Source organism: Corvus hawaiiensis, chromosome 4 (assembly GCF_020740725.1).
Source record: "Corvus hawaiiensis isolate bCorHaw1 chromosome 4, bCorHaw1.pri.cur, whole genome shotgun sequence".
NCBI classification, from domain to species: Eukaryota; Metazoa; Chordata; class Aves; order Passeriformes; family Corvidae; genus Corvus; species Corvus hawaiiensis.
In genome coordinates this window covers 50,432,066-50,553,961 of record NC_063216.1, presented here as the reverse complement: position 1 = coordinate 50,553,961, position 121,896 = coordinate 50,432,066, and the positions used below count along the sequence as shown (strand labels likewise).

Below are 121,896 nucleotides of genomic sequence, written 5' to 3'. Positions count from 1 at the left end.
GAGCCCCGCAGCAGCCAGCTGGAAGCACCCCCTGAGGCACCCATGGGGCACCTGAGGGACTGGGCATAGCTTTGGTCAGCTTTCACCTCCACGAGAGCTGTTAGTACTAGGAACGTGACTTACATAGTGAGAACCACCTCTGGGAGGAAAGGATTTGCTGTTCATTTTACCCTGAAAAATACAAGCAAGTAACTGCTAGTCTGATTACCCTTAGCAATACCTTCATTTTGTTTGATGCAAAGCAGTGCTGGTGTTCATTCCCTCCCTTACTCCTACACTGCTTTTGTTTCCGTACTTCTCTATCCTCAAGAAGGGCAAGCTTAGTTCCATTTGACAGCTGTTTTTGGTAAGAAGCATCTATTATTTCATTAGTTTCCTTTCTTCAGGTCGTCAGAAAGCCAATGGCTTTAGCATTTACTATCTTCATTAGTGGATGTCACTGTTAACAAATTTCTGCCCTTTATTTAAAGCAGTGGAAGAAGTTTATTATAACTTAAAAGAGCTGCTTCTGCTCCACAGCTGAGTTCAAGTCAACTACTGTGATTACCTGCTGTATAGTTTTTGCCAGCTTGCCTTCTAGAACCACACAGTATCTCTCTTCCTTTAGGTAGGCAAACTTTAGAAATTACTTTTGGGGAAGGAGGAGGAACAATAATAAAAAAATCCACATCCACAGGAGTTGCATACTGGTTGTAATGATATATTCCAAGCTTGTGTGGTTTTTACATTTATATAGTTTACATTTTGCTTGATCCATAAATAATACTTGCAAGATTAAGAGGGCCATACAGAGTATTTACATAGCCCCACCATGCATACAGAGCTTTTAATACCTAGTAGACAAAATTAAGCTGTTTTGCACTGAACATTTTTCAACTTAAACCCCCTGACTAAAATACAAGCAATATTTCATCCATAACACTGCTGTTAAACCCCTAACAAATCTAGTTTGATATTGTAACAAACTTCTTCAAATTCAGGGATATAAAAATATTCAGATTTTAAAACTTTTAACTGTACAGTATGTACATTTATATTTGCACTGTTAAATTATGAATACATTTAAGCCTATGAAATACTACATTATAAATATCAATGTTTTTTGACTTAGAATTGCAGCTAATACATTTTAAAACCTGGATAATGCATGTGAAAAGACACAATTCTGGAGCCTAATCCTTTAAGCCCATATGAAAATATTTGTTACATAAGTAGATCCATTGACTTAAATGGGGTTACATGCCTGAGCAAAGGACTCCAGCAGCTGTACCTCTCTCATTGCTGAGGGGGTAGGGGGCATGACAGAAAAAACATCACAACTCATTAGCAGCCAAGTCCAATTCCAGCAGCTGAATTAATATCTTCCTTTAAACAGGCATGTGAAAACCCCCAAAACCAAAACCAACCACCTCACACTTTCTCAAAAATTGTAGAGGAAAAACCATGAAAGTTAAATGTACAAAACATTCACTGCTGCTTTAGGATACATCAAGGCTTCAAGCATTTTAGCTCCCACATTACAATTTTTCCTTTTTTAAGGAGCATTTTCCCAAATAAAAAGAATCCAGTTTTTGTATGGAAACTTGAATGAGGAAGAGTGAGCTTTATCAGTGAAGAAAGGGCACAGTATAGAGCCTTCTTTTTCTTGGCAGCAAGAGGAAAAAGTCAAAGATCACTCTGTGTGTATACAGCTACAGCACAGGACTGACATTTTTATTTTTTGATCTTTGTTGAATCCTCTCAGATCATTCAATGTAGGTGAATAGTGAGCATAAAATAAAATGTCTACAAAAAGTCTGTATTAAGAACTGCAGTAACAGTATTTGGACAGCTGAAACACAGTATGTAAACCTAGCAGTATCTGAGCAGATCATTTGGGGTGGTGACATTTCTGAATGTTACTTTTACAATGTAAACTCTGGCACGGTTATCATTTACACTGGCAAAGCATTACGAACTTTAGCAACTTGCCTAAGTACAATTATTAATATAAAAAGATGTGGTTCAAACTGTAGCTACAGAATTGACTGGTCCTCCCAATTAAGAAATATTACTAATTAATTAAGATATAATACAATTTTTTCCTTTGTGTCCCCTCTTCTTCTTTGATTTGGTTGTCCTTTGTCCAAACTGAGAACTAGATAACGCAGTAGTTGGACCAGAGAGATCATCTGTATAGTATGGATATCTCAGTGACCGTGGCTGTGGAATTGGCTGTCCTAGAAAATACCCTTCCTCTTCAGAATCAGATGATGAGGATGAAGTTGAACACCAGGAGTCATCTTCCTCACCATACAATCCAAAAAATTTATCAACCACCTGATTCCGCAGTGCATAGTCAGACCTGGTATGGGCATATGGTCCATACAGCTCTGCATTTTGAATGTAGGCCCGAAGCTCACGTGAGCTTCTATTCTGAAGAAATTTTTCATGATCCTGAGGGGAGTAATAACGAAATCTCTCTCTCGGAGAGCTTCTTCTTTCTGTGGCCAAGTTAAGTGCATTATCTGAACGAGACTTCCTACTTCTTCTACGATGGTGAGAAGGCCGATTTCCACGCTCTTCAAAGTGGTAAACACGCCTACGAGTCCTTTCACTCATTGGAGGCTGACGTATTTCAAGATTCTCATAACTTCCATTATCGATAACATCATCTGAAAACTTCACTTGTTGTGGTCTAGACTGGGATTTAGATCGTCTCAGTACAGGCACATGCACCGGCTTTTCCTCTGGCAAGACTTTTTCCTGGCACAACTCTGAGCTCAGACTCTTCAAGGACTCAGTGCTCCGATGGAGCATTGAAGAATTCAGAGTTCCCATGTTACTCATCTTCTCACAGTCCTCCACCTCCAGTTCTTGGAAAGTTTGCAAAGAGTAGAGAGATGGTCGTGGCTTGCCTTCTCCATCCATTGAAGCCCCTGTGGTGGGAGTGGAGAAAGGAGGAAAAAGAAAATGAGAGGAGTTATCAAAGAGACAAGTATTATAACAAACTATGAAGCATTTCTTGTCAGCCAGTGTTTTTTTAAACTATTACCAAAAAAGACTCCCTTCATAGTAGAATAAGCTTTGTTTTGACTTAAAACATTTAAATATTAGCTCTGATGACCAAAGAATTAGCTGTCATGAGGACATCAAGAGCATAAGTTCAGTGGGTTTAAAATTTTGAAACATACATACAGGTATGCCTTTTAAGAAAAAAGGGTTACTTAAAATTATTCTACAGTCTGTGCTTGCCATTCTTAAGGCTAAAATATTTCACATTTCTGATATTGCCAAATTCATGTTCCAGCTGTTGGAACAGGAAAGCCAAGCTTACTGCCTTGCAAAGAAGGATCATTAGTCTCCAAAAATCATCAAAAGTAAGCTGGTCTGCTGTACTCCACCTTTGTGTCCACTGACCCTTCATTGCCACAACAGCAGCGTCACATGCCCTGTGATGGTCCCAGGTGCAATACCTCCAGTGCCTCCTCCTCCCGTGCCCCCTGAACCAAGCTGCCCTCCTCAGTTCCTCCATTGCTGCTTGGCAAATGCAGCCAGCCTGTGGCTGGGCCTCAGCTAGACAAGTAGCTGCAGTAATTTGGGTTATAGGAGGAAAGGAAAGGAGACAATGATCGAACAACATTTCAAATGGGTCTGTAACTGCCAAGTTTGGGCTTTTTGTACAGAAATAGGAAAGGAAGGTTAATGCACGCTTTATCCCTTTGGGCAACTTCAATCACGTTTGACAAGGAGGTTCATGGAAGTGGATTACCAGTTTCCCTTTAGTCAATGGGGAAAGATAATCTCATAAACCTAATTTTCTACAGCTAAGAAGTTTACCATCCTTTCAGATTTTCTCCATATTTTTAGAAGCAAATTAGGAAATTATCTAAAGTGTTTTGCAGATTATCTTTAATATCGTCCTAATATATAATGCAACTTCTTAATACATAAGGTATTGAAAAATAGTCATTTGCTTAAAGCAGTGGTCTGTATATAACAAATGTGTAGTTTAAGACTGTTCTTATTCTGTTTAACATCAATGATTTTTTTTCTTTAAGCAAATGAACGAGAATTCAAAAGGAAAGGAGAAGAATCCAATAGGATTTAAGTAGCAGAAACATATCCTGTAAAAGATTATGTGCTTGATAAAAGCTACTGCCTACTTTACATGCATCTCTTGATTCTAAAGCTTTTTAGAAATCAGTGAAATGAAAAATCTTCCTTTAAAATACTCCCACAATGCCTGCTTTTGTTGACCTCTCCATCAAAACCATTCATTTATTTCTCCATTACCTGTTATGTTAGACAAAGCCAAGGAATCCATTGAGTCTCGAACACTTTGTTCTTGCTGTTTCAGGTCAGACAAACATTCGAGTGAACCTCCATACCATGGTGTTTGGTCATGTTTGTATCCTGAGGCCCCATGTTCCATCTCTAGCTCCTGGATTTTCCTGCTGCTGGCAGGGCCTGGGTGGCTGCCATATGCAGAGTCTCCCAAACCATCTTGTGACTGGGCCCAGTACATATCTGATTGATACTTCTTACTTGCTAGGCTTGGATTATTTTTTTTCAAGTCCAACTTGCTCTTGACCATGCTATCAGAAATCCAGTGTTCACTTGATCTAATGTCTATTTCAGTGGGCTGCTGGAAGAGGCTTTTATCACCAAACTTCAGAAGAAGTTGAGTCATGTAGTCTTCATGTTCAGCCCATTCTTCAGGGTCTTCAGGCATTTCTTGCTCTACTCTTCCTTTCCAGAAGTCATCATTAACAAAGCCTGCCTCTTCCCTTGAAAGGCTTAAATCATCCAGCTTACGAGAAAGAGTATCATCGGCATTGTCTGAAAGGCCAGGAAATTTGTAATTGAGGGCCGGCGACAGGAGGAGAGACTGGCGGCACTGGTCAGCTGACCGGCTGCTTTTTCCCATGCGGACACTCCTCCTGGAATCTCTGGATCGAGCAGACTGAAACGCAGAATCAGAAGAGTCGGAGGCATGAACATCCTCTCCCAGACTGCACGTTTTTGAACAGTAAATCTGCCCTTGCTTTGGAAGGAAAGGGCAGCCAAGCAAAGAGGTCTTGCACTGAGCACAAGAAAAGCAGGTTTCTGTGGCATGCCAGTGCTGTCCATCATAGGTCATCTGAGCATGGTCAACACCTGGAAAGGGAGAAAAAGCAATGCTCTGGGTCTCTCTAAAAAATGACTTGCAGAATTCATACTTCTGGAATGTGAAGTAATTTCATAAATTGGTTTTCCCTTAATTTGTAAGTTTAATACTTAAAAAGGACACACTTACCAATGTGTTCCCCACAGGTCTCACAGTATTCTGCATAGAGAGATTCAAAACAGTTACAGCAGAACGGCCGCCCATCCTTCATGATGTACCTCTGTCCACCCAGGATCGTTTCACACTCGAGGCAACAGAAGTGCTTCATGTGCCAGTGGCGACCCTCAGCTTCTGTACACTCATCAGCAAAAATTATCTTTCCAGAGATAAAAAGGATGCTTTTAGTTAAGTGGCCAAAACCTCACCTTGGGAGTTAGAGCATATAAAATATCCAAACTCTGCAGTTCACACACTAAATTTATTTTTATTTTGCTCCCTTTTCAATACAAAGATAGAAACAATAATCTCCCACAACAATTGACCTTTTCTATAAGAACAAGAATAAAAAGATAGAAAAACTACATTCTAAAGCAAAAAAAAAAAAAAGGGAACCTAGGAACTCAGCCATTAAAGAAGCTTCTATAGGGATAGTATTTTGGAATATTTGAGAATGTTCAATTCTAAACACAAACAGGTGTTTGCTTTCTAAATATCATCTTACTGCTTGTAATATTTCCAGTTTGACAAGAAATGAAATACTCCTCAGCCTTCAAACTCGGCTATGCAACAGTGTCCTGACTTCTTAAGTGACTGCATCTGGAGTTAGGAATTTCTCAAGTGATGCAGTTTGTCAGCTGAACAACAGGAGTGTAGCTTGGCTGTAAAATGTGGATTATTTACCTCATCGCAGGCTGAACATCGAGGTTTGAGAAGTTCAGCATGGTGTCTGCCACAGTGAATTTTTCCATCTTGGTAGAAGTAGATAAGGTCAACGAGCAGCTCGTTGCATGTGAAGCACACAAAACACGAGGGATGCCAGCACACACCAGGCCCAGCTCTTGAGGCAAAAACTGCAACTTCACCACCGTTTACTTTTGTACCACACTAGGAACAAACCCAGAAAGTGAGCACAGTTCCCATTCAACGCTCTACTAGCTTCTTACATTTAAACTAAGTTAAACCACCAAACCCAATATGAAATTTTATTCCAAAGTTCTGACAAGAGGAAAAAATGTTATCGGTTTTAGTCTAGATGAACTGCATCTCAATGAACCTTTTGTGAATATAAGTTTATTTTATACAAAATAACATTTTAAAGCATATGTCTGCTTTTTATTTGTCATTACTTTAGTATGAGCAGCATTAGGTTGGTTTTTTTTTTGAGTAAGAAATACATCAAAGACTCGGTTCATTCCCAGTATCAAAGGTACATTTTGCTTAAGCAAGCACTACCTTCTTTCTTCTTCCATGCAGTTTCAAAAATAATCTGTTATTGTTGTTGTTGTTTTCAGACAGACAGAGATAAGTTTAAATTTTGATATTGAGCTACTGTAGTTTTACATTATTCAGCCCTGTAGCTGGCTTGTGGCACCAGTGTGTTACCTGCTCACAAATGGCGTGCATCACTGCTCGGGAGAGTAGTTTAATAGTGCCTCGTCCCAGTGCCTCCTTTTTGCGCTGAGAACTGAACATCTGCAGCTCCTTCTTTTCCTCTTCACTCAACGACTGGCAGTATCTCACCTTCCAGTGAAAACACGGGACAACTTTTTGTCTGAGACTGAGCTTTTAATGTAGCAGATGAGTAAGTAAGTGCATATATGCAAGGAATTCATCAGGCATGCTGCCAATCATCATGAAACTTTTCCCACTTTAATATTTAGGTAATATGGCATAACACAAAAATAGTGTGGAAAATTTTTTTTTCCCCATTACAGGAAAAAACCCTCCATGCTAAACTGAGGAGTTGTTTAGGCAAGAAAGAGACTTTTAAAAGCTAATCCAAAATCTGCTGCTAATAATGGAATGAACCTAAATCAGCCATAATATTGTCCTTTAGAATTATGGTTAAGTGCCCACGACTAAGTGTTGCGGTATACACAAGATCTTAAGTAGTGACACCCCCGCCCCTTTCCTTACAAAGAGCTTGTTTGTTATTTCCACTTCTACTCCAAATTACACTGCATAACTGAGATGCAAACCTTTTACTATCACAAAGCATCCTTTTTGTGCCTACAATGCAATTCCAGGAATTTGTAGGTTCCTGGTAATTGGTGGGTGGCTGCAAACACTATAAAACCAACTTGTGTTAAGTTTATTGCAGTGACACCAGCCTCCCTAACAAGCAAAGGCAGTGTCCTTCCAGACAGCTCTTATCTGCACACAAGCCAAGTGGACAGCTGAACAATGGACTCAGTATACACACCGTGCTGCTTTATAGCTCAGATGCCACTGCAGGCCACGGTTTAGGCTTGTAATAAATACACAGGCAGGTAATTGTCCACGGAAAAGCTGCCAGGGAGACCCAAGCCCCGACAGTTCATCCTCAATTCTGTGTTTACCTCGTTATCGTGGGGTGGCAGCTGATACAGAAGTTGTTTAATCCGGTGTTTCTCTCCAGGGCTGTTAACATAAGGGACCTTCTCCTCTGGCAAGGAGGCAAAATACAGCTGGACCTGACCAGGAGAAACACAGAGTTCAGACCCAGAGACACACATGCCCCAAGCACTGCCAGTGTCCTTTGGCTACTGTTTTATCTCAGGTCTGATTTACGAAGGAAGAAGAGGTCACGCTACATTAGACTGTGAGAGGGTTTGTGCTGAAAATACAAGACCCAGATGAACCAGCTCAGCAAACCTGAATAGTCTCTGATAAAACTAGCACCCAGCTGCTGAATTGCTTTTCTGGAATGCAATTTGCAGTGACAATTAGGGGGGTATCATAAATTATGCACATTTAATGTTCTCATTATTCCCACCCCCTTCAGGACTGGTCAACGACTCCATGGAAATTCTAAGTTTCCCTCTGCAATTTACCACACAAGGCATGAAGCTTTCCAGAAAACAGCCACTATATAAACAAATTTAATTTGCTCTCTGCATTTTACACATTGTTGAGACAAAAGCTGTTTTGTAGTCTCCTACTGATCAGGTTCACCCAAAGCATCAGCTTTCATTGCTTCCATGTGGGCTTTGGTAAGAAGGTGGAAACATCCTTCCCTTGGGAGGAGGCTGGATCCAGCCACATTTCAATCAGATGCAAATTAACCAGGAAATTTTCACAGGATGAATGTTTTTGTATCAGTCTTCACTCTTTTTTTTTTTTTTTTTAGAAGAATATTATGACAGGAAAGCTGTAATGAACACTACGACAAAGCCCAATGGCAAAAAATATTTTTGTGGAACAGCTACAGATTTATTGTTTTTCCTATGCAGTTTCCAGCTTGTCACGAGGCCTGGGGCTGTAAGAGCAGACTATTGGCAAAGATATTACTTGCCATACAGATTTAAATAATGCTCAGGTCAAGAGCTTATTACTGTGAAGGCAGATGAAAAAAAAGCATTAATCAGTCACTTAAGTCAGGAAGCAATCAAAATTATGAGAGACAGGTTGTACAAAACATGACTTGGTCTTCATTTAACCAAAATTTAAACAACCAAAATCTACTGTAAGCCCACTTGCTACTGACCGTATTTCAGGATGCTCCAGAAAAAGATAACATGCAGTAAAAAGTGAAGCTTTAAAAATAGTTTATGCCCTTTTCTCAAGTTTCTTGCACTGTTCTCAAAATAACTAGCTCTTCTGCGGGAAAAACCCTCCCATCTTTAGACAGTTTGGGCTAGCTGGGATTATGAGGATATTTTAGGGCATTTAATTGTTCTTGCAGAATGTTAGCTCACTGTCTGCCTTAAGGTCTGATTCATCAGGATTCTTATAGATACTTAAGTAAGTGATAAAGAGTTGCCCTAAAAATAGCCTGTTATTTGCCATTCCTGCTGACTTGTTACTTTACTCATGATTAAGAAAATCTCTGCATTGCAAAAAAGAGACATCTTCTGCACTTTTTTAAACTATGGACTGTACAAGCTTGCCAGGATTGCTCTGCCTCCTTTAGCAGATGTTGCAAAGCCACCCTGGCCATTTAGCACTGAAGTCTTGAGTTTTGAATATTACTGAGTACACAACTTCAGCACAGTTGCAATATCATCAATACCATGAATGAATACCATAAGCCGTTCATTCTGGTCTCCTATAGCAACTTGGTCATCAATAATCTCACTTTTATTCCCATTGCCATGTGATGTTGCACAAAAAAAGGGGACTAAAGAGGGGAAAGAACAGCCAACCAAACCACAAGTGTCAGCTCCACACATCATGCAAGAGAAATCCTGGCATGAACAAATGGCAGCCATACAACTATTTAAACAGGCGTAAAATACATTATTACCTGTCACAGTGACTGAACGCTTTCATTTATATGCACTGCCATACTATCCATGTTCGAGATGTCAAATGCCTAATTACTTAAAGAGTCATACAAGTGCAGTGAAATACTTGGCCAGGGAGCACAATGTCATGAGGTATGCCATGAGCTTTAATTTAACCTAATAACTTCTTTCAAACAGAAAAAAAACTTCTATGCTGCTTTTAGACTTGGCAATACATACCTCTGCAGCATATACTTTTTGAAAAACCTTGACTGGGGAACTTTTTTGGAACATAAAACTCCTCAGGGTTGAGAACTTTAAGCTCCCTACACATGGCCTCATTGGACAGGAAACAAAAAAGAAATGAAAGGTTGTACATGAATTAAAGTTTTATACATTATAAGAATTTAATTAGACTTATAGAGGCAGCATATCACTCTCTTAGACAGTCCTTACGAGGCTTGTTTTTAAAATGCAGAAACATGGTTGGTACCTGCTCTGGTCTGAGGCCTGGGGGGACCCAGGCATATTCCTCCAAGGCACAGCCAGAGTCATCGTCAGAGGTTGAGCTTCGCTGACACCCAAAAACAAGATTATTGGCTTTGGGCTCCATCTCCAATGGCATAAGTGTAAAGTGTTAAATATTTCAGCTGCAGCTCATCAAGCAATTGATCTGGAGAAAAAGATTAATAGCACTTTACTAGATTTGGACATGAACAACTAATTATCAGTGTAAATGATCTTACAATGGTTTAGTATTCCTTGTGTTGCCCAGAACAATAAATTACTGAAGCTTCATTACAACTTGCATAACAACGAGCAATTCAAAAGTGCTTTAAAAAGTTACAGAAATAAAACTGTTGAAGAAAAAAAAACCTGAGAAACCTAGGCACAAATTAACACTTTTGGCAACCACAATGTATTTCAGTATTAACACTTGTCACCTTTTACAGTTCTGCTTGTTTCACATCACAGGTTATATATATGTAGGTGTATCTAGGAAAGACTCATTGAGCAGATACTAACAACAGGAATGACCCAAGCTCTTCCTGAAGTCATTACCTAGTGAAACAAAAGACATGACAACCACTTGTCAAGAACTGAAGAAATTATTGGGGAAAGACTGTTGTGCAAGTAGCATCCTGTTGTTCACAAGGTAGGCACAGAGCAGCAAGCATCTGCTGGATTCCTCTGAGAACTTTGGTTGAGCTGTATGGGAGCGGAAGGGCGTTGGTCCTGTTAAAGATCTGAAATCCAATTATGCCAGATTAGTCTCTGTAAAGTACATCATGATTGTTCTGTCAATTTAAAACCCTACAGGGAGATGATTTTGTTGATTCATGAAGCCTGCAAAGCTTAGTATCAGTGGGATCATTTTGAGTCACAACTGGCAAAGAAGGCTCTCACCAAGATCCATAGCAGTCTGCAGCAAAAAGCCTAACAAGATCTATATCTTCTATTAATTCTAGCAGAAGTTCTTAGGAAATTCAGATGAGGCATTTCAATGAAATACAGATAACCAAAATCACAGAGGATCTGTCCTAACATGACAGATATCCTGACCACTTGGGGTAGGGACAAGCTTGCTCTTACACTACCATGTTACGCATGAGCTGTGCCTTCCCCATTTTAGGACATTTTTTTACCTATTTATTTAAACACAGATCCAATTTTGTCAGTGCTACATCCGAGTTGTAGAAAATTTTAATCTCCTAGACGTAAACCTTGCTGGTGGGTCTAATGAGAAGCGCAATATAAAAACTTCTGGTGGGTCCCACATTACACTTCCAGTTTCATCACCCCTGTTTTAGAGAAAATAAGTTGCTCCTGGATCACAGGTGGAAGATCTAAGACTGCTTACCCAAATATTCTGCTAGTTACTCAACAGGAGTTTCTCCTTCAAGCGTGAGGCACTGGTTAGTGCCAGGTTCTGATAATTCAGTACATAAACCCAAACCTGCTCCATAAAAAGTGGTCATATGCACCCAAAAGCTACAAACTCAGAGAAATTATACTATCCAGTACATGGTCTTATCTACCCCTATTTTCAATACATCTATATATTCCCACACCCAATAAAAAGAGATGGGATTACTTAACCCTTCCACTGGGCTAGTGCTCCAAAAAATTAATTTTCTAACTTTATTTCAAAAACTTCTGGTTCAAAAACATACACACTATTTTTGGTGCACTGCTAAGATGCCAACACACTTCATAGCTGCACTGTAATAGAAGATTAATTTAATATTTGATGGGGCAAGCAAGCCTGCCAACTTCCCTTCTGAGAACAGGCTATTTCTGGAAAGCTGGTGAGCTGTCAGGCACATGTCTGCAATCTTACTCAAGTTGAACCACTAAAGGTTAGCACAACAGCTTCTGAACTTAACATCGCCATATTACTATCTTTCTCAAGGAAGGCAAATATAACCAAACTCAGTCCTAAAAGCTCAATCCTATATATTTCAAACAGAAAGACAGACTTCCTGGTACATACTTTGTATCCCTTGAATTACTTGCTCTCAGAACCAAATAATAAGACAAGGAATACAGAACTGTTTCCCCTTCCCACTCACTAGTGGAAGTAAAGTCATGCATGAGGTATGTTTCTGTTATTGCTTGCATAAAACTGGGGTGTGAGGAAGAAGGGACAGAGAAATAATGTGATGCAATTAGGAAATCACTCTAGCAAAAAAAGGTAACAGTGTTCACTATTGCTGATGGATAGGGATGCTCAGTTTGGCAGCTTGTGTCACACATCATCTATATCCAAATAATTGTTAAATATAAAGTCACTAGGAATTTCGTTGAGAAGCTGAATTCCTTCCAAGATGACCTTAGCAGCAGATGAACTGTTTTACCATTTCCCTTTAGAAAGGGGCAGATGCCTGCTTTGCAATAATGTGCCACTCACTGACACCTAAGCTGGTATTTCTAATTCTTATGGCATTGCAAGAACTTGTATTGGTCAAATGGTCCCTTTTCAAGAACTGACTGCTGCCCAATAAGCCAGGAATAAAAGGAGTCAGCAGGTGAAACATCTTTGACAATATTTCATTAGGCAGCATGACCTCAACCACATCCCACAGGAAGATTTGAAACACAATTTAGGCAATGAGACAGGTTCAGCTCTGTCAGCGCCTGGTCACTTGAGCAGAGCGTACTCCTGCCTTGTTCACACAATACCCAACACTCACAAGCACTCCAAGTAACTGAGTAATTGCTTCATATTGATTGTTCGAAACCCTCTCTCCACAAGATCAAAAATTAAATTCTCTGACTTCTCTTGAAAGACAAGGAAACAACCCAAAATCTGAATGCATGATGACTTACTAACTTCTCTGAGTATTTTGAACACTAAGGCTACATACTACTTCCTCTGTGAAAAAAGCAGTGCTGGGCAACGTCAGGATCTCCAGCACAGCAAAGGTACATAAATATAGGAATGTTACCTAATTCCTAAGGAAGACAAGGCATTGGTAAGAGAGACAAGGCTGCTTTTCTGCAGAGACTGGTCCTGCCTGGGCCTCCTCTGACACATCCATTTCAGAAAGCACGCACACCAGCTCCAACAGGAGGAAACCACAGACTCACAGGTCCAGTTTCCAGTCATACAGGGCAGTTTGAAAGTGTGGCTGATGGAGAATAAAAGAAGAATGCACCTTACCTCCAAATGTAAAATGCAACTTTATAATCAGGGTTCTTCCCCCCAAGATAAGATGATTAGAAATGTTCAAAGCAAGGTCCACAAACCTCAACGAACTGAGATTAGGACAGCTCAAAGGACATCATTCACTTCAAAAGAAAAATGCTCCCATAGGGCAAACGTGAAGAAGCTGGCTATAAAATGATTGACAGTACACCACATATCAATACAGCCACATCACAAATACTGTGGGGTTGTTGACAACAAGGTTTTTAATCCAGCCTGTCTTAACAGTAGGCTATCTGAAGAACTATTTTAGCAATTGCTTGTTTAGGAGTTCTTCCTCTCCTGTTCAAGTGTAATTTGGTTTGCATTTTAAAACTACAGGGTTCTTCCTCCCTGCCCCCCAGCTGCACTCATCCTTCAAAGTGATCTGTTTAAAATGATTACATCCTAAGGAGGATTCAAATGAATATAAACAACAGCTGAAAAAATAAGTGTTTTCCAAGGGATGACTAGAAAGGTGGTCTTTCTACTCCCGCCATGACACCTACAGAACACAGCAAGGATGTGTTGTTTTGCTTTCTTTTTTTAAAAGCCATGGAACATTTTGAGGTTTCAGCTCTGTTCAAATACTACCTCTCAAAAAAAGCTTTATAGCCTACAAGGAGGTTTTTCACTGGCAGGTTGACAACTATGAATAACATAATTGAGTTACACAGCTAAATTTGATTTGAAAAGAAAAGCAATTACTGTGTTTTTTCCACTGATGAATTAAAACAGTTGTATGACAAATTCCTTAGAGGCAAAGACAAACTATGCTCCTAATTACAAAGCTATGGGCACACAAAATACTGGGATATCAAACTTAGAACAAGGCCATTGCAGAAGCCCATATGAAGGTTTATCCCCATGCTAGGATTTCCAGCTCACTGATTATGTTCCCCCTGACCAGATAGAAGAGGTCATGATTTGCAAGCAAAGTTAGACAAACATCTCCTTGCCCACCCCCTGCTGTTTTACTCTGTCCTGCAGGGCAAATTGTTTTAACAACTTTTTTGTTAGAAGGCTTGTTAACAAGGCTATAGGGGATACAAGATGCATATCACATGCATCCACGCACAATGAACGCTCAACGAGTTAAGATTAGCATGGTCAGCCCATTCACCTGCTTATTTAATCTCTGGTGCAAGATAACTACATTAGAAGAGGAAGGGCACAATATAACAGCAATAAACCACTATAAAGTGACTACTAATAATTCAAAGCCTATTTCCAATATGTATTATGCACGTGATCAGGAAGTTCCATTCCCTAGCTACGGTACAAATAACATATCTACAGGGAGCTCTATAGCTCTCTGTGTGGGAAGTCTGGATCCAGAATTGATAAGTAGAATCTGCATCAGCACACAGCTGTTGGGTCCTTTTGAGTAATGAACTACCCAAAGCAGTGGGGAAGGAATGGAGCCACTCTACTTGTTCATGCAAAAGCCCTTTAGATGGACCCTAGAAGTAACAACTGTTTTCGTTAGCCAGTATACAAGGACCAACAGAAGAGTTAACTGCTTTCCTCCTCTAGCATCCTAGCGCAAAGATCACTTTTCCAACTGGAAGTCAGACGATCCTTTTCAGGGTATTTTCTTTTGACGAGCCATACTGCAAAGACAGGCTACCTGCATTTAACAAAAGGAGGAAGCCCCGTGACAAAGCATCGCCCCACGCCAACACATCTGATTTGGCCGTGTTATCCTTGGCTCTGTACATTGGTGATGGAAACTCAAGTGCACGCTGCAGTGAGGCAAGACCCAAACCTCCAGCCGAGGAGGAGGTATTCTCACGGATGCTCCCCCCCCCCCTCCTTAAGAGGTTGTACAGATTTAGAAAGAAGGAAATCTTGCCTTTTACAGTCTCCCATTGATTTTTTAAATTCTATTTTAAACAGCAGCCAGACTTTACTCCAATGTACACATATACTCAGGTTTCACCCCATCACCTGTTGGCTGTCGAACAACACTCTTCTTTGTTAGGGCTCACAGCCCTCATTTGAGACAAGTTTCCAGAGAAAACACTTGAAGAAAGTGTTCAATAAGTCACAAGACAGGAATTGTAAAAAAATAGAAAAGTAAAAAACATTCCGCGCCCAGCCCCGTGCACCCTGACAGCCCCGCCGAGCTGCGCACCCTCATCTCGGAGGAGCCGGGACGGTGCCTTCCTCAGCAGGCAGAGATCCCGGAAGGACAGGTGGGAGGTTTCCCATCCTGACCAAGTTTCAGAGACGTTCAGGTGGATCAGAGGCACCCCCAGTCCCCCGGGTGCCCACGCTCTGGACCCGGATGCGCAAAGGCACCGGCATCCACCGGCACGCACCCGTTTCCCCTGCCCCTCCGGCGGAGCCGCCGCGAGGGAGAGCGGATACAAGTAACCGCAAATTACCTCTGTGCGGCACCGAGACAGCGGCCGGGCTGCTGGCGGAGCCAGGGAGGCGGCGCAGGAGAGGCGATGCCGGCTGCAGACCCGACCCCGCGCCCCGCCGCGGCAGCTTCACACCGAGCCCCGGGGCTGCACAGACCCGCACACCCGGACCGGCGCCGGCAGCTGCCCGCGGCTCCCTCCTGTCCCCACGGGTCCGGAGGAGCGGCCAGGGCCAGGCACGGCCCCGCCGAGGGAAGGGGCGGCGGGGGCTCCTCCAGCCCCGTCCCTGCCGGGCGGCGCCACCGCTTCCTTTCCCCGTCCCGCCTGCTGGGAGCGCAGCGGGAGCGATCCCTGCGCCGCCCCCCGGCCCCTTCCCGCGGGGCGGCAAGCCGGGGAGGGAGCAGCCTCCCCAGCGCTCCTCCCCAAACTCGCCCCGGACTGGCACCGGCAGCGCTTCCCGCCGACGCCCGGGGGACCCCCGACCCCCGGCGTACCCCAGCGCCCTGCGCCCCTCACCGCTCCTCCGTCAGGCGGCGGGAGGAATCTCTGCCACCAGCGATCTTCGTTCAAAGTGCAGCCCGAGGCGGGGGAGGAACCGTGGGAAGGGAGAGCGTCTCTTGCCACCGGCCCCGAGGCAGTAAGGGTCGCCGTCCCGGCCGCCTGCCCACCCAGGGGACCGAGCGCCTGCAGAAGCAATAAATTCTGTGCTCAGAACACGACGGACATACGGTTTGGTGACAGTGCTTTTGTTCGTGTTGACGCCCGAAATAGATTTCCCACCCCACCCTGGACGCGCTCCGGCCGCCCGGGGCTGACCGTGCCCTGCCCGGCCCGGCCACCGCCGCCCCGCGCACCCGGACGGGAAGGACTGGGTTCAGGACGGGAAAACATTTGTTCTAGGTCGCTGTACATGAATAACAAAACTATAATAAAAATAATAAACCCTATCTGAAGCCGAGGATCACAGAGAGCAGCCGTCCATCACTGCCTCCCTTCTTGGCACATTCCAAGTGGGAAAGAGGCGTCCGAGCCCCAGCTTATGCACAGAGAAGTAGCACCGGGGCATTTTCTAAGAGGCTGCCAGCCCTCGCTTTTACCACTTCCCCCACCCCCGTAGGCACAAAAAGCCCCGAGAGGCGGGTGGTTCGGCTTCAAAGGCAGGCGGACGGCTTCCCCCCGGCACCGCCAATGTAACCGTGAACACCGCGGTCAAATTTCCTCTTCCCTCCCGCTCTTTGTCTCCCTGGGGAAGTCATTATCAAAGGGAATTTATTCGCGCTGCATCTCGGGGTCAGAACGGCAACACACACAGCCCCGACGCGCCCCACCGCTGCGAGGGACAGCGGCGACCCAGCCCCCTCGCATCCCGTCCCTCGCTCCCCGCCGAGGTCCCGCGGCCGGGGGCGGCTTATCTGCCCGGGCCGCCGAGCGGGACAGCGACTGGGCACTTCTCAGACACTTACCGCTTCCCCCAGGAACAGAATTTGCATGGGTTTAAATGCACTTCTGTAAATTTGAATGGCTTTGCCCGCAGGGCACTGAAGGAAGCCGGCCCAGACGGGCACAGGCGCGGGCTGAGGTGCTCAGAGCAGTGTCCCTGTCCCCAGCCCTGTCACCCCGTTCCTGCGGGCTGCCCCTGACCCTCGGCTGGGCACACGCGAGTCTCATGGCGAGCCGCGAGGAGCCTCCACAACTCCTCGCGTGGGCTGATTCCCCGTCGCTGGGAGCAGGCAGCCAGACCGGCCGGCCGAGGGGCCAGGACCAGCGCCGGGCTATCTGACCCCGAGAGGTACAGCCCATCCTGGGCTAATGACGCTACGCGCAGTCGATCCCCACCAGCAGCCGAGGAGATGTGCCCAGAGACACGACCATTACACCTGTAACCGTGGGTAAATGCAGAAGGCCCCGCGCGGCTCCAGCCACAGGGAATCAAAGCCGCAGACTGTGGCTCCTGCGGCAGGAAAAAACCTGCTGAAACTCCAGCAAACTAACCAGCTCCCATCCTTCCACACCCCATTTCACTTCCATAAGCAGTTTCACTGGTTGTACTACCTCCATTCTTAAACAGCTTAGTCGTTTTGAGGTTAAAAAATTGGCGTATCACTTGGATGAACTGCAGATTTTGTCAGAGCTTTTGTCAGTGCTGGCTTTACGAGACCCAGACTGTTCCTATTCTGTTTGTTGGACTGAGCAGATCCCATCTGGCGGCCAGCTGAACATCTGCCAGCTCCATTCATCATTAATCAAAAATGGCAATGTCAGGAATAATGTTTATTCTGCCCCATTACATGACTGAATAAATACCAACAATTTACATATATTGTCTACACCATTTCCAGAAGTGCCTGACATTTTCTCAGCAGCTCCCCACACCGAGGGGTCAACACGTCTGCACAGCACATTGCAAAGATGAGAATGTCCTTTGGGAACTTCTGCAGCACAACCAGCTCAAAGGCTGCAGATAAGCTCGCAAAGTTTTGTGACCAAGAGTCTACCAAAGAAGACATGTTCAATTACTTCCCTGGAAAGTCAAGCTGTCCCCCATTTTGCCAATGCTTGCTTTCACACTGAAGTGTCAGAGGGTGTACAGAGATAGTTTACATGGCCCTTTTTTTTTTTCCTGGACTTTTGTGACTTGAGCACAGAAACTACTATATTGTTCTGGACAATGCATTTACAGATTATCAGGCCAAAACCAACCATTGTGATCCTCTAGTCTGAACTAATGTGGTCATAAGATTTTCCTACATTTCCTGTCTGCATGAACAAACCATTTTATCTTGATTTAAAAGTACCAGCAATGAAAAACCCACTATAACTTCTGTTAAATCCATCTACAGCCCTTGTTAAATTATTTCAAGTAGTCAATTATTTTACACTACATTTTTTTTCCTTTTTTAAATCTCAGATTGCTGTATTTCAGTGCTCAAACACTTGATTCTGTGATACCCTTGAATGTTAGGCTAAGGAACCAGCTATCATAACTCCCCTTAGGCATTTGCAAATTGTGAAAGTCATTCCTGAACTACCTCCTTTGATTTGGGCTGCTTCCACAAGAACAAATGTGTTGCTATGATTTCTTCTTTATTTTCACACAACAAATATGACAGCATACATACTCGTTATGTGAAGCATCAACTATGCCACAGAAGTTGCCTTAAAAAAAAAATTGCTAAAAAGACAGGCACAAACTGACTTGCCCTTTACGGCATGTACCACATTCTTGACTTCGTCTGGGTAGAGCTGATCCTTCAAACAACCAAATGCTTCAAGGGACCTGTAATGGATATGGAACCTTTTGCCCTAAGGCATTAGCACAAATTTAGTCTAGTACAAGAAAGTTGTTACCTATTGACCAGGCCAGGGATAGTCTCTGGCCTCTTAAGAAATTTGCTGAGTAGTCAGTGTGGTTTCCCAGTTCCAAATTATCCAGATCAGGGAACATCCCCTGAGATAACACTGGTTATTGCTACCTTTGTTGGCAGTCACAGAAGAGAGACCGAGCAGCAGAAAACAAATTAACCTCTTGTGCTTCAGAGGCAGCTTCTCCAGGTAGGACAGTGGCACAACACCCACCTCTCAAGCCTTATTAGTTCTGTGGATAAACAGAGGAGTTCACCCTCTACATCATCACCCTTTAATGATCACCACCTCCGTCCCAAGAGTTTTAATTATCATCTCACCTGTTCATTTAAAATAGTAAGTCACAATTCAGCTATGAAAGGTGAAAGCATGCAGAAAGGTGAATGGAAGCTAGAACAAAAACAACAACAAAAAAATCACAGCAATAATTCTTTCAGAGAAATCAATGAGAAAATTCTTCAAAATGAGCCAGGTTTCATATTTTTAAATAAAGCAGGAAATGTTTTCCATATATCTGACAGCACAGGAGGAGTCCATGGAGCAGGAATTACAACTGCTCCCCAAGCAGTGGTTGTGCATAAATCAAAGTGATGTCTGACGCAGGCAGGTATGCCCTTCAGGAATTTTAGGGACGATGACTCGACCATGTATGGTCCTGCCTGAAGGCTACAGCACAGGGAACTCTAGGACACATTTACAGCACCAAGGTCCTTTCTACCCCCAGTGGCTCCAGGTCTGTGCCCCAAGGGAGCAAAGAGATCAGAATAGGGGAAGCAGTTACATCATTATCTGTGGTGATCTACTGGAAAACTCAACTCACTAAAAAATACTGGTCTAATTCCCTAGACCTTCCAGTGGTAGCACAAGGAAAAACCATGACTGATTCCTGTGAGGCTGGACTGCTGTGGAGATGCAATTGCCAGCCTTTTTCCTTCTCTTTTATGGAAAACCTGGCTCTTTACACACGCTTGCTTAGCTGGTGTATAGAAATGGCCTGACCTCCAAGACCACTTTACTTCGAAAGTATGTTTGCCTTGGTGTGTTCAGAGCCCCCATGGACATCCACCTGGACCTCTACACAACCTGAACATCTCGTCAAACCCAGCCCTGGGTTTCCTCTCACACGTTAAGGATATGACGGAACATCTTCATAGATGGAACAGTTTGCACAATTTTATCACTATCCACAATCACTAGGAGACACCTGACACACTGGATGTCCTTGAAGCAAAGCACAAACCTTGAAGGACCCCAATGGGCCACCAGGCAAAGGCCACCCCTCTCTGTGTCACTCCACACCAACAGCCGTAGGTGAAACCTCTTCCTGTTCAACACTGCTTCCTCCTGCCCCGCCAAACTGGGGAGTTTGGCACCAACAGTGGATCATCACGTGCTGCTGGGAGCAGAGGCAAACCAGTGGTGTCACCAACGTATTGGGGCCTCTCAACTGTGCCACTGACTGGTGTCTTCCCTATTTTCTTTTTTGAGGCTGCAGAGAAAGGGCATGGAGGCAGCATCTCATGACTTCTCAAGGCTCCAAAGTCTGAATCTTTGCCAATCTTTAAATCATGTTTAAAAATAACATTTAGATAACATCTAAAATCCAGAGAAAAGCACTTCTGCAGGAGACACACAGGTAAAGCACAAGAGATGATATGCAGTAAAGAGATACAGGGATTAAAAGGAAATGTCCATGTGAAATGCAACAAGTTAAAAATGTAAGAATAAGATGACTTTTGCCTAGCAAGGGTTTGTGATTGCATGAGGGTGCTTGGTTTCCACTCTTCTCTTTGCTGCATTCCCTGTCATACTAATAGCCTGCCTCAGTAAGTCAATACATCTAATGGAAATATTAACATCAGGTAACAGAACAGGAGACAATTAAGTAGCAATAAACAAATAATAATAACAACAACAATAACACTAATAAAACTCATTTTTATTTTCAGCTGCCAATGGCACATAGATGTGCTGAGGCATCAAGCAATAGGGCATCAAGGACGGAAATGGTGCCTACCGCTTGCTTTGGAGAGCTACACCCGCTACAAATGGCCTGAGGACCGGCTGGCATAAGCTGCTGTGTGTTGGGAATACTTGACTAAGAGAGGTTTATTTTATTTCCTTTCCTTAATGCTCTCAGAGCTGAAGACCAACACACCTTCTAAAACCACAACCCTACTCTGCTTCAGCAGCAAAGAACTAAAATTTCATTAAAACGCCCTTCCTTGTCAGATCGGGCTAGGACTTGCTCCTGAACCAACAGGTCTGTTGCTGTATCTGGAAACTCTTAACCCCACAGGCTCCTCTGAAGACAGTAGTCTTGATTTTATCGTAATTGGCTCGGCGCAGCCCACAGTCACACAGGGCACAGGCAAACACCCAGGTGCCCACAACACCGCTGCAACCACTGGCTGTGGGGCGTGAGTGGGGCTCCCCTACCACACCAGCACCCTCAGACAGACAGTGCCCTGTTGCCAGGCTGCACAAGGCACAACAAAGTGCATTGCAGCAACACTTGCCAGTAGCAGAGGCTGACGCAGGGTGGAATCGCTGCCTGGGTTTTTAATAACACCCCAGCACAAACACCATTATGCAATGGGGAAGGTGTTGCAGAGCCCATGCTAATGCACTGTTTGCTTATTGAGGGAATTTCAGTGAAGTATTGTGCCAAAGCCTGTGCAGATGGTGAGTTATGTCATCTTCTGTGTCAAGCTCTGCTCTCAGGCTTTGCCTCCAAAGAACTCCTCAATTTATCTAAATTGGTTTCAAAATTTATTTAGATTAAAAAAGGAAATGGTATGAACTCGGTGGATCCTCTACTGTGGTTAACATTCATACACACAGACAATGGGACATTTAACCCAGGAGCTGGCACCCATGTAAAGAAACTAATAACACAATAATAACAAAATTAATACCGTAGTAATATTATGAACTAATAATTCAAACAAATATTCGAACTAGTATTTGAAAACAAATTAAAAACCCTTTGTGAGTGCAGTTTTGTTGTGTGAGTCATGCTCCATTTACATTCAGTCTTCCCTGTCACTGGCAATGCTTTTCAATAGCCTGAACTTAGGAAAATCACAAGTGATGGACTCTTAAGTGAAGGCAAAGTTTGACAAGGAGGATTACCACTGCTCCTGCAACATTCTATCCAGAGAAACCAAAACTGAGTTTAAAGCCAAAGATGAGATATGCAAAGGTTTGTGTTAACTTTTTCTTGCTTAAAATCTGCAGGAGGGAAATCCAGCAGCCAGTGAAATAGGTACCCTGCACAGTCCTACACTGTCATTTTCCACAAGCCATATGCACAATGCTTAGATTAACTATTAGTTTATTTTACCAAATTAATGTCACAGGTCAACCTCAAGGCAGACAGTGATGCAAGGATGAAAAAATGTCAGGTGGATAAAAAGATGCATTATACCTTTATTAGCTTTCCTTAGTACAGCATCTGGAAGAGACACTATCTGATTGATGAGCTGCCAAAACTGAAGACCATGAAACTCTATCAAAAGGCATCACCAAAACATGATAAGTATTTCAGTGTTTTGCACAGAAAGATCAATGGCTAAATAATTGTCTGAGCCAGGTGAGCTGGAGAACAGTCCTCTCACTTCTTGCGCAACAAACAAAAGAAACCTGTCCCAAAGTTGGGCAGGCTTCTATCTCACCAGAGGTTTGTTGCTCTTCTATCCAGTCAGTTCATGCTCTCTGCCACTACTGTCACTGTAGTTTGATTTGTATAAGGTTTTTTTTCCTCACACTAAAGAAAGCTTGTTTGTGGGCTAGGCAGCATCCAAATGACACCCTGACTCCAGAACTAACACAGTTTTGCAATGCATTCCCATGTTATATTACTGCCTTAAAACAGAAATTATACTCGTCTCTCCCCTTTCCCCTTCTTATTCTCTCCAACCCTGAAATTAAAAAAAAAAAGGAAGAAAAAGAAAGAGGAATAAGAAAAGTTATCCACCTAACTGAAGTTCCTTCAATGAGAGCCACAAAGGTTTCCCCCTCACTCACATGTCTTTCTTAAACATACTGTGAAACTCCATATACTGGCATTTTGGTAAAAAAAATCCTAATCTCTTGTTTTCCAATGGAAGCACTGTAATGTAACCCATTACTTCAAAATGGGCAACAAACCAGCCCCCACTTACATGCCTGGGCAAATAAAGCCCTTAGTACAAACTTCACCTCACTAACATGAATTTAACTTGGCATGACAAAATAAGATGTGGGGTAAACATGCATGGTTGAGGCTTGCTGCTTCTTTTCCTAGGAGGGTGACAATGGGATGACTGAACACATTTTTTGGAAAACCCAAAGAAGCTTTCTGCTTAACAGAGTGAAAAACGCTGATCTGGAGGTTACATACTTCCTTTTTTTTTTTTTTTTTTTTTTCCTTTCTCTCTAAGCGTGATTGGTTTTTCTCTGCTGGTTTAGCTCCCAGAACTGGTTTATTGAAGGATGAGTTGAGCCCATTTGTCAGTAGTAGGAATGGAATGGGAGGAACACCAAGGGGGATGGTCCCAATCCTGGTCAGTAGCTAGCTGTTACAACTACACTGACAGTGCAAACCCCATCAAAAGGCAGTCAGGAAGATGGCTTCAAGAGCACTTCTCCCAGTTGCATGCCCACTACCCTTGTGATTATGGTCACTCAAGTATAAACTGAGGAGAAAGACTAGGCAAGAAGTGCTAGATCAATAAAAACCTCAGACCTAGCAGAGTCACCATCCACAGGCATTTGAAATGGTAAGGAATTGGCTAGACAGTGGCACACAAAGAGCTGCAACAGCTTGATATTCCCCATCCCTGGGAGTGCTCAAGGCCAGACTGGATGGGGCTTTCAGCAACCTGGTCTAGTGGAAGGTGTTCCTGCCCATGGCAGGGGGGTTGGAACTAGGTGGTCTTTAAGGTTCCTTCCAAACCAAACCATTCTATGATTCTGTGATGATACTGTGAAATAGTATTCCCTTCTCCACAGAGCTAGATGCTTAGGATTGGGTGGTTGGAAATATAAAAGTGCTCCTTTCCTTCTCCTCATCTCCACTGCACTTGAATTTAAAGGCCAAGTGGGCAGGCAGTGTCTGTTCAAGATGCAAGTTATGTCTGTTCAGTAGGATAATATTGAAGATTGTAGTTAAACAAATACTCAAATAGAAACCCAGTTAATTTTGTTTCTTAGCTGGCAGTCACTATCCTTTCCACACCAGTTGGCAAGATAATTAATTGTAACTACAACAGGGAAAATCAGTTAAAATCCCCTAAATATCAAGATCCATCTCATCAACATGACACTACTCTAGAAAATTCTGGAGCCTCCAACACATGTGTATTTCCTTAACTGTGTTTACAGAAGTGTTTGTAGACTCTTAAGAATATGTAAGGATATTTTAGGAGCAAAATATTTTTGATTTTTTATGGTACTGAAAATCCTTATGTATGAAGCAAACAGTACAAATGAAATTGTTTTAAGACATTCAGCTGGTACCCTTGACATGAGTGACCTTTGTGCAAGCATCCGTTGATCCCTAAGCCCTCACGGTACTGTCAGCTGCTGAAACAGCAACTGCTTGACAATACCTGACACCTGATACTCAGCTGGCAGCCACAGAGCTTCAAGCTACACCCACCTGGGCTTGCCAGCACGGCCTGGCTTTTCTTAGCAGTTTGCCCAGGAGGATGAATTCCTCTGGGTGCATAGCCTTGAAATAATAACGCCTAGCCTTGAAAGAGTACCAGAATTTAATGGAAGTGAATAAGTGCTAATGCAATCTATGGCCACAGGTAATGCATGCTTCTAGAATTGACAATTTTCACCCCCATTTTTTAGACTATATTTATATTCAGCCACTATAAAGTGAACCATTTTACCACTGCTACCAGTTCCAACACCAGAGGCTGAGCTAATCTACTCAAGTGTCAGGCCACTTGCACAAAGATACTTCAAGATTAATTTCTAAAATTCTGCAGTTTCTGAAAAAGGTTCAACCACTTTCAGCAGGAGACAGGAGAAAAGCATCCAACTCTTCCACTACATAAAATTTTATTATTTTTAATAGGTTTTGAAAGCATGTATTTGAGATAGCAATGTGAACTCAAATTTTGACAAACCAGGTTTTTGTTAAGTAAAGCCTGTGAATATCAGAGCTGCTTGATATGACTTCAGATATGTATGACAGGCGATTTGTCAAGATATGGCATTTTTACAGGTCTGAAAAATGGCAATCATCACATATAGAGTCTATTTGAAAAGTCCTGAGAATATTAATGTACGTTTAGTATTAGTTTAAGTTTTCAACAATTTAGTCCCTTTATACTTGCATATTTTCCCAACTTGCTTTCTTGTCTACAAAAATTATTGCTAGGACAAGATCACCTCTCAGACAATCAGTAAGCAGAGGAAAGATGAGAATAAATGTTTCACAACAGCCATATACACACGACTCTCCAGCTTAATGTAATTTTTGGACTTTTGTGTTACGCATCCCTCCCTCCTCAGTCATCATCTACTTTCTCTTCAGTGGTACTCCTCTGTAATGTTTCTTCTCTGATATGCAGGACTAATGAGTCAATGATAATTTAGTGATAATAATAATGTTTTTGTAAATGCAATTGATTGACAGCTGGCCTGGACTTCACTTCCACCTGATAACAAGAATCCAAGTCTTCTAAAGGTACTTTGAACCTTCCACAAAGTTTTAAAGCAAGAACCACTTCTTCCAACAGAGAGCAGGGTGGGGATTTGGGCAAGAATCACTTTTTAGATTTGGATGGTTTGCTTTCATCAGCAGATATCCCACACACACCTCCAGACTGCTGTGTAAGCTCCATGCACAGAAAGAGGACCTTAATAGATGTGCCTAATGGGCACATCAAAGAAAAGAAAAAAAGGAAAAAGATAAAAGGTTTCAAAAGACCCTCTAATTAATTTAACTACAGTTTCATGAAGAAATGGATGAATCAAGGATGGAGAATACTGACAACCAACTTCATGCCATTATACAGTTGGATTAAGAATGTCCTTCCTCAATCAATTCATGGTGTACTGGAAAGATAATACTTAAATTTTTTCAAGACTTAGTTACCATGCAAAGGTCTAGAGAGGGGCCTGCTCAGCGGGAGTAAAACCTATTGTCATGGAATTTTATGTAGCTAGTTTGCACAACATTAGGCTACAGAAAATATGGAATGCCCACATAAACCCAGACTGGCTCTGTGTTGGGACCACAGAGCCTCCCGCTTCTCCTGCAAATTAGATTAAGGCTGGATTTACTTCTTCCCTGCATATCACACAGGTAAGATTACTCTTAGAGAAATCTGCAAACTCAAAACCATGGTGTAGAGTAGGGTGAGAAGCATGCACTCAGCATTTCTTAGCAAACCCAACTAGATGATGACTTATTAAAATTTCAGGTAGATCAACTTCTGCTTGATACTATTAGACTATGTCACTATGTGACTGATTCATCCTTCAAGACATGTATGATCAAGTGGCATCAGCTGTGCCACTGGGACAACACACCTGTGAGGGGAACAACAGACTTCACGAATGAGGAAAAGGACCAATGCCTGGGAAATGAAAGAGGGCAGTTAGTACTCTACAGCTTAGATGCTGAAATAAGTCTTTTGTACCTAATTACGGCCTTATTACTCAGCTGCCATCACTGCAATGGACAAGTTGCCTCCTCTTGATTTCTCTAATCTACAGAAGACAGTAGAGCTAATGGAAAAAGGTCAAAAACCTGAAGCTATACGCTGATTCTGCCAGCAGTGAATTTACAATAGAGAGCCGTTACCACACAGTGAAAATGACTGAGGTAAGTTTACGAGATGCAATTATCTGTAGCTTTTTCCCATTAAGTCTTGTAACTCTCTCAATGAGAATTTAAGAGCATACATATTTCAAGTTCTGTGTGAAGTTAATAACTTCACGAAAGACAAACAGTGGAGCGATTCATTCACATTTTGTAATATCAACAAATATGCTGGAGACCAAGTTTTTGGATCCAGCTATTACCTCTAATTACACCTATCTCTATGAATAAATGAAAACTAGTTTGCACTTTTTCCCTGATCATTAGCCTCATTTACACAAGTGTTATGAGGCCAGCTTTTTATCCATTGGCATGAATTAAGCAATACCCTGCTGAGTGCAGGACTGTTCAGACATGCTGACTGTGGAGCAGCTGCTCTCCTCCTCTGCTATTGAACGTTGATTAGCATTACAGCACATGACACACTGCAGGGCATATTGTGTGTCACACTACAGCATACAGCATTTAATGAGAACCCAAAGCACACCCCACCATTTAGAAAGCCAGTCTCTGCTCTAAACACCAAGGCAGTAAGTAAGCACATGGGTTGTCCTGGGAAAGACTGAATCCCTCAAACAGTGGGCATTTGTTTTGGGACAATGCTGACTACCTGAGGCAGAGCTGTACATTTTCTTAGTTACCCTAAGCAGCAGCAACTGTACCCACTGCCTCAGTAGTAGTATCTTGTCACATTTTCCAGGAAGATACTTATGTATTACCCTTGCAATTCTGATCTATGAGAAAGAATGAAGTTTCCGTATCATTAGACCTGTACAAAACATTTAAAGAAAGACATAATAGCTATGAAAACAGAGTGCCCTATACGACCCCAGGTCCTCAAATTCAGATCAAGGTAAGTATTGACTTCTTATGACTACTAATACATCACCAGCATTCTTTGTCAGCTTTCCTCATCTGAAAGATGGGCTGATACCACCCTTTTCTTGCACAGATTCATTACTTATTTGAATGCTACTTTGACAACACTGTAAAATAGCACATCACTGTATCATCAACATTTCATGACTTTGATGCAGTTAAATGAAGGCAAAGAAAAGCTTTTCACAGCAGTGGAGAAATTAATGTCACACTGTTCAAACTCTGGTTATTTTACAAGAAAACATGTTCCACCATAAGGGGTAACAATACAAGAATCTTGAAAGCACTGCTGCCTCAACTCACCTGCAAAGGAGCATGCATGAAATACTGGCAACAATTTTGCTTGGTTTGTTCTGAATGACTGGAACTTCCCCTTTTGATTAGTAAAGGTTTCATCATGCACATCTTTTATCACAGCCACAGAATCCACTTTTCCAGCTACATAACATGTTTTGATCTGCACAAAGCTCTCTTGCTCATGGACCCTGAGGAGAAACCTTACGGGAAGGGCACGCCAAGTTCAGTCCCTGGAGTTTACCTGATTACCGTCATAGGTGTACATCTGCTTCAAAGAGCAGAGCGAGAACCCCCATGTGAGAGGTGTTAGAAGAAATCAGACATCATTAATCAGAATTATGAACAAACATAAAACAATCCACTGTGCTGTTCACAATACAGTCACTTTGTAGGAGAATATCATAGTGTTAATAACAGGGGTTAAAAAAATTTTACATCTACAGCTCAGTCCATAGAAACAGCTAAGGAGGGATAGATCCCCTCTCTATTTCAAAAGATAAGGGAGAGAAAAAAAAATCACAGGATAACTCCAAATTGCACGCTCTCTTCTTTTCTCCTCCCACAACTCAAGGGGAAAAAACCATTTTTCAGATTTGGCAGAGAGAAGCCACTTCAGAGGCTGGGCTTTATATTAAAAGGGGTGTTATCTTATAAACTGAGAACAGACTAAGGTTATGTCAGAGATCTTTATAAACTAGTTCCTGTTTTTGAAGGTACCTGCCTCCCTCCCAATAAACTCAATGAGACTCTGCTAGAATGCTTCAGTAAATAATCAGAGATGATGCTACTTCTGCAACACTATTGCAAGGCAGCAGTGCCAAACTTTTTTTCTGGACCGACCACTGATCTCAGTTTGGTCTCAAGAAGAGTACCCATCATAGCACCTCTTCAACCCAGCTCCTCTTTTCACACCTTAAATCAACTTCTCATGTACTGCATATGCAGAATAAACTAACTGCACCTGTATCTTGTAGCTGCAGAGTAATGTTCTGGGGACTCCTGGCCCACTGTCTCCTTGGAGACAGGCAGTCAGCAACAAGGAAGCCCCCAGGGACAGACTGTGTGAGCAGGTCACGCTGAGCACTTCTGCTGAGAACAGTGCTGAGAGCCCTCAGCCCCCCCCAGCCAGCAGGCACTGGACATCACTCATGTCAGAGCATGGTCTGGGAGCACCAGCGAGGCACAAACCACACGCTTTTGGTGTGGCTGCAGCCTGCACAGTGTCAAATACCCCCAGTACCCCAAGTACTGGCACTTAGAGTACCTTGGCCCTCCTTTAAAGGCAAGGACACTCCAACCATCTCTGTACTAGTAAATTAAACAGGAACAGGGCCTAAGTGTTAGGCCCAGCCTGCAGTCACTCACACCTTTTCACTGGTGGTACACCCCATGGCGTGGTTTTGAGTAACTAGCACTACAGGGCACAGTGAGTGGGATACAGGGAAGGCCGTGATGGACTGTTCCTACCACATGGGCCAGGAAAGGGTTGAGCTTGGGTTCCTCCATCCTCTCTACACAGTCCTCCAGTGCCACCTCAAAGAGTCTTCGAGCCAATGTTTTCATGTAGTACCCCAACACACAGAACCCACGTCCTCAGCTCTCTGGTGAGTATTTCAGACATGCTGAATGTAAAAAAAAGACAATCCACCAAAGAGCAGTGCCTCTGAGAAGGGCACATGTGCGGTACAGTGCACAGCACAGGGAAACTATGGGCAAGGGCAATGGATTTGGGCAGTCTGGCATCTGGCCTCAGGGGCAGAGGACCAGTTACTGCTAAATGAAACACTGCCCAGATAGGTAATAGTCTTGGGCTTCTGAGAAGTCTTCATTGACTTTAATGAACATGGTTAAAATGTGGAATGGCAGTGTAACTGCTGGCTTCCCACAATTTTTAGGCTTACATAGGTTTCCTTCCAATAACAGAATCATTTAGATTGGAAAATACCTTTAAAATCATCAAGTCCAAATGTTAACTTATCACTGCCAAGTCCACCACTAAACCATGTCCCCCAAGTGCCACATCTACACGTCTTTTAAACATGTCCTTATAAAAATAAGTTTTGGAACTATGATTTACTCCAGCCTGAGTGCTGGAAGTAGTTATAAACTTCATTGCAAAACAGCTATGTTATAAAATACTTTCAGAAACTCTTTCATAATTTGGAAACTTTTTGATAGAATCCAATTTTTAATAAAAATAACTTTTAGTTATATACATTTGAGAAGCAAATGCAGAGGGACCATTGTTACTAGACTGAAAACAAAATTAGAGAAATTTGAAAATCCTTTTTTGAGTTTGGATGATTTTTTAATGCATATTACACTTACAAATGAACCCTAGAGTAAATGCAAAAAAGCAAAGGGACTTCCAATGTCATTCACAGAGACATTAATTTCAGAAGATACTGCTGTTTTCAATCAAGTTTAACACTGTTAATTTTTTCTCATTATCAGCAAAACAAAAAAAATACATGCTGAGGATAAGGAAACAGCTTCGTTTATCTTCAAAATCATGTGCTTACAAGAACTAAAGCATGTATTTGCCATATGTCAGCCCCTGACCCCCTTCTTTAAATTACAAATTCATTAATATAGCACAGCAGTGCTACATCATTAGCAAGGAATAAAGCACATTTTAAAGCGCAATTAAGTGGTATAAAACTACTTGGAGAGAAAGGTTTTCCACTGCAGCAGTGTCTTAGGGAGACCAAAGGGGAAACCTGACACGAAGGAATGTCAGCCTGAACTTGATTAATTTGTACTCAGAGCAACACGTCCTGTCCCCCACAGCAATGGCAGCAGCTTCTTCCCACATCGCTTTGCTATATTCTCCCTTAGAGCTTTCTTCAGATCTGTAGGTCATCCACGAGATGGATTTGTTCAAATTGACATATTTAATAGAGTCATATCTTCTCTGTTATTGTCTCAAACTTCACAACTCAAACCATCTGTATTGGATGTGTAGGCTCCCAGAGACGCCTGCATTGCTAAACAGATTGCGCAGGCTGAGTGTGCAACGTCCCACTCCAGAACATGCAAAGCCGACTCAAACACTCCCACAGATGACAGCAGCCCTTCCACAAGCCCCACGCTGTGCTTTCCTGGAATGGTCATACTGGAAATATCAACAGTTCAGGACAGGGACACAACATGACTCAAAACCAAGTCAAGTCTGAATTTTAGTTTCCTTCTCACTGCTTTTTTTTACTGGGATTTGAGACAAGAAGTCTAATGGTTCAGTTTTATGGCTTAGAAAGAAAAGACTTGAAAAGCTTGATCCCTGTTTGTAATGAAAGTAGATTCTCAACAGCACAGAAAGAGCCCAGTGCTTAATGGTGCTTTGCTTGCAAGCGTTGTTATGCTGTTGAAACAAATGTTTCTATGAGATTTAAAGTAGAAGAGAGCATTTATTTCTGTTGCGAAATTAAAACTGAAGTTTCCTGGCTGACAAAAAAAGAAAAGAAAAAAAGGGAAACAGTGAAATACTTTTATCTGTCCTAAGAAGATCCTAAGGGTATCCTCAAAACTCCTTTCCCATGGGAGTTAGGACGCTCAGCAAGTTTGGGTCTTAAATCAACATACGTTTGTTATTTAAGTTATACTGTCATTGTTTCTTTTCTGTTCTGTGAGACCATGGCATGGCTATCCCTTCCAAGCCTGGAAGCAGCATCTTTAGCTTGTGAATATTACATTACCCCCTCACCTACTAAACTAGAGAGAAAACACTTTTGCTACATAGAAAGCCTGACAACCCTAAACAAGCTACAATAAAAAGAAAGACCTGATAAAAATTCCATTACTTGCTTATCTGCAGAGATTCTTCCCAGTTCAAAGGGTCAATTTCCCAGCAGGGCACCAGTGCTTATCAGCTAGCTCTGCTGAGCCTTTCAATTGCAAAGAGAAGTGTTGCCTCCAACTGGCATGACAATGGCACAATTAAACAGGCACTTCAAAGATACAGATGTTGTAAATGCTTTGATTTTGCCAAGTTCTCTATGCCATCACTATCCAACAGACTTTTTCATGTAGAGGTCAGAGTTCTTACTAAGCAAATGAAAAACAGGTAATAAAATAAGTCATGTGAAATACAGCAAATCCATCACATGCCTCTATTCCCAAGGCAAGTCCCCTTGTTTTCCTAGGTACAGAGAAGCCCATACCTGGCCAAGAGAGAAACAGGGCTACTACAGTATAAGGTTCAATGAATCTGCTGCAGCAGGTCCAGTAGGACTTGTGTATATCCCGCAAACCTGTAACCCTCCTTTGCACAGGAGTAAACATGCAGACAGCAGTATTACTGGGAGGACTTAGAGGAATGGACACTTGGAAGAGCAGATCTGTTGATTAGCTGATGTCTGACATACCAGCCTGGATTCATTTTGAGCAGGCTATACAGGCAGGAGAGCCAGTACTCCCTCAGATGATTAAAGAGACACGGGGTTTGTTTGTTGGCTTGCTGTAAGGTGAGGAGACTGGGCACAGTCAGCACGGTCATTTTCTAATTATCACAGGATCATGTGATATAGGTCATGTTTGTTAAGGTGCATATATGGTCATCCCACACCTGCCAGTTTGCATCAGCACTGGATGCATGTACCTTTATCTAGATCTTGGATGACTTGCTTCAGACCTTCCCCAGTATTTGATCTGTGACCTTCCTTCACACATAAACCATATGTTTTAAGTAAAGCTCTCCTGCCCCGAGCACAAGAAGTATGCACGTCATTCATCTTTTAAAATTCCTTTTCACTTAACTCTCTCCCCACTTTCTTTGGAGCAACAGCCCAGAGTCCCAGCCTTGCTTTTTTTAGGCCAACTATCTGCCTGGATAGAGCAACATCCTTTGCAGAGTGCTGCAATCTCTTTCGAATGTCTGCAGTGCAATTCCTTCAACCTGTTAGCTTGTAGCACTTGGGACACAGGTAACAAGATGTGCCAGAAAGGATTGTAACAGCAAGAAGCTTCATTTTCACATGAATGAGGACATGACGGGAAGCTTTCAACCCAAAACATTTCCTGTCTGATCCACAGGCCACAATTTACACATAGGAGTAAACATTGTGACCCACAGCAAACCAAGGTCACCACCTCTAAAACATTCTGTTGGAAGTACAAACAGACCCCAACTAAATTAAGTTTTAATTCTCGAAATCAGTTTAAACTCAGATACGGGTTAGATTCAATCTTCATGGAAGGAATTATCCTTTTTGTAGTTACTGTACTTCCCTTTAATGGGAAAAAGCCCTTTCACTTGGATGTCCCATATCAGTTTCTGCAAGCGTGATTACAAAGAACACATGCAAACGAAAGCTATTATATTATCACATCTCAGTAAGATACACTATACCAGCAGAGATCCATATAGTTTCCACCTGTCCCAGCAGCAAAGCTGCAAGAGCAATTTATGCCAACGCATGACACCTCATGAAGCACAACCACAACACAGGACAACATTGTAGTTTTAATAAAACTGACCAAGGCAAAATAAAACCCTAACCTCCATGGCTGATGTGTGATTAACACACAAGTTACAAACAGTTTTGTCTCAGGGCTTTATTCCATCTCAGCTAATGTACATTGATGTGCCCTCTCCTTCCATGCCCACGGCAGCGAAGTAGTACAGCTTGTGGTTGTGACTTGCACACCATTGTCTGTCTCTTCCTTTCTTTTGTCCTCTTCCTCCCACCTCCCTTCTAATGCATTACCTTTCAATTAGTCACAGAAGTACAGCAAACCACACAGTTCTCTGATCTCTTACATGGTCTTTTATCTATAAACATCTAGTACTTGGCTTGTCTCTAGGAGGAGCAATCTTCTCAACAAGAACCTGCTTTTCAGAGAAGACAAAATTGGAGGAATTTAGTAGGAGATGTTTTAAATATCTATGCTAGCAACCTCTATGCTTGTTTCTATCAAGTGCATTCAGAAAGGATTCTCTCAAAACTTAAAAGCAAGCAGTTTTGCCTGAGTCTTCCAGGTGTGTACTGGTATGCTTACAAAACCAGCATGTACACCAGTACTCCCTTCCCTGGACCTGCCCAGTTTCTTTAGACCTCAAAACTTGAGCATCTGTACAGATAAGTCTTTGTGCCTCTGTAAACGTGTTGCTTTAGGTGTACACACTGAAATAGAAAGCATTTCAACATCAAGTCATGTACAGCACTCTGACAGGATGCTCTAAACCTGTGCCCAGGGAAGACTCTTATTACTCCAGTGGTTGCCAGGGACCATCCAGCCATTTTACTCTGTTAGTAATTAGATGCAGCATATTAATTTCTCCCTGTAGAAGAAATCTGAAGCCAGCATTACTGAAAAATGATCTGTGATCCTCAGGTATCTAACAACATTTAGTAGTCTTTACAGGAAGAAAAAAAACTAGAGTTAAGATTTCAAGTTTAGCAATGAGGCATGAATTTCTACCTATGTTGCACACATTTGCTTAAAACAAGTAATTTACAGCAGATTTATCATCATGCCATTCTGCACTGATTTTTGCAAATTTTATAGTAGAAAACTATGGGACAGCAGACTAAAATGCATGTGTAATTTTTAACTCAAGGAGAACAGTTAATTTAATGCCACTTTTCAAATGCATACATAAGCAGGGACCTGACTGACAAAACAGCCCTATCATGAAAAGCTTAGTTAAAATCTCATCAGTTAATCTCTAGATGGCTTTCCTTGACAACACTACTTTAGCTGCTGTGCAACCTGTCATTTTGTAATATGATTTGAGGAAAAATAAACACTAAAATAAGGTTTTGCAATGTTCAGCTTATCCTGAAACATCTCTTCATTGGACCAAGATACTGGAATAAGCATTTATTAAAAATACCACATGCCTAACTTTATAGTGTAACACACAAGCAACCCAGGACAGCCCTGGGAGCCAAACAAAGCAAGTTTAAGTATATAAAGGTTTATCAGAAACAGATGGACTAGTTTTTCTGAAATAGTTACTACTGATCTAGAAGAACTGACCTTTTCATTAATGCTATTATGTCTTAAGTCACTCCTTCATCACCATTTTGGGTTTGCTCATGTTGCTTATCACATTCTAAGCACACCTCCCCAAGAAAAGTCCCACTGGAGAGTTGATTTCATGGGGTTGGTAAGAAAAAAGTTTTAAATCCTCCTTTGTAGTTTAAGGATCACAGTTGCCCACTTGTTTCCTGTGAGAGTGCTTCAAAGTGGAAGAACAGGCTAGTCCATCCAAAAGTTTGTACGGTTCAAAACTTAGATATGAGTCCAAATGGAGTCAGTGAAGAAAATTCACCGTTGGGCAATATGCCCTTTGCCATATGGCTGCTGGGCTCCCTGCCAATCACAGCTCAAGAGCCAGTGCTTGAAATGGTAAGATAAAGAATTACAACTGTCTCAGACTGGACCCTGAGCTCACACATCTGCAAAGATGTGCGTGCCAACACCAAGAAACAGATCAGAAACAGAGACTCATGAGCTGGTGGAGACACAGGCTCATAAAGCCACATGATGCACTGCAGCTGGATATTCAGCTTGGCCCAGCAATGATATAGCTGCATTTACATAGCTCTTGTGCCGCTAAAATTCAAAGTCTCATTGCATTCCCCCACAACTTCTGCTTCCAAGGAAGTAGAGCCAATCTGGGAATGCTGAGAACACACATCTGGGGTCTAGAAATGCTCCAAGTGAAAGCTGACAGGATGAATCACATTCTTCCTGCCAGCTGAAGGATGGGAAGAGATTTAACAACCAACCTCCTTCCCCATCCTCATCCCCCATCCTAACAAGGAGCTGCAATACCCAGGAGCAGAAGGGGTGATTCAGGTGAACAGGAGAGCTAACACCAACAGCCTAGATCTGGAAACAGATGCTCATCAAGGAAAAAAGCATTCCGAAGAAAAATGTTCAAAGTGCAAAGCTGTTTAAGGGTAAGTTTCAGATAGGACTTCAGCACTTGACAGAACATAGAAAGGATTGTTGCTTTCAGTTAAACCTCTGAATATCAGTGAAACTATGACAGCTCAGGTACAAACAGCACTCATCTACCAAATAGCCTAAAAATTACACTGAAGCTTTATTTTAACAATGTCCAATGGGATAAATAAGCAGCATAGTCAGCACTGGCAATGTTGGGAAACGGCCAACACCAACGCAGCAGATTGAGTCGGGACTCAGAAATTGGGAGGAAAGCTGCTTAGGGAGGCCCATAGCCTTAGGCCAAAACACAAGGCACTGCTGTGCAGAGCAGGGAAGGGAAGGGAAAGGTAACAGAAGACAACATCCATTAAGCCACATAAATCACTGGAACTGCTTATAGGGAGGGAAAAGTACTGGGATGAGAGGACTGGCCTGCATTGGAGGCTGTTTGAGACTGGATCTTAGTCCACCAGGCTCCAGTAGTGCCAGGAGAACCCAGGGAAGGGGAAAAGAACAGCAGGAGCAGGCTCAGTAACAGCATCTGCACTTCCAGAGGCTGCCCTTGCAGTGCAGAGCCACCTTTCCCCAAAAGGCAGCGTTTCCAGAAGAGCAAGCCAGAAAGCCATAGTAAGCCATGGTTAGAGAGGATGAGCTGCTCAGTGGATGCAGCACAGCACCTCTTGTTCCCAGGAATTACAGATGCCCAGCACTATGACTGGATTTTGCATTAGATTTTTTTCTGCTTAAGATCTTAATGGAGCTTCAGGTTTCAACTATTTTCTGGTGGCAAAAATATCCCTAGTAGTCTGCTAGGCAAAAAGGAGGACCTCCCCCATCATCTGTCTTACAATCTGAAATGACACAATACAGGCCTTGGGATTTCTCTCCCCAGGGCCACCTCAGTTTTGACAACTTCACTGCATTACTGATGCAGACACTCCCTCTCTTTCTCAACAGTTTGGTTGCTATTCTCAGGACAGGACTCCGAAGGGCAGGGAGAGAAAGATCTTGAACCAAGACAAGCAGGAAGCAGAGCACACAGATTGTCTACAAAGAAGACAGGCTTGGCTGCAGGCTCTCACTCTACTTACAAACAAGATACACACTACATGTGTGTATATGTATGTATACACACACACAGGGCAAGGCTATAAGCAAGCAAGATGATTCCAGAGCACTTAAGGACACAAGAGTAGACAGGCTGAGACAAGCAAGTAATAGCACAATTTAAAGAGCATGCTGACAGCTAAAAGATGCAAAGTAGTTTATTCTAAGAAGTACCTCCATCTATCTTATGGTGGAATAATTCATTTTGTATTCAGTAAAATTTGTTTCCAGAGTAATTAATGCAAACTGACTTCAGAACTTTCTTAATTATTTGTGTGGGTACAAGAGGCATTTGCCCTGAAATACGTTAACTTGAAATCCCCAACAAGCTTAACAAGCCTGAAATTGCTGGGGATTTTTTCCTTCATTTCATTCTATGACTAGAGCCTGAATAGCTATAGCTTGTGTAAAGCCATGGCTGCTTTTCCTATAGCACTAGCCTAGCAGCCAGGTGACACATCTTTTCCATCCACCTGATTTGCTGCACTCCAGGGCCCTGAGCCAGACATGAACTGCTAAAGGAGAAAGAAATCCACTGGGAACAAGAACTATTCACAGATTGTACACTTCATAAAGCTTCACCAACAGAGAAGAAATAGGCTAACCTCTCTCATTGCCCATCCCAAAAGAGGCTCACCCTTGATCTGGCAAGTGGCATGAAAATCTGGTTTGTTTCCACTACAACTCTTCCAGTCTCTGGAAAGCCTGAATGCAAGCACGTATCTGTGACCACATTTCATTTCACTAGGGCAAACAAATAATGGATATTCTTCTCCCCAGCAAGAAAGAGATTTCTGGAACTCATCTTTGGAGCTTTGTCTGTGCTGCATTTTCAGTGCACAGCATTAAGCACATATGAATTAAATTGTCAAGAAAGACTACCTCCCCTACCCCTCAATAAAACCCCTCAAGAAATTCAGCATCTCAAACCACATCCTTATTAAAAAAAATTAATAAGTACATAGTCAGAAGGGTGTGTGCGAGCCACTAAACCAAAATTCCTAAACTCTAATCCTTTCCAACAATAGAACTTTCTGCTTCTGCCAAACCACTTGGTCCATCTGTTTCACTTTCTTTCCTGTAGAAAGGAGAACACAGCTTCCCCCACTTCACAAAAGCAGTCTGTGGACTTGACCTTTATAGTGTCGTTTTCCAAATAAGTTTTTCTTACTTTCAAATAATTTTCACACTAAAGCTTCAGGTCTTGTCTAACAGAAAACTCAGGTGATTGCATAAGCATTAATTCTTGAGCCATTGCCATACACATAGGATTATCTGCTTTTTGTTGCTTTTGTTGAAAAAACAGCTGGAAAAACATAGGTTTTGGCTTGCATTTTCTTGATGGTTGAGGGATAGAGAAGACAGTATCTTCCCACATAAAATGCTTTCTTGAAAAGAATAAAATCTGAAGAACCACATAAAACTTCAGCCAATCTGCTTCCAGGTTTCAACATTTAATTCAAAAGACCAACATTTTGCAGAATCCAGGACTTAGAGAAAGTCTAAGTATGTATTTTCTCTAATGTCTCATCACAATTCTCATGTATTAAATGGAGAATTTCTTTTTAGTTACTCATTAAAGAACTAATTAACACCTCCTAATACTTCAGTGATGTAAATTTTGAAGAAATTCCATTTGTTGTTCTGTACTTTGCAAACCTTCAAAAACATATGCTATGGAGAACCTGACCACCAGTCCATCAAGATCTAGGTAACTAATCCAACACATGCACAAGAAACAACTCTTTTGAGAATACATGCCACTTAACTGCAACCATTTCTAGGCCTCCTACTTAGAGGTATAAAGCAAAGGTGGCTTGAGAGCACCTTCAAAAATATCTTCTGCAGGCTACCTTTAGAGGAGTTGGTCCTGTGGGTGGATATATGTAAATAAGTGTTCCTGCTCCTTAGGGTTTCATATGGAAACATTTACTAAGTTACACCAGCATAAATGGGTGTAAAATCTCAGAACAAACCTTCTCCTTCAACATTAGATACTTCACCTCAGATTTTATTTGTAATTAAAATGTTCCACAGGAAATAATAACCACAGCCATAATTAGGTAATTAAACCTGTTCTTGAAGACTTATGTAATGCAAAAGAACAATCATGCAGATGGAAAAGTTTAAACCTACTAATTACATGCATGCACAAGTTACAAGCAAAAGCTTCTTTCTTAAATCACTTATTTTAACTTTTGCAAAATGACATGTTCAACAACCAGCTGTTGTGCATCATATGTGAAGAGCTTACTAATGCAAACCTTCTATTTCACAGTGCTGCACTAAAAGCCCCACACTAATTCTCATAGATTTAGAAGACTTAGAAGAAGTAAGTCAAAGAATCACAAAAAGCTCAAGTCTGCTTTCTAGTTACTCTTGATCTTAGATGTGCCAAGAGTTTGGAATAACTTCACTTTACATGATTGTAGTAAATATTCCTTCCCCACCTGCCTATCCCACCCCTCTCCAAGATGAGTGGTAAATAAGGATGTCTCAGCTGCTCACGAGGCAGCTGTTAAGCCACCCTACTTTATTGCTATAAAAAGTACAAGGATTAAAGAGGGTGGGGGAAAAATCAAGTACAACGATTTTTCTTAGTGGGTGTTTTTACAGATGTAAATGAGTTCTGAAAATTTAAGACAAAGATGTTCCCTTTACTTTTAAAAACTCAAGGGTTTTTAAAATTGATGCTTTTCATTCTCTTTTGCAACTAGTTGCTTAAAATATGTACAGCCCAAGTTTGGATCTGCATCTCAAAATTAACTTTCCTATGATCAGCCTGTGGCTTCATGAACATCTGAAAAAGGCTAATTGGAGTTATACCTATTTGTATAGAAATGCATTCAGATCAGTTTACACCAGTGTCTCGAGTAAACAGCCAGTGGTATTTTACAGCAAATCAGCCAGTTCTCCAAATCTTTTCAAATAGTCTTGTCTTGCCTTGCAGAACTTGGACCCCAGAAAGTAAAAAACCACTGGTCTTCCACACAGCTCCCTCTACTGATTAGATCTTCCTATGTTGTCACACTGCAACACATTTATACAAGACCATTCAGCCATGCAGATTTTATGACTGATCAGAAATACTTGAGTATTATTATATAAATATTTAAATATCAGGTAAAGAAAACCCAACAACAACACATCCAAACAAGTCAGCCTTGTGTGCCCAAAAGCTAGACAGTTCCATGAAACCACTGGGGAAAAAGAAAAACAAATATATTCACATTTCTCCCAGCTGAAACAAAACCAACCATAGTGAAAACTCACGGAGAAGTCCAGCTTTCTAGGAGTTGGGACAATAATAATGTCAAACTTTCTAATATTTACTAGCCAGGGTTTCCCAGAACTGGAATCTCAAGATCAGATAGGCATTTTAGTATCAAGAAAAATGCAAATCAACCTGTCTATAAAGGAGGCAGCAAATACAAAAACTCAAAACACTTCATAATCAACTTTCTTAAGTTCTAAATTGATTCCTATCTCCAGAGAACAGTTGCTACCCATCACATTGCCATCATTATTCCAACTTTAAAATGCTTATATTTTCCTTCTCTCTTTTCAGCAGAAATTTTCCTGAGTTTAAATGCATAGGTTTTTATTTATAAATTGAAGGATGATCTCTCAGTATTAAACACTGATGAAAATGTCATTAAATACTATGAACTAAACTAAAATGAACTGGCCATTTTAAGACAATCTTACAACAATACTTTCAAATGTTTTCATTTTTGTGCCTGAAATTTAAGTATCTTGACAAAGACTTCACTTGAAGCCTTCGGGGCTGGAAATTGCGGTTTCCTCCTTTTTCAGTAAGGTTTGCTTATGTAAAATCTTAGCAACATTTGTTACCAGTAGAGAGTACAATGAGACTAAAATATTCTACTTAAAGAGACCCATGTTGGTGAATACTCTATAAATTTATCAGTGTGTGCCTAAATTCAGCAAGTCATCTGCAATGCAACAGAGAACACAACCCAAGAACAATACAGAGCTTTATACTCCCCAAGCACCCGGTTTTAATTTGACGTCAGAAAAAAAGCAACAGTTAACCTACTGCCCATGAGAAACACTCCTGTTTTCTTTGACCTACAAAGCTACATCAGTAGACAAGATACTCAGTAGTTACTTCACACTTGTGCACATTTAGATGATACAAAAGTAACAATTGTGACCATCACTATCTGCATTAATAGGTCAAAAATACAACTCATGGTTAGATTGTATCTGTTCTTTTAGCTGAGTTCTTTTAACTATAAAATCTACATACTTATAACACTTTCTTCACATGGTATTTCCCTCAGTGCAGCACATAAGACTCTCAACGTGTGCTTTCCTCACTTTTTGCAGCATATTAAGCAGACAGAGGACAACTGCTCTTGATGAGTTTTCCCAAGTATTTGCCTTGGTGTTTCAAGTTAGTAAAATAATCTCAGTTTATTCACTCCTCTTGGGTCCCCCAGTCTTGCACTAGACCACTCAGTACCTAAGACTGTGTCAGTAGCCCTCCCATTTCTTCCTGTGACTGACATGGACTGAAATATCAGTGGCTTAACAGCATGAGGCCACTCAGCATGTACCATTATTATTTTATTTTAAGATCAGTGGAAGCAGCTACTAAGTGTAACAACGCTTGTAGAGAAATAAGAAAACCATGCTTCACAGCTGCTTATGCTTTGGCCCAAAGGCTGAAGCTGTGTTTGCAGCAGCCAGACAATTCTGTGACTGCTTGCCAGGCTTTTTTAGCCAGGTTCTGGTTATTGTAAGGCCTTTATCTTGACCTTCTGCAAACAGATCTCCAATTATAGGCAAGCATGTCTATATACATCCATTTTTCTTACTGCAATTCCGTTCAGAATTTCTTCTTATTTAATCTTTTCCCTACACTTATCCCAAAATTCAAGAAACAGATGCATAAAATGCCAATTTTAAACACACTTCTCCCAAGGAATACCAATTATCTCTAGCTTCAGAAATCTTGATGTGCTTTGGGAATGGCTAGACAGAGCCATCTCCTGGCTAGACAGGAAACAGAACTTCTGTAAATACACACCTTAATCTGTGTGAACAAGCTATTCATCCACTGCAAGAGAAGACCTGTGTGAAGATTCAAGGGTTGGTTTCAAAGGGTAGTCCTCATATCTGCATACCATAGCTCCTCAGAACAGCCAATTAATAACTACATGGATGATGGAAAACAACCCATCCTGTCTGCTACTAGGTTTTCGAAGAGTATAGATGTAAAGTGAACAGCAAGCCTGAAACCTCTCCTGCTGCCTTGAGAAATACTGACACAGCAGTAAAGCTTTATTCATTTGTCCATAATGGAAGTACCAGAAGAACATCCAGGGTCCAGGAGACAAATTGCACACAAACTTGTCAGAACTGTGAGGCATCCTAACCTGCAACCCTGTCTGATTTCCTTAGACATAACTAAACTCCGTTACCTTTTTACCATCAATTGATACAAACAAGTAATAGTTAGGTTTTGGGGATCTTGATCAGGATTAAGTCAACATGACCCAAGCTATAAGGTATTTTAATTACACACAACTCAACAGGAACTGAGACAAAAAGACCAAAAAAACCCTCACTTGGTGTTGACAAGTTTAACCTTAATTGAGTTTCTAAGTATCTTGGGATATGGATTTGCTTTTAAAAAATAAATCACAAAACATCCTATCACTACCATCCTTCGTTGGTAGTGACCCACAAGGACCATTAAGTCCAACTCAAAATAATAGTATTCTCAGACAGCATTCAGTCATTTGCTTCAGTAGGTTTCAAAGAGTAATTATTGCTTCTTAGACAGAATTCACTATTAAAACTCCTCCTAAAACCACTTCTCTGCACAACATACTACAGTCCATATGTGAGAGTAATTTTCCTCTTTCTACCAACCAAGAAGGATGTGAGCATGGCAAACAAGCCTTCTTCCATACTTAAGTCTATCTCTAGATTCCTTGTTAAATCCACACTTGGGACAGCTAACAGATGTGAGAGGTTACTGATAAATAAGTGGATTTTGTTCAATTAACTGTCTGTGTTAGTTTTCTTGCCTCCTAAAAAAGGTATTCCCATCTCTTCTGAATGGTTGCAAACACTGACCTGCCTGTAAACAAACAGTACAAACACTACACACACTTCAGGGCAGGTAGGGAAAGATGCCACAACCACTAGGCTGAAGCCTAATAGCATCATGAAATATAGTGGAATAAAGAACTCGCCATGGCAGGGAGACCAATCTGTCTCTAGGCTGTAAGTGCAAGCAGTTAGCAACTGCAGCCCTTTGAATTTATTTTATACTGCACTATATACACCTGCACCTCAGAGGAACTAGAGCCTTTTAGATCCTAGTTTTAATAACAGTTGAGCAAATATCCTTCCGTTCCCTTCTCAGAGGCAGATGAAGCCCAGAAGTCTCTTAAAATAGACTCTTCAGCCACCAGCAGGTTGATCAACTGTCCATATGATCACTTTCAAAAGATTTGTGTTTTGACCCTTGAAGTGAAAATTCAGCTTTCTCTGCAAAATTCTCATGCGTCAAGCTCAATATATAAGCTCTTTCAGAAAAGGAAATTATTTGAAAAAGTGTCAGAACACAGGGTTTCTGAAGTCCTGGCTTTCCTGTGTATGACCACTTGTACAATAGCAGAAGAGGGCACAGCCATCAGCAACAGGAGTGGAATGTGGCCCCGCTCCAGCCGTGGTGCCATTTCAAAGTGGATCACATATACCAGGATTTAGGATCTCGGCTAGAGCAGTGCATGACCTAGGTCAACAAAGTGAAGCAGAGCACTCTGGTCCTGCACTAAGGCTGCTGTCCCCTCCTACACGGGTGCACGAGCAACAGCGAGATCATTGGAAGCATTTCACGTAGGCAGTCTGGCAAGTCACAGATGTCACTTCTAAGTAACACAGACATTATTCATAGCCAGTCACTGCTTGCTATCTACAGATAACTGATTGCATTCAGACCAGATTGGAAACAAGGTTGGCTAAAAAAAAGAAAAAAAGGAGCCAGACAATCTGTTCTCTCAGAGCTCCAGCCATTCCTGGACACAGAAAGTGGGAAAGACTTTGACAGCTGGGACCCACACTTTAGCACAATAGCTGCTCAAAGTCAAGAATACAGCAAGATAATACATTATTAGCCGAGTGCTGTAGAAACCTCAGTAACTAGCATTTGAGTTTGCTTTTTACTGCAGCTGGAGAATCTGATAATTTTATTTTCCAGTCCTTGTCTGCTCTCTTTTGTCCAATCACTTTTTTTAAACATCCAGACTTTCTGCACAAAGTGTAACAGTAGAAGAGATCATGTAGCAGTTCAATGGGCTATGTGAAGATGCATGGCCTGTTTTGTGTTTTTTTCAGTCGCATTAATTGATCTGATGCCTTTTTTTTTTCTTCTAAGACCTACATTTACAAGAATACACAGGAAAATTTAACCACAGCAAGAACAGCACAGAGAGTTTCAACATCAATTTATCACTTAACTATAGGTATTACCTCAAATGCACTTATTTCTGTACATTGTATTCTTGGCTTCTTTACTAAAGCATGATGTGGCCTACTTAGCACACAGCTGCATTCAGGATCCCCCTTCCCTAGAACTAGAATATAATGAAGCAACAGTTTTAGGCAAATATTTTATTTAGAGCACATCCTGCTGTATTACAAACCTGCCACAGCCCCACAGGCAGCTCTCCTGCTAACATGCTGCAGCACATAGCCACAACTTGTATGGATCAAGCTTAATCACTCTTTAGTTCAAAAATTTGTCAAGTTTATCATCACCAGTTTTTGAGGCTCACAATAATGTACTGCAATCAAAAGTTTGCTCTCTGAAATAATATATTAATATTTAAGAGATTTACTTGCGATCACAATATTTAAAAACATGTTGAACTTACTGCATGATTATTTTTGATAACCATTAGATTACAAAGCTGAACTATGAGGAAAATGTTTTATGCAGATATCTATAAAAATACGTACTCATGTCAGAGCACCACCCCTTAAATAACACTCAGATAGCCTTAATATTCTATAGGATTTCCCTTCCTCAAGAAACTAATCTCTGACAACACCAATATCCATTTACTGATGTAAAACTTAAGGAGGAAGTATCACACAATTTTGCACAGCACTCCTCTACAAGCCCTCAGATGTGGGACCTCTGAAGTCCTCATTAAAAGCACAGAAGTGAACACACAGTAGGAATGCACTAAATGTTTTGTTTTGGGGTTTTTTTTTTGGTTGAGCCTTCTTGTTTTCCTGTTTTGTACACCTGATATGTACAAGCAGCTGTTTATAAGCACCAGACCTGAGTTTGCACTCATGGGTGCAATGCAGACCAAACGATCAAGCTAAGAACAGAAAATCAGGAGATGTTTACAAAAAGCACACAGCACAATTACAGTGCAGAGTAAAGTTTGCATCTGGCAAGTTCCAGAAATTATTAGAGGCTGACAATTACCATAAAGCATTCTTAAATCTCTTACCACTGCTCTCCTTATCAGCATGAAGATGACTATGACAAAAGTGTGACACAAAATCCTTCATTTGAAAAACGTGAACTCAAGGTTTGGAGTCTTTTCCTGGCACTTAAAAACCAAACCAAAAATCCCACACCAAAACACCAACCAAATAACCACAAACCAAAGTAAGTTACAGTAGCCTAGAGAAAGACTGGACAGTAAACTAAGAACCAAACACAATTAGTTACATACAAATCTTTGTTTTTAATTGGAATTAATTCCACCTCACAGACTATCACAAAATAAAAAAAAAGGTACTAGGGACAAATCTCCTCAGATTTTATCTACACAAGAAATGTCTTTTAAAAGTCTGTCATATAGGAGACCTCAGCTTTTTTAATTACTTCCCTCATCCTGGTCCAAAGGATACACTTGTTTTTCCCCATAGCATGTACTCTTTACTTACCATTTGGATTTAGACCTATGATTCTATCTCTGGTTTAGACTGAAACCTCCTCAACCCACCCTAGACTCTACCACTGCTATTCGGGAGGGACATTAATTTTTGGCAAAGAGGCCAGGGGTGACCAGCCATGCTGATGCAGAAATGACAGGCAAAGTGTTCCAATCCCTAATAATCTTTGCACCACCAAGAAAAGGAGCCATGGGTAGCAACATTCCAAATCATTTTACCACACGCCAACATTTCTCAGGAACATTTCACTATTAGTGAAATCATAAAAGTGAGCCATGTAAACAGGGCTGAATGAGAGAAGTAGGTTTAATTGAAGAACAAGACAAAGCAAGATGTACAAGAACGACATAACTGGGGACTTTTAAGACAGAAGTGAAACACATTTCTGTTTGGGATGCTGCACGGACTCTGCCTTCTTCCTCCTTACTGGCCACAGGCACTGTGTTAGCACTGGCACTCAGCTGATTGCATGGTGGAACTATACAGAAATTTAAACAAGCAGAAAGCTAACTCTGCCAAAAAAAAAAAAAAAAAAGAGAGAGAAAGAAGTGAAATTTCCTGCTGATTTGATTTTTTTATATCAGTTCACCATGAGGTTAGACAACCAGGAATGCCACTAAAAGGGGGGAGGCAGACCACAGCAGCACTTATCTAAACAGTGCTCTAAGCCAGTGGAACCAGGCCCTCTGTGACCACTTTTCCCTTTGCTGTTCTCAAACCATTATTGCTGTATCTATGTTGAGTGATTCCACTTTCACATTCAGCAGGACACCCTGAACGTTTCTTTTCTCTTGCATTTGCACGCTGGGGTAGGCAAGGAAGAACACAAGATAGATTTCCTTTGGGTAGGAATTAACTGTTTGTATTAGTAAAGACAACTGGGGGTTTAGAGTATAATATATGAACATCTACAGCTGAAGTAGCTGAATATTTTATACAAACAGAATTAAGAATGATTAACAGCTTACAGAAAGAATAAAGAAGTTTTACTTACTTATATAGACTATTTCAGACTGACTGAACAGTAACAGACTGACATGCTAGACAGTAACACAAAAAACCCCAAAATACAACGGTCCCTTTAGAGTGTGAATCTGAGCATCAGTGCAGAGCAGTGCAATTCCTTAGAAGGACATGCTTTTCCTGCATGGCCAACTTACCTCCCAGTGCCACCAGCACCCACTGGCAATAGGCCTGTTATGCTTGGATACCTTGAACATTTCCCTAAACATCCTCAGGTGCCCAGAAAACCAATAGGAATCAAATGACAGTCTCCACAATAAATCCCAACCCAAATCCAGTTTCCACTAAATCACTAAACATATCTTTGGGCATCCAAAAATTCAGAGTTGTTCTTTTAAGCATAACTATGACTTACCAACTTTCCCTTTACTACCAAATTACGTGGAAGGAATCCACACTTATAAAAATTTTGTCTGAAACAGTACAAACATGTGACTTCAACTACTTGCAAGGGAACATGATGCAAACATGCTGAATATGAAAACAAAATAAACTCAAGAGGTTCAAGTTCAGCTGCAAGATTTTTACTCATCCAGAATGACCAGTTTCTCAACCTTATTTCATATCATGTATATTTAAAAGATGAAAATCTTTATTGCCTTTTATTTACATATTCCTTTGGAAGTACTCTAGACTGGTACTCACAAGCAGTTGTTTCTGAAGAATTTCCTGAAGGTCTTGTAAACATTTCAAGAACAAATCCCTGACCATTCATGGGCCATGAATGAGCAAGGTCTTCTGTCCCACATAATGAGCATGTTGCTTTAACATGACAAATCCCAAATAGCCATTGCTTATATCACATCTCTAAACAGTAACATGAAGCCTATAGTTCATGAATACAGCTTCAAAATTAATATTTTAGAAGGTATTTTCAAAAGAAAAGCAACTTAGCATTACTTGAATCTTAATCCCCATCTAATAGCACTGGAGGATATAGGAACTCAAGTACCACTAAGTCACCTCGAAGCCAGCTACTTCAGTAACCAGGCATCCAAGAATGAAGGAAGCCAGACAAACAGGTCAACATGGTCTTTGTAACTGATCACAATGCAGTACTGGACCTTCAAAGAGTAACTGCACACACAGGGAAAGACATGGCTTTTTCTATCATCCCCATTCTTCCAGTTGGAACATGTGATTTACTACAGGCATTCTAATTTACGAAGATACAACTCATAGAAGCACTGGTTTATTTATTAAGAAACCTGCTGCATGCTGCAGAAATCCAAATGCTGCATTGATATAGTGTGGTCTGAATTCAGCTGACCCTGCTTTGAGAGAAGATCAGATCAACTGACCTCCAGAGGTTGTTTCCAACCAGAATGATTTTAGAAAACCATACACCTGTATTTTCTCCTGTGGGTAACACAGTGAGTAACCACACCAGCTCTCTCACAGGATTTGCATTCATTTGACCTGACACAAATAAGTATGAATGATAAAGTAAATCTAAGTGTCCAGACGAGTTTTCCAGTGATCTATGGGTGTGAAGACCGATGTTTTACAACTGTAGTTAAACTCTCCCACCTAATGTGGTGGCTACTTCAGTTTGGTGAGAACATATGTAAAGCACTACGGTACTGTCATTCTGCCTTAAAATGAATTTTTAACATTTTTGAGCATGATGGCCTTGTATTTGCTTTCCTAAGCAAACTATGAGGTGGTGGAGATGTGCATGCACTGCTCATACAGTAACTTTGTCTCCTGATGAGTACAACACCCTACTTAAGTTATCCTTTGAAGTGAAAAGCTCCCACTCAGGTCAGAGCTATACTGCCATTTCCTTACCAGCTGTAGTTGGTCACTGTAAGTTTCTTACTATTCAAATGAAAGGAGGAACTGTTTGAAAAATAGATATGGTAATTACTTTCTTTCCTCTGTCTCTCCAGATTCTTTACCTCTTGCATTCTTCCTGTGTTCCCCTGAGTACCATTTTCCTTCTGTATTCACCACTCTAATCATCAAGGACTCAAGACACTGAGTGGGAGAAGAGTAGACCCACGCATGGACCAAGTTAACCAGTAGTAGGGAAGAACATATGCAATACTTTAAATGGAAATGAGACTTGTTACATAAGGAGTTTAACTTTCTAAATGTCCTCCTGACAGACTCTACTGGTAAGAAAAAATAACTTGGCATACTTCAATTTTTTAAAATTTAAAGTATAGACAAAAAAATGTGCTTTTGATGGAATAAACAAAATCTTGTGTAAATCTGCCAAAGTAATCAATACTTGCCAGATGTCACTCTATTCCAACAATTTAAGGTATTCCATAGAAATAGTGCAGTAACGTTTTATGGAACAAGCCAAAAACAAGTCAGATGAACAGATGCAGCTTAAGCACTAACCCTAAACTGAGTATGAACACTTCAAGAAAAACAATGGATTTTTTTAAAGTGACATTTTTTGCCTTGTTTGTGTACAGATGGTTGATTAAACATTGTTTTGGTCTGAAGGGAGAAGCTTCCTAAGACCTGGCAGCAGCAGTACAAAATTGTTAACTGATTATTTTTACACAGGATGGATTTGCCCAGGAGTTGCCTTCATGAAGCATCAGCTTAGAAGAGTTAAGAAACTGTGAGCTGGACATGCTACAGCAGATGGCCTTTTTCAGTGTTTTAGATCTTCATTTTGCTTTATGAGCTAGGTTCCCCAGTGATACTACATACGTCTACGAAGCATTTTGTTCAAGTGCTGCCCTGATACACCACATGGTGGCTTTACAGAAGAAACTCGCAAACTAGGTCCATCAGATGAATTCAGTCCTATTAAAGAAAAACCCCAAACAACAAAAAAATAAAAACAACCCCACCCTAGCTAGTGGTACCAGATTTATACATTGTACAGTAAGGGATAGGAGATATTTCAGGTTTTCATTAAAAGAATGGTTTTATGATGCAAAGAAGTGCTGCATGGAGACAGCAATCAGCAGTACTCACTGATGAAATATCAGCCCTCCAGTGAACTTACTTGAGTTTCCAGAAAAAACAAAAACACCCTGCACTTGTTTTTCAGTGCATTTGGTCTTATTTCAAGAAATTTCTTTGATGCTTAGTTCAGGCTTCAGTGAAGGGCAAGAGTTGTCTACCTTTTAGAAGGACATTTTAAGACTGAAGCAACAGTGAGAATTTTATTTACTTCACTAGGCTTTCCTTGAGCTAACAATCCTGCCAAACCTTAGCTTGCTCTAGTCACAGCACAAACATTAAACTATGGAATACCAACTTCAGACTGTTGCCTGCAATGTCGATGTTTTGTATTCCTGTACTAGTCTTTACATGCCAGGGTACAGACAGCATGCTATCCACAAGTTGAAAGTGTTACCTAGTCAATACACGCTTCCCAAAATTTATGCTAGAAGACTTAAACAAAAATCCCACAGGACCACAGCCTGTCATCCCCTGAAGGCATGTGTCATGATGCCAGACATGATTAAAATGCGATAAGAAAAGAATTTTAAAAACACTAAGGATCACGTACAGGAAGCAGCTTCAGGGTTATGCCTTATCAACCCAATCTACTTCTAGCTTTGTAATTAATAAGAAATGGTCAGTCAGACAAAACATACAGGTAGTACTTGCAGTAAGACTTACATATTCCAAGGTCCAAATAAAACTATCTCAATTTTTAAATGCAAAGCATATTTATTATGAAACCTTAGTCACTGTAAGAAAAAAAAAGCTGTTTAAAAAGAGCTAGTTCCATCTCTCCCTTGTTCTGAAGGTCTTTACTGACAAATAAATACTCATTGATGGGTAAATCTCTAGCTATTTGTTATTCACACTCTTCTGGTGTAAAATATGGATAACTTTGATCCTTGAAGTCAGTTTCTTGCACAGGTTGCTGAAGACCAAGAGAATTACAAGCATCACACATCGAATCCTGAAGTGCTTCAACTGCAGCTGATGTTCAAAGGACTGGCATCTCAGATGCCACTACATTGTTTCTATTACTTCAATACATTTGAAAGTTCTTCTTGGAAACATACCATTCAGGCTGTGCATTATCTGATGAAATCTGGAAGCTAATGCAACAACATTCACAAATTTGGGGCTTGGTTTCCTTTTCCGAAGCAGTACTGCAGCACTGAGCACTTTTCCATGGCAATTTTCATGCCTCGCCATCGCACGATAAAACTAGCACCAGGGCTGGGCAACGCTTCCCTCAAAAAAAGCTGCTGTTTAGGAGACCCTCCATTTTGTAGAAGTACATAGGAGTCAACTACTTTTACTGTTCAGTTGGGGGTTGTTTTTACTTACTTACCCTTCACCACCGGCTAAGAAGTATTTCCCAGACTTTGCTCATTTGTATGTATTCCATATCAGTAAGTCCTGTGGTTCAGAAACGTACTTTTAAGAGTTTTTCATTGTATGTTGATTTTCAGTCCATTTTAACACCTTGTTAGAGGTTCAGCACCACAGGTCTAACTCCATGTCACCCAATGGCCAAGCCACATAGTAGGCAATGTACATTTCATAGTAATTCTTGCTTCCACGTATTGTGCTTTTGGACAGTCAAGAGGCAACTAGCATTGTAATCTGTTCAAACCCAGTACAGGATGAGGACAGCAATAAAAGGAACCTCACAGAAGGCCCAGGAAACACTTCATTTTTTCCAACATGAGAGAGGGGAACACCATGTTCCCATCAGCAGCTTACCCCTATAACAAACTGAAAAGCTGGTGTGAACATTAGAGGACTATTATGGACTCCTAGAGACATACAATTAAAAATTGACATTTTGGTGCAATTATAGCTCTTAGGACAGAGAAGACAGCAGCATCACATATAAACAGCTGTATTTAGAATCTGTATGTAAATTAAATACATCAGTAACTGTGAGGAAAGAACATGGAAGAGAAAGGCAAAAGGAAGACAGGAAGATTTCTTAAGGAGGTTAAACTGCTGCCACACACAAATATCCTGTTAAACACTGACCAAGTGTTTGTGTGCCATGTGGGAGAATGCTAATTGTTTACAGGTATCAGAGCTGAAGGACTTCGATGAATACCAGGAAGCAGTGTTGAGAAAGTCCATTGTACAATTAAGTAAGGGGAGGAATCGCCGAATGAGACACTTTCATTTAAGCCCATCCTGCTAGTTCCTAACACTATTTACCATCAAAGGTTTCCTTTCCCAAGATTGTAATCAAGGAATCAAAAAAAAACCCCAAACAAAAACCAAACCCACCACTCCTGAAAGAATGTTTTCCTTCTCCTGTGGGAAGACGGGTACAAAAGGAGACAGGTCTTGTTTGTTGTAGCACTAATCAGTATTTGTAGAAGATTAGGGGGGAAAAAAAGGAAAAAAAAAAGCCTTCTGGTCTATTTGAGAATGGCTTCAACACCTGCCATTCAGGTGATTCACTATTAGCACCTCTGTCTCACAACCCCATCAGAAGGCCTATAAAGCTACTAACACTTCACATTAACAGGATGTTTACAAGGATTTAAGCTGAAAACTCTCAAACCATATGCCTAAAATTCTGAGAAACCACCATTTTATTTTTAAAGATTATTTTGGTCAAGTTGGCCAGATGCCCAAGTCCTGCAGTGCCAGCAATTCTTCCCCACTTCTTTTCTGCAGTATTTTCTTCAGTATTTTCTCAATACTGAATATTTCATCCATTCTTCTGCAGTTAGACTAGCTTAATCAAGGTGGAGGAGCTCACCATGCACACAGCTCAGGATGCTTGACAGCTTTGATCCACAAAACTGGCTGCAGGTTGCACAGGCTGTCAGCCTTTCTTGTTTGCCCAGTCAGTTACATCCCTTCCTTATTTGATGGTCACCCTGCATCCATAGAAAGATATGGACACTGTTGTTTGAAGGCCCAGTGTCCTCTTGAGGTGCCCCTTTTCCTTCTAAGGCCATTAGTGGGACATGGTGGCAGTCACAGCCTACATCCCAAGCAGAATTACTCTGCAGACTTGAATTTAGCACCTGCCCATCCTTCCTTCAAAAGGAAAACCAACAGTTACTGACCCCAGATGGCCTCCTCACAATTATTAACAAAACACATTTCTCCTTCAGACTCAGGCAGGCCTATCTCACTCCTGTACCTTCGGGACAGGCTCACTTCAGCACAAAAACTCCCCAGGAATGAAGCTGATAAGGAAGCGCTCCTTTGGCTATTCAGCAGAGCCCATTTCTTCCTACCTCTTCTGCCTCTAGGCCTGGTTAAACTAGTTTGGGCAGCTTACCAGGGGCCTAGAGAACCACATCAAAGTGCTTGGATTTCTTCTGTTGGCTTGTGGAGTGGCTGTGAGAAGGCTCCTGCCTCCACCTACGTGCTTGGAACACTTGCACGCTTATGGAACTGCACCACAACAACAGGCAACACGCATCCTCACCCTGCCAGAGGGTCTTCTGGGGAGCAAAAGCCTGGTGAGGAAGAGCTCACTCTCCAAGCACAGAGCACCACAGCCTGACAGGCTCCTGTCGTACCCTCCAGCCAGTCGGGGTAACCAGAGGCCAAGGGCTACGTCCCTGTTCTCCAGCTCTACCTGCAGAGTCATATCCATCTCCTCCTGAGACAAAACATGAAGCAAGATGTCATGCCAAAAGAAGAACACCTATGCAGATCTTTTAGTATATGGGCTGGGGCCTTCAGGCTTGTTCCCTCTGCCTTTGGGTTTCAGTACAATTTTGAACAGTGGCAAATTAAGAGAGACAATGCAAGCAGAAGAACAACAACAAAAAAACCCCAGTTCTCTGGGTTTTCTGCATTGATAGGTTGCTCTCTGTCCTTCAAAACCATTTAAACATCACTCATATAAAGCAACTTGAGACAAATTAAAAAGCTTTGCTTTGCTTTTGTTGTCACTGCGCACCAGCCCTTGAAAGAACGTCAGCCTTGAAAACACAGCCAGGCAGAGGCGCTCCCAGGGCCACAAGCACACGGAGAAAAGCGCGGGCGATCTCCTTTACTCGCCCCCAGCGATGCTGCCCACACCATCTCCCGCCGGGCGCGGGCGCCATCTGGCGGGCGCGGGCGGGGCCACAGCCGCCCCTCGGTGCGGAGCGACGCCGCCGGGGCCGCCCCCGCGCTGAGGAGCGGAACGGGGCCGGAACGGGCTCCGCCAGTCGTGCTCGGGGGTCGGTGTTGGGACCGGCACTGTGTCACATGTTTGTCAGTGACACGGACACTGGCATCGAGCGCACCTCAGCAAGTTCGCTGACGACACCGAGCTCTGTGCTGTGGTCAACAGGCTGGAGGGAGGGGATGACACCCAGAGGGACCCTCACAGGCTTGAGGGGTGGGTCTGTGCAAACCTCAGGAAGTTCAACAAGGCCAAGTGCACAGCCCTGCACCTGGATCAGGGCAATCCCAAGCACAAATACAGGCTGGTCAGAGAATGAATTGAGAGCAGGCCTGAGGAGAAGGACTGGGGGGTTTTAGTGATGAGAAGCTCAACATGACCTGGCAATGGGCACTTGCAGCACAGAAAGCCAAATGTGTCCTGGGCTGCATGAAAGCAGCGTGGGCAGCAGGGTGATGAAAGGGATTCTGCCCCTCTACTCCACTCTGATGACACCCACCTGGAGGGCTGCATCGAACTCCAGGGCCCCCAGCACAGGAAGGACCTGGACCTGTTGGAGAAAGTCCAGAGGAAGGACAGGAAGATGAGAGGACTGGAGCACCTCTTCTGTGAGGACAGGCTGAGAGAGCTGGGGTTGTTCAGCCTGGAACAGAGAAGCCTTGAGGGAAACCTTCTATCAGCCTTCCAGTGCCTACAAGAAAGCTGGAAGGGACTTTCTGCAAGGGCATGCAGTGATAGGACAAGGAGCATTGGATTTGAAATGAACGAGGGTAGCTTTAGATTAGGTATAAGGAAGAAATCTGTTATTGTGAAGGTGGCGAGACACCAGAACAAGTTGCCCAGAAAAGCTGTGGATGCCTCATCCCCAGAAGTATTCCAGGCCAGGTTGGAGGGGCCTTTGAGCAACTGGTCTAGTGGGAGATGTCCCTGCCCCATGGCAGGGGGTGGAATTAGGTGATTTTTAAGGTCCCTTCCAACCCAAACCATTCTATGACAATTCATCAACCTTTTGCTCAGCTCTACATTAGGCCACCATCACAAGTCACACCAACTCCATGGTTGCAACTCTGTTGCACCTCCTCCTGGCAAGGAGACAACAGCACAGGGCCTTTTTTCCACCAGAACTGTGAGTCCTGCTCTGGACATTAATAGCGGCCAGAGCCCTAAAACCAAAGGCTGAGCCTTCCATACCCCACCAGTTAACTAGTACATCTTCTGCCATCTTTGAGTCTGTACTTGGTGTTTGTCTTACCAAACTTGGGTGCTACCCTCCCAGCTGCCAACACACTGCCCTTCCCTGGAGTCATCAGCTGCAAGAGAGACAAGGCAGGCACTGTCACGCCAGTCTGGTTTTCTGTGCAGAACCAGAAGTATAGTTAGAACCCAAGCCCTATATTTTAGTGTTTAAGTGAAAATGTCCAGGACTGTCCATTAATTCTGCATACATTTCATCTATGCAGTTTCAAGTTGACTTTTCTCAAGCATTTTTCCTGCAGACAGCTGTCATAGCACTGACTTGATAACCATGTACACCTTGGGTTGGTATGCTCTGCCCTCCATGCTGATAAAGCACCTTTCAGTGTTGACCCAACAGCTACAGAAACACTTCAGCCCTGGAGATGTGGATCTCAAGACTCCTTATATACATGTGCCCGGTGTACATCTATGGTGGTACAGGTGCAGCACGTGCACACATGATCACGTGTTTTCCAAAATGTTTCTTAAGGACAAAATTCATAGCTGTACCAAGCTGTGTGTGTACTGGGGTCAAATTTAGACATAAATGTTTTGCAGTGTGTTCTCCTGATATTTACTTTGTTTCACAAGGTATCACAGAACAAGCTAATTTGAAAGTGAGAGCTAGAACTGTTCCACGGGAAAGAAAACTGAGGCTACCAGAATGCTGCTAAGATACCAATGTTAAAAAGCTGTCTTTAAATAGTACTTTTGGAAGGATGTCAAGAAATACATATTTTTTTATGCACCCTTCCACAGCATACCAAATTTTAACCATTTTTACTTTCCTTAAACAGGACACAGAAAAAAACTTAGAGCCTGCTGGTGTTATTTAAAATATTGCTTTATTTCCCCACCACACATACTTTTGTCCTTAACACATGCATATTCTTAAAGAGCTTGAAACACTTTTTGTAATGTACACCATGACAGAACTATAACTGAATAGAAGGCTCAATCTACTCAGACTTCTGATCCCAGACATTTTTGCTTTCTGCCACAAAAGACATGGGCACCAAGCATCCATCTGAGGCCTCTTGTCAGAAAGTTTCTCTGTAAAAAAAGAGAGCTTTTAAAGATGGCTGGAACAGGTAGTGAACTATTCAGTAGTCATAGCTCTTAGCATACCTGCATACAAATCAAGACTGCAAGCAAATGGCTCTGGAACGTTTTACTAGAAGGACTGATTTCTAAGATTTACCTTGGGCTTATTGCTGCTTCCAGAACAGATTTCTGTCTTGCAGAAGCACTGCACCATCAGCTCTGTATTTGGTGGTGACAACTCTTCAAAACTACCTATAAACAAATTCAAGCTCTGGATCCCCCAACCCATCTCCATTTCCTGAGGTCAAGTCTTACATCACCAGTTTCACAACAGGCAGAAAGTCTTAAGTTTCTTCAGAGCCTGTAAGTCATCAACTTGATTACACGCTATTATTTTTGATTTGTTGTTAACCACTACAACTAATGACAGAGCCAGAAGCGTGCTCTTCTATTCCCATATCTTTTCCAATAGAAGCCACTTCATCCATAAAACTGATAAGGTGCTTCGTAAGATTTCAGTCTTTCTGCAAGCTTGCTGTATGTACCAATCTATACTAGAGACTAATTTTCCTACAGAGTCTTATACTCTAGCCACAGCACCTTTTGTTTCCCTTGTACCCAAAAATGACTTGTGCACACCAGACCTTACACTTTGAAAAGACTATCAAAAGTAGTTTCTGTTCCAGACATGCATTGCAGGCTCCATAATTGTAACTCTCAGAAGAGCTTAAAAATGCCCCCAGAATGGTATGAGAGAATGAGTCTTAAAACCATGAGAATAAACATGAGTAAAGCCTGCCACCAGGAAGACCATCTCTGCACTTGGAAGGCTGTCAATTCCCTACTCCACAACAAGGGCAGCTTGATCTAACAAAGCTGGGAAGCATCCAGCTTCCAGCTAGGAAAAGCATACTGAATTGACAAGCACATGTATCCCTATCATAACACACCTTTCTCTGCCCCCACCACTCCTCACATCAGTTGTAGACAAGCACTACTGGCCATGACTGCAGCAGTTCACACCACATCTGGGTATCCACCATGCCACCTCACTGTCTGACAGCTACACTTCAAAAAAGCCATAGTTAAAGCTACAATGAACTTACCACGACAAACCATTTCTCTGTGGCAAGTAATTCAAAACCTAGCAGGGACAAGGAAGAATTCACTACTGCAATGAATAACTGTAGCCAAGGGGTCAGAAGCCAATTCCACATCACTTCTGTGGCTGGGAAGCCACGTGGAACATTGCTCCAACCCAGTGCAACCCAGTGCAGCACAGCAAACTTCTGTGACATCTGCTGTCCCTATACATAAGGCCACCACACAACTAACTAAGCAACCTCTTGACTTTTTGGGAGGCTGGTGGACTACAATGGAACGGGAAAGCTCAACAACGACTGAACAGGTAAACACCACAGGGCTTTTACCCTCATCATAATAAAATTAGAGATAAAATTTAAGGGATATACTAGGTCTACCACAGATTTAAAGACACTGTTGTGTGGACACCTGTGATTTGCTATTCAAGCAGAAAACAAAAATTCAAATACTCAAATAAATTTACTCCAAGTTTGAATACCTTACAAGAACCAACTATTTCATGGGCATTTTTTAAATTATAGAAAGAGGCAGTCAAAGCAATGTTTCAGTTAGGTAGAGAAGGTTGCATTAATTTCAAAAACTAAATAGAGGTAAAGTTGGAGTCTGTTGCACTGGTTAATGAATGAGGTGACTGTTCTCAAAGATATCCACACATGTACAGATCACAGCTACCACGAACAGTTTTTACAGCCCTGCTGTATAATCTCATTCAGTTATTTGACTACTGATGGTAATTAAGGACCATAATCCATTGCCAAAAAATAAACAAATGTGAACAACCACCAAAACTTGGGCAATAGAAAAAATTGCGTGTGGATATTCCAGGTTTCTTGCAAAGTACTTCACTGTTCAGAGAAAATATGAAGTTATAGTAAGTTCTTACGCATGTACAAAATGTAAGCATGGAGCTGAACACAAGCACAGAAAAAACAACAGTAACTAAGCAAGTATTGTTTATGCAGAATTAGTATGCTGAACCTGGATAACGAGGAACAAGATTCACAGATTAGAACTACTAAAGCAATAGAAAACCACAAAGAAAGTTTAAGTTGCAGAGATAGAGCCAATCCAGCCTTCTTTCCTTTGGGGCCTGCACAGGAATACAGCTATACCCCAGACTTTCTGCAGGATGTGACTCTAGTAAGGTAAGTACTTTACCATACATATTACTTATTATGTACCAAAACTGACGTAGTAGTACCAAAGTATTAAATTAAAGACATGTGCATCCTGATTAGGGGTACTAGCTGTGATGTATTATATATGAAAATGAAACATTATGTACAAAAAGCAACAAGCACAGTAACTTGTAACAGTAACCGATATCTACAAACTAAAGTCACAGTGGCACATTGAACAATTTTAGGTTAACCAGACTCACTTAAAAATAGAAACCAGAGGCTGGGCTCTTCTCTCACCCCATTTTACATGTCTTTACTTCCATTGATTTCAAGTAGAGTTCTTCACAATTTATGCCATTGTGAGAGGAGAATCAAGCCTTGTGTGCTTGAAAGGAAACAGCAGACATGTTTCCCACCAGAGTGCAGGGGGAGATTTTAAAAAAACACAAGTATATGAACTGTGAAACCGATAGAGTACACAAGCAAAGGCAGGCAAAGAGGCTCTAGCTGGGGGCAGGGAAGAAGAGAACTTGCAGCTTACGCAGGGGTTTTGGTTTGCTTTTTTTTTTTTTTTAAGACTTGAGACTGATATTAGTAAGTCAGAAATCCAGTCAGTAAACAGGTTAAAAAAAAAGTTAAAGATAAATACTGCATTTTTTTTTTCAGACAGACATGATTTATATTTTCCTACAGTTATTCTATAAAATGAGGAGCAGGCCATTTTGTTTGTGAAAGACACAGACTTTCCACTCCTAGAAACTGGGAGGTGAGAGTGGCGATCTGACCTATTTGCATCACGAGAAACAGTGCCTAATGATCATTTATACCCAAGCCCAAGCAGATGATCTTCTAAAACTCTTCAGGATCATCTGGACAACTAATATTAAAGTGGTTAGAAAGAGTAACACTTGGGACTGTATTTCAAGTCAGACAAAGTACTAGATGTGACATAGGTGACAAAATCACTTCATGGTTTGGAGGTATGGCAGAACAGAAGCTACAGCTTTATAGTCCATGTTTTTTTAGACTTTTCTTTTTTTCTTGGTAGCAGCATGTGGTTAGGAAGCTCCTCTTTCACCACCCCACTGTGCACAAACAATCTTTGTACTGTTCTGTACTGATTGGGCTGATTTGGGAAGCTCACTAAAAACAAAAAAGCAGGAACACCCCCAGATATTTTCAAAATATCTCTATATCCCCACCTAAGGTGTGACAGTGCAAGGGAAACAGCTTGAGTATTTTACAGAGGGAATACATACTTAATTGTTTTATCAGGTTTTATACACTATAGAAATGCAAGATTGAAGCAATTCGGTGTTGGGGTCCCTCCCCTGCCGTGTAGCCCTGGGAGAGGGGGCCCTGAGGGCACAGGCACGGGGTTTCCCTGCCCCTGCTCAGCCTCGTTCCCATTGGTTGGTTTGTGTTCCCTGCGCGGGGAGAAGGACCCTTGGTCCCGTGACTGGAACAGTTCCTGAGCAGAGCCCCGGCCATGCGGCTGGAGAAATAAACATCTCTCTGAAACAGCTAGCAAGAATCTGTCTGTCCATATATATTTCCTTTCCACGGGACTCCTGGTTTGATATATGCGTGTTGCAGGATCCCCACTGCAACAAATGGTGGAGATTTGTGAGCAGAACGATCCCCGATCCCTAAGCGACTGATTTGTGTGAGTAAACCCTGGAAACTTTGGATTCCTCTTCTTGGTTTTGCTTTGCTATTCCATATCTAAACTATGGAGGAACCGTGGGAAGACTCTTGGCTCTCAGAGCCGCATATGGACATTTATCTTAAACTTAAAATGATTCTTGAACAACGATTTGTGAATTTTAGCTTGATTCAAGCTCAAAAAGAACTGAAACACTTCCTGGCATGGTTGTTTAAGAACTTTTTCTATGTTTCTTGGGATTTAATTCTTACCAAGGGCTTTTGGAAAACCGTTTGGACACAGTTAATATTGGAGTCAAAATATATGCCGATGGAAGAATATTTTCGTGAATATTATTTAGTTACCGAGACTGTTGAGCAATGTCAGCTGTGTCCTGGCGAAGGGAAGCGTGGCGCAGGGACCGTGCGGCCCAGGCCACGTGCACCGAGCGCTCTGAGAGCAGCAGCGAGGCAGTTCCCGCGCGCGGGCGGAGCCACGCGAGCCGCAGTGTCGGTGGCGGAGCGGGGAGCGGCGGGACCCGGCAGTGCCCGCCCGGTCCTGTGCAGCGCGTGGTGGAGCGAGCCCCGTGAACGCCCGACCGAGAGGGGCGGCACGCGGGCGGCGGCTGGCGGCGATGGCGGTGGAACGGAGCCGCGCCCAGCCGAGACGCGCGCTGGAGCGGGGCGCGGGGGGGTCATCGCTCGGGGGCCCGGCCGAGACGTGGGTGCAGCGCCCGGCAGCGGCAGCGAAGCTGCGACCAGAGGAGGCGACGCACGGAGAACTGAGCGGCGTGGCCCGGCCCGGCCCGCGCAGCCCCGAACGCGACCCCGGGAAGAGCGCGCAGGCACCAGCAGCCCCGAGAATTCCAACACGGGAGCGACCGAAGGAGAGAGCAAAGACGCAGCGAGACAGAAAACAGCAGCCACTCGGAAAAAGGAAAAGATCATAGCAACTAAGACCTTAGGGATAGTAAAATGGTATAATGTTAAGCAAAATTATGGTTTTATAACAAGGTATGACAACCAGCAAGACATATTTGTGCATAGAACTGCTATTAAAAAGAATAACCCTGAAAAATGCATCCCAAGCTTGGGAGATGGAGAAGTGGTGGAATTTAATATTGTACTAGGGAGAAAAGGGTTACAAGCATCGCAGGTCACTGGGCCTGATGGTGTTCCTGTAAAAGGCAGTATATATGCAAAAAATCGTAGTCATGTTAGACAGTATCTCCATTGTAAGCCCCCCCTACAGTTTCCCTTTCCTAATCCCACCTTTCCCTTTTACCCTATGTCCTATTACCCCCAGTGTATTCCCAATCCGTTTTTTCACCCATGGTTTCCCTCACAAAGCCATGCTTTTGCCAATTGTTTCCCCAAAAATCCCTTTCCAATGCCGAGTGGGGGATGAAAAGGGGGAGGGAAGAAGTTAAACCCTCTCCTGCCTCAGTTTCCCCACAAAGCATGCTCAGAGAATTCTGTCTCCCTTCTGTCAGCCCTAAGATGTTCCAGAGAATCTGTTTGGACATTTAAAGACTCAGGAGGGTGGCTTGTTTTGTTTTGAAACTGTTCTTGTTATGTTTATCCAGTTGTTTTCATTCTCCTTTTATTAAAATAAAACGGGTGAGGTGTTGGGGTCCCTCCCCTGCCGTGTAGCCCTGGGAGAGGGGGCCCTGAGGGCACAGACACGGGGCTTCCCTGCCCCTGCTCAGCCTCGTTCCCATTGGTTGGTTTGTGTTCCCTGCGCGGGGAGAAGGACCCTTGGTCCCGTGACTGGAACAGTTCCTCGGCAGAGCTCCGGCCATGCGGCTGGAGAAATAAACATCTCTGAAACAGCTAGCAAGAATCAGTCTGTCCATATATATTTCCTTTCCACGGGACTCCTGGTTTGGTATATGCGTGTTGCAGGATCCCCACTGCAACAATTCATACTTATTCAGAGTCCAACACTGACAGAATATTACTGTAACTGCCTGTTTGGAAATGCCATTCCTCCACTTCCACTCATGTGCACAACCCCTGTCACAGCTCACACAGCAGATTTTAAGTCACCCCCCAGCACTCCAGTAGGACAATGTGCCAACAGTTTCCTTTCAAAAACAAGTCTAGATTATCTACTCAAAATTTCATTAGATATCAGCTGATTTAGTACACAACACAGCAGAATGAAGGTAAATGCAGAGAATTGCACAAAGAAGGATGACTTCTACCTGCAGACAAAAAATGTTGCATACTTGAAGGTGTACCTGCTGATTTTCATGAAACATGTTCTTTCAAAGCATAAGTCTCCTTCCAGAGGCCCTCAGAAGGTGGAAAGAGGCCCAAGAACAAACATGTGGCATTGTATACCCAACACTGAGTGTTTTGCAGTTAGCATTTAAATGTTGAACACTGACTTATGCATCAAATTAAAAAAAAAAAAAAAAAAAAAAGCCTTAAATAAACAGGAGCCTGGTATCACCTCAGTTCCTGGGATAAGGCCACCAAGTTACCTTTGTCAAAGAGCCATCATAATATCAGTACCTCTTGACAGCATGAGCTCCAGGCCAATGAGACATCCACTAACAGGCCAGAAATGTTTATAAACAGCCACAGCACAATACAAGACAGACAGGGAGACATTAAAAAAGCAATCTTCCAAAATTATAGCCTAAAAGGTGGCAGATTGAGAACTAGACAATAGAGCTCTGAGTATCAGGGGACATTTTGCAAAGAAATCTGAAAAGCGACAAATCCGCAGTAATGAAACAGGTGCCTGCCTGTCACTGTGGTCACTTCAATTCAATCAAATACATGCATTGTTCAATTTCATTATATTAACAGCTACTCTAAAACCATACAAGCTGGAAAATCATATATCAAGAACAAAATGGGGTATTAGCCTGGACCACTAAACTTCTGCTTCACACTACCTGAAACCCCCTGCAAATACTGTCCAAGCAGATGTGCTGTATGAAAGGTTGGGTGTAAAGCTCGACATTTACCAGATTCACAAACAGCTAAAGGAACCATTGGGCTCAATAACCTACTTGGCAGCATCCTTTGCTGAGAGCGCTTCTACAGCTTTTTGGGCAGCTCATAGTTGAGCACAACAGCAATACATAGGCCTCCCTCCTACCCTGCAGATGTTCTCTCCAGACTTACTCTGGTACATTGCTTCCTTCCCTAGAGCCTCCCAAGGAGATGGCAATACCCTGTAAAAAGGGACCCACACTCTGGGATCTGTCTGTGGAGAGCTGCTGCAACACAGCTGCTTGCTTTTTTAGGCAGTCACATTTCTCCTGAATAGTAGTGGTACCTCCTAGCAGATACCTGCTGAAATCCAAGCCTACACTGAGCTGCTGATAGAGCAGAACAAAGCTGCATTCTAGGCAAACAACATTCTTATGAGGCTGGAAGACACATACTTTTTTGCTACCTCATAACAGATGAGAGCCTGGTCTGCTTTCTACATGTTTGGCAGTACTCTAAGACATTCACTGGCTATTGGCCTGCCAAGCTGTTTAGGCTTGTAAGTTTATTTGCACTTGCTTTATACTATTAATTTTTAAAAATATAAACATATCCTTTGTATATATTTTTCTCGTATTCCATATGCACAGAATGAGCTCATTTCAGCCCAAGGATGAATGGAAACTCAATATTTACCACATAGATCCACTATGCTTTGCAAACAAGACTGGAAAAATGCCCTCTCACAACGAAGTTATCCATACCATCTTTCTGATGAGCAAAGCATAAGGAAACAGTTCAAAGCTCTCGGAGAGCCATATGTATACTTTTACAAAAGACATCTGCAATTCACCAGTGAGGTTCTAGATCTAGCATAATTTATTTAGCAGTCTGTATACGAGATGCAAATATGCAAGGTTCAGACATTTCTTTAGCACCTCCATAAAATTCATTTTAAAGTATATCAATATTCATACTTTGAATAGTCATCTCAGCACATGAAGCTTTTATTTTTATATGAAAATACCAGTTCCTGCAAAGAGTCTGAAATAAAGTAAAAATATATTAGTCCTAAAGTATGCACACAAACACATGCAATTTCTTTACATAAACACTTTTGAACTTCTGGGTGATTAACACCTGATTACAAAAAGAGATCCTTAAAAAGTATCTTCACTAATCATGCACTAATTTTTAACATGCTTGAAAACAAGTCAGGTTTTACCGCTGTTAGACAAGTTGATCCACATCTGAAAGCACAAGGTGGCTTTCAATTTGTGCCATGGTTGCTGTGTGTCTCTGTTGCTACTGAAATGGGCCATGGGTGAGGGCAGTGTCCGACAAGCCCAAGTGCTCGACAGGTTGAGCAAGAGTGCCTGGGTGCCTCAGCAGAGCCTCTTGCTGAGCCAGCACTACCACTGTCACAGGAGTACTTTGCTAATGATGAGATCAGGGGACAGCAAAACGGGTAAAGCTGAACAACTACAGTGCCTGTGTCAGAGGTGGCTTACACCGCTCCAGCAGGGATCACAGGAATACAGAACAGATGTGTGCTTTGAGGAATGGTACAGAAGTATTTGTCTAGATATGTTAAAAGATTCAGAGGCAAGTATTTTATATCAGTCTTTTTAAGACTAGTGAGAGAAGATGCAGCTTTCCTACAGAACAAGAGGCTGCAGTCCTATCATGCAGCACGATCCAAGGCCTACGTTATTATATTCATAACTGCATACATGTTCTTATTTTCTTTTTTAAACACTCAGACACATTCAGAAATGAAGATGTTTGGACAATGAGGGCTCTCAAAGTAAATTTAAGGGACTAACATCACCCTGCTTAGAAAAAAAAAATCTGTAAGTTTTATTATAAGCATCATGATATTGACATGCAGATTTTTAATCATGCTGGTTGCAATTATACAAATCAGTGTTCCAATCCACAGAGAAGTCAGTTTTCATATACACCACATTAACACAGACATTAGACAGGATTTGGCATGCTGCCGACAGAGAAGCCTAGTTCTGGAATCATGTAATATTAAGTCTGGGGTTACTTGATGCAAGATTAGAAGGCAACAAGCTCTAAAAGGTGGTTACAAAACATCACAGGAAACAAAATTATTTTAAATAAAAGCAAGCAATTATGTTTCAGTATTTGGATGGCAGTTGAAAATGCTTTTTTGGCATGCAACCACCCCACAAAGCTAATATTGTGTGTAACTGAAGATATTTTAAAAAAAATTCTTACTAAAGTCAAAGTGCAAACTCTGGGATCTGTGCTTAGATAAAAGGGAGGCAACTGAATAAAACTTGTTGTATCTGCTATAGATACAAACCTACAAGCCCACTCCATAACAATCTTCTATCTTAAGGAAGGGAGAGAGGGGAAGAGAAAGAAAATAAAGGAGAGAAGTACACAAGACAGAACAGCAAGAGCTATCAGGTGCTATAAATCAGTATTTCAAACACAGCCCTTAGACAGGGGTACATGAGTTTGGTACAGAACAGCTGAAATAACAGAGTTCCAGCATTTGTTGATGTGTAATCCACTGGAAATGAAAGGCCTACCTGAGAGACAGTCTACCCCAGGTTTACTAGCTAGCAAAACATTTGGCTTGATAGGTTCAAAATGATCTTGAAAAGCAACTCACCAACCTTATGGCTATATTTAAGAACTTTTAAGGAGCCTTCCAGGCAGAGTTCCAAGAAAAGGTAAACTAGCAAAAAGCTGTCATTTACAGACATTTTAAAAACACTAAAAATGTTTGTGTTGGCTCTTCCCTCTTGTATATGGAGCACTTCATTCATTTTGTACATTTAAAAAAACCTCCTTGCACAGGAACATGCTTGAGGAGTATTGTCAGTTTGTGCTGAGAAGTCACACGCTCTTTTAGTTCTGCTAAAAATATATAATGTATTTTGTGAATATTATAAACAAGTAAAATACAAAGAGGAAGAGTTGTAGCAGACCACCTGTGAAATTTTCTTCAGTAGCTGGAAATATGCTTTGTCAATGAACCAGCAGCCAAAGAGCCGTTTCTGAAAAAAGCATGTAATTTTGGCAAACTGATCTGAAAGTCTATCTGGGAATTTCTGCCAGAAATGCCACGACTTCAGTGTGCTATTACTTGCAAAACACATTTCTTCCCATCATTCTTCAGCCATAAGGTAGGAGGAGGAAAAGATGAGCAATAGCTGTGCTGTATCCTTCCAAGCTGGTTCTTCCCATTATACAACTCCTAATCCAAACAATTTAAGCACACAAGTAAAAGCTACTCATTTCTGTAAACATTTCCAGGAGCAGGACCTAAGTTGCATGGCTTACACCAAGCATATACTAATGGCTAGAGCTAACCTCAAGTTTACTTCTGTTTAAACAGTATAAGCAAAAGCCAGTGCTGGCCAAACTGAAGCTTAAGCCTTAATACAAGGGGGTAAACTGAATACTGATAGAAGCCACTTGGTCACTAGGAACTCATCTCAATCCAGCATTCTTAGTGCAATATTGTATCATACAACAGTTTTCCCAGAAATACAAATGATGCTGCTCAGCTGTTAAAAAATAAAAAGTAATGTTTCAGAGCATGTTTTCATACCCCAGCAGCAGGAATCTCTACTTTAGGATAAGGCAGTCACAGAAAACAGAAACACAACCCAGCTTGTTTGTTTTAAATGAAATTCATCACTGCACATCCAATTAACTCTGGAATGCACAAGACACAGCACCCAAGCAAATAGAGGCTTTAAATTTCATAGCAACTTTCAGTCTGCTCTGTTAGAAGCTGCATACAGCAGTAATTGACAATGTGTTTATTACGCAAGATTCATACGACAAAGGGGAACGACTTTTAGGCTATGATACAAAGGCTTTCAGCATTAGAAAGGGTCAAACCAATCTGCAAAAGCATAGTATGAAGCAAAGCCATTTAAATTACTCTGTAAAATGTAGACATTCATTAGCAAAGAAAAGTTTCACGGGAAAACAACGACAAAGTAAAAGTCATCCTATTTTCATATGTTAATTAATTAAATATGCCAAATGCATTTAATCTCTTATTATAACCATAGGGGGAGACAGACCAAACTCTTGAAGTTCCAAAAAGCCAGGTCATTAGTGTGCCAAGTCATTCTTCAGATCTTCTCCTTATATACAAATTTACATTCCCAACTTACAACATATAAGTAAAACTTGACTTTCCCCTCCTACCTCCTCCATTTCTCCTTCTTTGGAAGGCACTTGCTGTCTTGTGCTCCTGTATTTTAAAGTCTTATTAAATGCTAGATATAACTCATTTGCTAGGGAAAAAAAACCTAAAAGCACAGAAGCCATTTTGCCAAAGGCCCGAGTTAAACACCCCAGTCTCCCTAAGACATAGAATAAACTAGCTGAAAATGAGATTAATAACATTCTTGCAAATATGCACGAAAATCCACACACAGTTTGACATCTTTAAGTTCATATGACATTTCTAGCCATTTCTTGCCTTTCCAAACAAGAAAGGGATTCTTATATTTATGTAACTTTCTCCTTGCTTAATAAATCTTAAATTGAAACAGATTTTTTTTTAAACAATTACCTTTTTCAGAGTTATCATACTACAGGATATTAGGAAAAACCAGACTCTCCTGTTGCTTTTACCCACATCTGACTCCAATCTTAATAGTTTAGCTATTAACCCTGTAAGGTCCTTACACACACACACACACACACACACACCTTGCCCAGTTGATGTTAAAATTTTTATATGACTGATCTGGGCTTACTCATTACAAAACCTTTTGTTGTACAGAAAGAGAGCAGCTCCATGGACCTTGATTTACAGGACACAATTAACTGTGCTGATGGCAGAACTGCACCAGCCCAGCTCATCCGGGGCTCTGCAGGGAGAAATGAAAGGATCTGTCACTGCATCAGAGTAACGGCTCTTTCCATCTCCTTTCCTTTTTCACTCCCTGCCCAAGCTCATTCTGGGATGAAAACACACATCTTGGGATGAAAACCTGGACACTGTGATATACCTGTCTTGCAAAGAAATAATACAGATTACCTTAATTCTTCCTAGAAATAATAATAACTAGAGCTAAAGGGGGCAAAACCCCACACTGCTAGAAAGATCTCAGTACTTACTCTAGAGTTTGCCATGCAAAACATGTAGTTTAAAGATCTCAGTTACCAGCTAAACAGTGATCACAGGGAATTTCGCCACAATAACGCTAGCAATTTATTTTTGCCATTTTTAAGGTTTTAGCATGTTGGGAATACGCATTATTAACCTTTAAATTTCGCTGTATAAACATTTCGCAGCGAGCTTGTAAAATACCCCCCGCTGCGTTCCCTCGCTCTCCAGCTGATGGCACTTAGAAACCCTGGTACTGGCGGGTGCTTTATTTTGCCTTCCTGGGCCACCCCCGCTGGGGTACAGTGAGAGATTCCTATCAAAGGCCAGACCCAGCCGCCCCAGGCTCGGACCACAGCGAAGCCGTCTGTACTCAGCCCAGCCCGGCCGACTGGTAAATGGTGGCTGCTGGAGTTTGAAATCCCGCAGTGGGCATAAATATTCCGGGGGAAGGGAATCGAGGAAGGTCCATCGCCCTTCCAGAGCTCTCTTCATTAAGAAAGGAAAGCACAAACACATACTTCAGCGACGTCCGTGGCTGCAGGGGTGGGGATTACCCCCCAGTTAAAGCGGACAGCACGGAAGATGCCGCCGGGATGGCAGACCGAGGTTCCCACCCTACCAGGATCCCCGCTCGGCGCCCAGAGGCGGACGCTTCCCTCAGGGTAAGGGAGAGGGCGGAGGCTGCCTGGAAGGGGCCAGTTGTCACGCACTGACAGGCAACAGCTGAGCTCCCGCATCTGGACCCTCACTCAGACCGGCGACCGCGGCGCGCCCCTCGCTCCGCCGGGCGCACCGAGCCGGCACGGCGGCGGCGCCGCGACACCTTCCCCCGACAGCCGCCGCGGGGCTCGGCGGGACGCCCTGCGCTCCCCACCGCCTCCCCCGCTCTCCCAAGCCCGCAGCCCCGTCCGACAACTCCGCGCAGGACGGCGCACCGCCAGCGGCTCGGGCGGCTCCTCACCGGCGCGCCCTGGACATACAAACCCCGGGCAGGGCGCAGGACCGCCGCCGCACCGCGGGAAGCGCTCCGCCGCCAGTGGCACGGCGCCGGCTGCGGACGGCGCTCCGCCAAACCCGCCGGACGTTCCGCCGCGCCGCCGCAGGCTGCCCGTCAGCCCTCACCCCGGGGAGCCTCCACTTACCCTCCCCGCAGCGCGGCCGGACCACGGCAACGTATTCCCCGGAGGCGGTGTGATCCGTCACACAGACGACGGGGGAGGCGGGTACCCGGCTCTGTCCCACGGAGTCAGCGCCGGCGGAAGACGCGCATCTCCGGCAGCGCCGCGGGGGGACCGCCCGGAACCTCCTCGGCTGCCCCGCCGCGACTGCCCGAGCCCCGCCGCGCTCCCCGCCCTAATGGGGCTCAGCCGCCCCGTGCCCGGGACGGCGCCGGCCGCGCTCCGCCGCGCCCATTGGCTGCCGCCCGCCGCGCCCGCCAATCGCCGTGGGGCCGGGGCGGCCGGCGGCGCGCGGGGGGGCGGGGGCGGTGCGAGGGGCGGGGCCGCCCGCGGCGCGCGGGGGGCGCGGCTGGGAGGAGCTCGGGGCACGGGGAGACGTGTGGGGAGCGCGGTGCGAGCGCCGTGTGGGGAGGCCGAGGAGCGGCGGGGGGACGGGCAGGTTCCTCGCTGCCTTCCCCTCCGTCAGACGGAACTCTGAAGCCGCCAGCTTTCACCGTGGGAGCGGGAGGGGGAAAGTTAATTAAAAACTTGTCCGGCTGATCTGTGCAGAGGGATGCGGTGGAGCTCGTTCCGGCTGGGTCTGCGGCCCACGGTGTTCCCGGTGGGCTGCGCACAGCCGTGGCTGGCACCCGGGCACTGCTGGAGAGAAGGCGGTGCGGGGCCCTCGCCCTCCGGGGTGGGCGGGGGTGGGCGCTCCCCGAAGCAAAGCAGTCTCGGTCTCAACACGAAAGAGACAGCAAAACGAAGGCGATAGGCATTAAAGGGACACTGAAGTAGCCAGGCACACGGATAAATCCCTTTCCTTATGTCGTTATCGGCACTTCTGGTATCTATTTCAGCTGCTGGAGTCTGTTGCTCTCACCTAACACTCTTTAAGCAATGGGGATTGAGCTCCTGGTTCTCTAGTGGTCTCAGTGTAGTTAAACCCTCTCTGGAAACATCAAAGGATGAGTAACATGGCATTTAACCCAATGTTATATTTTTTCTATAGTTGCAAATTGGAAGGTGAGAATAATTTTGCCAGAGTGACTTCTAGGCAGTCACAAACTCTCCCCACTTGGTGAAACAAGTGTGTTTGGAGCCTCAGAAGTTGTTTTATATAAAGCTGTGTCTCTGGCAGTGTCTCTCTTGATTCTCTAAACAAGGAATTACATGAGGAAATGACAATTTTCCCTTAGTGTTCTGAAGCACATTTGGTTTTCCTCTGTTAGCAGAACAAGTTTATCTGTATTCCAATCTGGTCAAAATCATCTTTCTCCGTCTAAAAAAACCATAACTCACAGGAAATAACTTCAGACTACAACTGTAGGCTGCAAATTTGCTACAGTCAGGAGTGTTAGAACTACTTATCACCTTATAAGTTTCAACTGCTATTCAAACCCTGGGTGCTCTTTTAAACCTTAATTTTTCAATTTTTAAGTGTTAATTTTTCAATTCCTTTTAAATATTAACCAAGTCTGAAAATAAATATTTCCAAATTGCATCACTGAAGTTTTCAGAAAAAAAGAATAGATGCTTGTACAGACAGGGGAAACCTCAGAAGAGTCAGCCTCTCCCACTCTCTCTGTCAGAATGAATTTGTATGTCTCCTCTAATTTAAGAAAAACCACAGAGGATGAAGCAGGAGTGTGAAAAAAATTAAATATATTGTAAAATATAAAATTAAAAAATTATATAATAATATTGTAAAATTAATTGTAAAGGGAATGAGAAGAAAAGGGTGGCAAAGATGGCAAAGGGGCCATCTGCTGCCTTGGAGCTGTTTGTCCCTTGTCTTGTGTTCTTCCCTGCCACCTATTCAAGCATTTCTGTATCACTTATCACAAAGATCTAAATACGTTTAGGCTCCGCTGGCAGCACTGCATGATTTCTGTCATTTACTTTTTCCCACTTCATGTTCCAAAGACATAGGAAATAAGATTGCTTGGCTTTTAAATAACCTTGTCAAAGGTGTTTGAAGTCATATATTAGCAGATCTGAATCTGGAATGAAAGAATTTATGGCCAATGCAGTCTTTTAAGTTGTATATCTGTTTATCTGATCCTCACTTACAAGTGCCTCTAATTAAGCTATAAACTCCTAGTTTCTACTTAACCATATGGGTAGCCTGGGAAGTTTGCTACAGTGATGTAATTTACCCATTCTACAGCCGTGTCTGCAATGCAAATCCAGCATGGCTGGTTTAAAAGTGTTATAACCTGCTTTGTTTTTCACAACATGGACAGAAATAAGGCATGTCCAAGTTACCAACTGTAATCCTGAAACAGTGCAGACAGTTTTCTCTTTGGACCTACAGGACTTTATTTGTGTCCAAGAGAAAACACACCTACTGCAAACAGCAGGAAAGAGAAAAAATTACAACCTGAAAATGCAATTACTGAGGAAGGGACAATAATATTGACATCATTTTTTTTTTCACTTTCTGTGGGAACTACTTGGCTGTCCTGTGTTTTTGTTGCATTCTATCCTCAGGTTCTGTTCACAGGTTTTAATTGCATGCATTTTTCATTCACTTGAAGTGTGGATAATTTGAGGATGGGATCTTGTCTGCCACTGGAGTAGGTTGCAAGAGGGTATAAGGAAAGCTTACATGTGAAAAAGGCCTAGAATTACAATATCTATTTGTATATCTTAAACTTCTGTTAAATATTTCAAAAATATCTATGCAAGAAAAAATATAAACTGCTGGTGAGTAAGTTTAAAAGGGGCTTGAGTCCCACCTTTGGTACTGTAACATAGAACAATCCCCAAATTCCATGAGACTGTTGCCCATTTTATGAAAAATGTTTTCTAAAAATGTCTATATTTAGAATTTTTCTGTAGAAACTATTTCTGACAGTTATCATTAAGTTCATGCGAGGAATGCAATTTTTGGCCCACTGTACAGGAGGTTAAAATTTAAAAATGTGAAGTATAAGAAGTTTTTCTGTTTTGAAATAGGAGGAAAGTCTCTGTACAGATTCATACAGGTACCCTGGAAGGAAATGCCTAGAGCAATCCATTGGACCTTCTTTTTCAATCCTACCTCTTCCAGTGAATACTTTAAATATTTCTTATTATCTTTAAGGTATCCCATGTTTACATATGGAAACTGTACATACAGAGTTGCAGCTGCAGCTGCAGGTAAGCAAGCAAGAGTAGCTCCTTGTGTAACAAACATGTAAACTAGCACTGATGTAGCTTTGAGGCTGGCCTGGAAGAGATGGCTGGAGCAGACGGCCCTCGCAGGAGCCTTCCAACCCTGATCCTGTGATCCAGAGCTGTTGGAATCAGCCAGTACAGATGACCCAGGTCTGACTATGTTGTCTATTTACTAAAGTGCTCTAAGTATGGGGAATAGAAAAAGGCCATGCCCGGAGATGGAGAGTTTTGAGTGAAACATAGCAGTCTTTACCCTGACTTTAGGCCACTGCACAGATGTGTGTGATGGGTTTACTGTGTATTAGAACAAAATTTTTTTGTTAGATTGGGGGCAAGATTTGAATTTTGTGCAAGGTCTGATTGTACTGTTTTGTTTTGGTTTAGCTTTTTTCTGAGGTGTGAAGCATAGACCAGCCTCATTTGGGGATTTTGGGAGAGAAGCAGTGCTTTAATTTCTGTTGCTTGCTTTCTATAATGATGTACACTGGATTTTTACTTTCTGTTTTTATTACTTAGTCTTTTTTCAGGAAGGGACCCCATGATGGATACAATGGCATTGTTTTCCTATACGTGCCTCTAAGCAGCACTGGGAATGCCTCAGTTTCCCTGTTGGCACGCAGAGAATAAAACTGTCTTACACCACATGGGTCGTATAAGGCCTAGTTAATCTTTATGCAGCACTGGAGTTTTCCAGACAAAGACCTGTATGGAAGCACATCAATTATTAATATTAACAACATCAGCTTGTTAAAACTCTGTGTTAGGTGTTTTGGTGTTTTTGGGACATTTTTACTGGAGTCAAGTAATGGGGACTGGCCAAAGCAATTAGGCATAAGCTTTCAAATGTCGATCTTATAAACCCAAGTCTTTTCTTTGGCTTGTACGCAGCGATATGTTCTTTATCAGTCGTATAGAATTTGATTAAAAAAAAAAAACCAGTCTAAGAATGAGTTTTCAAACTGTCATTAAGAGGATTGTTTTCCTCTTAACCTTGGAAGGTGTACCACTTCCGTCTTCTGTATCTGCATGAACCTAAAAATCTACACCAAACCTTCTCTGGGTGCTGTATGGTTTTGCAGGGTAATTGGAAACCTGGTCACTGGTGAGTCAAAGCAGGGATAGACTGAGGAGTGCTATGAGTCCCATCACAGTCTCCAGATTTGATTTCTTTTCCCATGAAACCTGGGTGTTGCATGCAAGGAGAGAGGGATTTGCATCCTGCCACAGGGTCAGGACAAAGCTGGAGTGCATGCTTGTGTTTTGGAGAGGGAATGACTTCTCAGGCTTTCCAGTTCAAGTATTGTTCCAGTTTACTGTATCTCCTTTTTTGATTTATTTTTGCAATAGTCCTTCATTTTTGTCTAAGATCCCTCCTGCTGATTTTTGTCTGTTTTGTTTGGTTTGGCTTATCCTATGGCTCCATAACTTTTTCAGCTGTATGGTCCTGCCTAATCTCTGTTTAAAAGTCAGCTGAATCCTTGCATGGCAGGCTAAAAAAATGTTTCTTATGGATTTCTTTCACAGGCACCTTCCCTGGATGTTTAACTCTTTATGTCCTTCCTGGGATAAACTGTTATCCTTATACAAAGGTGTCATGCCCTGCCTTTGATCACAGACTATTCCACTGGAACAGGCTATTCTTCTAGCCTAGTTATTTCCTGTGGGCTGGGATAAAATGGGCAATTTGACTGAGATGAAAAAAGCAGCATTTAGTTTACAATAGATATAAGTAATGCCAGTCCTGTTTCCAAGATCTGCTGCAGTGCCTTGTGCTCTGTTCTGCCAGAACTGGAGTCAGTCCTGTGAGCTGCAGTGGCGTTTGGAGCAGCTCTTGGAAAACATCCCAACATTTCTGTAACTATTCCAGCCATGTATGATTGTACTCTGCCTTCTGAGTGGTCTCAGATGAATCTGGTTGCATTCAAGATACAATGGCAGAATTCCTTGCATTTCTCTAGTTCCAAAAGAATACTCAGGAACTCAGTGGTTTTTTGCATATCTATTTCCCAGTCCCACCAGTATCCTACCTGTATGAGACTACAATGATTTTTCACAGCGTCTTCCCCAAGAGTGTGTGGCTGTTTCATTGCATGGAGGTGTTTATGTTTGAACAGGAGACACCCAGGTTGAACAACCTTCTCTTGTCCCCTCTTTGAGAGATGAAATATCTTTGCGAGCACATGTCTGATCCCCCATCCAGTAAGACATTTGATTCTTAAGATTGATCCAGTTTTGTAAGTGCTACACAGAAAAAAACCAAAACCCCTTCAGAGAAGGCAATAAATATTATTTTGGATAAATAACTCTAATTATTTTAAGTATCTTTTGTGCTTAGTAAATTCAATTTGCTTAAAAATGGCACTTTGGGAAGCCAGGGTGTTAGAAGTTAAGGATAATGTGCCACACTATTTGTCCTTTTCCTTCTCTATAATGGTAAAAGTGTAAATCTGAACCCTAACTTGATTAGCTTTTGTTTCACTGTGTTACGGTTTTAACATTATTTAAACATATTTCATTATTTAACTATGCAGAGATCTTAATCTTTTACTTAAATGTAAATTGCAACGTACAATCGCTCAACAAATTGATTGAATGCCATTGATTTTTCATCAAATAATTGTGGCAAATCTTGTAATCAATTATTCATCATTCTTAGAAAAGAATAGATGACATGAAGAATAAGCTATAATTAAGATAAAACACTACTGGATTCTGTACTGATAATTTCTTTTGAAATTACAATTCTTGCAATTAAATCAAATTGAAATTAAAATGTGAGTAGCCTGATTGAGGCACTGAGTAACGATTGTACAAAAGTGTAATCTGAAAGAGCCTATTCATGTGTGGGGACAGAGATGACATGTGATGCCCGAAATATTTTCTATTTTCCCCATGCACTACTCTGTCTAATGCAAGCATGCTGTTATTATTATAGATTTTAGTCTCCTCCTCACATTATTATGTGAGCAATGCAACAGTTACAAAACATAAAGCACATTCTTAAAAACAAATTAAACTAATTCCTGTGCTAAATTTATCTTTAGCCTAATTTGTGTTTTTCATACTAAGTGCCAAAAATGAACATGGATTTGCATTGCTGTAAGAATTTAGTTTTACAAGTCTTATGGATTTTTAAATTTGCTAATTGATTTGTTATTTCCATGAATAAAGGACCTGACTTGCTGGACATTTAAGTCAATGGAAAGTACCCTTCTGTCCTCAGTCATGTACCATACCTAAAAAAAGATTCTCTAAGAAACAATAAAAACCTCAGCATTAGTCTTAACCATAACCACTGATAATGAAGTAACTTGTCAGTCAGCCAGACTCAGGTAGAAGTGAAGTCTGATCTTGACAGCAGTCCCCAGCATATTTCAATACTTTCTTCAAGTATTCAGCACTTTTTGACCGTCGTGCTAAAAGTGAAAGGAATGAAATTGTCTTCCACCCAAAGAAGTAAACTGGAAGGTCACTAATGTACCAGATTATGTTTCTTTGTCAAATTAAAAGAGAAATACTTCAGAAGGATTGATAAAGTTAGGGGATTTTTTAACACCAGAGATGAACTGTTCTCTGGAATTAATCATTATTCAAGCTATGTAACTGAATGCAACTATTAGTTTCAAATAATAACCTCACATTGTTTTGATGCTGATACTATGAGTGCAGTAATACACAGAGCACAAATATTTAGGTAGATTTGAAATTTGTATACTGGGAATACACTTTCAGTTATGATTAGGACAATGATTTAGATATGAGCTGCCTTACAGTTTTTAAGCTCTTTTTGCCTCAACAACATGCATTATAACAACCAGTTCAGAGCCCTAAATGCAGAGTTTGCAGGTAACATACATTCATATGGACAAATGTATTCCATTGCCTAAATGGCCATTGGTTTGGAAAATGAAAAAGATAAACAGAATTCAATCAAATTTAAATAGCATTTTAGCTAGACCTGTGCAGTGATGCAGAAATGGTAATGTCATCAGAACTATTTCTTTTCTCTCTCCTCTATGTTGGACAAAATGCATTTTATTGTGTCTTTAAGAATCAACAAATTAATTATTTTCAAAATTTGTTGAAAGTTACTTTCAAAAATAAGTGTGAAAAAATAGACCTCAAACAAAATAAAAAATCCTCAGATTTATATTAGTGAAAGCTTGCAAAAAATCTGCTTTTTGTGTTTTAAATGCATACCTTGTTTTCAGTAGTTAATGTTCTTTATTCAAATTATTTGTATTCCCATGTATCAGGCAGTATTACATTATTTCTATTTACTTACTGATCGAAGACACCATCTTGCTAATGTGTATATTGACAAATTTAGGATTCTGCTTCCTTTAGCAATTTGAAATTACTTTGAAATGCATTTTTGGAAAATATTTGAGTTCTAAAACTTGGCAACATGGGAGTTCACAGAAACATAAAAGCTGCAAGTAAATCAATCAAAGGATGCACTTTGGAGATGGTTAAGAGCCAGAAATCCAGCCGAAGGGAAAGAGTGTAATGAGTGGGCAGCATTTCTGAAAATCAGAAATGTTCGCAGAATTTGAATGCTTGCTGGTTTTTTTCCCACAGTTTTTGATAATTAAGCATCAATCTGTGGTTCAGGTTTCTTCTCTTCCATGGAGTGTCACAGCACAATTTGCTATAGCCGTGACAGCTCCCTTTAACACTAAGTCTCTGTCTAGATCCAGTCAGAGGGGAGTGTTGCCAAATTTTTGTACTTTTTCATTCTCCGTCCTGTAAGGACGTTCATTGTATATTAGTTGCCTTTCTGAGGTGTCAACAATTAAGTAAGCTGAGGTACTGGATATAAAAAGACATCCTTGTTCATTTGGAGGTGTCATTTTCTCAGGCTCTGCCTATCTATCTGTCAAGGTTGACGTGAAAATATGTCAAGCCACCTGATCTAGCAGATATAAATATGCCTTATATTTCTTTGCTTGCCTTTTACGTAGTAAAGTGTGATATAATGGAAACTCCAGAAAGTCAAAACAAAGGAGACAGCAAAGCAGGATTTGGCAAGCTCACACTGAATTACTTGGCCAGTTCATGCTAATTGGGAAGAAAATTACTCAGGACTGACAGTACTCTTCAGATTATAGAATCATAGCATGGTTTGAGTTGGAAGGGATCCAGTCCCACTCCCCCTACCATGGGCAGGGACATGTCCCACTAGACCCAGTTGCTCAGTGCCCCATCTAACCTGGCCTTGAACGCTTATGGGATGGGGCATCCACAATCTCTCTGAGCAACCTGTGCCTCACCACTCTCACTGTAAAGAAGTTCTTGCATGTATCCAACCTAAATTTCCCCTCTTTCAGTTTGAACCCAAAGGATTGTTTTGAGATTCTCTGTAATACAGCATGATTTTATTCTGTACATTGTTTAATTGCATCAAATGAAAGCACTTGAGCCAATGTACTTAAAATTTGGTACAAAAAAGACAGAATAAAAATCTTTTGTAAAATCTGTCAGCACATTTCCTTCATACTTAGGAACCAGTATTTTCTTGTGCCTGTTAGCTCAGATCTCTTTCATTCTTCTCAGTGTACTAATCTGAGAAATTTGCTCACCCACAAAGATACCTTACGAAGTCCCTATTCTTTGATCCAGTGGCAAAACTGTATCTTGAAATGTAATCAGTGGGAAATCTGTCAGGATTAGTGAGTGCTTGTCAAATCTATGTCAAACCATGGCAAAATCTCACTGACCCCTAGCTCATGATTTATCAAAAGCAGCTAATACACACACAAAATGAAAACAGATTTTAAGAGGGGGAAAAGAGACAAGAAATGACCTTCATTAAGTGAAAGTATTTTCTTTTCTAATGTGTATACTTTTGAAGTTAAGACTTGGTCAAAGACACAGCAGACAATACCATGAAAGTGAGGAGAGCAGTCTCTTGAAAATTTGTACCTCCATTGGTACTTCCTAAAAGGTGGTCCTGGTTTGGAAAATCAAGGGAGTGCATGCCAGTTGTAAGAAGTTCAAGCTCAGATTCACATAGCTGTTGGTGGAGAGTGTGATTCCTATCTCTCATACATCATTCTGGTCACCAGAACACTAACCTGAGGCTTGACTACCTTGTTTCTCTTCCATTCACAGCTTAAGGGCTAAAATGAATGTCTCCTACCTTGCAGAAGAATGACTTGAAAACCATACTGGAGAAATAGGACACAGGGCTCTTGGGTGGTGATACAGCTTTGACAGCAGCACTGAAGGAAGGGCTTTTGCCTCCCTTATTCCCTTGTTGGGGGCCAGGGCGTTTGTTTAACAGGTTCCTCTTCAGGAAGAGAGCATTCAAAAATGAGGGGTGCAACACTGTGTCCACAAAAGGTTTTATCAACCACAAAGATTTTTACCAATCTGACTCCTATAAGCAAAATTTATGGCGTCTTTAGAGTCTGATTTATTATTCACAGAAACGTAATGCAAGAGAAACATCCTCCTTTATTTTGGTTCTGTTTTGTTTTAATTCATTTCACAAACGAAAGTGAAATACGAGGTGCAGGATACTGTGAGGGTGAATGTGTACAAAATGTATATGAAGTAATGGGTATGTTTGGTGCACTAGTTGGACCTGGAAATCCTGGAACAACTAGTTTCTCCCTCCTTGATTCATAAAAATATCAAGGGGACAAACTCTGCCCTCAAATACTCACCCATGACTTCTGCTGAGGTCAGTGAAAAGTGGCTATTTTACTCAGAAAGCAGAATTTTGCCTGGAAAACAGAATCTAGTAGAGACTATACTACTCTCTTCACTGCTAGAAATTGCTGGCATTGCTTTCTATACCTGCCTCCCCTCCCAATTCAAATGGAAAAAGTTGAGCTTGTATCTTTGAGGGGCTGAGTTACTATGAGTGTGCAAAACCATACTTCTTCAATGCAGCAGGCTTGCAGAAGGTGTGTTGGAGGGTGAGGTACTGAGCTAGTAAATACATTCAAGAAGGGCAATATCAAACAGTGAAGATAAATCTTGACACAATCATCAGAATCAGTCCCATTGTGGATATTGTTGGAGGTGTTGCACTTCACTCAATTCCTTCGACTAATTCCCTATTATATATCAACATGGCAGAGAGCTCTGCTCTCCATGACTCTCCCCCTGAAACTCTTAGATGTGTGCAAGTCTTCATGTTGTGCATGCAAGATCCAAGTCATAGAGTGGTCCTTTAAGAGGAGTTCCAAAGATGAAAATATGTAAATAACTTAAGTACAATTTCTTTGACAAGTATAGTAGTAATGAAAGATGTAAGGCTGCTAATCTGGTCCCTAGGACAATATGATTGAAGAAAATATGTAAGGAATAACCTCCAACATAAAAAGAGCAACCAGAGCCTACTGAGTTTCTCAGCAGCATCCTATCTTGTCATATTGCTACTCAATTCAGCAGTAGCAAGCTTCATAACCATTACTCATATTTCATAGAAAACCTGCTTCACCATTTTCTCTCCCTGCCATTTTCCAGGCAGCTGTCTCTAGATTGCTAGGTTTCCTAATTCTGCCAAGTGTTTCAACCTGATTTCATATTTTCCATATTCTTTGCTCTAAATCTTGTGGGAACCTTCCCTGCCTACATGTTCTTCGTAACATCCCAGATACTAAAGTACAAGGATTTGGGATGCAACAACACTCTTCTGCAGCTATTTCCTCTTCAGTCTTACTTGGTAGGTTGAACCTAGTCTTAGAGATACTGTTGTGTGGAAGCATTCATTGTGCTTCATCACATTGACTAGGCAGAATTTATACTCATAAACAGCTAACCATTCTTCTTTCTTACCTATGCACTACTGTAGTTTCAGAAAGCAAATAGATCACTATAAAATAGATGTAGAGGAGGAGGGTGCATTGGAAAATGTGAAAAGACTAACACGATGTTTACTTCAAACCCAAAGCCAATATTCACTTCAAACCTAAACTCTTTCGCATGAACCCTGTGGTTTCTTGTAACACCCATGTCATTCTGTACAGTTTTCATTAAAGGAATTTGATGCATGCTTTATGCCTATATGCATATGCCTCATTTTCTCACTAGTACTGTGGTAACTCCAATAGCTGGTGTAACTGAGTAGTATAATGACAATTTATACTAAGAACTGCAAAAATCTGCCTCAGAAACTGAGGCCAAACCTAAAGCTTGCCTCTTGTGTGAGTGATTGATTAGCCAATTTTCCTGCTGGAGTGTTGATCTGTGAGCGTAACTGATAGCTGCCTGTTTAAGTACAGTTTGGTCACTAAAAGTAATACGAAATGTGATAAACTGGATATTTTATGAAATGGGGTCCCAAGAAATTTCTAGTTGAAGAAATAAAAGAAGTCAGTGGAAAGCAGCTTTAGACACAAAATCTCATCTCTCCTGCAAGTATGGTTGAATATAATCAGCCTGACTGGGACTCTCAAGGGACAGGAGGAAAGAAATAGCACCATCGCATTTTAGGACTCGGTATTAAGAGCACATGCAGGAAACACTGAGGTCCCAGGCGGGTGGGTGACAGGTTGCAGTCCTTGCATGCTTTGCAGTCCTCATGTAGCTGCCTCTGCCATGTCCCCAGCAGCCACAGGGAAGACAGCAGGGCTGCTGGGGACAGCCAACAGAACTCCTTCCCACTTGTGCATGAGCAGGCAACATTTTCTGTAGGAATATGGAAGAAGGAGAACTCCAAATTAATCCCCCAGGAGAGAAGGAAAAGAGGGTGTCAGGAAAGGACCCAGCAGTTCAGTAGGACTGTGGGCCTTGCTGCCCACTCCCTCCTCATCTTGCTGTCTCAGAAGAAGACATTTCCCTCTTCAGGACAAGGAGGATGAAAAGGGGCTAAAGCCTCCCTAGACTGACCCCATGAGATGTGGAGCCTCCAGTGCTGCAAAAAGAGCAGGGGTGATGCTAGGTCAAGAAACAGATGTGAGTCTGGGGGCTGAACTGATCTATAACTGGAGAGTGTGTGCCTGCTTTAGCTCTCTGGGTTGAGATGCTTGGAAAGTTAAGTTGTAGATGTGGGGATGAATGTTCCTGAATTTGTGTGGAAGTGAAGGACACATAACGCCCAAACAAAACCACAGTGAGCTGACTACAGCTGTGGCTCTCAAGTGGGAGTCTTGTAAAGAACTTCCAAAAGTACTTCTCAGTATTCTCAATATTTTGGATCTGTCAGTGCTGTAAACACTAGATGGATATCTGGTGAGGAAAGATATGATCTAAAAATAAGATCGAAACTTTCTAATGAAAAATGAAAGAGTCAGAAAAAAGCCTCCATGTATTCGGGAGATCATCATACATTGGCCTAGGGTAGGAGTCACGACATTTAAGTGCTTGAGGTTGACAGGAGTTGGCAAATACTGATTCAAAGCTCCAGGGTGTAATGCGACAGGCAAATGCTCCTTTGAGATCACTAATACATGTCCTGGGGAAAGAAGCACATGCTATAGTGTTTGGAGAGCAAGTGAGAACATCCACTAATTGTGCTTTCCTTCAGGTTCCTGTAGTAATAGGGTTGGGTGTTTTTTTTTTCACAGCTGGTTTCTTTAGATAGGCCAGGCATTTAAAAATCTCTATATAATCACAACGCAGATGTAGTTCTGGGAGATATCACTGAACACACTTTTCCCCCCTGGTGTTTGAGTTGACTGGAAACATTATTTTCTTGTGTTGCAAAACCCCCCACATTTAAATCCTTGTATATAAGATGTATCATACACCATCCTCAAAATCACAAAGTTTGGGAGAGGAAGCTTAGTTGGAAGACATTCAGCTGAGAAATGTCTGCAATAAATTTTATTCTCATTTTTTTCTCAGTTTCTCTCTCTCTTCCAACACACAGCTTTGATGAGAACGCATAGGAGATATAATTACCCATTTTCTCTCCTCTTCCTACATTTATACTTATAAGAGCAGTACATTTTGGAAAGCCTGAAGTGTGGGAAAATAATAAAACATTACATCTGTTTATCCAGAAAAAGACAATATTAAAAATCTCAGAATGCTCAGATGTATTCTCAGCCTGATCGAAAACAGAACAGAGAGGAAAAAAAATCGCCAGAGTTTCATAAATTCTAGGTACAGCTTTGACAGGAAATGTAGTACAGGGGCCAGATCATGTGCTTTGCATCACAGAGTCAGCAATTTCTGGCCTTAGTATGGGCATATCTGTTCCTAAAGAGAAAGAGGCGTGCCTGGGATACTCTTCATAGAATCACAGAATGGTTTGGGTTGGAAAGGATCTTAAAGATCATCTAGTTCCAACCCTGCTGCCGTGAGCAGACACAGCACCCACTAGGCCAGGTTGCTCAAAACCCCATCCAACCTGGCCTTGAATACTGTTCTGGGGAGCTGATCCCCTGCTGGCCATTCTGATCTCTTGTGGCTTAAATAAACCTGGAAGAAAATTTTCACAATTAAAAGCTATGCTGTTAAAAATCCAGGAGCACTCACCTCCTGGTTTCTGAGCAGCTCGAGCTGTTACTAGCTGATGTAAGGCTAAGCCTGCTGGTGTGTGGTCTGTGAATGCAGCCAAGGGTCTGGCCTGGCGTGTCTGACTGCTCTGACTTACACCGGTGCATGCAGAGCAGCCCAAATCTGCTAGCAGAGCTGCAGTAAAGCTGGATCAGACTGCTCTGTGCCAGATTCCAGCAGCAGGAGGTTAGAGCAACAAGGAGAAATAGCTTCCTCCGAGTGCGTGTCCCCACCCGTAATACAACCACGAGTCAATGCAGGTCCCTGAGCAGAGCTGCCCTGAACTCTAGCTCCTGGAACACAGACACAGCTGCCTTTGTCGGTGTGTCGTGGTGCTGCAGTTACAAGAGCATCCTCTGTTAAAAGGAGTAATTTCCTCTCTGTTTTGGCTCCTGGGGCTCTTAAGAGTTAATGTCCTGGAATAAAATCAGTTCAAAAAAAGAACTTGATTGATGAGGGGCTTGCACCTCTATGACCCAAAACTAAACCAGGGTTTGGTCTTTGGTCAAATGCTACATTTGTTACGGGAGATTTTTTGTTCTCTGGTTTGACCTAACTTTATGCTCCTCAGCTAACACAGCAGTTCTAAAGCACAGTAGTATATCAGCAAGTTGTCAGTTCCAAGCAACCTGAAAATAAGAGCTATATGTTGCAGTACAATACCAGCATGAAATGTTCATTTTTTTAATACAGGCTCCAGGTCTTTTATGTTCAAAATCAGAGGAAGATATATCATACTAGTAGATGCAAAGTATAAACACTAACAGATTCATATTAGCTAGAAAGAAGGCAAAAAGAGAGCTCAAACCAAAACCAGAATGAAAACCACACAAAAAGCAAGAAACAAGGCAGCACAGAATATCCATTGAGTACAATGGAAAATCCTCACAATAAATCAATTCCCAGATTTCTTCCTTACTGCTGTTAAGAATAAGTGGTCTAAAAGACCAAACTCCCCAAAATCCAGTTGAGAAAAGGCCTATTAAACTAGGGTGGGGAGAACTGAGATCAATCTCCTCAATTAATCCTCTGTTTGGACTCCTTTTAAAGCTTTAGCACGTTATTTTTCTTTAAAGAGGGATTTAATACTTGGACAAATGTTCTCACATATCAACAAAATGTAAAGTCACTTCTTTACTTTTTCCATAGCCTTTCCCGATTAATGAGAAAAGATATTTTTATTTTGAATAAAGGTCTATAATTTCCTGATGATTTTCATGCTTGAACTTGATCTCTGGTAAACTAATATAAATCTGGAGCAACTTGGTTGAGACCAGTGAAGTAAGATTAGCATAGGAGCAGAGCTGTACTCATAGCAGTCATGCAAGAAATCTCTCTCTTAAATTTCTGTAAAAGTATGCAAGCCAACAGCATGAATCAAGTATAATTAAGAGCAGAATTTAGCCCGAAAGGTTGCATGGAAGATGACACACATTGCTATGGCAGAAGATTGTTGTCACACACACAGAAGTTTTTACTTCCTTCCTGCACCACTGAGAAGATCCTTGAGTTGTGAAAAAGAAAACTATTATTCAGGAGTAAACATTGAGAACAGTGATGGAACAGTTTGGAGAATACACAGTATTACTGAGCAAGCAAATTTTGGTTTACATTACTGGTGCTTTTTGAACTTTTTCTTCAATATTAAACTCTGTCTTCAAGAAAAATAACATGAAGGACAAAGCTGCAGCAAAGAAAATACATTAACTTTTGCAATGGTTTCATGTGTTTTCTTGCTGCTTAAATGTAATGTTTATCTAATAAACAGTATTTCAGTGTTAAACAGTAACTCTCTGTCCCATATTGAATGTCAGAGCGTCCTTCAGGAATTGCTATGATGCCTTTGAAAGCAGTTTTTCTCTAATGAAAAGACATACTATGTCACTGGAACAGGGTCCCAAGGAAGGCTGCCCACCACTTTCTGCCTCTGGGTAATCTGGCCTCAAACACAACCCCGTGTCAATCTTTCTCACTTGCTCACTTTCTCCCTGGTCAGGAGTAAACTAAGCAGTATCTTGAAAAGAACGTTTATCAAGACAATGCCACAGTCCAAAGTCAAGCCATTAGTTACTGCATGAACAGGTTTTAAAAAAATAAATGTTTTTCTACTGCTTTTCCTGTGAGGACAAAAATAGAAATGATTTTTTCAGACTTTCAGGTCTTGACTACTGAAGGACAGTGTGCAATATTAATTTCTTTACTTCATTGGGGCTACTTGCTTGCTTAAAACTCTGTGTGCTTTAGCATGTTTAAATTAATGCTGTACGTGGTACCAGCCTCCCCACCTCACAGAAAACAACCCTGAAATAAAATGAAATTACTATTTTGCAACTGGGAAATTTAAAAACAAGCTTCTCTCCTAATTCTTAAACAGAGGAAATTAAATTCATACTTTCCAGTACACTTAATCCTGAGCCGTTTGACATATTTGAAAATCAGCCATTTTCACTGGTGTATAAAGTGAGTGTGGCTTTCAGAAAAGCACTCTTCCTGTAGACTGTTGATCCAAATTGACTGTCAGAAGCTATCTGAAGAATTCAGCAGCTGACCTGCTTTATCATGGCCACCAGCTGCTAAAAGCTGTAGATGGTGATGAGAGCTTAGGTGAGAGAAGAATATGGAGAGAAGTTAAAAGACAGGAGGGCAGAGACGCTCTGTGAGCTCAAGTCTTTGGCACTTGTTTCTCACTCATTAAAGAGAAGTTGTAGTTCAGTGGCACCTACTGAGTTGGGCCCTTAGGTTTGAATTATTCAGAGAGAACAGGGAAAGGATAAGCTGCAATATTTATTTCAAGCAGATGAAATAAAGGGTTATACAGTTCATGCCTTGTGTTAAACTGTTCATCATCCAGAAACTGTAAGGATAAAGCTGATTAAACTGTGGTGACTCAATCTGGGATTTGTTCCATAGGACTTTAGTACAGATAGCCATGTTTAAGGTGGCCAACAAACTCCCCATGTAACTACTGAAGAGAAAGAAATAGAGTAAGGTTTATCTGGCCTTCCTTAGCTGAATTGCCTGTTTCTTTCTGTTAACAGTAAAGAGAAGATGGATAACTAACTCAGATACAGTCAGATATGTTCCATTAGGTGAGCCCTGTTCTGTTGTCTTTGATTTAACTTGGTTTAGGCAAGAGGAGAATAAAGGAGTTAACTTCTCTAGTTTCCTCAGCAGATTTAGATTTGAGGTACCTAAGGCCCTGTAGTTTGCAAGACTTGTATAACAGGTCACCTGCCCTGCTCACAACATGATTTTTATTACTAGAAAAAGATAATAAATTAGGGCAACAAAAGATTTTTAAGAAAGCAGCTGTTCCTTTCTTGTACTGCCTCACTGTTTCCCCAAGTTGCATTTTTTTTGGTCTTGAACAGGACAAAAAAGAACGTGAGAGTGAATTAAGACAACAAACAAGAACTTTTCTGAGCACACAGGAGATACAGCAGAATGTTAACATCTATTTTCTATCACCACTGTTTCTCTTACTCCTTTATGTTCACTCCAAGCAAGAGGAATGCCATTGGCTTATTATCACAATCCTGAAATAAATCTCCTAATTTATGTGATTTCAGCACTGCTCTTTTGCATCATAAAATTCCTATATAAATGTGGCCAAAATGAGTAAATATCTTCTGGCTGCAGTGATGGTGTTCTTATATATATTGTATGAAATCAAACAGTCCTGGAGATAAAGGTGGCCTGAACTTTATTTTTATTTTTATGTGGCACAGAGAAGGCAACAGAGCATGGGAATGGGACAGAGGAATTCCTGAGATCCGAATTGCAGTTGGATGCTGAGTCTGTGGCCTTGGGCTAGTCTGGCATTTCAGTACTTCAGCAACTGACACCCTATAAATACACAAATAATAGATAGGAACAACTTAGGTCTGGATTTCATCCTGGCCTCAGAAGGCGTGAACGCAGGAGCTGCAGACAGTAGTCTCCTGACAATCTGTCTTACAGCCACAGTACTGAGTGCTGCAGTCACTTTCCATCTTATTTCTAAAATACCTATAAAACAAGGCTTATATGTGGTGCATCATCCCTCTGTCCACCTTTTCTAATCTATAAAATGGGGCTAACAGGAATACTTTTATTTTACCTGTGCTTATTTACAAGACTGTCAAGATTTAAATCAATGACAGAATAAAAACAAGCCACTATGTTTTTGAAAGTCGTCTGAACTCAGAAGTGTCAGTGGGCCAGTGGCCAACAAAGCAGCACATACCAGGTTATGAAGCTCTTCCACTGGTGAACAGATACTCACACAAGGGGTTACACTGAAGTCAGCAGAGGTTCATCCAACTTTTGGCTATTGTGAGTAAGGAGAGCAGTCTGGTCCTGCGTTACTGCTGATGTTAGATCAACCCTAGCAATGAAATATGGCTCATAAGAACCAAAGAACTGTGAGATTAAAAAAAGAAAGGAAAGAACTATTTCATGACAGATAAAATTTTGAAAGAAATGAAACAAGTGATGCAGGAAAAAAAGGGATAACTTTACATATCTAACAAACAACTGCAAGAGGTATAATTATATGGCAGGTTTAATAATACAAAAACTCTGACGTTCTGTTGGAATTAATTGATGTAAAGCATCAGTGCGGATTTTTCCCTCCCTCTCTTGCTCATGTTTGTAATTCAGATAAATGAAAGGAGCCTGATTGCTAATTAGGAAAAGTTCAATAGGTTCCATTTTCTGAGAGAGTTGTGCTTCCAGAAATTCTTTGCAGCCAGTTCCTCTTATCCCAGCTCTGACAAAATTCTCAGCAAAACTCAGCATTAGCATGCGCAAGGCTAGGTCTTGTCTTTGTTACCTGTCTCTGCCTTTGGGGTCACTTAAGGTTGCCTGTAGCCCCGAATGAATGAATGACTTTTAAATAAGAAGTATGTTTCTTTGAAGCTGCAGTGGGAAGTGGGATACATAGTGAGTTACAAAACAATACACATAGCATAAAATCACCCAGCACGTACTAAAAGAGCTGACTGTAAACTGCAGATCTCAACCTGAGACTTAAGTTTACCCAATCTGGTAGTGTCAGAGCTGAGAGGACTGATTTGGTGTTGTGTTGCTTTTGAGTATTGTGCAGGAGGCTCAGCCTGGGGAAAAGCCAGGAACAACAAATCTCAACTCCTCCTTCCATCAGCAAATCGCCTGGTACACAAGGAAGGCCCATGGGATGACACCTCTGGATTTTCTTGTGCAGGTTTCCAGGGCAGCACAGGACAGTGGCATGCGGCTGCCCCAGCACAGGGCTGCACACTCTGGCTGGTTCTCTCCCTCTTCCGCGGGAGCCGAGGTCTTCTCGTCAGCCCCGCTGCAGACATTTTGATTAATCCCCACACTCCCTGCTCCACAGGAAAAGACTGAACAAGACATGATACCATTTTTTCTTTCTGGACTCCTCTCAAGCATGTGTCTGTGTCTATTTTGTGTATGTATAAGGCAGCAAGCCTGGCTGCTCTTTGCAGATCCATGCCCACAGTGATTATTGCTAACACAAATTTGCCCTTAATCTTAAAGTTGCATTAGAAGGTCACTGTGACTTTATCTCACATAGCAGCATAAAGCAATCATATTGTGGACTTAGGTCCATTCCAGGTTGCTCTTAAGGACCACTTCTAGTCAAGCAGATCTCTGGAGCTTATAGCTGTAAGTAGTTTTTTTCTTTAAGAAGCAGAGGCTGGAGGACGAGACGCTCTGATCCCTGTGAAGAAAATGTGGGACATTTGTTTGCTGAAAGGAGGGCTGCTGGTTTGTCATGTTTGATTTTCAGTGTCCTGTTGAGGCAATAAATGTTCAGGACTGCTGGCATCATTATGTTCTGCTGTGGGTTGAAGTTACTGGATCAGTAGCCATGCAAGGCATCTGAAAATGCTGACAAAAAAGGGCTTTGCTTCCAGCAGGGAAAAGGATAAATACTGGAAAGAATTAAAATCTGCTATCCTGCTCTCAAGTTTTCCAGAAATGGGTGAGGCAAAATAGAGTGGCAAAATATACACTGGCTGCTAGCTCTGGGTGCGAGCAGGAGCTGAATCTGAGCACAGACCTTTGTGTAGCTTGGCCGTGTGCATGGTGGTCCTACCTCATCTGCACCAAGGCAGGGGGGCTTTCTGATGCTCCTGCATCTCTGACTGACACTGAAGCTGCTTCTTCAGGCATCAGGGGAAGCTTGTGACTCTTTCCACCTGTCAGAGACTGTTATTAAATGAATTTTGCCATGCATGGTTCAGGAAATATGTGGCTTTTAATCACCTAATATATTGTCCAATACATGCTGAAGTAGAGGTGAGAGTCTGTAAGGTATGCTACTCTAAGCCTTTCACATTCCATCAGCAATATGTTTTCTTTGCAGCTCTGGCTTCATGTAGTTCAGGGGCAAAAAGGACTGCTTATACAAATGGGCTTTATAGGAAAAGAAGGAAGGTCTGTCACTGTCCAAGCATGCACACCTGAATAATCCATATCGTCCATGATTCATCTTCAGCTGTGAATGCTGCTAGCTAGAGACCATTATTTGTATTTATACATACTTTGGATTTATACATACTTTTCATGGATGCAGATCTAGTGTATGTGGGAATGATAGGGGCTATTGTAAGCAAAAGCTCGTGTTGTACTCTTTGCAGTGCCTTGTAGTTCACCTGGAGTCTGCTGTGACCTTTGTGTAATATCTTGAGTCATTGAAATAGAAACAGTTTTGGGTATAGATTCACACTGTGTGGATGAGGCCCTCTTCTGATTTCCAAGTCTGCTAGAAGGAATTACACATCCAGGTAACCTGTACATCACTTGTCTAGAATTGGAGTAATGCTTCCCTTCTGTGTTAAGTGTACTGGGACCACTAAGCTTAGAATAAAGAGAGAATGCAGTTATAGCTGACATGACTAACATTAGAAAATTATTCTTGAGAGTTTCCCTCACTGAAAATTATACAAAACCCTCAGGCCTTTGAGACAAACACTTTGAAAATGTGGAAAATAATAGAAAAGCTGCTCTGAGTGCTGGGCAACCCACCAAGAGTTCATAAGTTAATAAGACTCAAGAAAGCATTACTGTAAGCAACATTTCAATTTTGAGCCTTAAATTAAGCATATATTTTCCATAATGAAAGAAAGGCATTCCTGATATTCAAAGAAAATGTGAAGAAGGTTGTGGGAATAGGGCATAAGAGGAAAAATGTCCCTATTACGCCTTGTGCTTCTCTGCATACTAACAACATCACAAACATCAGCAATAACATACAAGATGCTGAATTTGTCTTTCAGCAGCTGTGTAAGGTGTTTAGTCTGGGGTTGTGATTTATGGCTGTTCTGATGAATAATATGGACCATGGCCTGAGGGCATTGAGTAGTGAGTGGTCCTTGGCACACGGAAGGCAAACAGTGCATACACAGCTCAAGCAAGCCATGTATTTTTCCCCTCAAAAACAGTGTTTTCCCCTCTGTTCCCAGATAATAGCAATCCTTCCTTAAGAACTTTCTCCTTCTCAAGGAAGAATGGAGTTCACAGACTTCATCTTCTTTTTGTTTTTTATTGTAGGACTTTGGATGACTCCATTATTGTACTACCAAGTCAATCACACTGCTTAGTGTGGACAGCCTTGCAACATCCTGTGCAGTGAGGGAAACTATTTTATGAATAGGCAATAAGATGCAGAGCAGGAATTTGTAGTTAGATTGTTAGAAAATAATATCTGGAGCATCCTATTTTGAAATTGGATTTCTTTTCCTTGCATTGGTTCATCCTGTTTAGTAATGGAGAAGATAAGAATCTATTAACTCCATGGAAATCTTGCCAGCATTTCTAAAGATGTCTAGAGCACACTTCAATATGTTCCTGATGATCTAATCTCCGCCTCAGCCAGATGAGCTTGTCCTATATTTTCAACTAATTTACAAGAGAACCTCATTTGAGATGAAATATTTTTTACTGACTTGCCAATAAATATATACTTTTCAGAATAATAACTTGTGAGCTTTCTTCTCAATGAGTCAGTAGGTAATCATATCAAAGTGTGGAGATTAAATGATTGTTACTGGCACAACAAGAGACCTGTGTCTGAGCAGTGTAGGCACAAGGTAACATTGATATTGAAAGTGAGTTTAAGTTTACCCTCAAAATTGCGTAACATACTCTAGAGATCCATTTGCTCTTTCAAAATCAAGACTTGGGCATATTTATCTGTCTGAGAAAATGCTTGTGAATACATATGTTACTGTGTGTTGTTTAAAAATTTGTGTCTTAACCTTGAAAAATGGCAGTGAATGATCCCTATATGTGTAAATAAATCCTAAATCCACATAGTTTTGGGATACAACACTGCTATGATGTTGAAAGCTGCTTTATTACTTTTAATTAATTAATTTTCTCAACTACTTAGCAAATGCTATTTCTAGCCATGAAAAAGGATAGGGGCTGGTGGAGGTTCACATTTATTTGACAGATCTAGCTTTTGTGGCTTTCTAGATGACAAATTAGTCTGACTTTGGCAGTGCTCTGGTGACGGTAGTGATGCAAATATAGTTTCCTGAATTCACAGGACTTTTTTTTCCTTAATGCTCTTACTTTGTTTGAGTCTTTGAAGACATCTGTACATCATCTTTCCTACAGGTGCGCAGCTGCAGTCCCATCTGTTGAAAGACCACAGAAGGATTTGTTTTGAGCTGGTCTACATCTTATCCATTCACAGTGTGCTAGAGAGCATCTTTACGAAGTTCACTGACTGAAAGCTACACCTGATGTAACTGGTGTAAATGAGCTTCCAAAGGCATCAGCAATGCTTTCAGATTCCAGCACTCAGGATAATAGTCTGGCTTTTTATACCACCAGGGACATCTCTAACATGAAAATGAAAAAATATTCATGTTTTGCAGCTACTCAAAAGGAGTGGTGTGAAAAACAAGGGCGTGATACACATTTGCTTTTGTTTGATATTGGCCAATGTTTTGTCTTTCATCCCAGCCTTCTGACACGTGTAGCTATTCACGTGTGCATACCACTATGGCTATGGTAGAACTGCCTCCTTCATTAAATTAATCCTGATGTTTATATCTGACAAAGCTGGAAACCTCTTCCAAATTGTATTGCATCATGTATATTTGAGATTTTTTTTCTTCACAATGTTCCAACATTATTTGTGTAGTTCAATACCTGAGCTGCAGAAGCAAGTAGAAGCTTGGTCTCCACATGTGTCTCAGTGCCTGCTGTCTGCAGCCCCAACAGGTGAGTAAAGTAAAGAGGGTTCCATAGGAAATCTGTTATGGAAGTTTATGATTATTGTCATATTTTTCATTGATGACAAAATCTTGGTTATTAAAGAGATAAATTTTATTTTAATATTTCTAAAACTAAGAATCCTGCTACATCTTCTTTTCAGATATGAAACATGTCTGTTACTTTAACTACTATGAGCTATTCTAGGTAAAGTTTTTGTTATCGAACATTTTCCAGTAGTTGATTCCAGTAAAGGAATTGTGTGTAAAGGAACCAGGATTTTAAAGCTCATCTGAATCTATGTGGGTGTGCTCACTAAAAAAAAAAAACTCCCTGAAAGTATGGATATGTGAAATCTGTTGCTTAGATATATTTATTTATGTTGATTCAAGATTTGCTAGGAATGGAAATGAAATATTTAAAAAATGGTAACTAAATCAAAAGCTACCAACATTTGGTCAGAAGTGTGAATTTCTTCTGATCACACAACAATAATAATGCATTTAAAGTTTGTTTTTCAATGGCTTTACCCCTTGGGACCCAGGAAACATTTGGCCTGTGGTCTACTGTGTGTCAAGGACAAACAGTTGAAAATGGTTGTCTTGGTCTGCTTGAGCCTGTTTCAGAATAAGAGTGTGAAATCTATGGCTCAGCTACTGGTTCTTTGAACAAAAGAGTAGAGAAAATATACTTAAACTGAAGTGCTCAGCTGTTGTTATGGTGACACATTAAACTAGTCAATTCTGGCTTGGATCCAAAAAGAGTTGAAGATGTAAGGATGGTGAGCTCCCATTTTGGAGCACTTCAAATCAAGCTTTCTGTGATCTGTAGTGGAGAAATATCTTTACAATGAGGATGGGAATTTTCACAGTAAAACACAATACAAAATCTACATTGAAGTCACTCATAGGGTAGGAAATGCCAAATTTAAGATGCTTGTGCAAACTTAGCTGCCTTCCTTGGTGTGCTCTTTGTATGTTTTCTTTTACAGGATCATACTGACCTCATTTAGAAGTTATGCAAAAATTGCCAAATTGAAGTGGTCCAGGGAAAGATGTCTATTCCAGTACAGCAAGAATCATGCAGGATGGGACAAAACAGTGCCTAAACAGTACAGACAGAGCAATCTCCCTTGCACCCTTCTGAGGAAGTTTCTCTATAGCAGAGCTGCTGAGTGCATAGAGGCACCAGTAGCATCTCTGCGACCATAAGATGTGTATGTGTGTGTGCAGGCGTGTATACATAAATGTCTATCTTTACTAGTAACTTTTCAGTGTAAGGTGCATGAAACATGAGGTAATGTAGCAGAGTGGTGTTTTTATGAGGTAATACTGAGAGTACCAGTTGCATATCTATGTGAGCATGAACCACATGGCTTGCTGGGAACCAAGCTTGTCACAGTTAGCAGAAGTTCCTGCAGTAAAATATCTCTGAAACTGCACCTGTCTTTTGCTTTGGGGAGCATGATTTTTTCACTTGAAAAATAAACCAACATATGAGCATCATGGATAATCATAACTGTAAGTGATTTGAGGAATCCTCTGCCATCCTGTGAGACCAAATTTTATATCTCATTTCTGGTAGTCAGTCTGAATGACAGCCCCGGTGAGTTGAGTGTATCTCCTTTGGCTGGAAAAATCTGTTTTCTTAGAAAATGGACTTTGACACAGCTATAGCCACCTCTAAAAATGTGGTTGTTAAGAAAAATGGTAAAATAACTGAGGAATAGTGACACCAAAAACTGTAAGCTGCTCAAGGCAGCAGGAATCCTATGAGTTGCTCCATGTGCTATGCTGTAAACCTTGGGACCACATTAGTGTCTGATCCTATAGTATTGCTTCACTAAGCATCATCCCTATGACACTGCCATAGCAATAGGATGGTAGTGACTTGGGAAGTAGTGGCAGTGGAGTGTCTTCTGCCGTTATTTGTGCTGTAACCTCTGTGTGGATTATCAGGGCATTTAAACACTTTTATAGGGCATCCTCATGGTAAGAGCATTTCCATGCACCAAGTACATGAGTTAAAAAGTGTTAAAATATGAAGTGGAATGCAAAGGGAATCCTTGCAGCTCCCAAGTATAGCACAGTCTATATGGGGAGAAAATGTATTAGGACTTCAGATCCTAAGGGGGTCAGTTCTGGTAATGCAAACCACACATGGCTTTGGTTTTGTAATTCTGGCAGTTATAGTTTAGATCCTAGAATATACTGGGCATAATTTCTTTCTAAAATGGAGTATTGTGGGGCAAAAAGAGTGTGGTTACATGGTATGTCTGAAAGTTGAACAGCTGTCAAAGAAAGAAGGAGATTGAAAAAGCAGACACCCCTGCAGCCTCATCCTTGACTTTGATGAATCACAGAATCACAGAATAAGCTGAGTTGGAAGAGACCCACAAGGATCATCGAGTCCAGCTCATGGTCCTTCACAGCACCACTCCCAAGAATCACACCATGTGCCGGAGAGAGTTGTCCCAGTGCTTCTTGGACTCTGTCAGGTTTGGTGCTGTGACTGCTTCCTGGGGGACCCAGGGCACTGCTGACTCATATTCAACTTTCCTCAACCAGGACCCCCAGGTCCCTTTCCATGGCATTGTTTTTCAGCCTCTCATTCCTCAGTCTGTCCATACATCCAGGGTGCCTCATCCCAGGTGCAGACTCTGGCACTTTCCCTTGTTGAACTTCATATGATTGGTGATTCCCCAGCCCTCTCCTTTGTTGAGGTCTGTCTTAACTTTTTGTGCCTGACCCATGAGCCAGTTGCTCACCCATTACAGGATATGTTTATCCAGCCATGGGCCAGACATTTTGTTCAGAAGGATCCTGTGAGAGACACTATCAAAAAACTTTACTGAAATCCAAAAAGATTATATCAACTGGTTTCCCTTGATCAGTTAGGTGGGTTACCTTGTCGTAAAAGGAAATCAGGTTTGATAAGCAGGATTTTCCTCTCATGAAGCCATGGTGGTTCAAAACTGATAACGCTCCAGCACAAATACATGTGATTTCCTCGGTTAGCTTCATCAAATCCTCTCTTTTGAGGTCATATTAAAACACTGGAGAATGTGTGCCCACGGCTGAGCAGGAACCAGTGCTCTCCTCTGTGCATACAGAGCAGGAGAAAAAGAGGACAAAGAACCTGCCTGTTGCTGTCTGCTGCAGCTCTCTGAGACCAAAGGGAAGGGACAGGACATGGAAAGGGTCGCAGTAAAGAAAAGGACTCAGCCCAAGATCCAGCACCTGGCAGAAAGCCCAAGTTTCAGATTTGTGAGAAACTGTCTGGGGGAGAGAAATATCTTTACACTAGATGTGAAACAGGAGGGCTGGAGGGAGGTTTGGAGAGGAGCCCAAGAATGAGCACAGCCTGCTGCAGTCAACGGCTCCGGTCAGGGCCTCTCTTTTTCCACATGAAACTATTTATATTGTCATTAAGTCTTAAAAAGTCATTGTGTATCTGGATGTGCACATGTGTGTATGCATGTGTTTGCAAAAGTGACATGTTTAGCTTCATATGTGACAACATGCCTTTGGCAGATTCAATGTAAGAATTAACTTGTTCTGTGTTTTTTTTTTTTTTTTAAAGGGATAAAACAAAACCAGATTGAGCTTTTACACTTAAAGCCCTAAGAAAATCATAAAAGTGAATTATGGGGTGAGAATTACTCTTTAAAGGAAAGCTTTACACTGGAGTAAACTTGGAACATTTATACATAAAATATTACATATAATATTTATGTGTACAGAATCTGCTGAACTGGCCATTTTCTGATTATTATTTAAACTTCATGCATTTGAGAAAGCAGACTTCCTTTCACAAAAAAACAATTTGTTCTAGCTTCTAGCTTCTATTATAAAGTAATAATCCCTGAGTATCAACACTTGATGCTATTGTCATAAGCTGTCTCCTCTGTGTGCTGTTTGGTTGAGTAATTTGTCTTTTGTAGATTGAACATAAAGTGCATTGGTCTAGCAAACTAAAAGCATGATGCAAATGAGGAGAAGGAAAAAGATGAGGCTGGGAAAGGAGCACACACTCCAAACAAAAGTCACAATTTTGGGGTGCAGAACTCTTCTAAACCACTCAATGTCCAAGTTTAGCTTGGTGAGTGAGTCTGGGTCTGGGCAGATATACAGATATTGAGTTCCAAAATTTATTCTTCTTGATGGAAGGCAAAGCCCAGTGTTGGGGTCTCCCCCCTGCCATGGAGCCCTGGGAGAGGGGGCCTGGGGGGGAGACACGGGGTTTCCCTGCCCCTGCTCAGCCTCATTCCCCATTGGTTGGTTTGTGTTCCCCGCTGTGGCCAAGGACCCTGGGGTTCGGTGACTGAGGAGTTCCTGAGCTGAGCCCCGGCCATGCGGCTGGAGAAATAAACATCTCTGAAACATCTACCACGAATCTGTCCATATATACTTCCTTTCCACAGGACTCCTGGTTTGATATATGCTTGTTACAGTAATCCCCGCTGTAACAGCCCAGTGTTTAGAGTCAGCCTTCAAGATATCTCACAAAAGGAAGTGGTTGAGGGTCTCCAGGGAAGGCAGCAAGCAGCAGCACAGAGCTGGTGACCAGAGAAGCACTGGGAAACCTCCCACAGGAGAGGCCCCAGGGCTGCCACCTGTGCCCCTGCCCTCCCCTGTGCTCACATCAGCCGTGGGATGACACCCCCAGGGATGTCCCAGAGGAGTGGTGAGTGGCAGCCACACACCTCAGTATGACCTCCTGGAGCAGAGGGATCTCCTTGGAGACAGTGGATTGACTTTCCAAAGTAACTGGGCTCATACAAGCTCTGGACATGCATTAAGCAAATGGTTCTAAAAGGATAAATGTCCTTCCTGTCCTTACAAGGAAGAAATGACAGAGAATGAAAGAAAATACAACAGTTATTAATGCTTTCACCCAATAATGCCCGATGTGCTCAGATACCATAATGACAAGGTTTTACAAAAGTCGGTGCAAAGCAGAATAGCCTGCAAATGCATTTATCTGGGACAAGTAGGCATTTCTTACCCTATCTGTAGAAACGTTTGCTTTTTTTGCAGATTGTCTAGTATTGAACTATTCTGCAGTAATCCATGGGAGTTCTCTTTCTGCAAATCCCCCCTTTGAAAGTTATGACTTGTTCTTGCAGAAATGATTACAAAATTATCTAAAAAGCAGGTGAAAACCAGAAACTGTTCACAGAATTTTAAACTGTAGAACTGTTAATTCTTTTCTTGGTCAAAGCTGGAACAGAAACTAAGCATTTCAGTGCCCTCAGAGAAATTCAGCATATATGATCTTCTCTAATTGCCTGCCAGGGAAAAGCTGTGGTTATGAAGCAATCACTGATCTGATCCCATAGTAGCTTTTCCTAAGTCAAAACACTCTGTTTTCTTCTCATTTGTTAAGTATTGCATTGTTTTAAAGAGTTTCAAAATGTCCTTTCCACAACAAGCATCAACACTTGATTAACAGAATCAAGTTCTATATCCTGGAACGATAGGAAGAAAATAGATGAAACATTTAATTGAATTGCAGTTGTTATGTCTAGAAGAGCAAAACACCCTGAAAGTAATTGAGTAGGTTGCCATCTACACTAAGCAGAGATTTTAAAAACAGAATACGTATGGACAATGCAATTATGCAGAATGCAAACATCTGTGTTGAATGTTTCCAGTGGTATCGAGGAATACATGTTTTTCTTAGATTTTAGAACTTAGTGGTGAAAATAAAATAAAACGTCTAATTATATTTCTGAAGTCATCAGAAGAATGCAAAAGAAGTTCATTCTTTTTCCTGACAGACATCTGTAATAAATCATCAGTGGTATATTAAAAAATAGATTATAGTCATGGGAATAAGTGCTTTTCCTACTCAACAAAGGAATAAAAAAAGAAGATATTGAATAAGTACAATTGTGTGCTTATTTAGTCAAAACAGGAAAACATCAAAATGGTCTATATGATGTTGTTCAGTCCCTTGAACTTCATAGAATTTTAAACATTTGTTGCATAGAAAGAGAGAAGATTTTTTAGAGTATTTATAATATAGAAACTATAAAATATATTTTCTAGTTTTCTAACAGTAGTTACTGTTAGAGCAGTAACTCTGAACACTGAGAAGTGATGATTGTGTGGAGTTAGAAATACATTATCAAATTTTAACTTCTCAGGTAGGAAGAAATATAGAGTTGCAGATGTTATATTAAACCATTCATCTTATCATTTACATTTCAGCTTGCAGCACAGAAGTCTGAATAACTAAGAAGATTTTAATTAAATCAAAGGACAAAGCATGACAATTTAATGACCTGATATAAAACCTCATATGTTTCCATTGGCCCCAGGAATTTTCTTGAAAGGAAAACAGTGTGAATTAGATTTTCTGGTCTATGTGGGCTTGGGGAGCCTGCTCTCAAGAGACAAGATTAGGAATCAGGCTTTGTTTCCTACTGGTGCTCAAACCCCACCCAAATTGCCTTAATTCTGAACCAAATAGATACTGCAATTATATTAATTAGGAAAACATCCCAAATTAATTTTGAAAGTTATCTTCTTTGATCGACAGTGGTAGAGCCTTGCTTAGACAGTCGCATTTTCATTGAAAATCAATGTGTCAAGTCTTGGTCTCCCCTGGTTCTGAAGATAAAACAAATGATTATTTATCCCCTCTTTCCTGTTCACAGTGAAACCATCTCTTTGATTTAATTCTAGCTTGGGCTGATAGTACACCAATCTTCTTGACACAGTAAGAGGGAAATGGTATTTGGATCACTGCTATGGCTTGGCAAGAGCTATTGATGTGGTGCCTGCACTTTGTCAGATGGCTCGGGAAATTCCACAACCGATACTCAAAGCGCTAGTTCAGGCAGGGATTTCCAATCCCTGATAACTGTGTAGTTCACGAGAAGTCAACCACCCTACAATTTCTGCATCTGGTGGCTGTGTCAAGGCTTTCACAGCATGTGCTGGTGGTCAGAGCTCCACTTAAATCAAGACATTGCTGTGACAGTGTGAGTGGTGAACTGGTGGACAATTTGACTACTTTTCTCTCATTGAAAAGGAGGTTGAGGCCCCTTAATAAATGTGGTGTAGTGGCTGAAGCTGATGTAGAAAATATAACTCAAGTATTAGAATATATGGTTAAGTATTGAAATGACTAATATGAAGATGATTCAGAAACCATTGCATAAAATTTATTCATTTGTTCTTCTCTTAAAAAAGAGTTAAAAAATACAGAAAACACAAGTAGTTGGGAAACTATTAAAAAAATATTTTATTTACCCAAGAAAAATTAATTACAAGTGGGGACCTTGCAAAGTTTTACTATGTTTGAGATACACCTGGAACTGCTACAATTATTGATTATCCTCTAAATGGACTGACGATCCTCTAAACTTTTGCTTAAACTAATTATCTGAGGTTTCATCAAGAGAATGTAGGTTACGTTGTAGGAAAACATTTTCTATGATCAACATCTCCTAATAGTAAAGGAAAACTACGTGGTTAAGTTTTAGGCTCTCTTCTAATAAAAAACTTTAGAAACATGTTTCATAAGTTTTTCTCAGATGTCTTCTATGTATATTAGTTCTTCAGTACAGGAGAAAGTTGGATTCAGACCTTACGTTCCTATGACTTCAGGATTCTAAAGGAAAAGTCCAATATTATCCAGGAGTCTATACTGGATGGGCATAAACATCCTTTCTACTATTTAAATTTGTTTAATTTTTATCAGTTTATCTTAGACATAAAGACAAGGGTTCAGATCCCATGATGTTGATTTGAAGAACATTGCTTTATTCTGTTATTTTATTGGCTTATTTAGACTCCCCCATGAATTACTCTATTATTTTATTGGGTTATTCTGACTGTCACAATGAAACATTTTCTTAGCTTAAATAAGTCAATCCCATCTGGAGCTGGTCAGAATATTTTCAGTGAAATGAAATATGTCACTTCATCAAAGCCAAAATGTTGTATCAACATATCAGTTTTGACAAACATTTCTTGAGAAAGTTTTTGCCTGGGGTTCCCTTGTCACTTATAGCCAGAGGAGAAAGAACTTGAGCCGAAAAGATCAGGTTTTATATCCAGAAACAGACATTTCATAACAATTTCCATTTGCAAAAATGTTTGAGGGGGTTATTTTCATTCCTCTGAATAGTGAAAACAAATTCTGAAACCTTGAAATTTAGAGCAAAATGGAATCCGTGTTCTCTGAACAGCTTTAATTACATCTGAGCATACAAAATGCTGATTCAGTAGCTCATATTTAGAGGATTTAGGTATATCAGTAGGCAGAAAATCAGGAAATCATAAGAAACATGGCTGTATATTGATAGCTGGCTTCTCTTTCCTTGGAATGGCATTTATTTGCCCAGGCAGCATGTAAACATCACTGAATCTGACTCTTGCCACAAAGATCTCCACAAAGTGTGCATGATAACACATTCTATCTTTCACACCAAAGTTTAGTAAAGTGCATAGCAAATCCTTCCTGAATTATGTAGGATACAGACTGGATCCTAGGTGTTTAGAGGAACACTATAAATATGTTTTCTTTAGCTCATTAAAATTTGTGGAAAACTTCCGTTATTCTGTCATGGTTAAAATGTTTTGATTGCTCCAAGGGAAGAAGCCCAGAACTGTTTGTACCAGCTGGAACAGGAGGCTCCAGTGCACCAATGAAGCTCCATGGCTGCTCGATTGCATGCTGGAAGAAATGGGCACTGTACATGACTGCAGGAACGAGGAAGGTACAGCTGAGACAGAAACTACTCTTACCTTCCCTGACTGGTATTTTATAGACATATTTCTGTAATCTTAGCCATTAGAAAATGATCTTGCAGTATATATATATATCTGATTAGTTATTATGAAACAGGGCAATGCCTGTAGCTGGAACACATATGGTGGCATTTTCAAAATGAAGACAAAATATTGTAACTAAAAGAGATGCTGAAGTTCTGCCATGTGAAGCTAAGCTTGTTAAAAAAGAGGGGGTTAAAAAAGAATTTCTGAACTGAACCTTGAGAAAGATAATTAAACATGAAGGAGCCACATGTTAGTGGAGAAGGCTGAAGTCTGTCTTCCACTTCTCATAAAAATATTCATAGCAGTATTCATGGGCACACATGTGCAGCAGTGTACGTGTCCTCTCTGCATGTACAGACTGGTGTTACCAGGGGCAGGATCTGCTCCAGGGAAGGCAGTGCTGAGCCTGAGACCCTCCTTGGCAAGGAGGAGCCTTACCAGAATAACACAATCACTGCACCTGCCCCGTCTTCTTCTCCACGGGTGGGTTAGACAAGAGACTGCTGAGAGCAGAACCAACATGTGAGAGGAGGCTGTTACAGAAAAAATATTCAAGAGAGATTGATTTCAGAAAAGGGAGTACTAATGCTGCACAAAGCCAGATGTGTGACCACATATACACATGTGAGATTGTTCCTCTTATTCTCTAAGAGTGGAGTAATCCTGTGTATCAGTAGAGCTCAAATTGCAATACAGGCAGGAATTCTTCTGCAGGGAATTGGTTTAATCAGTTTACAGAAATATTAAAGCATAAACTGTTGTTTTTCAGTAACCATTTTTTCATGAAACATTACTGTATGAATTCTCTGCAAAGAAGGAAAAAATCCACAACTCTGATTTTTGTCCCCTTGCAGTTCACCTTTAACTCACCAGGCCCATTTTTCTTAAGTTATTTTTACTGCAGAATTTCAGATTTTAAGGAGTCTGGAAGATTCCGTTTTATCTGTAGAGCTAATGGCACTATACCGTGATAAGACTTGAAAGTGAAAGCTGAAAAACAGAAAGGACATGAGATTAAGGATTTTATTTCAGTTGGTACATGGATTAGTTTCAATGGATTTATGGCTGTTGTTTGTAATTACGGAGCCAACTGCACTGATGCCTATGTCTATGATTTAGTGGTACCTATTGCCAAACCACATCACTGAGAGCTCTGGTAAGGCTTCAGAAGCCTTAATAGAGAGTGTGCACACTGTTGGCAGCCTCAGCCTAAAAACCAGAGATAAACAGAATAGAAACCAATGTACGGCTTCACCTTCTGGCTCTGTAGAAACCAACAACCTTATACTGTGTTTTTGGCCTATTTTCTTAATATGTAGAAATAAAACCACAGCTGCTATTTTGTCTGAGACTTATATATTCTACTGCTGAGTGAGAGGATAATTCTTGTTTCTTACATATGCCACAGCATTTTTTCTGATTGCTTCTTTTTAAACTAAGTTGCTAAAAATATATTTATTTTCTGATTCAGAAGCAACAGTGAACAATGTTCATGAAACACTCTCAGAGGAAAAGAGAGAAAATCTTGATGCAGCTGGCAGAATATACAAGATAAAGTGTTTTTTAAAAGGAATGATTACAGAAAAGATCCTATTTGATAGAATAATTAAATAAAAACCTTTAATACAGCTGATAGTCAATGACTCAGTGAAAAAGGAAACCTGAATTTTAAGTATTAAGGATAACATCTATCTTTGCCTAGATCTGGACATTATTGGTGCTCTCCATAAATCATCCTCTTTTTAATTTAATATGAGCATCTGTAAGGTCCAGAGATAAATTAATTGCTGCCAGATTTAAATAATACGCTTGGTTTCAGGCATTTCCTGGGGATTAATGACAGGTTAGGGGAAGCCAAGGGCCTAAAGTTCAGCCAGAAACCATTAACCTCAGGTTATCATTAACCTCAGGAAACACCCTGTGTCTCAGCCGTGTCTGTTCCTACAGAATGGAAATGAAAAGCACAATGCCATGTATTTCTGGTAGGGGTTAACACCATTCCACTTGGTACATACAGAGAATTTTAACAGCCCATGTTCTGCCTGGTTAGGCGGCATGAAACAGACGTGTGCATCCACTTGGCTTATCATGGCTCCTCCAAAAGGAAGCATTTCGTACTCTAAATGATATGTTGCATGGATGCCTTTTTTGGGGGCAGCCAAAACACAAAAACTTGTAAGTTCGTGGAAACAGAGGTGTATGTTAGCATGGGGTTGGTTGACACTTTGAGGTCAACATTTGGCTTGCAAATGCACCCTGGCTGGGTGTGAGGAGCACATCTTCTGGTCTCTGCATTGCTGTCCTCACCTGTTGCACAAGGCATTTGGGTACAGGGAAGAGAGCCTCATGTTTCTTAATTTAAGTAGTACAAAATTGTGTCTGGAGGAAAATTTCAGAGCTCCCAATTCAACTTATTAAGAGCCAAATTTTGACCTACTTTCAGATTGCAGAGACCTCAGGAGACATAGTATTTGGATACAGAAAATAAGAACAATATTTCTAAGAAAGATTTTATACATTTTTCAGCCTGAAGCTTTCCAAGCGTTTTACGAGCATTTATTAATTAACACCCACAACATTCCTGTGAGATATGTGTTAGCTCCACTCTGTGCTAGTAATGACATCAGAGATGACACCAGAGGAAATCTGGGGAGGGAGGAAAAATATGGCACCACACAGGGACAGGGTTCTGAGAAATCCCACTTTTCCCTCATCTCTGCTGTGAACATGGGGCACACTATGGGCTCTGTATACACAGACAGGGGAATTGGGAGCTGATGCTAGTGCTGTATGTAAGGGCTTGTGAAAGTATCACTGTGAGTTACTGTTCTTATTAAAAAGAAGGGAGCAAATTAATCTGAGCTAATTTCAAAGCACAGCCAGTGTTTGCCAGAGAGAAAGAAGAAACTTCTGGTGAGCCTATGGTGGTTTTCAGGTGTTGGTCTGACGAGTATTTGGGCTATGGACAGGTTCAGCTGGACTGTAGCATCTACTTGCATGTGCAGTGGGCTTTGGATGCATCTTTCTAAGCACCAGATTCACTTACTTAATGTTAACCATGCATAAGTGGGCGTCTAGCTTGAGCTAGACACTTAGGCTTCCTCTATAGTTAATATGGTGCCTTTCATAATTTTAAAATAAGTGTCTAAAATACTTCCTGACTTTAGAAATGCCCAGCTTTTCACAGAAATTTTAGTGTGGGACTCTGAAAAACCATTTTTTTTAATAGCGCAGGATAGTTGGGGTGAATGTGAGAATGGGAGAAAGCCTGGATGTTCTCAGTAAGGGGACAGAAAAATTTCCAATTGGCTCACAACTCTGTGAGCACTGTTGGTTTGGGGACTGGGCAAATAATCTATATTTACTCCCAAGCACATATACACCAGGTTGCCTTAGGCAGCAAAACGGCCACAATCTCACGTTGGCTTCATGGAGGGAGATGATGGATGAGTGCAGAGAGATACATTGGGAACAACACTTGCAGCACATATTAATCTTACTGCAACTTGGTATGCTGACAGGGCTGCTCTTTGTTTTCTAGTCTGTTCATCTGGGTTTATTTCAATGTTCATTTTTTATGATAGTTTTACATGCACAGATCCGTAGTATTGTACATAGCTAGACAGTTTTGTATCTGCTTTTCATTATTAGGCAACTTCTCTAAACATTACTGAAATATGTTTTAATATATAAATCTCAATCTAGTTGTAGTCTACATCTTTTTATTTTTGCTCTGTGTCTCCAAATCTTCTTATTACCATATTTTATATGTTTCTGCTGCCAGGCTTCTTTAATTCTGCTAGTGGCAATCCCCACTCCCCTAAACCTGTACGATTCTGCAGGTAACTCTATCACACTTTTTCATGGATTTCAACTGTTTAAGAGAAATGATACAGCTGTCTCTGAAAGCACATCAGGTCAAAATTTTGTCCAAATGGCAGCAGTATGACAGGAGGAAAGGGTTCCCTGGAAGCTGGTCACAGAGGAATTTTCTAACGAAAGAAAACTCTAAATATAGAGCACACAACATGTTTCTAGAAGCTGGCAGAAAACAAAGGATTAAACTTAACTAAATCTCTCTCCTGCTTTTAGTCCACAGTTGGCTGCAAAGAGACAGAATAAGGCCAGCTGTACAATGCAATCTATTTCTACACAAAAGACAATAGAAAGCTATGGAGAGTTCGAGTCTGACTTTCTTGTGGGCTGGTAGGATAAGGTATCTCAGGTTTATTAAAGCTTGTAAATCATAGGCCCTATAGTTTTGATTTTAGTGAATCTTGCTCTACCTGAGCTTTACTAAATGGAAGGACAAGAAATTCACACTGCTTTCTGCTTGCATATAAGGAAGGAATGCTAAAACTCCTAATTATATCAAATACTGTCTCCTCTGCCTGACCTTAAGTGCTATTGGAACTGCTCACTTTTGCAGTTCATCCTGTTTTTCACATCACTCATGCAAGTCTTACAGATGCAGGCAATGCAAGACAGATGTCTTCTTCTGTATTTCCCAGAGTAGGTAATGCAGTGCTGGTCTCTGAAGGTGCGAGGCTCTGTCCCAGCTTTTGGAATCCAGACAAAAGCTCTACTGTGCAAGCAAGGTGGGAGAGTAAGCAAGAAGGCACAAGAGCAGGGATGGTTAACATTTTAATGGTCTTTGGTCACTTCTTTTCCCAAGCGTCACATTTGGAGGTAGAGTAATAGCTGTGCAGTGAGACCATCGCTCAGATGAAGTCACCACCCCAGTCTGGTCCTGTACTTTTTCCTCTTAATTCCTCCTCATGCAGAATAATATTCTGAATAGTTTGACCTTCCAAAAACCCATGCTCTTGTGGGCAAGGTCAAATAGCCTTGGGCTGGAGGAGGGTCATGCCTGTGTGGATGGTGTGTCATGGAAAGAGCTGGAGGTCCTTCATTCCCAGAGCTATGGGAAAATAAATCCCTTTTTGAGCAAACAGAGAGCAGAGCTACATCTGAAGTAATATTTATATAGAAAATATAAACCTTCCATTGAAGAGAGACACTTCCAAATCCAGCATCAGATTCCTAAATCAAAAAGTGGTTCAAACTTAGTGGTTATTTTTTTAAAATGATGATTTGGGAATAATTTTATAATTTCTTTCTTATTTTAATTCCTTCGGCCTAAAATGTACAATTTATGTTTACTTTGTATACATGTATATATATTACATACATGCAATATGCATTCACTCTAAAATAACACTCCCAATCATTCTGAATTCCTATGATAGCAATGGCATACAGACATACAGCTGAATTAACATATTAGTGAATTTCAAAGATACTTATTCTCAAAAATGGAAGATACATTGTCACTCATTTCTATCCAGGTCAAAAAAGTTATATAAAACACCAAATATAGTTTACAAAATGAACCAGATATAAGTAGTCTAGTATTCCAGGTTCATGCATCCTTATTTCAATTGTCTAGAACTAAAAGCAAAAAGATACACTATATCATTAAAAATAAATGGAGGTTATAATCGCTCAAAAGATTATAGCATAAAATTTGCATGACTGATGTACTGCAAAATACAAGAGGGATTTGCTATACAGAATTTAATGTTGCTTTGCTTGAAGGTGCAGCTTGCATTTAGGCATATCAAGAAACAAGATCATTTAATGGTTTATTCATTCTATTTAGCAGAATATATCCATGGCCCATCATCCACACATTCACCTGCTGTCAGCTGCTGTTGAGCTCTGTAATGAACAGCTGTGGAAAGGGCAAAAAACGTACAACAACCTCTGGCTATTTGCATTTAAGATATTTAGTTCTGTGTGAGAAGAATGACATGTAATCAGCTAGACACACGGGTAAAAACAGCAGACTCCAATTTTGCCTACTGTTTTCTTCTTCCCTTGGACATGGTTACAAAATTCATGAATTATTTGCATTTTGACTTTCAGAACAACGTACAATTTTTATAGGGCAAAAGGTTAGATTCTGTCTGTCCTGTTTCTGAGGGGTAATTGGAGAAGGAAAGCTCTTCTCAGTGCACCATGGGAGCAGAGCCTGATCTGTACTGTCAGTACATAAAGTCTCATTAACAGGTTGGTAATAGAGAGCGGTGCCCACACGGCAGGGGCAGCACCTTGATAAAGAAGCAGATTGAAATAGCAGTGTAGTAACCATTGGAGCTGTACTGTGGTGGTAATGGTCTCTCTTGAACGAGGTGGGACACCTATTAAAATCTGCAGGAGGTGTTGTGCAGTGACTATCAGAGCATCCCTGCTTGAAATGTGACTGCAGTTCTCTTACCTCTGTGGTGCATTCAGACTGTCTAACCCATCCTTGACAATGATGGACTCATTGCCCTGAAGGCCTTGAGGGACTTCTGAGAGGCTGAAAGTGCTCTGGGCTCCCCTGGATGCCATTGGGACCCGGAAGCCAAACCAGGCCCTCTAGAAAGCAGGAAAACAGGAGACAGCAAGGGGCAGGATCCCATCTGTGAGTCCTGATGTTGGAAGCTGAACAATAAGTAAGCCTGTTCTCAGATAATAATCTCATAGAAGTTGCCAGGCATCCGTCAGTTGGAAAAATATGAGGGCTCATTTGATACCAATAGCTTTGTTTTCTGCTTCATCCACGAGTTAGAAAATTGTATTTGAAACCTTGTTTACTGGAAACAACAAGAATGTTTAGTTCTCCAGTCATAGTCAGTAAAATCTGGCCAAAGGAAATACATCCAAACTTTTTCAAATAATAAACAAAGTTTCTTTAGTTGTGTGCCTTTAAAGTTTCTTCTCAGCTTGAGAGCAGTATATAATAGATGGAAATAATGAAAAAGACACTAAGAAAGTGGTGTTCCATGAGCTAATTTGCAGGAGACCATATCACTTACATGGTTGGAAAAATAAAAAGATTACACTGGAAGCTTGTAAATATTAGGTGTAGCTTCTCAAATACGTCAGAAGTAGTCAAAACAGTGACTAAATCATTCTGAGAATCTGCAATAAAAATATCAGCTATTAGAGCATTTATAGCTTTGCTAAGTAGGAAAATAACCAGTCTGATCTGAGAGTTAAAAGCACCATAAAAGAGGTGGAATAGTCATCTTTCTGCAGTCACTTACACCAAAATGGCTTCATTTATAAAAATTAAATTTCTATGCAGATTCAGAGTATAGAGAGAAAATCAACAACATTTGGAAAATGATTGAAATCATTGTCTTGTTAGTTGTAAAACCAGGTTTCTGTGAGGATTCTGGTAAAGAGACTCTGCAAGCATGTGCAGAACTGCATGGATTAGAAAGGTGATTTTCAGAATGAGTTGTCATACTTTTCCCAGCCTGTGATCTGTGAAAAGTCAGAAAGCTTTTTGACATAGAATCACAACAGCAGTGTCTCTTTTCCTCTGTGGTGTGATGCCGAGTGGAACTGAGTCATACTGAGTATCAGTCAGTACCAGTGAGGCTGTGGAAAAGGTGCCAAGAGGGAAGGGCACTGAAAGACATCTCATGCAAAACATGGTTTCCTTCCTTTGGGGGCTTCATGCACAGCATGAGAATCCTGCATTTGGTCCCTGCATTCCCTGCCCATGCAGTGACAATTGTACCCTGCTCACTTCTGAAGCTTAGTGCCAGCCTGAAGTTATTTCTTCTGTCAGTGACTTCCTGAGACAGGTACAGCAGTCACCAGGTCATGGGCACTCGTGTCCTCTGCCTCATTGCCCCATGCCCAAAGCAAATGGTCCCAAACCAAAGTTTTAGCATCTGGAAATCCTCCTCCTGTCACATGAACTGACAGACCAGACATATCCTTCACTCTGTGAGAGAATAAGGTGCTGCCTGGTGTGTCAGAAAAAAGATCTATAGGGGGTTGTGTAACATGGGACGATAATCAGGAGGAAGAACGTAGGAATAGTCGCTTGATACTCTGGCAAATTACAGAGCCTGACAATATCTCAGTTTGTCAGGATAAGATAAAAAAAGCATGGGCTAGACATTATCTATCTTATATGCAGGAAATGACCACAGTTAAATCAAAAGGTCTTTTTTAGTGTGAGTAAGGTAATATGAGAGACTACGGATATAGAAGTGACTCACGCAGTAGCTCCATCAGATCAAACAATTTAAACTTCAGATATAAGATTAGCCTCAGAATATTTCTGGCTACGAAGATGGAAAATCTAGAGAAATGGCTAAAACTGGTAAAATGTTGCCTTCTATAAACAGTTTGATATCCAAGTTAATAAAAAGTGCCTGCTAGCTTTGTTCCCAAACACAGCTTCAACCCAGAGCAGAGCTGAGATTTAGGGGGTTTTGCACAACTCTTCTGTCTCCAGCACAGCCCCCAGGACCCAGGCCCACATTACACAGCCTTGGGCTGAGAGAAGGAAGGAGGCAGAAACTGAATAGCGTTCAGCAACAGGAACATTTGCAAACTAAACGAGAAACAACCTGGCCTCAGATTTGTCTCTCAGGCAGAGAAACCCACAAAAGCAAAGAAGGAACTCATGTGGAAACTGGAACCATATTCCAGCCCCAATGGTTCCTTTGGATGCTTTTCCTTTTATGAGCACAAAGGTCAGGAAATCAGCCTGGATTCCAGCTGCTGCTCAAAATATCCATGCTCCTGTTGCTTCAGCTCAGACAGTTAATGCTGCTTAAATGTCCCTCTCTGAGAGTGCAATTGGTTTATTGTCTGGGTTAGAAATTGGACGTGAGCTGTGTGCCTCATCTCCATCAAAGCCGTTGTTCTCTCCATTGCCCTTATGTTCAGGGCCTATGGAATTATCTGCTAATGCAGAAACAGCCATGCATGCTGGCCCACTCCATGCACAGTGCTCCCCTTGCACACCCCGTCACACCCGCCTTTGTTTAAACATTTGTAGACTGAAACATCCTGTTGAGCACTGTGCTGTGAGAGAACATATTTGTGAGACAAAGCAATGCTGTGGTCTACCAGGAGGTCTATGACTCTCTCGGTGAATTATTCACTACTTTGCTGTGGTCTACATGCCAGGTCACCCGTGTTCACAGCAGAGAATGAAGCATTATTCATTATCAACCTTTGGTTTTTCTCTTCTAGGAGGTTGTTCCCCCACCCCTGTTGCCCTTTCAGGTTTTAACAAGACATTGCATTCTTTCAGACTTCCCCTGGGCAGCAGTTTTTTGCACTTGCAGAGGTACGGCAATAATAGAGGGAAAGCCAGAGCAGTTGTAAATTGTAGCAGTTAATGTCAAATTGATGGGGCAGTGATCAAATGAAGTTCATAACCACAGAATGCAACCTGGGGGTGGAATGCTGTTTCAAAGATTGCTAATGACAGGGTTATAAAATCATAAAATAGAAAGTTTTTTCCACTGTGAAAGTTTGAAAGAATTTATTTGGCTGACCGCAGGTGTTAGCAGTGTTAGGGTCAGACTTTTATAAGACATTTAGCACAATTGCTAATCAATGAGGGGACTGACCAGTCCATTTTGAACTGAGAGAACAACACCTGCATTGTGTCGCTATTCTTGGACACCCTGAGTACACCTTTAATGATCTTTAGGTCTTCTAATATGGTACTGTTTAATTAGAAACTGCTGATACAAAGGGAGAGCAACTGTTGGCTAAAAAGAGCAGTTCTGGGGTTTTCAGATCTGCTTTTTAAGCACCAGCATTCAAGAAACCAAAGCAGTAGGGAATGTCACAATGTTAGCACAAGGGAAAACATTTATAGCTCATCAAAGCTGGACAGTACACAGCTGTATCCCAGCTGCACTCTCCAACTACAGTGCTAGAAATGTCTCAGAGAGGAAAAAAGAAGCAAGAACAGGAAAATATCATAAGATAAATAGGCAAGGAAAATATTGAAGATATCCCAGTGCAATTTACATACAGAAGTGAAAAATGAACAATGCAAACGAGACATACACTTTTATAGATGGATCCTTCTGTATTTGCAATTTATTTATTTATTTATTTATTGTGATTGCTGCTTCACTTATTGAGACTAATTTATCATGTGATTTATTGTGCTTTATATACTCATTTGTGCTTAGCTTAGTCAAGAAAGAGCAAAGCCAGAAAAAATGCCTAGCTTGAAACTGGCCTGTTTTCTCCTCATGGCAGAACATGGAACAGGGGAGAGGCCCACTTGTAAAAACTACATTTGGTTAGAGAGGGCTTAACATCCTCAGATTCACACGGAACCTCCAACCTTGCCTTCCCTGCAAGACATGCCAGCCTTGGTCATTAAGGTGTGTTACCCAAGTCCGTGTAAGTCCACACCTCACAGAAATGTGGCTGGTCTCTTTGCACAGCGACCGTGTTTGGCAAAGATGCAGGCTCAAAGCCATTTCTGGCATCATTCATTACATTCAGCTGTCCAATTTCTGATCTGATGGAGGACCTTGCCAAACAGTAATTTTTCTTTCACTTCCACTCTTCCTGCTCCTTCCCTATTTCCCACTCAGAGGCCCTTCACAGCTGGGTTTCTGAAGCTGGAAGACACCCAGTAACTAGAACATAGTAAGGTGCTGCTTCACACTGAAGCTCCCTAATCACTTTCTTTCCTGATCCCAAAGGCATCAAAAATTCATCTTTTGTAGTTTTTGGCCCTTTGAATTGGACAACAATTGTCTCACAAATTGCACCCTTCAGAAATGTAGCTTCCAGTGATAAGATTCAGGTCTTTAAAGGTATTCAGGTCTTTAAATATTGTCACATCCTTAAAGCCTTTCAGGCAAGTTCAGATGCTGCAGACATACGCTTGTGGGCTTTGCATTACCTAAGCAGTACTCCTGATAACCTGTCAGCTCCAGAAGGTTCCTGTGCAAATTCCATCAGATATTTGTTCTTTTAAGTTAGGTTAGTTTCTTCACATAAGGGAAGAAAAACCACAACCTCACTTTTCTCCATTAGTATGTGGTATTGGACATCTGGCTCCTGTGTTGAGAACATAATACAGACCTTCTGCTGTGTAGGTCTACTTTGGTTGCTAGCAAGCATTTACAATGCATATTAAGAAACAGACCATTGTGAGTCTGCACATAATCCAGGGCCAGGTGAAAGCAGCTGGATGGGAGTGAGCTATGTACCATCACTTGAAACAATATAATCAGTGCTAAATTAGTTATTGGCCATTTGGCCAATTTTGTATTGTGGATGCACTTTGGAAATGGACTTGGGAGAACCACTGTGTTGAGAGAAACAGAGATATGTAACTGGTTGTGATTTTTGGGAATAGAAGGCAGCAGATTCCTTTAGTGAAGAATCTGGAGAATATTCTCCTTCTGGTAAGTAATTGATGCCTTGACAAAGAATGCTTGAGATCTACAGCATCAATGACAATAGCAAGCAGCCTGTTGCACCTTCTCATAACAACTGCTACTGCTGGTGATGTTTTCACACCAGTGACCCCTAAAATAGATGAAACTGTTGATGTAAAAAGTAACCTTACGCTTGTAATTAATATTCCATTATTAATATTGCATTGAGAGGAGTGAGTGTAGGTCACATAACAAAGCTGTTGTTTTCACAGCTTTTGCAACATCAGAGAACTTATACTGGCTACCTGACATTTTCTTTTAATGTTAATTACGCTAGTGATTTTAATATGCTCAAAATGAAAGCTTAGATTTCTGGAGCAAGAATAAGGTGCTGATTTAGAAAGGAGAACAATTATGTTGAAGCATATGAAATGACAGTGTGGCATTACAACCTTGATGGAAATCCTAAGAAGCAAAGTAATTTCAAATGAAACATGCAGCCCCATGCTCACCGCAAAGTGAAATACTGGATATAGAATCTCCAAATTTTTGCATGTTTGTTTTTTGAGAAAGGTCTTCAGTTTAGTGTTGGCAGCTGACCTGTTGTTTCTTCAATGCTGTGTTTTGTGAATAATCTGGTAAGAATTTTATCCATCTCGTGCTTTGTGAGCACAGAAACCTGGAGTCTTGCAATCTATGAGTGAAAATAATTTCCTAGAGAACATCCTACTTACTGGTTGCCTGGTGACAGGACCAGAGGCAATGGGCACAAACTGAAACATGGGAGGCTTCCTCTGAACATCAGAAAACACTTTTTCACTATGAGGATGACTGAGCACTGGCACAGGTTGCCCGGGGATGTTGTGGAGTTTCCATCCCTGGACATACCCAAAAGCTATCTGGATAAGGTCCTGGGCAACCTGCTTTAGGTGTCCCTGCCTGTGCATGGGGGATTGGACCGGATGACTCCCAGAGATCCCTTTCAGCCCCAACCATTCCATGATAGTGGGATTCTGTCTTGTCCTTTAGGTTGGTTTTCAAGACCCCTTATTACCACAGTGTCCATGCCAAAGTGCTGGCTGATGGGAGGTGCAAAACTGTGTGCCAAATTTGCAGTAAGCCAAACTGTCCTGTCACTTGACCTTCCTTTTTCCCTGACACGTTTCCCTTCCATGACCTCTTTGTTTGCACTAGCTTGTCATATTTTATTTTGAGATCCTAAAATATTCTGGAAAGGACCTATTTCTCAGACCATCATAGCAGGTAGAACTGGATGCCTCTACTCTGACCAGCTACTCTTAGAAGAGACAGTGCTGTTACTAAATGCCACCCTGCTGGGCATAGTCCTGAAACCAAACATCTTTGCTAATTAAATGTAGATCTTAAACTTTTTCTCTTTTGCCTTAAAAAAAAATTAAATTAACCTAGTCTTTTTGTAAAGGCATGTGGCTCAGCCGTGCTAAATTAGGGTCAGGTTTGTGCCTCCTAGTCATGTTACATCAGGAATCACAGGGACAAACACTTTTTTCAGGGCTTAGAGGCTATAGGAGCACTCATGGAGTATAGCGTGAGTAATGTAAGTAAAGCCGTGCTAAAAAGCTCTCTCATGTTATTACTTGGCAGTCCATTAAGATATACCTTGTTTACCTGCTGCAGCCTGCACACCAGATTTAGCTCTCTGCAGGAATCTGAAGGCATTTAGTGTGCAGAAGCTGTGAATTGGAATGAAAAACAAAACACTTCTGTTTCATGATTTTATGAAAAGCAAGGTAATTCAACAGTGACTGAGAGCCTGCTCATCCCTTCCAGATTCTTCCCCAGGCAGATAAAAGTGTGGAACAAAAAAGCAGAAAAATAGATCTGATGATCTTTACTTATTGACAGACTGGGAAACACTGTACATTTCCTCTTCATCTCTTTGGGCTTTCTGTGAAACCTTATGACCTCCTTTGGCTTGTTCACCACTGCTGAAGGAGGCCAGAACTCATTTGCGCTCTTGTGTTGCTCAGTGACCCTCCAGTGATGTCAGGTAAGAACACTGATTTTTAATTAAAATCTCAATTTTCAAGTACATTTCACAGTTAATACGTGGTGAGAAATTCTGACCAGCTACGTTGTTTTGCTAATCCGCATGGGTTCAGCTGTCTTCTTAATCACCTCTAAAGCAAAAAGTCACAGCTTCATTACTGAAAAATGTGACTTCACAGGACAATGAATATTTGAATGGCTGATCTGCCATATGCACCAGAAGTTCCTCATTTGAAGCAAGCATTGAGTGTGTGAGAACAGGAAAACATCCTGTGTTTAAACATTTAAAAGCCCATGATGGCAGTGTGAAATAGTACACAGCAAATTGCTGTGTAGCATACAGTAAATTTCTGGTTAATATGTTCCCATGTTATTTTGTTTTACTCATTCTGGTTTTTTAGGCCTTTATGAGCCCATCACAATAGGCACACATGAGACCCATTAGTGACTTTATCATTAGTCTCAGGTCTCAAGATCTAGGAAAGCATTATTCACCTTGTTATACCAAGGGTCATGAGGTGTCAGTGCCAAGATCTTCACCTGGTATAACCGGTCCACTGAAGCAGAGAAACCTACAGAGCTACAAGAATTTGCATTTGCACATCCAGGGAGTAAACAACTCACCTGAGGTTGCGCAGAAATTCTGTGGCCCAGATGGGAACTGAATTCGTGTCTCTGAATTTCTGGCTCAGGTTTGGCCTCCTCACCTGCCTGCAGTGCCTGTAAATACTGTTAAATATTTATTTTGCCCATTCACAAGCCATCACACTCTCAGTGACGATGGCTGGCTGCACACACCAGCTCCAGCTGGCCCTTCAGGAGCAGCACAATGAAAGAGGATGTTTCCTGCTCAACAGCCATTCTTCCATCTTTTTTGACTGTTGTAGCTGACTGCTCCCCCAGACAAGGCTTTTCAACATTTTCACTGAATCAAAAAAAAAAAGCAGTTCTGGACTGCTTGCAACATTTAATTCACCTTGAATCATTTGGTTTCACTTTGGGACTTCATAAAAATAACCCAAGGGCCAGATTCACAAGAGGAATGAGGTAATCCAGAGAAGCTGGTATTAAAGCTCTTCCTCCCTCCCATGCCCTAGATCCCAGTCCAGGCTGGACATTCACATCATATGTGGGAAACCGTGGGTCTGATTCCCTTTTTGTCTGGTCAACTGCAGGAATTTTAACCCCAGGCTGACCCACTCAGAAAATACCACAAGTGCTAAGCTGCAGTGTGTGCTGAGGCAGAGGTCTCATGGCTCTTCTGGTATGCCTGGACCACTTAACAATGAAAACTTAAATACTTACTGGATAAAAATTAATATACATCTCTCTAAGCTGATGATTAGATCATTCGACAAGGGGAACTTCAGATTTTTGGTTGCTGCTTCAGTGAATGTTTATTTATGAATATGAGTGGAAGCATTTTAATGAGAGAGAATAAATGACCCACATTACCCACCACCCAGCCCCCAGTGTCAAGGAGCTCTCCTGGGAAGCAGTGCACTAAGTCATGTTTCTGACCTGGTGTTTGTCCTACCTACTGGGCAATACAGCTTTGGAGTGAGAGTGGGGAAAGGGACCACTGGCTCATCTCTGAAATTTATGCTCCAGGAATTTAAATCAGAATTCACAAGTAAATTTTTAGGACAGACTAACTATTCAGCAACAAAAGCCATCATCCACCTCCACTTATACCACTGCTTTGAAAGTAGAAGGCTGACAGAACTGTCCACCAGAATGTAACACTCTGAGCTATCTCTTGCCCAGTGTCCAGCCAGGGAAAAAAACTAAGAAAACATCACCCAGACTTGCAAGATATGGGTGACTGGGAAGGTAATTGTCAAATGTTGAAGGCTATATTTTCCATTTCATCCCCCTCACCTGCCCTTCTCTGCCAGGGGATTCAGAAAAATGAGGTTTCTAGATCATAATCTGCAGAGAATTCCTTATAAACCCCTTGGATAGGTTTCAGTTTATAACATTTTACTGAACCAACTGTTATTCTTCTGAACAAAGAAGCAAAAAAAATCAAAAGCTTTCAACTAGGTCATGCTAGTATTATCATGAGTGAGTGTGAGTGGTATCATTTCACACATACTGCATCTCTCAATTAAGGAAAATGCCAGACTTCTGTTAGCAAGACAGCTGGTGGTACTCAGTGACTAAATATAGTACTGTCATCACCTAGGAGCACAGCCAGGACATTTTAATGGTTGGGACAACTGATATTTCAGTTTAGCCAAAACAATTTTTAATCATACACTGTTATTTTAAATAACCAGTGGATAAAATCAGTGAATGAATGTATTTGTAATATATTTTAGCCATTTGATTTATTAGGTCAATTTTCAACCAATATTCAGCTGATCTTAAAAGAAATTCCACATATTGTGTATATTTGAGATTGAAAAAACCAGATAAGTAAATACAGCTGGCATTCAGCTGATTCTCTGATTGTCTGTACATTAGATAGTCTAAACTCCCTTAGACAGTCTTTTTATTGTGTGTATAGTCCCTTGATCAGTGGGGCTTGGATCCTCTAGAGAGTGATTATTAGGGATGATTCCATTGCAGAGGAGAGGCAAAGCCCAAATAAGTACCTCTAGCTCATCTTAAGTGAAGCCTGATCCAGTTCACCCCACATTTGATGAAAACACTTTAACCTGCAATTACAGCTGGAATAGGTCCTAAATGATGTCAGTTCTCAGAGAATTTACTTTCCTGAAAGAAATCTTCCAGGCTGAGGGAAAAAGTCTTCTGGGTTCTCACCTCTCCATCAATATCCCAGGCATTTTGCATTTCTGTGTTAGCAGTCTTTGTGTGTACTGTGGAACAAGCCAAAAGAAGACACACAATTAGGTGTTGCTAAGGATGATGAATGGAAAGAGCTTTCTGCACGTCATGCCATTGCAGCTTTAAGGTCCGTAAGCCTGAGCCTGCCAGGTTTACAAACAATGTTTGTGCTCATGTGTAGCTGAGGCACAGAAATGAAGTGTCTGTTTCTTTCCTGTTTCCAAAAAATACTGAGTTTAGGTCTGGTTTAGCTGTGACTGAGTAGGTATTTCAAAATGTTTATTAACAGTTTTATGGCTTTATTTCTGCTGCCAGCTCTAAACAATAGGGGCCAGGAACACCAGCTTTCTTTGCACCTATACGTGGTTGCCTGTGGACATAAACGCAGGGGTATCCTCTGCAGCCAGTGGAATAGGGGACGAGTTGTTAGTCCTGATACATGTTGAATGAAGGTTGGAAAATGGCAACGCTAGAGAGAGGTCTCAAAATGAACTCCCATGTGAAAACCTCACTGATTACATCTGTGCTACCAGCAGGGTTGCCTGGAACAGTTTTTTTCAGCATCTATCCTCTTTTAGTACCTTCCTTAGACAATGAAGACAGTTTTAATATTGAGTTGAAATTTTTTTCTTTTCTTTTGGTGATAACGTCCTGGTTTTGGCTGAGATAGAATTAATTTTCTTCTTAGTAGCTGTTACAATGCTTTGTTTTGGATTCATTATGAGAATAATGTTGATAACACAGTGGTGTTTAGGTTGTTGCTAAGAAGTGCTTACCCCAAGTCATGGAGTTTCCAGTTTCCCATGCTCTGCCAGGGAGGAACTGCACAAGAAGATGGGAGGGAGCATGGAACAGCTGACTTGATCTGGCCAAGGGGATATTCCATGCCATAGAATGACATGTCCAGTTTATAAACTGGGGAGAGCTGGCTGGAAGGGGCCAATCGCTACTTGGTGACATGCCAGGCCTCAGTCAACGGGTGGTGAGTAATTGGATAGTGCATCACTTGCTTTTCTTGGGGGTTAGCTGTCCCCCCTTTTATTATAATCATTATTATTACTATTATTAATATTACTTTATTTTACTTCGTTTCAATTATTAAACTGCTCCTATCTCAACCTTTGCATTTTATTTTTCCTCCTATGATTTTCATCCCTATTCTACCTGGGGTGCAGGAGGGCTGAGCAAGTGGATGTGTTGAACTGAATTGCCATCTGGGATCAAACCATAAATAAAAGACAAAATAAAGGATAATGGGATTGAAGCTAGAGATAGAGAAAAAAGCTTTAATGCACTTATTTTTAGGTGCAAGCTTTTTATCCACGCACTCAGTTCAATATGGGCAGCAGCAGTGCAAACTTCTGTCTTGGTCTCTTGGCCAAGTTTTCCTCCAGTTTCTCTGCAGCCTTGACCCTCACAGGGCTGTTTTGCATTGGACTCACACCTGGGTGAAGACTCACTCTGGCAGGACCACCAACAGGCATGCCAGAGCTGATGTCTTGTTTCAGTCACTCCTTCCTTCAGATGTTGACTAGGAGCTGGTGCCTATCTAGCCACAGACTGCAGCAAACAGAGGTGTGTGCGTGCTTTGTTCTGTCACTGCCTCTCTCAGTGTTGTTTGCATCCAGCCAAGAGGGCTCAGCTGAACGGGGAATAAACTTGTATTTTCCCAAAGGCGACAAGAACTTCTGCTGGTAGCTATCAGCACAGCTCCCCTTCCTTGGGCCCTGAGGGAAACCACAGCTGTATCGAGAGTTATAAGGGAAACAGTTCTTCTCACTGATCTCTACCAAGAGTTTTTCTCTCATCTGACACGTTACAAGGCTGGGCAGTGATAGGGCAAGAGGAAATAGCTTTAAGCTGAAAGATGGAAGGTTTAGATTAGATACTAGGAAAAGATTATTTACTCAGAGGGTAGTGAGGCACCGGAACTGGCTGCCCAGAGAGGTTGTGGATGCCCCATCCCTGGAAATGTTCAAGACTAGGCTGGATGGGGCTTTGAGCAAGCCAATCTAGTGAAAGGTGTCCCTGCCCATGGCAGGGGTTAAGGAACTAGATGATCTTTAAGGTCCACTCAAACCCAAACTATTCTATTATCCTGTGATTCTATGATCACTGGAAAATTAATAATAATCTGGAGGAAATTATGTTTTCTGCCATCCCAGTGCTGTTGTGCTGGTGTGAAGGAAGTGCTGCAGTGCTGAACTGTACATGCAACTCCTGACACCAAAGACAGAACCAAAGACCTTGCCTTTTTCTTTTTTCCTCTCTTGCCATTACAGCTGAAGAAGGTCCTGGAAGATTTAATATCAGTGGCAAGCAAGCTTTGATTTTGGATTATTCTCTTGTTTGAATAGAAGGCATCTATAGATAGGCAGACATCTATAACAAGGACAATTAACATCTTCTTCTATACAAAAGCATTTTTTTCCCCACTCATTCATTCTTTGTTCATGGGTCAGTTTTTTATTTATTATTGCTTGAAAAGCTCCATGTTTGTACCAAAAACAGTACTGTCTGGGAATGCTGTAATAACTATGATCATAACTAATAAACCTATCCTTTGAGAGATGCTGCTGGCCTTATCACTTTGTTTTTAACCTTACTAGAACTGATAACTTTACAGCTTTAGTCAGCAAATTATGATAGCCTTTCTCTTTTAATAGAAATGTTTTCATTTCTGCTATGCTAAATTTGTTGTTTTAAAAAAATTTTTTTGAACACCACAGGAAGGCATAATTGGGAAGCATTCATTTGTGCTTGAAAAGTGTATTTAAATTTTTTCTTTGAAATGAACACACACTGTGACCTAGTTTTTATAAACAGAGAAAGAAATAAATGCCAGATCTGAAAAAGTAGATTTAGCTAGATAGTATTCTACCTTTTTAATTATTTTTCTAACGTAAGAGGTGATTTCACCTATTTATGTATTGCTAGAGGCTAAGGGGAGAAAAAAGCATTCATCCTGAGTTGAGTTCAGAGAGCCTGCTTTGCCAAAAATGAAGCCAAACATATTAATATACAGGCTTGCTCAAAGTCTCAGAAGCATCGGGAATCCATTTGAAAGAAGAGGAGCTGGTCTGGTTTGTCAGTCTGGCAAGTGCCAGTGGAAAATCCATCATCTACCAATGAATATATGCTTGAACAGTCAGTCCTACAGCCGTGAAGGGTCTGCACAGCAGTTCCACTCCCAGGAGCTGAACCCCTGTTAGTGCCTGAGGCCATGCTGGCTCTGCTAGGGAGAAAGGCAGACACAGGAATGCAGAGGTGAAATATCCTGCAAAGATGATTTTTCTACATAATATTAAATTTGCTTAGTATAAAATTTTACAAGCATGTCCTGGACCACCCAAAAGTTGTAGTGATTAATCCAGAAGTCTACCCTGTCCTTTACGTAATTACTTTTAAATGTTCATTCATTGCGATACACTTTAGATTGTTAAACATAGCCACATGGAGAGTGTTTGCAAAATACATGTGTTGTCTAAAATGTACATGCAGTTTAAAGGTTCTCTTGTTACCATACAGCTCCAGACATAAACTCCTTTCTTTCATGAATTCAACAGTTAGATGAAGAAACCTCTCCAAAGCTGAAAACAAAGAATGATTAATTAAAGAATCTGAGACTTAAATGCAGACTTGTTCTTAGTTTACCAGACTGTAAAACTCTTACCTTAGTGGGTACACACACAGACATACGTTTGCAACTGATTTTTTGGCAGATAATTGAATAACTCTTGTAGCAATGGCCTTTTTTGAATACCAGAGAAAGCACTCCATCAAATGGACATAATTTATTTCACAGGGACGGGGAAAAGCTTTGGTGAATTTTCCAAGAAAAATTCCAAGGCTTACGTGAATACATTTACCTAGCAGCTACACTGACGTGAATTGATATATAAACCCACATGTGTAAGACAGCTATGAGTAGTAAAAGTAACAACTCTGAGCTATTAAGACGTCTAAGTATGTCTTTACATAAAAGCCTTAAAGGGCTGCACAGGGAGTCATTATAGTGTATTATGTCAGGACCTTACTTACTCAACATGTAGAAGTTGACACTGACACTGTCAGCTGTGATGTAAAATGCTTGGAGGCCCGTTTCACAGGACAGGCGTTTCCAAAGAGTTCAGCACCCACCAGTTCCCATGTAGGCAGCTAAATGAGGTGATGAAACTTTAAATGCTCTCAGCTTTCGTGGGAGCTGAAGTCTTTTGAAAAATCCAGATTTCCCTGGGGTAGCTTCACCGTCTGCTTTGAGCTCCTGGAGGGGTGATGAGAGGGACCAAGTCGGGTACTGCTGTCCTGTGAAGGTGGCTGCTGAGAGAGGGTTTTCTGAACCCCCATGGAATGGCCAAAGCATGATGAAGGAACATTTCTACTTCAGCTGTAACATCCATGCCATAGCTCAGAGTTAAGGAGATTAATTTAAAAAAAACAAACTAAGGATTGCCTGTTCTGGAAATGTCCTCTCTCAGATCATAAGATAGCACTATAATAACTGCGTGAACATGGTATCTGACACAGCAGACTATTATTCTAAATTTTCTTATTCAAACATTATATTCCAGTGCACATGAAAGCCAGCATAATTCTCAGAATGCCTTTATACCCTAGTAATTTTATTTTTAAAAGATGCAAACAAAACAATGTGTTAGATTACATTCTGAAACTGTTGTTCAGATGTTTAATGCTATTGCTTCAGCAGTAAAAGGAACATTAAACTCCTGAGGCCAGACTGAGTCTAGCTATTTTCGACACCTCTGTCAGGCTGGAGTGGAGCCGAGGCACCTGGGTGCTGGGAGCCATTCAGAAAGCCTGTCCCACACTGCTGCTGGCTGGCCCCTCGCTCTGGACCTGCAGGTCCCTTTAGGGACACAAATATCCC

General features: G+C 41.4%; 2 protein-coding genes across 5 annotated transcripts; one reads left to right on the top strand and one right to left on the bottom strand.

Annotated features, from left to right (window-relative positions):
- Window positions 1-679: 679 nt before the first annotated feature.
- PRICKLE1 (prickle planar cell polarity protein 1) lies at window positions 680-69,529 on the bottom strand. Of its 4 annotated transcripts, XM_048300240.1 has the most exons (9): window positions 69,329-69,529; window positions 16,087-16,254; window positions 10,007-10,186; window positions 7,648-7,761; window positions 6,692-6,829; window positions 5,990-6,193; window positions 5,279-5,465; window positions 4,276-5,139; window positions 680-2,918 (listed from the first exon to the last, which is right to left on the bottom strand). In XM_048300240.1, the coding sequence occupies exons 3-9, from the start codon at window positions 10,136-10,138 to the stop codon at window positions 2,062-2,064; spliced, it is 2,496 nt and encodes an 831-aa protein (XP_048156197.1). In that variant the 5' UTR covers window positions 10,139-10,186; window positions 16,087-16,254; window positions 69,329-69,529; the 3' UTR covers window positions 680-2,061. The 4 variants fall into 4 exon arrangements, with proteins under 4 accessions (XP_048156197.1, XP_048156196.1, XP_048156199.1 ...); XM_048300239.1 differs by lacking the exon at window positions 16,087-16,254; XM_048300242.1 differs by lacking the exons at window positions 16,087-16,254; window positions 69,329-69,529 and adding an exon at window positions 15,592-15,935.
- LOC125325139 (translation initiation factor IF-2-like) lies at window positions 15,492-17,210 on the top strand. The gene is made up of 2 exons (XM_048301887.1): window positions 15,492-16,207; window positions 16,688-17,210. Exons 1-2 carry the CDS (start codon window positions 15,492-15,494, stop codon window positions 17,208-17,210), a joined length of 1,239 nt encoding a protein of 412 aa, XP_048157844.1.
- Window positions 69,530-121,896: the final 52,367 nt, after the last annotated feature.

What these genes read in the sequence shown, in the direction of transcription:
- PRICKLE1 (XM_048300240.1), bottom strand. Translation starts at nt 10,138, where the DNA reads ATGCCATTGGAGATGGAGCCCAAAGCCAATAATCTTGTTTTTGGGTGT. An exon ending in TGCCACCCCACGATAACGAG is followed by an intron (nt 6,830 to 7,647) that starts GTAAACACAGAA and finishes TTTCACTGGAAG; the next exon opens with GTGAGATACTGCCAGTCGTT. An exon ending in TGCACGCCATTTGTGAGCAG is followed by an intron (nt 6,194 to 6,691) that starts GTAACACACTGG and finishes GTTTGTTCCTAG; the next exon opens with TGTGGTACAAAAGTAAACGG.
- LOC125325139 (XM_048301887.1), top strand. Translation starts at nt 15,492, where the DNA reads ATGCGCAAAGGCACCGGCATCCACCGGCACGCACCCGTTTCCCCTGCC. An exon ending in TTGCCACCGGCCCCGAGGCA is followed by an intron (nt 16,208 to 16,687) that starts GTAAGGGTCGCC and finishes CCACCCCCGTAG; the next exon opens with GCACAAAAAGCCCCGAGAGG.